This window comes from Protobothrops mucrosquamatus, unplaced genomic scaffold, assembly GCF_001527695.2.
Source record: "Protobothrops mucrosquamatus isolate PMUCROS unplaced genomic scaffold, P.Mucros_1.0 scaffold555, whole genome shotgun sequence".
NCBI classification, from domain to species: domain Eukaryota; kingdom Metazoa; phylum Chordata; class Lepidosauria; order Squamata; family Viperidae; genus Protobothrops; species Protobothrops mucrosquamatus.
Window position 1 is genome coordinate 91,348 of NW_015386858.1, and position 144,179 is coordinate 235,526.

Below are 144,179 nucleotides of genomic sequence, written 5' to 3' on the forward strand. Positions count from 1 at the left end.
CTCATGCTCTGTTCTGCAAGTGTGTCCGTCTGCCCAGGGATCAAAACAAGTGGAAAGTGATAAACCAAGATACTGGGTTAGTGAGAGGAAAGACATAGGGGGCAGCCACGCTTGGTTTTTAAATTTTCATAACTCCAGAAATTGTAAGTAGCTGTACTTATGAGTGTTGGTGTTCCCATGGGGGCAGCAGCACTCCAATAGGGAACAATGATCTGAGATAAGTCAGTGAGGAGCCCGGGCAACAGAAAAGAGGTCAAGCAAAAAATAGATATATAATTGGTTTAAACCCTGTGGCTATCCAGACATAAATCTGCCTGCACATATGTCTCTGCCAAATAAAATCATTCCAGAAGATTTATGCACATATATTTGTCAGCAGATGAGATTACCTGTTGGACTGTCTGAATAATTGCTAGATCTGGAGATTAGCCTACTGTACTAGGGGATGGGCATTGCAAGGTAGAACTGGAATTGCGTCAGCAGCTCGCTCCAATGGCTCAGGGATAATGGAGGGAAGTGGGATTGTTTGAAGATGTAAAATATGTGATTACGTAACTCAAGATAGCCAGGCATCAATGAATAGGCAAAAGTAGAAGTAGCATTGAGAATGCTGTGGTTTTGCTCTAGGGCAGTGGTGGCGAACCTATGGCATGCGTGCCAGAGGCGGCACTCAGAGCCCTCTCTGTGGGCACGCACGCCATGCCCCGGAGATGGCAACCGTCCCTCTTCAACCAGCCGCCTGCTAACTCGCTCAGGTCCCACATGGCCGGATGCATCCCAGCATGGCTGGTTTCCCTCCCCCCTGTCCCATCCCTCCTTGCCTTGCATGCTCTCCTTTTCCTGGGCATGATCCACTGCATCTATGCTTCTCTGAACTGCTGGCGGTGGGTTGTGGAGCCCCAGAGTGCACCGATCGAGGGGCCAGCAGGCTGTGGCTGCTGACAAACACCGTTGGCCCCCATGCGCTCGCTGGCCTCTGTGTGCGGGGCCGATGGTGTCAGGCAGCAGTCACCCTGGCCCCTGCCCCGCCTTGCCCTGCGGTAATGGCACCCCTGCTCTGCCTCGCCTTGCCTTGCCTCACCCCACAGGACGAGCCTCCTGCTCATCGCCCCACCTGCCAGAGACCCACTGGGTATCCCCCAACCCTGCCTGGCCCCCACAGGTGTGGCAATCAGCTGGCAAGAGCAATAGTCTTTTTAATCACTGCCAATGTTCACCCAAAAGCCCCCACATATGCTGGCACGAGTTCAAACAAAACAGTCAGGGAAGTTTACACTGTTCTCAAGGCAAGACAGATAACAAGAAAACATAAAAAGTCCTTTTAACTCTCAGCTTGCCTGTGAACTGCAAACTGCAGACTGCAAGGAGAGATCAAGAATATAGTCTGTGGTCGTGCAGCAGGAAACAAACTGGTCCAGAATACAAAGTGTCCAGGTTACAAGAGCACAAATCACACTATCTCAAGATTCCACGTTTGTTCCAGGCAAATGCCCCACCCCACAGCATCTCCTTAAATCCTAATCCCCAGGTGTGCCTTGTGGAGTGGGGCAGGACGCTCTCCTCCCGAGCAAGTGAGCCTGCCTCCGTTGTTCTCTCCTCCTCTCTGCTCTCCTTGCTCTAGGATCAGGTGGGGAGGGCCTTGCTCCTTGCCTGAACTCTGCCTTCCCTGTTCCAAACCTGAAGGGCCCTGGCCTGCCTCAGCCTGATCCTCCCTACAGTCCTCCGAAGCCACAGACACCCCCTCCCGGGCCTCAACAGGGAACTCCATGTCTTCCTCGGAGTCAGGCTCCGACGGAGCCATGACACAGGTGTCCCTCCCCACGAGCAACATCGAGGTGACCATGCCCACCTTGGACATACCCACCCAGTCTGCCATGACCCCCACACCCACCCAGTGGGTCACGCCCACCTGGCACCCAGCAATAAATAAGTGGGTTTTGGGTTGCAGTTTGGGCGCTCGGTCTCTAAAAGGTTCGCCATCACTGCTCTAGGGCGTGGTTAAAAGAGTGGAATGTAAGATTGGGAAGGTGGGCCTAGGAGGGAAAGGTATTGAGATGGAGGTGGGAGAGAGCAATGTGATGATGACCAGAGAGCGATGCGATGGGAAGCTAAGGGCAGGTTACTTATGGAGAATGTAATGTATTTAATACTGTTTCCTCCTTTCAACACCCAATATTAGATCTCTGGATCATCAATAGTTTTGAGCTCTGGATATTGCCACTAAATGCCAACCACTGTGGATGAGGCCTGCAACTTGATATTTGTAAATGAGGATGGGTTCCTCTTCCTGAAAGATGCCTGCCTGGGTTTCAGCTCTGGTACCAGCTCCACCCTGGGGTGGGAGGGTGGGCAGCAGTTGTCATTTGGCAAGCCCTAACAGCTTGAAAGGTATTGCATCACAGGGAGCTCATAGGTTCTAAAGAACAGTTGGCTTGCTTTTTTTTTTTTTTTTTTTACTGGGGTGCAGTATTGCCTGTGCAGCATTTCTGCCCAAACTCAACTTTGTTCCAGAATTGGTGATAATGATTTCCTCTGAGAGGGGAGCTTCTACCTACCTGGTGATGTGTTCCCTCTTCAAGATCATTTTGTGAACTGAATAGTCCTGGAGAATTATCCTCTAGCCTTCAACTATATTGCTAGTAATAAAGATTGTTGAGAAGTTTGTCAAGTTACAGCTTTAGAGGGCATCTGGAGACTTCATTTGGGTTTCGTTCAAGGCACTTAAAAAGTAGCACTAAGACACATTAATCACATTTCTGTTTGACCCTTGGTGGAGCTAGGATGGAAGTTACTTGCAATTTTCAGTGCTATCAGTTATGTTATGCTTGGGGGTGGGGGAGGATTGGGAGTAGAGGACATAGTGTTGTAGTAGTTCTCATTTCTCTGTGGTCGGTTTTAACAAAAGGGGAGAGTTGAGCCCAAAGCCCCAGATTTACAGGATGCCACAGAAGTCAATACTTTCATCCCTACTGCTTAACATCTACATCAGGGATCCCCAAACCCCGGTCCACGGACCGGCACCGGGCCGCAGTATGTCAGAAACTGGTCCACACAAACAAGCAAAGCCCCATCCACAGGATTCAGGCAGCACATGAAACCATGCCCCCTCCGGTCTGTGGAAAAATCTCTCTCCACGGAACCGGTCTTTTGTGCCCAAAAGCTAGGGACCTATGAGCTACATGCATCATTGGGTGAGATAATCTGTTGATGTGGAATCAAATATCAACTTCTTCAAATGATGATGGTAGTCGTATATTTTGGCTCTGGTCAACAAGTGATGCTATCAAGTTCTTGTCCAAATGGTTGGAGACAGTTCAGGTCAAGGGTGGGGGAGAAAACAGATTTAAGTTAGCAAAACCAATTAGCTATGGACCTTCTGGCCCAGGCACTTCCCCATTTTTAATGTATATGCACTTCTCCAGTTTGGGAGTGTTTTTCGACTCTCAGCTTCTGCTCAAAGAGCAGGCGGCAGGTCAAGGAAGGCCTTCACATAGACTTTTCTTGTCTATGAAAATTGCCCTCATTCCTGTACCAGACGTCCCTTTTCATGGTCATACATGGCTTGATCATTTCACATCTGGACTACTATTATGCTGTACATGGGACTATCTCTGAAGATCACTCAGTAGCTTCAGCTAGTCCAGAACATGATGGTATGTCATGGTACACCCAAACAACATGGCTCCTACACAAATTATGGGTTACTGTGGGAGTCAGAGTGCACATCTAAGTAGTCCTTGTAATGAGATCAAGAACAAAACTTGGGAACTGGTGCTCCTGATGTAGTACCTTTATTCTTCTGTTTCACAAGGAGGTGTTTCACAAACATCCTTTGAACGAACTAAGGCAGTGTTTCTCAACCTTGACAATTTTAAGGCATGTGGACTTCAACTCCCAGAATTCCACAGCCAGCAATGCTGGCTGTGGAATTCTGGGAGTTGAAGTCCACATGCCTTAAAATTGTCAAGGTTGAGAAACACTGAACTAAGGCATCTCAGGTACAGCTCTTCCAGGGTGACTAATGGACAAGAATATTTGAGAATGAAGGTTACAAAATGAGAGACTGAAATGATGTTTCATACAATACAGTTTCAAATCACAAATATCTTACAAAAAATACACCGAAAGTAGGGGGAAAAGAGGACAGTCCTATAAGCAGAGGGCATAATTGGCTTATCAGACACAGTTATCTTAAGCAATTTATAATCTCATGGTAATTTCACAAGTGGTTCTGCAAGAGGTATTCAAGAAGATTACAAAACCTTATGGTAATCTCATTTTCCTGCCCTGGAAGGATCCCCACTTCTAAACTGAACGGAAATTTCCATATATACAGTATTCTCTCCCTAACTTCAGAACAGGGTGGTTCAAGGTGATATGTTGTATGGATGGTTTGGGAAAGGCTAGAGCCAATGCTACTTACTTTTCAGTAATGTCCCCACCCCTCAAAAAGGTATCATTCGTAGCTGGTCTAAATTATGAGTCCTTTCATAAAAGGAAGGAAATACAGTAGATAATTTTGAGACCCAATAGTACTGGATGTGAATCATTCAAGACCTTGTTTGATCAGGGAACTCACTTTGGGCCAGAATGACATCGCTTATCATCAAGTTGTTGTTTTATATATGTAGGGAGAGAATTTACTTTTGTAGTTAGTAAACTTTACACTGTAATCCAGAACCGAATGAAGAATAACACTGGTTCCTCTTCTCCTCTTGCCTTGAATCTAGCAGAATCTTGGACATATTGGAAGCCCAGTTAGTATTTTTGTAAAGGTTCTTGGTGCATGCTTGCAGTATGTGGAGCTCTGTATTTCTCCACTGCAGCCTATGAATCCATAGCAACAAGACACATTGATTAATACGTGCCATCAAGCTGGTGTCAGCTCTTTAGTGGCCACATAAATTTTCTCCTTGATGATTGATCCCTAATTTGGTCTTTCAGATCTACAGTGCAGTCATCACTACTGTAACTGAGTCCACCCATTTTGCTATTGGTTGTTCTTTTTCCTTCAACCTTTGCCACATAAATCAGCTCAGCATAGCTGACGGCATTTTGGTTGCCAGACATATGAGGCTAGTAAATCTCCCATCATTAAATTGGCTGGAGTTTTCTGGCTTAGTCTTTGAGGCTTGTTTTGACAGCTGCCATGGGACCACACCTTTCATTGCTATTTTAGAATTATGAGACTAGGATGTTAATCCGTACCGTATTCATACTCAACAGTCTGCTTGATCCCATCCTGTCTTTGGCCAATGATAGGGCTAGACCAGGGGTAGGCAACCTTGGCTCTATTATGACTCAATGGACTTCAACTCCCAGAATTCCTGAGTCAGCATAGCTGAAGTCCATGAATCATAAAAGAGCCGAGGTTGCCTACCCCTGGGCTAGACCAAATTTCATACAAATTGCTATCAAATTAAATGGTTAGAAACCTAGACTTTCCTATTTCAAAATGATTTGAAGAGCAGATTTATTATTATTATTTATTAAATAGCACTTTTCTGCTTCTACTTTAAGATAACTTTCACTTTATTCATTTTTTTTCCTTTTTTTTAATGAGTTAGAATAAGTCAGTGAGAATCTTGTTGGGCAAGGTAGAAGAAACACGATGACATTTGACAAATGAGTGGTTTAAACATTTACAAATATATAAAAACGTTCAGGGAGCAGCCAGAATCGTTCAAGTAATTCTAGTTTACCCTCTTTGAAACAAGGGGTAGGATTTTCAAGGTTATCTGCCAAACATATTACAAATATTTCATAGCCAAAGTGTAAAGTTGTATGAATGATGGCGGTTGGAACTCAAGATGAATCAGTACAGAATCAAGTTGTGTTTGCTTATAATACTCTGTATTGTATATGTTTCTTTAATGCCCTTTGATATAGCTCTCATTTAATGTGCTTTAAAAATGCTGTTTTTTATTATTATGTAAATCAGTCCCTAGTAAGGGCTACCTGATCAGAGAATACCTGCCTTGTAAGGAGACATGTCTAAAGAATGTAAGTTCCTATATGTCCTTTTTTCTTCTGTGGGGGGGTTCAGAAATTAACTCACATATCAAAGGTATTAATCTGTTTCCTTTTCAGGAATGTGCCTTTAATTATTTTACATCATGAAGAGTTTTGTGCCTGAGTTCCTTTCTGGTTCTCTTATTTCTGAATCAATTATAAAGCAATTCCATTTGTATTTGAGGTTTTGTGCTAGTTCATATTTAAACAGTTTTTGATCAACTACATATAAGACCTATATAATTTTCTGGCCCTTCCTCTTGGTGCATCTGCAAGAGACGAGGGACTCACTGTAACCTGCTGACTTTATAAACTATTATTCAACTGTTGATGCTTTGGCAGTGAGTTTTCCACCAGAGTGACGGAAATGGATACTTTTGTCCTCATGAAAAAGGCTTAAATCAGCAGAGTTTGCTGACAAAAAGAGATAAGGAAATAGAGAAGTTGGTGAGAAACACACATGTGTTCACGTTGGAGACACACACACACACATGCATTGGCCTACTTACATGTATTTATTTGCTTACAAGTGGGAATTAGGGTCCAATAGATACTGATGTAACATCCTTTTCCAGCTTACTGCCCTCCAGATATATGGGATCATAATATCCACTTGTTATTCGGACAGGGAAAGTAAGAAGAATAATGTTTCCACACTTTGAGACCTTCCTTCCTTCCTTCCTTCCTTCCTTCCTTCCTTCCTTCCTTCCTTCCTTCCCTCCCCCCCCCTCCCTCCCTCCCTCCCCCAAGAGGCATCTGACTATCTACTTTTGGAAATGGGACACAGAATTAGATGAACTGGTTTTATCTTGGCTCTTATGATTTTAGTATATAGTAAAAAAACCTACATTATTGTGAAATAATGATTCCATGCCCAATGAATAAAGGAGGCTAACCAATAAAGAGAAAAGGGATACATCAGGTAAAATATTATAGGACCTGCCTGCCCTGCAGGACAGATAATAGGATTAAAAGGGCTACAGAATTTATAGTTCAAAGGCAGGCATAACACCATTCATTCATTTCCTTAGCTACATGTATATTACTATCTTACTGTATAAGGCAAAGAATGAATATATACATTGTCCAAACGGTCATAAGGAAGCTGGCATGTTATTTTAAATATGCTGAATGGCCGTTTCCCCATTTTGAAGCTAAAATTTGGTATAGCTGTGTCCTTGTATGTGACTTGCTAATCCAGAGATAATGTGGTGGGCCTTCATTTGTTACAACTGGAAACATCATACCTACCTCACAAAGCAGAAAGTGGGAGGGGCCTGACGTGCTGATCGGGAGCATGATATTTAAAACAAACTCATGTATGAATAGTGTGGTAGCACCATTTCATCAAACACTGTCCCTCCTAAGGAAGGGTGAGAGGCAAGGCTGTCTTGGGGTGGGGGAATCTACTTCCTGGCCCTTACCCCTCTCCTCCAGCAGAATGCCATTCTGGAACTTATTCCGCAGGAAGAGAAGGGAACACTTCCATTTTAATTCCAATGCCCACCAAACTGACGTGGTGGTCAGGGAAGAACTGGCTATTGACCCTTGGACTGGTAGGAAATGTTTTACATTGGTTATTATATGGTTTTCTTGCTGATATTAGTTTATATCGTAAAGCCGTTTTTATGTGCTAATACTGCACTTGATGTGCACTTTTATGTGCTAATACTGCACCTATCAAATGAAAGGACTAGAACTAGAACTGACACACCTTGTACAGGTATCTCAGAGCTCCTTCAGTTAGCCTACCAGCTGGATCTCGCAAAGCTGTAATATGTGCCATGTTGTCTCTTTTGGAACTAAGCAAGCTTGTTAGCTAGAGCTGACAAAGTGGAGCAGATCTGGGCCGTCCACTCCTTACTACGCAAAATGGAGAAGACAACATTGCAGGAGAAGTCACTTACTTTAGCCACTGATGTGCTCTCGGGGAATACCCAGAAGCTCCTTGGAAAGCTGGTGCTGGATTTAGTATCTGAGGCTGCAGATTACAAATGGGGTATCTTTGCCACTTTGTTTAGTAGTCTTGAGTCGAAATCCCAATTTAGAGGTAAGTAGATCATCTTCCTCCACCCTCTTCTCTTTCGGATTCAGCTATGGCTGGCAGACCAAGGGACCATCTGAGATTCCTCTTTGGACCTGTGAAGGAGCATGAGCTCTTCCTCCTTGCAAGAGAGGCAGCGTTTTGATTCATCAATCCATCCTGCATGGCCTGAGTGGACTTTGCTGCTCTTTCAAACTTCCTCATGGAGGAATGTTCTTTCTCTTCTTCCTGCCCTTCTCATGTTGTGAAGAGGAAGAAGATACAGGGCAGGATGTGCAAAAGGAATTCCCTGCTTGTGCTGCCCTATTGCAGGGCAGGAATTGGCCAGGGTACAGTAGCCTTGTGGATGGCTTCAGCTTGAAGATGGAGTGAGGGTGGGAAGGAAAGTTCCATTGCTGGGTAATGGGTAATGGAAGAGGAGAAGGGAGTGGACTGTGATGCTTCTTTCCTTGGAAATAAAGGAGATGGAATATGCATTAAAGTTGCATTAAAGATTAAACTGGGATTGAGGAGAGCAAGGCAAAGGACTCTTGGCAAGGCATGGGCTGCACCTCACGAAAACAGGGGAAAATGTACTCGGAAAAAGACTGGCCCAACTCATCAGGAGGGCTTTAAACTAAAATCAAGGGGGAAAGGGGACCAATCTCTAGAATCTCTAGAACCCAAAACCAATCACAAATCCCAAGAAAGCAAATCTAATGAGGAAGGCAGTGATGAGAAAAGAGAAAAACTCAAACAATCAAGAGATGCAGGAAACATACCCACAGACAGGCATAAAAGTCTTAAATGCTAATATACAAATGCTCAAAGCTTGGGAAACAAACAGGGCGAACTAGAAACAATAGTACATGAGGGAGGGTATGACATAGTTGGCATTACAGAAACCTGGTGGGATGAAATCCATGAATGGAATGGACTAATGGATGGATACAAATTGTTCAAGAGAAACAGGTCTACAAAAAAAGGAGGGGGAGTTGCACTATATGTAAGAGAACACTACATATCTACAGAAATGCTCATGATCAAAGATAAAATCTCTCTAGAATGTATATGGGTCAATATAAAAGAGAAAAAAAGTGACATTGCCATAGGTGTATATTACAGGCCACCCAACCGATCAGAAGAAAGAGATGAACTCTTTGCCAACCAGTTAACAAATGTATGTAGGAAGCATACCACAGTAGTAATGGGAGACTTCAACTATCCAGATATCAACTGGGAGACAAACTCTGCAGTGAGCAGGAGATCAAACAGATTCCTAACCAACCTAGCCAACAATTTTGTCACCCAAAAGGTGAGGTGGGAATTAGACATAAAGCTATACTGGACTTAATTCTTACTAATAGAGAAGAAGCAGACAGCCAGAACATGCAAAGATGAAGTCAGGAAAGCAAAGGCTCAGAACGAACAAAGACTTGCAACAGAAATCAAGGATAATAAAAAAAGTTTCTTCCAACACATTAATAACAAGAAAAAAGTCAAGGAAATTGTAGGTCCACTAAAGAGAGAAGATGGCAAGGAAATAACAGGCAACAGGGAGAAAGTAGAACTGCTTAACTCATACTTTGCATCAGTCTTCACACAAAAAGAAACTATAGCCCAACATACCAAAAATCCACTGCAAAAGACAAACTAAAAACAAAAATTAAAATAAGCAAGAAAATGGTAAGAGAACACCTATCCGACTTTGACGAGTAAAAATCACCGGGACGCGACTGATTACATCCCAGAGTTCTGAAGGAGCTGGCAGATGTTATCTCAGAACCATTACACCACGTCTTTCATAAATCCTGGAGCACCGGGGAAGAACCTGAGGATTGGAAAAGGGCTGATGTGGTTCCCATCTTCAAGAAAGGGAAAAAAAAACAGACTTCCGGTTCCGGATGCGATGCCTTCAGACATGCGGGGGGAAGCTTCTCCCTGCCGTCTGGTTTCCCTTCGTCGGAAGACTCTGGAAAGGGTCGAAAGTTGCCCTGGAGGGGCGACCACCATTAGGGAGGACCCTCGCAAGATTGAGGAAGGGCGACAGCCCTTCCGTTTGATCCGAGGCAGCTCCCTAAGACCGACGAAGAAAAGATCGGCCATGTTAATGGCCGATCACTTAGTCGTACCAGCCAAAAGTCCCAATAACAGCTAAGCATATGAAGCAGGAGTGGAGGATTTGGGTGAGATCCTTTTTTTACCTCTCTTTTTCCCTAGTTACCTTCCTGTGAAAGCCTTTTGAAATTTGTTTCCCCGCTCTCAATTCAGCGGCGTTTGCATACATGGGATTTTACAGCTTGGAAAGAAAAGAAAAGAACTACTAATTTCAACAACCAAATAATTGGATCTTTGTTTTGTGGATACCTTGGGGGCCCAAAACTTTTTATTATAGAGACTTAGCATCTTTTTTTAACTTCTTTAACTATTAACTTTGCAAAATATCGGCTTTTTTGTGTGTTTTAACTGAATAAGAGGTTATTCAGCATTTGGGGAAAAAAATTGTGGCAAACATTGGCATAGCAACTGGATATTTTTTTTCAATTGTGCTTGTTGATTACTTTGATTTGTTCTTCATACTATCAAAAAAGATAAGACGTAGAAACAGCTGTGGTGACAATAATTCTTACAAATTGTGGAGGTGGACAATAGCTGAGTCTTACTAAACATAGCCTCCACTAAAGGACTATCTTTAATCACCATGGAAATGGATGAATCCTATCCACAACTTAATTACAAATTTATCATTGAAAAAATCCATGAAGCAACAGAGCTAATCATTTCAGGGGTGAAAGCCAAAGACATTTTTACAAAACTACAAATTGAACCTCAGACTCAAACTGATCAACCTATAACCCAAAAAATAATAGAAGATGAACAATTTAACATTAAAGAAGACTTCATACAACATGCACAAGTGGCTGAGAACTTTGATGTTTAATCACTGACTTTAACTACAGCACCTGTAACTCCAAAAGCAGAGAACTTAGACATTTTAGATAACCAAACAACAACAACACCGGATATGACTCTCTATTCTACTCAGATGAAATCTCAAGAAGAAGAAGAGGACCAGACTACTGAACCGACTATAAATACCCTAAACCAAACATGGAGATTTGAATTATTAGGGCAACAACTTAACAATTACAAAGGGGTCAGTTCCTTTGAAAGACTGATAACTGGGTGTTCTCCCTTGATTCAAACAACAGGTGTAGGAATGAAGGGAGATACATCCGAGGTTTTAGAGGCACTGGCATGGAAACCTACTTGGCACAAAAGGAAAGCCAGAGTTAGATTTAAAAATGGGATTTAGAAATCTACTTAATGGGTAAAGCATACTTTTAGAGATAATGTTTTTTTTTATATTTAGCACTTAGATTTATAATGGGAGTTGAAATTAACTGTTAGACTATAACTTTAATTGTTATATGGAAATAGATTTGTGATAATGAAAGATATTTTGTTATTAAAGGAGGAGTTATTAGAATGAGAATCAGAATATATTTGTCTATAAAGAAGGTAAATTTTGGAATAATATGTGTATTTTAGTTATGTTAATTATATCATAATGAAATGAGGGAAATCAAGGTTATCCGAAGTTTAAACATTGGTTATAAAAGGCTAAATTTGAATATATAAATTGGAATTAAATAAAACTTCTAAACAGGACTTGGATATATATAAGTAAAATACTATAGATAAATGTACTGATTGATTGAGCCTAGTTAGAAACTTATTAACATGAATATGATATAATATTTGTGGGAAACAGTGAGGAAATGTTACTGATGTAACCTGAGATATATATGAATGATTTTCTTATTGACTGATTCCCCTAGCACCACGTTGCTTCCTAAGTATCTGGATGTTAAAATTTGAAAAATTAATAAAACTTGTTTTAAAAAAAAGAAAGGGAAAAAAACAGACCCAGGAAACTACAGACCAATCAGTTTAACATCAATACCTGGGAAGATCCTAGAAAAGATACACAAAAAACAGATCTGCGAACAACTAGAAGCAATCAAATTTATAACTAGTAGCCAGCACGGGTTTGTTAAAAACAGATCATGCCAAACCAATCTTATTTCATTCTTCGATAAAGTGATTTAACCAGTAGACCAGTGAAATGCTGTGGACGTAGTATACTTAGATTTCAGTAAGGCATTCGATAAAGTAGACCAAACCTACTCCTAGGTAAGCTAGAAAAAGGTAGAATAGACAACATCACCATCAGATGGATCTATAGCTGGCTGGCAAACTGTACTCAACAAGCAGTCCTCAATGGCACCACATCCACAAGCAACGGAGTACCAAAGGTTCCGTCTTAGGCCCAGTACTCTTCAATATCTTCATAAATGACTTAGTTGAGGGAATTGAAGGGGAACTCATCAAATTTGCAGATGACACCAAACTGACAGGAATAGCCAACACCCCAGAAGACAAACTCAAGATCCAAAAAGGTCTTGATAAAACTTGAACAATGGGCCCTATCCAACAAAATGAGTTTCAGTGTGGAGAAAAGCAGGAAAAAAGCAGGAAAAGCCAAAGGTACAAGTACAGATTGGGCAAGACCTGGCTCAAAAACAGTAACTGTGAGAGGGACCTTGGAGTCCTAGTGGACGATCACTTGACTATGAGCCAGCAGTGTGCAGTAGCAACCAAAAAAGCTAATACAGTCCTTGGTTGTATAAACAGAGGCATAGAATCAAGATCACACGAAGTATTAGTATCGCTTTATAAAACCCTAGTAAGACCACACTGGAATACTGCAGCCAATTTTGGTCACCATGTCACAAAAAAGTTGTTGAGAGTCTGGGAAAAATTCAGAGAAGAGCAACTAAGATGATCAAATGCCTGGAGACTAAAACATAATGAAGAATGACTGCGGGACATGGGTTTGGCTAGTCTAAAGAAAAGAATAGGGGAGACATGATAGCAGTATTCCAGTATTTGAGGGGCTGTCACAAAGAAGAGCGGGTCATGTTATTCACCAAAGCACCAGAGAGAAGGACAAGAAACAATGGTTGGAAACTGATCAAAGAGAGAAGCAACCTGGAATTAAGGAGTCTTGACAGTGAGGACAATTACCAGTGGAATAGCTTTCCTCCGGAAATTGTGAGTGCTTCATCACTGGAGGTTTTTAAGAAGAGACTGGACAGTCACTTGTCTGAGATGGTATAGTTCTCCTGCTTGAGCAGGAGGCTGGACTAGAAGACCTCCAAGGTCCCTTCCAGCTCTATTCTATTTAATATATTTAGTTAAAGCACACCTTTAGCCACTGAAAGTCACTGGATGATTTTGAATCAGACATTCTCTCTCAGCCACTAATCTCACAGAGATGAAAAGAGATCTTCAGTTTGATCTTCATTGTAGGGCAGATGAATGATTTAGACTCACCGGGCACTGAGATGAATCTATATTTTGAGCCTCCCAGGAAGAAAGGCAAATGTGGTAGTTGCTGCAATATAATCTGGATTTTGTAACCCAGAACAAGCATGTTGCTACAGAAAACAGCTTCAGTCAGCTGCAACTGACACCTGAATTTGCTACCGTGCTGCAGTCCGAGCCTAATTTAATTTCTGGACACCGTAACAAAGACAATTATTGAATAGGTTTGGACCTATTCTCACTTGCTCCACAGGGTAAGGGTAGAACTAATGGGATGAAACTACAAGGATGTGTAGATGCAGATGAGACATTAGGAAGAAGCTTCCTTGAAAATAAGAGCTGTCAATTGGTGGAATAGATTAGTGTATGGGGTGATTTCTTCCCCTTCTCTGGAAGTTTTTTAACTCAGATCTATAAGGAGATAACCCCTACCGTATCATTTAGGATATCACACGTCCCCCAACCTGAACCTTTGGAATATTTAGGGAAGGTTGAAAGACTAAGATAACAAAGGGTCTTCCGTAATGACTTCCTGACCGAATCAAAGACCTTCCTTCTACCTTCGTATAAAAAACCAAGGGTGGGAGGAATGTAATACATTTATAGTACATCTATAAAACCATTTCTTAATGCTTATTTACAGAGTAGGGTGGTGGATTTTTTGGTCAGGAATTGTTTTATATGCACTGTTTATTTTTCCTTCTATTGACTTTCCTTTCTCCAAGTTCCAGTACTGTTCTGTTCCATATCTCTTACAAGGAAGTGCTCATTTAATTTTTTATTTGGTTTACAGAATGAGTAATCCACCATTTCATCAGATATGATGCAAAATACTTACGAAAATATTTTTTAAAAAAAATCAGTATGAAGCTTAGATGGTAAGATTGCTAAAATTTAACCCCTTAGCCAAATTTTGGAGAAAATGGGCCATTTAAGTCACTGTCTTTCCTGAATTGGTAGAGGATGTCGCAATTAAATCCATTTCCCCATAATCAACCAAAAGGACTATCATTAAGCTCTGAAATATCTGACTTGGTAACCTGGAACCCTAAAATAATGAACTAATATTTGGGATTATATTTTAACCGATTCTTTCCCATGCACGAAGAGCATCATGTGATGCATTTGACTGATAGGGAGCTGCTCTCGGCAAGTCTCTCTCAACTTTGGCTTGAAAGAAAGCCAGTTTATGGAACATTTTTCCATAAACACACTGCACATGCGTATGTGAGCACGCGCGTGTACACACAGACACAGACACACATATCCTTAATTTAAGTGAGCCTGCCAGGATAGCAATAAGCTATCCTGATCCTGGTTGTCATGTCTGGCTAACAGATTAGTAATAATAATAATAATAATAATAATAATAATAATAATAATAATAATAATAATAATAATAATAATAATAATAATAATAATAATAATAATAATAAAGTTGGAAGGGACCTTGGAGGTCATCTAGTCCAACCCCCTGCTCAGGCAGGAAACCCTATACCATTTCGGACAAATGGCTGTCCAGTCTCTTCTTAAAAACTTNAGTCTAGATATTCCTCTATTGGGGATGGCATAGTAAATCCTATAGTGTGCAGGGGGTTGGACTTGGAAACCTTATAAATCCCTTCCAACTTTCTGATTCTATTGTTTCCCAGAAGGCATTACTGAAGGACTGGCTTAGTTTCTGGAAGGAAGATGGAAGCATATTTTTTGGTTCCCACCCTCCTTACATTATGTAAATAGGTAGATCTATAAAACCATTCCTTAATGCTTATTTACAGAGTAGGGTGGTGGATTTTTTGGTCAGGAATTGTTTTATATGCACTGTTTGTTTTTCCTTCTGTTGACTTTCCTTTCTCCAAGTTCCAGTACTGTTCTGTTCCATATCTCTTACAAGGAAGTGCTCATTTAATTTTTTATTTGGTTTACAGAATGAGTAATCTTACCATTTCATCAGATATGATGCAAAATACTTACGAAAATATTTTTTTAAAAAAATCAGTATGAAGCTTAGATGGTAAGATTGCTAAAATTTAACCCCTTAGCCAAATTTTGGAGAAAATGCTCAGAAGACAATGTCTTATATATGGGCCATTTAAGTCACTGTCTTTTCTGAATCGGTAGAGGATGTCGCAATTAAATCCATTTCCCCATAATCAACCAAAAGGACTATCATTAAGCTCTGAAATATCTGACTTGGTAACCTGGAACCCTAAAATAATGAACTAATATTTGGGATTAAATTTTAACCGATTCTTTCCCATGCACGAAGAGCATCATGTGATGCATTTGACTGATAGGGAGCTGCTCTCGGCAAGTCTCTCTCAACTTTGGCTTGAAAGAAAGCCAGTTTATGGAACATTTTTCCATAAACACACTGCACATGCGTATGTGAGCACGCGCGTGTACACACAGATACAGACACACATATCCTTAATTTAAGTGAGCCTGCCAGGATAGCAATAAGCTATCCTGATCCTGGTTGTCATGTCTGGCTAACAGATTAGTAATAATAATAATAATAAAGTTGGAAGGGACCTTGGAGGTCATCTAGTCCAACCCCCTGCTCAGGCAGGAAACCCTATACCATTTCAGACAAACGGCTGTCCAGTCTCTTCTTAAAAACTTCCAGTGTTGGAGCATTCACCACTTCTGGAGGCAGGTTGTTCCACTGGTTAATTGTTCTAACTGTCAGGAAGTTTCTCCTTAGTTCTAGGTTGCTTCTCTCTTTGATAGTCATAGGGCAGATATTCTGATGGCACCAAATAGCTGGTGAATAGCCCAATGACAGGTATTTCTCAATTACTGACCTAAACTACAAGAGTCTCCGAGAGGACTTTACCAACCTGGATCAAGATTGGTCCAGACTGGTCTAGAGGGAAAAAAAAACAAAACAGATCCTACTGCAGGTAAAGCTTGGAGGATATTCCCTGAACGTGAAGAGCTGCCAAGGTCTTTTTAGGGGTTGAGGTAAAGAGCAAAGTACTATGAAATGCGGGTCGGGGATCCCTTTAGCTCCCTCGGCCCTTCCCGCCTCCCACGTCCAAGTACTGAAGTGGGCAGAAAAACATCCCGTCTCCCGCTTCGGAATCCTCTCCTCCACGTGCCTTCTCCACCCTAAGCCCCGCCGCCGCCTTTGTCACGGAGCCAATCGTGGCAGGCCTCGCGGGATTGCAGCCAATGGGGGCAAGCGGGGGCCGGCCGTCTGCGTTGGAGCGGCTTGAATTTGGCGTCCAGGCTTGGCGGCTGGCTAAGCGGCGGCCGGCTGCGCAGGTGAGTGCGTCGGGGCGGCCGGAGGGACGACGGGCGGGGGGGGGGGGAAAGAGAAATCTCCCCTTCATAGGCCAGCGGGGGAGTCGCGGTCGCCCCCCCTTTTTTTGTTTGTTTTCTTGAGGGTTTCGCAATGAGCGGCGGTGTCCTGAAGCAGCGCGGACCTTTTCTTGTGTTTGTTAATGTGCTTCACCCTCTATTTTTTGGCTCTGGCTCTGCCCGGCTCCCGCTCTGCATTTTCTTCCTCTTTTTTCTTTCTCTTTCCCTTTCAGTTTGTTTTGTTTAGAACAGGTCGAAGAGCAAAAAGTGCCTTCCCCCCCCCCCGCTTCTCCTCCCACTATTCCTGATATAAGTGATGGGTGGAGGGAACCTCTCCCAGTACAGGTAGTCCTCGACTTACAATACTTCATTTAGTGACCATTCAAAGTTACAACGGCACTGGAAAAAGTGACTTTATCACCATTTTTCACACTTAACGACCGTTGCAGCATCCTCAGGGTCATGCGATCAAAATTCAGACGCTTGGCAATTGACTCATATTTATGACGGTCAGAGCATCCTGGGATCATGTGATCACCTTTTGCGATCTTCTGACAAGTAAAGTCAATGGGAAAGCTAGATTAACACACTTAACACACTGTGTTGCTAACTTAATGGCTGCAGTGATTCACTTAACAAGTGGCAAAAAAAGGTTGTAAAAGGGGGCAAAACCCACTTAATAAATGTCTCACTTAACAACATAAATTTTGAGCTCAATTGTGATCGTAAATTGAGGATACCTGTATTATTCCAGAGGATTGAGTTTGGGATTGGAGAGCTGGGATTACTTGCCTCTTCCACCCTTTTTGGTGATCCCTGCTGGTTTTAGAAATATCTGTCTAGTCGTAAAAGAGAGCGAGAGAGTACAAAAGATGGGAGATATCTTAAGTCTTGACTTACCCAGCCTCGGGCCCTTTATGTGGCCCTGATGGAATATAAATTCCATAATCAGATTTTGGAGGTTGATGGAGAAGTCTGGAGTTCAGTCTTTACATTTTAGAAATAAGCGTTCCTAGTTGGATCTGGATTATTGTCTTATAGCAGAGGTCCCCAACCTTTTGGGCACCAGGGACTGGTTATGTGGAGAAAGGTTTTTCCGTGGACCAGAGAGTATGTGGTTTTGTGTGTTGCCTGCATCTCGCGGATGGGGCTTTGCTTGTTTGTGCGGACCAATTGCTGCCATGCCGTGGCCCGGTACCAGTCCACGAATCGGGGGTTGGGAACCCCTGCCCTATAGCACTGTTTCTTTGCCTTGGCAGCTGTGTGGACTTAAATTTCCAGACTTCTGGAAATTCTGGGAATTGAAGTTCACTCTTCTAGACAAATATTGCTGTATAGAATCATCTTCCAAAGAAGGAGAACATCTTTCAGGCTGTGCTGCTGCTCTTTCTCTTCTTCTCCTTCCACCTTCATTTTCCATCTTGTAGCATCCCTGAAAGGTTTCTAGTTGGGTTCTCTTAGTGTTTTGGATCCTGGGCTGCGTTCTTTGGAAAGGCAGCTGGGTTCTGCTAAACCAGGAGTGTCAAACTGCCAGCCCACGGGCCGGATGCATCATAGCAAAACTGCACCGACCCCATTGCCAGCAATGGCAAAAAGTCACGATATGTCGCAACACATCACATGACATTACGAGTTTGACACTCCTGTGCTAAGCCATTGTTGTGGACAGGGCCCAGTGCCCAGCTATGTGGGTTGAATCACAATTTATACATGAGGAACTCAGGAGACTTCACAGACGTTTTTCACTATTCTCAGTGATCTTGTCGGAAATGTCTCTGTGACCTGAAGATCCGTCTGGGTGGATCTACAGAATGTAGAAAACAGAATAATAGAGTTAGAAGGGACCTTGGAGGTCTTCTAGTCCAACCCCCTGCTCAAGCTATATCACTTCAGACAACTGGCTGTCCATTCTCTTCTTAAAAGTCTCTAGTGATGAAACACCCAGAATTTCTGAAGAAAAGCTGTTCCACTGGTTAATTGTCCTCAGTGTTAGGAAGTTTCTCCTAGGTTGCTTCTCTCCTTGATTAGTTTCCATCCATTGTTTCTTATCTTGCCTTTTGGTGCTTTGAAAAATAGGTTGACCCCCTCTTCTTTGTGGCCCCCCTCAAATATTGGAACACTACCATTATCTCACCCCTAGTCCTTCTTTTCTCTAGACTAGCCATACCTTATTCCTGCAACCTTCCTATTCCTTCTTCATATATTTTGATCTCCAAACCTTTAATCATCTTCATTGCTCTTCTTTGCACTTTTTCCAAAGTCTCAATATCTTTTTCATAATGTGGTGACCAAAACTGGATGCAGTATTCCAGGTGTGGTCTTACTAAGGTTTTATAAAACAGTACTAATACTTCACATGATCGTGACTCTATCCCTCTGTTTATGCAACCAAGGATTGCATTAGCTTTAGTGTGTCACATTAACACCGTGCCCATCTTGATACGTTGCGTGATGTCACATGACATCGCAAGTTTGACATGCCTGTTCTATTCCATTATCTACTGTAAATTGTTTATCAAGATATTGAAGAGTACAGACCTAAGATGGCCGAGTACTCTTCAATATCTTAATAATAATCAATATTAAGAATATTGATTAGAATATTTAATTTTATTTTTTTAAATAATTTTAATATGAATTTAATATTAAGAAAATTAAATTCTTAATATTAATCAATATTAAGACTTTAATACTGGCTATCAGTTTATGGAGGTACAAATGAACTTGTGTACATTCCGAAGGGGTACTAATTTGCTTGTCCTGCATAGGGGAAATCATGATAAGAGAGATAGCAAAATACTTAGAACAAGTTTCTGAACAGACTGTATATGGAGCTTAGTTTATATGGCACTAAAAAAAGGGAGGAGAAAACATGCATGAGTAAATTCAAATTTTGCCAAGTAAAACACACTTTGCATAGTAAACATATGTGTCTCTATTTAACAAACTTTGCATAGTAAACATATGTGTCTCTATTTAACCTACCTTTGGGGGGGGGGTTTCTCCTACTACTGGAAAGACAGACAGTTTTAAAGTATATGTGGGGGATGCAGGATATATACCCCTGCGTCACATCCTCAGATGCATGTCTACAGAGTTCTCTTCCTTTCCCAATATCAGAACCCAGGATCAAGTTAAATACATTGAGATTCATGACTGCTCAAGTGAAGGGCTTCTTTATACATTGGAAAAGTATCATGGCTTCAAAAAAAGTCTAGGTAGGTTCATAAACAGTAGGGCTATTCGTGACTACTAGTCTTGATGGGAATCAACTCCATGGGAGATAGCTTAAATGCTAGTTGTGGTGAAACAATAATGGAAGATAGCCATCTCTCATATTTTGCTTGACAATGTCCATGATGCATCTAGTCGGTTACAGTGAAAGCTGGACAAAATTGGCTGATCCAGCAGGGTTATTCTTATGAGAACAGAATATTCATATCGGTATATCTTCATCTTAAAATAACCACACATCCTTTTTAAAATTTCATTTCACCGTTTTGTGCATGAAGTAATTATAATTATTTTTCCCCACAAGAAATAATTCATCACCCCTACAGAGGTTTAAGAATAAAGTTCTTATATACCCAGAAGGATGTTTCTTGGGAACAAATTATATTTACTAGGCAGACAAGAAGCAACAATGATAGATATTAAAAAAAATCTAAGAAAACCAAGATTATTAGCCAACTGTCCTGTCCTTCAGTGTCTGTTAGTGATCTTCCCCTATTGGCCCTTCTTTCCGAAGTTGCTTTTGGGGAGTTGTGTTTTAGCAGGATTAGTAGTGGAAAAATCTCCCAGCATTCAGGAAAAACAGACCAAAGTCATCATGCTGCCTGATTGTAAATGGTGTGTGCTCCTTCCCCCCAGACAGATTGGCTGCACTGCTGGTGAAATCTAATTTCAGCGCTGATTTCACAGAGTATTCAGTACTACCTCTGAAACAACACAGTTGGGTGGGGTGATTGGTTGTTGGTTTTTGTGTCTTCAAGTCAGTGTTCCTGGAGACTGGCTGGACAAGTCCCTGGCCTCATTTTCAGAAGTTGCCCTTGCCTGCTTCCTAAGACTAAAAGAAAGCAAGTGGCCCAAAGTCACCCTTCTGGCTTCCATGCCTAAGCAGGCTAGATCTCACAATCTCCCGGTTTCTAGCCTGGTGCCTTTAACCACTGTGCCAAAGTAGTTTAGGGGCCCCAAAACTGTATAAGCACATACGAGGAATATTGCTGGAGTGCTTCTGGGGAAAAGCAGAGTGGCGGTGGTGGTGGTAACCATAGCTACTTCCCAGCGTCTTCTATTTGGGACAGTCACATCCCATGGCTTGGACATCCTAGTTTTGACCCCAGACCTCCATGACTGGAATGGATTTCATTGGTGCTTGCTTTATTACTCTCTCTGTTCCGCTTTTTCCAGTTACCTAGTCAGTTGTTGGTCCACTTTTATTCTGTCTTCTCTTTCCAGAGGAGGCTATGGTGCTATTTATTTATTGAATACCTTGCCTGTCAGGGAGAAATGAAAACAGTGTATATAGTGTTCCCTCTTCCTATTTTTCCCCACACTAACAACCCTGTGAAGTCACTGAGAGAGAATACAGCTGGCCCAAAGTCTCGCACTGGGATTTCCAATTTTTTAACCATTAGATCACACAGTTAATCCACTGCCTGTTCCCAATTATGATCTAATCCTGATCTTCTAGCCTAGCCTAGATGATGCCCTTTGTTCTTTCTTTCTTTCTTTCTTTCTTTCTTTCTTTCTTTCTTTCTTTCTTTCTTTCTTTCTTTCTTTCTTTCTTTCTTTCTTTCTTTCTTTCTTTCTTTCTTTCTTTCTTTCTTTCCTTCCTTCCTTCCTTTCTCTTTCTTTCTTTCTTTCTTTCTTTCTTTCTTTCTTTCTTTCTTTCTTTCTTATTCATATGCCAATCTCATATATATGACTATGGGTGGCTTGCAAATAATTAAAAACAATATAAAAAACCCACAAAAACAATATAAAAGTAACAATTGAAAGAACAAGAAAAACCATAAAAGGAAAAAAAACTAACAATATAGAAAACATATAAACATAATATTAAAGCCATCATAAAAATTAATGATTCACAGTTGAGGTAATCACATTTAACAGTAACACTCTGTCTCTGTGATGACTCTGCCACATTCCCTGGTTTCCTTGCCCATTGGCCAAGCCGTGTTTTCAGGATCTCTTGAAAGGCCAGAGGTTAGCGGGGGGGGGGGGTGTGTGTTCTTCATAGGACTCACTGAAGACTGGCTTCTTGTTCTATTGAACACAAAGGACTATTGTCTTGGAGGATCTCCCTCTACCCTTCACCCACTTCAAATAAAGGTTCCAATGGCGTAGGGCTTTGTGAAAGATTCCCTAACACCACAATAAGTAGAAGGATTAGCGCCCCTTTTTAAAGAAGGTTTTGGTGAAACAGACCCACCTAATGAGGGCACAGCTCTCCAGCGTTCCAGGGTCACCAGCTTTCTGGCAGTGAAAGCCAGCTCATTCTCTAGGCTGGAGAAAGAGCATCAACAAGGGTTGAGAGAGACCTCAGTCATGGGGATGAGCAGGCAGGTTTTTGGGGGGAGGAACTGTTACGATCAACTGTCCATCCCCTGGACAATATTTGGGGAATTGGCCTTTGATCCCACTTCCTGCCCATATAGCTGGCTTCCTTTGATATTTGAGATGCAGTTCATGAGGGCTCCAGAGTGTCCTGAATCTCAGATCTAGCTTGTCGGAGCAAACAATGGGCTGGGCATTTCTGACTGTCTTCGAACAGAGATCAGCTCAAGGCTGCCACTTTCCAAAGCAGGGGAAGCAGCAGTTCCTTTCTTGCAAAACCAGGAAGGAGGTTGAGATAAAAGGAAATACCTCCTTTGGTATTTGGCCTTTGTCGTCTTCCTAGGACTGAGGGTGACTGGTTCAAGGTAACTACCTGGCCTAGTATCTAAAATGGGACTAGACTCATGATCTCCCAGTTTCTAGCCAGTTTCTAGCATGATGGCTAGCACTAGCTAGGACTTGCCTTTAATTTGTCCCCACAGCCCAACTTGTGTTGATGCATTAAGAATTAGGCAGTTAATTCTGTAGATCTTCAGCACCAGAGGGATTAAAGAGCAAATATTTTAATCTGATTAAAAAGAAATGGAATTGGATTTTAATTACCAGATCTGCCTTCCGCCCTGCTACCTGCAAAATAGCTTGATGCCATGAGATCTCTCACCCAACTTATTCTCCTGATTGCAGGCTTGGCTGGTAAAGCAGCAAGTAGCAAGGTGTGTATTACATTTGGTGATAGATGTTGATACAGAAATAGTCGATATAGGTATAAGAGATAGAATTGGAGATAGAAATAGCAGTCACCGTCCCTTCACTGTGAGGTATTTCTATCTATCCAGATTTTTTTAAAACCAATTTTCCTGTTTGCTAAGACAATTTAAAGGAAGTGAACCTGTTGGAAGCAAAAGCTTGCAGGCAGCAGTGTGGTAGTGATTGCTGTGGACTTTCTATCCAGCACAGGGGTAGGCAACCTTGGCTCTTTGATGACTTGTGGACTTCAACTCCCAGAATTCCTGAGCCAGTCATGCTTGCTCAGGAATTCTGGGAGTTGAAGTCCACAAGTCATCAAAGAGCCAAGGTTGCCTACCCCTGATCCAGCAGATCAAAGCAGGAAAAATACCTCTTTTTCTTTGAAGGAGAAGACACAGTGATTCGTGTCTTCTGAGATGAAGACATTGCATTCTCAGATATAATATATGATTTTGGGTTGGCTAGCTGGAACTGCAATCTCAATACATCCGAAGAGCACCAGGTTGAGGAAAGTTGGGGAATTAGACAGCAGTCTTCTATAGTCCGTAGAACTATATAGTCTGTGGCCCAGAATAGATAACTTTTGTTGTCATTTGTTACTTTCTAAGAGTTTGCTACTAGGAAGAACCTGGGGATACCCCACAGCCTGTAGAGGTGTTAAAATTGAGCAAATGTGGTGGCCTAATCATAACTTTATGTTATGGAGTTTGGAACACCATATAACAGTCCATACGTCTCCAAGTTAGATGTATGTGCACTTTCCACCCAATTTGTGTAATGTCAGTAGTGATTGGAATAAAATGAATATAGGATTCCATAGCTGGCCCTGGGATGTAACAATAATGTTGGCAGTCGACAGAGGCTTCTTCCTCTTAATTCTGCTTTCTTCCCACTACAGGTTATGTGACGCATCCTCACTTGCAGTGTTCATCCCTGACAGCCGGATGGCATGGGTGTACTGGGCTCCAAGACTTCCTTTTTGGCTTTCCTCCTAGGCCTCATTTCTGGTTTTTTTAGCATCTTCTACCTTGTGCAAAACCTGACATGGGAAGAATCCCTGCGTCTTGGCATCCAGATGCAGCATGCCTCCAAGGATCTAGAAATCATGATTGCTAAATCAGCTCTTATCAGTTCTGCACACTTACACCAAACAGGTAAGAACAGAAGAGCATAGGTACAACAGAATCCTTCCCCCCCCCCAAATCCTGGTGTCCTCAGGACTGCTATAGCAGTCATAAGGGCTAGGAAATGGAGGTTGTATTCCAAATATGAGAAGGAGATCAGGTTGGAAAAGGAAAGTGCATTAGGAAGGTATAGGTATAGATATGTGCATCCCCCCCCTAAATTGCTGTTAAGCTTTTGCCTAAATAAATAGGTGAAAATACTTGTAAAACACCCAATGTGTTTTTGTAGGCTTGACGTATTGCAGTGTGCTGTCTTGTACATTCATTGCAGGACAGTTTCACTTCAGATTAGTTAGTTGGGAAGCTTTTTTGCCCTGTCACACTTATCAAACTAAATATGGAGTATGAGTCCCCAGTTTAATCTTTTGTCCAACTTTAAATGCTCCATATGGTCCAGTCAAAAGTGGTTGCAGTCAAGCAGATTGTACTGGCTGATGATCTGGATTATGCTAATAATTCACGTCAGGGAACATCATGGAATGAGTTATATTCTGCTAGTGAGATGTACAGTGTGTTTCTTGGTCAGCTCGTCTTGGCTGCAAGGAACAATTTCACCTTGCAGCCCACGAATGAGATATCTGCAGTAAATGATATAATTGTGCATTACAGCATTGTCATTGTGACATTTGGTCACAGAACCTGAGAATTCTGAAGTGGGATTTGTGGCCTGGGCTTTAGGAGCATCTGCTGATGTAACCATTGAACATCAGTGGTGTAAGAACAAGTTAAACGTATAATCAATACAGGCAGTCCATGGACTTACGACCACAATTGAGCCAAACATTTTTGTTGCTAAGTGAGACATTTGTTAAGTGAGTTTTGCCCCCCTTTATGACCTTTCTTGCCACAGATGTTATGAATCATTAGAGTCTTTTAGCTAGGGATATGGTTGGTAAGTGAATCTGGCTTCCCCATTGACTTTGCTTGTCCGAAGGTCACAAAAGGTGATCACAGGACCCCGGGACACTGCAAGAGTCACAAATATGAGCCAGTCGCCAAGCGTCTGAACTTTGATTGCGTGACCATGGGGGGATGCTGCAGCAGACCCAAGTGTGAAAAAAACGGGTCATAAGTCACTTTTTCCAGTGCTGTTGTACCTTTGAACGGTCACTAAATGAACTTTGTAAGTCGAGGGCTACCTGTATCTAGTATATATAAATCTTAGGTTCCTAAGATGACCTATTGTTGAAAAAATGGTAACTCTTAGGTTCCCTCTTCCTCAGGTGGGGACAGCAGCGTGGCAGATGAACTGTATGACAAGGTGCGGATTCTGTGCTGGGTGATGACAGGACCCCAAAACCTGGAGAAGAAAGCCCGCCATGTCAACGCCACTTGGGCCCGTCATTGCAACGTGGTCATTTTCATGAGTTCAGCGGAAGACAAAGTCTTTCCCGCTGTAGGACTGGGTACCAAGGAAGGCAGGGACCAGCTCTACTGGAAAACCATCAGGGCTTTCCATTACGTGCACCAACATCACTTTGAGCAGGCCGACTGGTTCCTCAAAGCAGATGACGATACCTTTGTGGTGCTTGAAAACCTCCGATGGCTGCTCTCCAACTACTCCTCCGACAGGCCCATCTATTTTGGGAAGCGCTTCCGACCCTTTGCCAAGCAAGGCTATATGAGTGGGGGCGGGGGCTACATCCTGAGCAAGGAGGCCCTGCGTCGCTACATTGCCGGCTTTGCCACCAAAGTCTGTAGCCACACGTCTTCAGTGGAGGACGTGGCTCTGGGCCAGTGCATGGAGAAGATGGGCGTGGAGGCCGGCGACTCCCGGGATACGAGGCAGAGGGAGACCTTCCACCCTTTTGTGCCTGAGCAGCACTTGACGGGGAAGGTCTCAAAAAGCTCCTGGTACTGGGCTTATTGCTATTATCCTATTGTGGAGGTATGTGACACAATAAGCTTTCTCCTGCAAGGGTGAAGCAGTTTCCTTTAGGGCAGTGGTTCTCAACCTTTTTAATGCCGCGACCCCAACCGGTCGTAAGTCGAGGACTAAACCGGTCGTAAGTCGAAGACTACCCAACCGGTCGTAAGTCGAGGACTTTCCCTGCCGGGAGCGCCGCACATGCATGGTTCCGCCCCCTGCGCCGGCCGAGGCGTACCTGGCAAGTGGCAGAAACGGAGCAGGCCGACCACCAGCTGGCCCAGCCCAAGGGAGGTAAGGCACCCGCTGGAAAAGGGGAAAAAAATGGACAAAAAAATGGTGGACAGCCTTGCTTGGCGACCCCCATGAAATGGTCGATCGACCCCAAATGGGGTCCCGACCCACAGGTTGAGAACCACTGCTTTAGGGTTTTCTGTCAAGAACTTTCTTCAGTGCTGCTCAGAGTCGGAATGGGACAATTTGCCACGGCCAACTCGCCACGGAACAATTCAGCATGGGACAACTCGCCACAGGACAAGAGTTACACTAATATTGAAGAAATAATGGAGTAGAATCATTAAAGAAAGGATGCCAAAGGAGGGATAAAATGAAATGCGAACGACAAAAATTAAAATATTGTTGAGCTATTTTAAATAAGTAAATTGAGTTGTTGAATTGTCCTGCAGCGAGTTGTCCTGTGGCGAGTTGGTCATGGTAAGTTGGCTGTGGCAAGTTGTCGTAGACCTGCTCAGAGGTGCCTGAATCTGGTATCTCTTGGATGTGGATGGCTATTCCCTGGACCTGTAAGTTGCTGAGTGTAGCTGTACAATACAGAATGGGAACCATGGACATGGAGCTACTACAATTCCCATTTTTCTAACCATAGACTATGCTACTGAGACCAATGGGGTTAAATATACAGCCACAATTTGAAGACCACAGATTCTTCAGCAGCTTCACTGCTTACCTGTAAGTCAACCATTTAGATGTTTCCGGCGTATTCATAAGGTTCATAAGATAGAAATGCCTCTCCAGCTGTTGGCAAGTCTATTGTGGATGGGACATGTTTCTCTCTGTGTAGGTTGGCCAGATAAAAGAGAAGGCTTGGCTTATTTACTTTTGTATTTGCCTAGAAAACAGATTTTCAGCAGGTAGTCTTACCCTACAAACCTGTTCCCCCACAAAGGTATAAGAGAAGGAGTAATTCTCTCGCTCTCTTTCTCTTTTTTTGCATTGAGCGGTAGTTTTTCAAGCCTAAAGTTTCGCAATTATGTTGCCTCGGGCTTTGCAGGATTAATCACTTGATGCTATCCTGAGCCATGGGATGGGGATGGGGGAAACATTGGATGAGCAAAAGGATCCCATTGGGCCCATGTAAGTGGACAAATGTGAAACATGGATGGATAACCCTGTCTGACCAAAGAATAAACTGAAGTGAGGAATTTGAGGGCAAAGATGCCAGAAATATGTTTAATCTTAGTATTGGGATTCAGTGACCCTAGACGATGATTAAGTGATTAATTGTAGATTAGCTAATGCTTGCTCTTAGTTGAAATGGAAAGAAGCCAACTGTAATTGCTCTTTCAGACAACTTTCAAATGCAGATTACTTTTGACTTCATGTATGCATGTATAATTATGTGGATGAATGAGGGTCTTTTTAAATGCTTTTATAATATCAGAGCAAGGAACTTGTGGCTCTTCAATATCTCAAGGGCCACTGTGCCCAAACCAGCAAGGATTTCCATGAAGGCTGCTCAGTGGTTCAGCAATATCTAGTAAAGTCATAAATTCCTTGTTCTTATCTGTGTTCTTCTTAACAGAATAGTTTCTTGTGACTTTTTTTTTAACAAGCAGAATCAAGAGCCTGCCAGACCTCCCAACAGGAGCCCATCTTACTTGAGGTTGCAGAAATCTCATCAGATCAAAGCTAGTTCTCCTGAGATCTTTCAAGAACTCGTGGGACATTGCTGAAATTATTCATGCAGGAATGTCAAAATAGTCCTGAAATGGATTGGCTATACTTTCTCAGTGCCATTGTTTCTGGAACCATATTTTGTTTTTCCATTTATTCCTGATCGTTTGAGAAACAATCATATTCATATAAACAGGTCATCTAATGTACAGATTCAGGGAATAGAGATTTGGGATGTTAGAGTGACTTCTACAACCCAATGCTTTGGGTCCCAAAGGTGCTTTTTCAAAAGGCAACTGGACTTTGTTTTTCCCTAAAGACATTTCGCTTCTCATCCAAGAAGCTTCTTTAATTCAGAATTGAAGAAGCTTCTTTGGATGAGAAGCAAAAATCCTCAGGGAAAAACAAAGTCAGTTGCCTTTTGAAAAAGCACTTTGGGGACAACCATGACCTGGATGATTGAGAATTTCCTAGACCAATGCATTGGAGTTCTTAATTTCCCAAATTCCCAGTGAACAAGATCAATAGTGAAAGCTGGCCCAGGACTCAGTCTTATACAAAGGAACTAAGGAACCTGTAAAATGTGTCGTGGCAAGCTCTTACAGCTGGCATGTTGCAACCAAGCATTCAGCTTTCCATGCTACATGAAAGCATTGTCAGTAACTATGTACTCCTGTTTTTACTCTAGAATAGATTGTAGATATTATTATTGTTTTGTACCATTACTGGGACATCTGGGTGGTCACTGTCCATAAGAAAACACAAATCATAAATTACATTCACAGTAATTCTTACACATTTATTAGACTTCATTGGTGGTGGATGCTTTCATCCTGTAGGTTACGATGGTCCCATGGAAAAGTGGCTTTCCAAAAGTGGAGATGCAGCACTCACTTTGCTCTACCTAAATATTTAAGACTATGAATATTCCATAGATCTATCTAATGATTAGTTAGCTCAGAATCAAGTATGCTCAGAAATTAATCTCTCCGCATCCCCAGATTTTGAATTTTACAAAGAGGGCACTTTGGAAGAGAAGACCATAAAAATTTAACTGTGAGTAACAGGGACTCACAGCAGGATTTTCAATGGTTAAAAGACAATGGTCATAGTTACTGTTTGCAGCCCCAATATTCAGAATACCGTATGCTATACAATTAACTCATGCAAACACAGGGTTTTATGGGGTATATTCGATGTAGGCTACACAAGCTTGGCTCTATCACTATACTACCCTGTTTTTAAGCCAGTGTTCCTTATATCAGATAACGAGATGAACAGCATATAAATTTGATAAATAAATATTTGTGTTCCCCCATCTGCTGTCTGGATTACTCCATCTGCTTTCTGTTAAATAAACCACAAATATTTAGAAGTTGGCTATTTGAATATCTCCAAAAAGACATTGTCAGTGCACCTGATCATAGGTAGGCTTGCAAGGGCTGCTACGAGTAGCAATTCAGTTACATCTGAAGGTTCCCATATTCCTCAGCTTACAATATGTAGGTCTGCAGTCTAGCCTCAGCAATTAACCCCAGTTTTCCTGTGTTCCTCAGGGACCTCAGTGCTGCTCTGACCTGGCTGTGTCTTTCCACTATGTGAACTCAGAGTTGATGTACACCCTGGAATACCTCACCTACCATCTGCATGCTTATGGTTACCGCTACCGTTACCAGCCACCTTTGCCTGAGAATGCTGCTCACCTTCAGCCCCACCCACCCTTGGGAGAAGACCCTAAGAGGAGCAGCAACACCACTGAGTAGGGCAAGATGTAAGGACTGAGTGCAAGTTCAGAGCAAACTCATCCAGCTGTAGATAGTGAGGCTTGTCAGTACCTCAATCCTGCAGGCCTGTATGGTTTTTAGTGTGTTTTAAAGGAAGTGCCTTTTTCCTGGAAAGAACTGAAATGAATATGCCTTGAGCTCAGATAATTTGCTCATCCCCAAACCTCTGTAAATGTCCACTAGCCAAGTGAAAGGATGTTATTAGAGAAATTTTTGTTGTTGTTGTTCCTGAAAGGGAACGAGAAGAAGGCAGAATTTGGCCAAGTATGATGCTGATTTCTCCATTCCTTCTTTAAGTCTACCGAGTCACAAGAATGCAACATCAGAAGTTTCAGTCCACTGAAGGGTCCAGCCTATAATTAAGACACTCTGCAGATGGGCTTCTTCATGGTCCAGGGTGTATTGCAGTGACAAGGATTATTGTTTAAAGGAAGATAATCGAGACAAAGTGAAGAAGGAATTGGCAAGCTACTTCTGAAAAATGCTGCCAAACAGACTGCAGGGAGCATTTGCCCGGAGTCAAAATTGACTTGAAGGGACATTTTTTTCCTACATAACTGCTGACTGCCCAATAGCTGACTGGCATGCAGGCAGCAGCCACTCCCACAGTTAGTATGTCTTCAGCCCCCTTATTGCCTGTACTTGGCAATTACTCCCATGCCTGCCGTTGAAAGTTAACTCCATCCTAACTCTATATGAATCCCCGTCCATGTGAAGATTCTGCAGTATAGTCAGTCTCGCACTATGAGAATCTGTTTATGCCAAATCAGATAGTTCTGGAGACAGGAGGGCCAACAGATGCCAGGCCTTGTGAAAGTATTACTCATCCCTCAATTTCTTTTCAGTTTTCTAACTGGGAAACATTTAATAATAATAATCATCATCATCATCCTTGGTAAGGACTCGATAGGTAGACAAAAATGCCAAATCCAGTCCGAAAATCTGGCTGACTATGTGATGATCAATAATAATAATAATAACAATAATACTAATAATAGAGTTGGAAGGGACCCTAGTCCAACCCCCCCCCCCACTCAGGCAGGAAACCCTACCATTTCAGACAAATGGCTGTCCAGTCTCTTCTTAAAAACTTCCAGTGTTTTAGCATTCACCACTTCTGGAGGCAGGTTGTTCCACCGATCAATTGTTCTAACCATTCTAACTAGTTCTAAGTTGCTTCTCTCCTTGATTAGTTTCCATCCATTGCTTCTTGTCCTGCCTTCAGGCGCTGTGGAGAATAGCTTGACTCCCTCTTCTTTGTGGCAGTCCCTGAGATATTGGAACACTGCTATCATGTCCCCCCTCGTCCTTCTCTTCATTAAACTAGATATACCCAATTCCAGCAACCGTTCCTTATATGTTTTAGCCTCCAGCCCCCTAATCATCTTTGTTGCTCTTCTCTGAACTCTTTCTAGAGTCTCAGCATCTTTTTTTTACATCGAGGTGTTCATTTGATGCTTCCAAGCATCCGTAATGGCAACTTCTGACCCATAATAGTTGCAGTTCTATTTTGATAAATTGATCTGTGTTGTGAAAAATGTATACATATTTTCAGAAGTTGAAAAAGAATGGAAAGTACATACACTTCCAACTATATCCAAAACAAGGATGTAACCAAAAAGAATCTTCTGCAAAAATGTAACAACTATTGCTGCTAATCGTACTTCCTTCTTGAAGGCAGAGATGACTAAAGCATTGATCAGTCCTTCCTGTAATATGCTGAAAAGACCCATATGGAGATATGGAGACTCAGAGATGGCCAGCATCTGAGTCTCTTCAAAAGGTAGGTTGAAGTCTGAAGTTAGACCAGGCAGCTGATGAAACCCCCACCCCCACGACCATACATTGCCAAATCTGTGAGTTTTGAATTCATTGTGATAAATTGAGATGGTGGACCAGAGTGTTAATCTTCAATAACTGTGAAAGTTTCTCAGGACTTAAGAGATGTTGATGGATTGTTCTTCTAATCCTTTTTAACCCTTTCTGGTGTTGCGGGTAATGATACATTATTTTATTGTTTCGAATAAGACTGTGGGGTAGTTGTACAGAATCTGTTACTAATTACAGTTTGGAATTAAATATCTTTGGATATTGAAATAAATGGAGACGCTGATCAGTTGTAACTAAAATCCTGTTTGTTTCAGTGGTCAACACTGGATTTGAATCTAATCTTTTGAGTGTATCTCCAGACTTTGTTGTCCAAGCTGACTTTTAGGGGGAAGGTAAACATTCTCAGAGTCCTTTGCTTTGCATTTCAATGCTAGAAAGTACTACCATTGCCTATATTTTTTTTTAGTCATATAACAGTGCTCTGTCTGCCATCACAATCGGTGGTATATTTTATTCATTCAGAAATGGTGAGCATATGATTCATCTTTCTGAAGCTGAAACTCAAATCTTTTGGCCACCAAATGAGAAGAGAGGATTCATTGGAAAAGACCCTGATGTTGGGAAAGATTGAAGGCAAAAGGAGAAGGGGATGACAGAGGCTGAGAGGGTTAAATAGTGTCATTAATGCAACGGGCATGAGTGTGGGCAGACTCAGGGAGACAGTGGAGGACAGGGGATCCGGGTGTGCTGTGGTCAATGGGGTCACAAAGAGTCGGACATGACTTAGCAACTGAACAACAATGATTCATCATATTTTGATTTCCTCAACAGAGAATTAGGGTCCTTAGTTTTACTATTTTTTTTGTTAGGCCAGTTGAAGACTATATAATTCAAGAGAACTTAGTTTATGCTTACAGTCAGCCAGAGCTGTAGCATCGCTTTATAAACCAACATTAGCAATGCTTATAAGAAAATGCTGGTGGCCAGCTAAGTCTTACCAAACAATGGAGTTGAAGATAGGACAAAAAATTAGCACTGTCACTTATCTGTGTGAGTGGAAAGGCAGTATTCTTTCTTCCAAAACACACATCACTTTGGGGGGGGGGGATTGCCTTTGTTTTCTAGCGTGCAAGTTAGCATAAATACTGGAGAGGTTTAAACATTGACCCTACAGCTGATTTGATTTTATAAAAGGAAAATAAAAAGTTGGGGCACCAGTCAATAGAATTCATAACCATAGACAAAACCAAAAATAATCAGACCAACTTGTTACTTTCCAAAGAAGGTTTTTATATCAATTGATGTTAAAAAATACAGACTTGTTTTACAATAATAGCACCATCTTTAGTATCGTACACAGTAATCTTGCTTTGATACACACTCGGAATGGAGTGGGGAGAAGATTTGGCTACAACCAGGATTGGGGACATCAGCAACCTGGAGGGGAGGACCCTTCATATATGCTTGTGAGCTTCCTATCACCACCTGACCCAAGAAAGGTCCTCTAGGAAGACAATAAATAAATAATACCATTATTAGTTGTTCCTTCCTTCCTTTCTTTCTTTTGCTGGCTTCGTGATCTACTCAAGCAATGGTGGCCACAGAAACTGATAAAGAGAGTCCAAAATGTAAGCAAAAAGGTTTGGGGGGGGAGGGAAAGGGAGGAGTTTGGTTCAGCCATTCAGTGCAGAAGTTCTAAAAGTGATTGGGAAGTACTTGGGTTGGTAAAAAAATATTGATTTCAGGGTTTGTTCTCCTTTTACAAAAAGCACACGGGGCCAATATCAACACCAAATTCCTGATCGGCACCACCAATGTCCATAGGTGCAATGTCAATGATGGGCAGGCGCGAAGTCTTCTGAGATCGATACTCAATGATGGTCTTCCCCCACTTTCCGGTATGTTTCTGGAATGGTGAAAACAGACACACGCATGCAAGGATGCATTACTTCAAGAGCTTTATACTCCGGTTTCAATGAGGTGCTTGGATAATCATACATCTGGAAGGCATGGCATGCTTAGGCTGGCTGCGTCTACTTTCAAATCAGTGGAATTTTATGGAAATCTGAGGGGGGAATTATGATGTCGTGTTTTGCTTGCAATGTAGTTCTGAAGGGTAACATCACACCACCTGCTCATGGATCTGGTATGGGATTCTAGCAGATTATGGGATTCTAGAAGATCAGGGTCTAATGTTCTCTTGAATAGTTATATTTTCAGACAGGGTGGGTTGATGGAACTATATCCTGCCTGCTCTGATGAATAAAATAATGTGGCGGATTTCAAATACTAGAACAAATCTCTCTGGCTTTATATAGTTTTAACTTCTTTTTGATAACTTGGGAAAGACAGAGTATATAATATGGTCAACAGAAGACTTCCCTACAGAACTGGATTCAGAACTGTCTCTCTTCTTCCTTTCAATCTGATATAGTCTACTATAATTTACCCAATACAGGTAGTCCTCAACTTATGATCCTAATGGAGCCTGAAATTTCCATCGTAAGTCATGACAGTCATAAGTCAAGGCACCCTCATAACTGACCCAATTTTACAATCTTTTTGTTGCAGTCGTTAAGTGAATAAACACTGCGGTCATTAAAGCAAGTCAAGGCATTCCTATGGGTGTTTTTTGCCAGAAACCTGCTGAAAAGGTCAGTTTCTGTCAAAAATCATTCATAAATTATGTCACAGGACCACAGAATGTTGCAACTGGCTGCAAAGGCAAGCCAGTTGCCAAGCAACAAACTGATCATGTGACTGCAGGGTGTGTGCAGCAAATGGAACCCTAGAACCAGGTTGTAAGTACCTTTTAGGGTGGTTTCTGTCAAAACACTAAGTGGCTGATCATTAAGCAAGGGCTACGTGTACTACTTCAATTATTAACCCAGCAGTATAGCCCATAAGAGCAGTTCATGCATCCAGTTTAAGTTTCATCCCTTTGAGATGTTGGAAGTGTGAACTTACTGGCAGTAATATCTCAGCCCCACCTGACCGCAAGCAGGAAATAGAGCGTAGACTAAGAGTTAAGATTTACTCTCTGTTGTTTCCATGTCTGTCACTCTTTATCTAAGAAACTTCTAATCTGAGATCACGCCTTCTGACTTTTTCCCTTGTACACATATAAAGAGCACACATGTTCTTTCAACTCCTGGTGGGCTTGCTAAATGCAAGGCCTTTCCTAGCCCTAGGGTGAATTTCCTGTAATTAAAACCATCATCCTGTTTTAGCTATAAAGCTTGCATCGCTAAAAAAAAAAAAAAAAATCCTACTCAGGAATGTTCTCATTACTTACGAAGAATGATCCAGCTACAGAAAAATCTAACTGGTTACTTGGCTGAAATGGAAATCTCTGCTAATCTCTTTGATCAGCAAGCTAAGCTTGGTACTATCACTATGATCAAACAATTGAATCAAACAATTGTGTAGTATTTGTACTTACTTTCTTGGTAGTAACTAGCCCAATTTTAATAAATAAAACAACTCATCATCAAGACCAGAGCTCAAAAATTATTTTGGAATCAGGTATAAAATTATGATTAGAAATTTGCTCTATGCAGACGATACTGCTGCAATTTTTTCTCACTGTATGTTGTCCAGACCGAGGGTATTATGCCACCCAATTAGACAGAATCCTAATCTCCAATAAATCATTCAGAATAACAGAGTTAGAAGGGAACTTGGAGGTCTTCTAGTCCAATCCTCTCCTCGGGCAGGAAGCCCTATACATTTCAGACATGGTTGCCTTCTTTCTATTTACAGTACATCTAGCAATATCCCCAATAAATCATGATTGCTTTTTTTTCTACTTACCGTACATCCATCCTGCAAGGCAGTGTAGGTGAACCTGCTATTGCCCTCAGCTCTCATCTCCACATCGTTGGATCCCTGTATCAGGAGAGCTTTCTTAAGGTTGCCAGATGCTGCATCCATGTAGGCAATACTGTTCTTGCAGTGGTAGGTAAGGTTTTGGGAGCCTTCAGAAGACAAGAGCCGCAGGAAAGTCATCTGGATGTTGGCCGTGTTAGGAGCCAGGTTGTCATCTCCGTAGCTAAGCTGCAAAAGGACAAGGCAAAGCCATTAGGACATGGAAATCTTAAAAGAGCCAAGGCAGAAGAAACAGAAAGCACACATAGTTGCCAAAAGGACAAAGCATGGAAACAAAGCTGTGGGATTCAGCACTCTTCCTTCACACAGTGTTACAGAAAAAATGCGGTTACTAAACGAAGTTAACACAGAAAAGCTGAGAAAGGAAACTGGGATGCTCGTGGAAAATTGGCACTCTCTCCAAATCAGCCTAATGCAAGGGCAGGTATTGATTATTTCTACTTACATGAAAGCCTCCATTGATGCTTTCTCCAAACCAGATGTGCTTTTTCTCCTTGTTCTTGCTTGTCCACCAATTCTTTCTGGGAATGCTCCTTGGCTTCGGATAGACACAGGACTCCCCAGTCTCCATGTTGCAGAAAACCTTTATGGCGTCCAAAGTGCAGCCTTGGTTGGGGTCAATCCAATAATCGCCTGTCAAAAGGGAAACAAAGTTAGTTACAAGAGTGTGTTTTGTCTCTCTCTCTCTCTCTCTCTCTCTCTCTCTCTTTTCATATGCATGCATATATATTCCATTTTTCGTCACACTTGGTCACAAAAAAACTTCCTCCACTGGCCATTTTCCTATCCAAGGGTAGCCTCGGATGTCTAACTAATGCACCAGATGCCTCACTAATCACATTAGACTGGAGTTAGGATTTCCACAGTAGAATGAAATTGATTATTAATCAGGACATGAATGTAAAAAGTGAAACAATAAAGGCTGAAATATCTACTCTGGATATAACAAAGAAGGGTAAATCTTAAAGATTCTTGAAAGGTTTAGCTTCATCCAATGATACTGATTTATTAACATATATCTAATGTTTACTGAGTACATATGGGGGAGCATCACCATTACAGTATTCAATGATTAAAGATTCCATAGTACATGTCTTTGGAGATTCTCAGTCATCCAGGTCATAATTGTCCTGAACATAGATGACTACAAAGCCAAGGTGAACAGTCTTCAGACGGACAGTGCCACGTATGAGACTCTGAAGAGAGATCCCACCAGCAGTTGCAAGAAAAAAGGTCATTGATTTCTTGCAAGGCAACTTCCATAGTCCACGTTAATATTTTGGACTGTAATCTATCATTTTTAGGTTGTGTTGTTTGATTCCCTCTAATAACAGATTGTGCATCTGAGCTTAGGGAAGGAGAGCTACTTTCTTAATCATTCTCTCTAGTACAGTGTGGCTTCCAGTGACATTTGGGTAAAGGAATATGCCCAAATTTACAAGCCATAGTATGTCTCATATCTTCAGTGATTTCGATCAACACAACTTACAGCATCTTATATAACGCTCCATAGTGCTTTACAGCCCTCTCTAAGCAGTTTACACTGTCAGCATATTGGTCCCAACAATCTGGGTCCCCATCGGAAGGATGGAAGGCTGAGTCAACCTTGAGCCAGTCAGGATTGAACTCCAGGCTCTAATTAGCCTTCAATATTGCATCCTAACCACTGCGTCTTATCACATATTTCTGGGTGGCAGGAATCAAAAATTGCTGAAGAAGCCATGTGGGTGGCAGGAATCAAAAATATCTAAGCCACTCTTGCTATGAGGGATATTTATATATGCTTTGAATGCGAATCGTTTGGTTATTTCTGGGTGTAAGTTTTATATAATGAGCTGACAGCACTCCGGTCCATCCCAAATCAGGCAAGGGCACTTCGCCTAGAGCAGGGGTCTTCAAACTTGGCCCTTTTATGACTTGTGGACTTCAACTCCCAGAATTCCTCAGCCAGGCACACGTGCCTGGCTGAGGAATTCTGGGAGTTGAAGTCCACAAGTCATAAAAGGGCCAAGTTTGAAGACCCCTGGCCTAGAGACTCACCGCTCTTCCAGTCAGGGTGGCATAGTTTCAGGTCACGACAGGTTCGAGCTGGGTTCTTCTTGCTGCCCTCAGGGTTTCGGATGCTTTCAATCTGGTTGTTGAGACTCTTCAGGGTGGAGTCGACCTCAACATCATGCTGCCGCAAATTGGTGAAAGCCTGATCGGATCGCATGTAGCGCATTGGATCAGGGCCTTTCTCAGTCTGGCCAAGGCCAGCAAAAGCTGACATATCAATCCCAGCTCCAGGTGGGCCGGGAGGACCAGGAGGTCCGGGGTTGCCAGGAGGACCCTATCAGAGAAGAAGAAAGGAGACAGTTCTAACAGACTTGTCTTAGAACAGAAATATCTCAATCAATCAATCAATCCAGCTGGAAGGGACCTTGGAGGTTTTCTAGTCCAACTCCCTGTTCAAGCAGGAGACCCTATGCCACTGCAGACAGGTGGCTATCCAGTCTTTTCTTAAAAACCTCCATGAAGCACCCACAACTTCTGAAGGCAAGCTGTTCCACTGGTTAATTGTCCTCACTGTTAGGAAGTTTCTCCTAAATTCCAGGTTGCTATTCTCCTTGATTAGTTTCCATCCATTGTTTCTTGTCCTGCCCTCAGGTACTTTGGAGGTTGACCCCCTCTTCTTTGTGGCAGTTCCTCAAATACTGGAATACCTGCTATCATATCACCCCTAGACCTTATCCTTACCCCTATCTAGTCCTTACCCCATCTCCTACACTGGTAGAGCTCTTTACAGCTTCCTTAGGTTGGGGTTAGACTTCTGCATGACTGCACGTCAGAGAACGTATGTGTCTGTCATTCAGAGACAGTTGCATAACTGTTGCATTTACACTATATTTGTATCTCCTCACTTTGTCAGCAAATCTCTCCTCTAATTGCTCCATCTTGTCATTTGAATGTGCCTTGCCTTCTGCCCGCCTCCCAACAGGCGGTCAGATCAACCAATCAGCATGCAGGATGCACAACTCCACACAACATATAGTTGAGATTTGGGAGATGTTTGTGGTGGCCCATCTGCAACCACCTGCAACCTACACTTACCCACCAACCCCTTCACAGACTAGGTATGCATCAACATGTACCTGCAGTTGCAGACAAGTCTAGATCAAACTTGGGCCATTGCTGGGAGTAAAGGTGACCTAGGATGGTCTAGCACAGTTTTTAGTGGCCTTGAGTCAGAAGAATGAGTCAGTCTGCTTTTTGAAATATCACACGAAGCATCATATAGTATTTGCTTTGTTTTTTAAGCTTGTTTTGCTAAATGCAACCAGTAAATAAACCACATGTTTTCAGGTAGTCAACTCACAATTTAAACCTAAAGGAAGAGGGATTGTTAACTATTGGCTATAACTCTGGCTTAGCACGATGTGCAAGTGAGTACAATACATATGCATTTTTTTGTTATTTTCTGCTGATCTCATTTGAATCTGTGCATCACTTAAGTAAAAGATAAACACAGCTTAAAAAGGACAAACAGCTATAAGCCAGAAATTGACTAGACAAGCCATGGTTATTTTTATAAGACTTTTTTCTAGTTTTTTCAACAAATCACGATTAAAACAAAGCTCAGGGTGTATGTGCAAATGGCATATAGTTGCTAGTCTCTAATTAGAAATGCCTTTTGGAATCAGATAGCTTATAAATAAAATAGGTAACAAGCAAATAGATAGTAAATATTTCATCATATTGTGGAGTTCCATGTATTTTTTTATTCACAGAACAATAAAATTCAATCAAAACACTTTGTGTTTCAATTCATTCTCCAAGGGGAAAAAAAATGCCAACGTCCTTTATGTAATATCTTGTACTTTTTTTATTTCCATTGAAGGTAGTCCTTGACTTACAACCATTCGTTTAGTGACGGTTTCAAGTCACAACGGCACTGAAAGAAGTGACTCGTGACCATTTTTCACACTTACAACCGTCCCCATGATCAAAAATTGTGATCAAAATTCAGACCCTTGGCAACTGACTCATCTTTGTGACGGTTGCCGTGTCCCGGGGTCATGTGATCCCCTTTTGCGACCTTCTGACAATCAAAGTCATTGGGGAAGCCAGGTTCACTGTTACTAACCTAACAACTGCAGTGATTCACTGAACAATTGTGGCAAGAAAGGTTGCGAAATGGGGCAAAATTCGCTTAACAACTGTCCCGCTAAGTGACAGAAATTTTGGGGTCAATCATGGCCATAAGTTGAGGACTACCTGTATTTATAGCTTTTTTTTGAGTTACTTACAGCTGCACCAGTTTCTCCACTACGACCACGAGGGCCAGGAGGGCCAATAGGGCCAGGCATCCCATTAGAGCCATCTTTGCCAGAGGGACCAACAGGACCTGGGAGACCCTAGGAGAAAGCCAGAAAAAAGTCAAATCAGCTGCCCACAAATGCTACCTGTCATGGTTCTGACAGATGAAACTCTTCAAAGAAGGCGGCATTGTTTACCTTAAAGAATCTTTATTTGAGAAGCACAGCATCAGCACTAACACAGTCGAAGCCAAAAACTGGATTCCCCTCCCCTGAGCACATAGTATCAAAGCACAATTCCCTCCTCTAATTTACCGTCATAAATCACATTCTCCAATTAGTTTGAAATGCAGACTTTCCCTCCAGATCTCCAACCCGCCATTTCTTATCTCTTATTTCATTAACCGTGGTTCACACACTAAGTCCAATATTATTATGTCTATCTAAACTCTCATGCACATTCCTTCTCCTCCAGCATCATCTAACTCTAAAAGTAAAACATAAGAAGAAAATGGTTGCATCTCTAACTGTTGTCAAAGCAAAAACATCCGATATTAGCAGCGTTGACACTATCTATATAAGAAAAGTACAAGGGAAAGAACTTCGGGACTGCAACATAAATTTGTCCAATCAATCAATCAATCAATCAATCAATCAAATCAATCAATCAATCAATGAAGCACACTGATACTTCCAAGTTTCTACTCCAACAAAATTGCAGTATGAGAGTCTTTCCCCAATCTGACATGCTCTACATACGGTGGGAACTTCCCAGCCCTTATGACATGAGCCAGAAGGGGATTGGGAAACAAGAGATATTCTTCCACTTTGTCTCCTCTCCTTAAACTAATCAACATCCAAGAATTCAGAGCCTGTACTTCTGTGTTTAGATCAAATTTTGTCACTTGGGAAAATAATGAAATTCTGCAAATCATAGCATCGTGCCCGATGAATCAAGAGTTCATCAATGGCTTAAATGTCCACGAAATTAGCCTTTTTGAAGTGCCCTGTTGATTGTACTTACCCTGGGACCAGAGGGACCACCAGGACCAGATGTACCTTGATCTCCAGAAGGACCCTAAGGAAGAAAGGAAAACAGCTGTATAGTTAAATCTGAATTTTGTGCATTATAGTTTCTCCGTAGAAGAGCCCAAATGGTCTCTACAATATGGAGCCTTCCTCTTTATGATCTTTGATTCATTGACCTCTGTGCATGAACTAACATGCCAGTGATCCTCTGCGTACCTGCATGTTGAAGAACAGTCTGAAATTTATTAGAAGGTACAAACTCATCCTATAGTGTAGATATCTTGCAACTGTATCTTTTGGAGAAGGCCATTAGAAGGGGGAGAAATTGTCAAGTAATAACTATCTCCTGGACTGAAGATCCTTTGATCAGTTTTCAAAGATTCCTGGAGTTGTCTGGGTGGTAATTTAAATTCCCAAGCCTTATTAAGGGTTATTTACTATACAGAATTTCAGTTCACGAGTCTTGCTAACAGTTATTATTTATGAAACCTTTTGTCGAGAGAAATGTATATAGTATTGTTTCAGACGAACTGATTCTTATCCTCGCTACAACAGAGGAACAGATCATCAATCAGAATAGAGCTGGAAGGGATCTTGGAGGTCTTCTAGTCCAACCCCCTGCTCAAGCAGGAGACCCTATACCATTTCAGACAGATGTCTGTCCAGTCTCTTCTTAAAAACCTCCAGTGATGAAGTGCCCACAATGTCTGAAGGCAAACTGTTCCACTGGTTAATTGTTCTCGCTGTTAGGAAGTTTATCCTTAATTCCAGGTTGCTTCTCTCCCTGATTAGTTTCCATCCATTGTTTCTTGTCTTGCCTTCTGGTGCTTTAAAAAATAAGCTGACCCTCTCCTCTTTGTGGCAGTCCCTCAAATACTGCTATCATGTCATCCCTTGTCCTTCTTTTCTCTAGACTGGCCATATCATACCCAGATGAACATTCACAATCTGTGGCAAGCCTGGAATGGGGGCTGAATCCTATCAAGGATGTGCTGGAATCAAAACTTACAGGAGGCCCAGGGAGACCCTGCAGGCCAGTGAATCCTCGGTGACCCTTCAGACCTCGTTCTCCTGCCTCTCCAGATTCACCTTTGTCGCCACGAGGGCCTTGTGGACCCTAGAAGTGTAAAACACAAGCCACTTTCAGAAGCAGAGAAGCACAGGAAAGCTTGCTTGCTACAGAATACAGGAGATGGTGGAGGTGCTACTCCGCAATGCTCTATACTGTATATTCGCACAGCAGAAATAGTGAATAATTGACTTTCATTTTGACAGTAGCTCTACTCCAAGCTTGGCAAGTGAGCTTCATAGTTCTGGTTGTTACGTTCTGATGTCACAAAGCTCCTGTGTTCCTGGCAAAGTGTGCTATGACATCAACCCCTCCCCTAACATTTCAATCATCTACCTTGATAGATACAGTACTAACTATAGCGATTAAACTAAAAAAAAATGGTTACTTTGAGCCTAGTTTAAGGGTACTGAAACATGTTTATACCACTGGATTTAGTATTAATTTCCATGAATGCAGACCATTCAGATCTGGATTCTTTGGCCAGAAACTGAAAGGTTAGCTTGATACGTACGAATTAAGTAGAACAGAGGTCTCCAACATTGGCAACTTTAAAACTTGTGGACTTCAACTCCCAGAATGGCTGGCTGAGGAATTCTGGGAGATGAAGTCCATAAGTCTTAAAGTTGCCAAGGTTGGAGACCCCTAAAGTAGAAGACTATAGTGGTTTGGTCTTTCTTTAGCAGCAGCAAGCAGTTAAATGCTCCTGTGTCTCAATATGCCTACAGAGAATTTTAACAAAATAAAATAAAAATGGAAAGTAGTTTGTCACACGTAAACAAAAAGGCCTCCAGCATCATTTTTATCTACAAAAAAAAAAAAAAGTCTCCAGGGCCAAAAGAGGGCCTTGTGAGCATACTTAGGGGAAAAATGATGGCTGTAGGTTATTGGTTTGAAATGGTACCCACTTTGTTAGGAAGAAATAAACAAGAAAAAAAGGAAAACTGGGGTGGTGGTAGAGAACAAGTAGAAAGTAACTCGGGGGCTAAAAAAGATGGCAAGGAACTACTGTTCTATTTGGTCATACACGCCCTGGCAGAATGTTATGATTAGACAAACTATGGCATGTTTTCAACTTTTTTAGTGCATTTTAACTACAGACTGATAGTGCTAGAATGCTGTCTGGCACACACTCATGGTGACCTGAAGTGATAAATAAGAAAGCTGTCCATTCACTCCCTCTTCTGGGTGAAATAATTAGTAGACTATGTCTTTTATGCTTATCTGGTAAAAAGTTACTTCAATTTTAGAAACAACTTATTCATTTGTAACACATATTATTTCAAGAACTCAACTGTCATGGTTCCGAAAGATGAAACTCTTCAAAGAACTTTGAGGCATTGTTTACCTTAAAGAGTCTTTAATCGAGCAGCATAGATTCGGCAGGTACATAGCTGCTCGATTAAAGACTCTTTAAGGTAAACAATGTCTCAAAGTTCTTTGAAGAGTTTCATCTTTCGGAACCATGACATTAAGCCAAAATCTGACTTCCCCTCCCTTCAGCACGTAGATCAAAGCACAATTCCCTCCTACAACTACAGTCATAAATCACGTTCTCCAATTAGTTTGAAATGCTGGCTTTCCGCCCAGTTGTTATCCCAGCCATGCTTTATCAGCTCTTATTTCAATATTGTATGTCTAACTAACTCCCATCACATTCCTCCCCCTCCCCCAATGTCATCTAATTCTAAGAGTACAGTATAAGAAAGAAAAAGGCTGCATCTTCATCTGTTGTCAAAGCAAGAACATCCAATGTTAGCAGCGTTGACATCAACATTTGAGATACAGCTATGGTATTTTTGGAGATCCCATGTTGCTTCTCAATTTTATCTGGGAGAAGAAGGAATCCATTTCAGGGCTCTGAGACATCTTTAAATGATTGTTAGGATGACTGTCCTTCCATTTAGAGAGCAGAGGTAAAGACAGACTACCCTGTCTCAGAGAAATGTGCTAAGTGCTCCTGTACAAGGAACATATGGTTATTATACCCAAGAGACATCTATTCAAATATCACATAAACATACACAAGTATATTTCTCTGCTGCTCTTGGCCTCTGTTCTTGTACTATTTTTGTTCAGATAGCAGGGTTCACATTTTTAAGAGCCAAACCTATTTTACCAATTGACTTTGCAAAACAAGAAAGTGCTCCCTGTGGCATTTAGTCATTGTGCTATTGAAAACAAATTCTCCTGGCTACATATAGCAATGGTATCACTGCAATTTTACTGATTGCTTTTGGCTCTGGGGGAAGTCTATAATGTTTACAGGAAGTCAGGAAAAAGTGAAGCTAGACAAAGGGAAAAAAGTACTCACAGCTAAGCCCCTTGCTCCTGCAAGGCCAGTAGGGCCAATGGGACCTTGAGGACCCTGGAAAGAAACAAAACAATGATATGTTGACCTAGTCTTCTGCCAATGAGAAGATCAAAGACTGTAGTTTTCAGAAAGGATTTGAAGAGGGGTTTCTTTCTAACTTCTTCCTTGTTACTTAACTGTTTCTCCTCTGTCTCCTTGTTTGCCAGTTGGACCAACAGGACCTGGAGCCCCGGGTGAGCCAGGAGCACCGTGACCTCCAACAGCACCAGTCTCACCACGTTCACCCTGTTTGGAGAGGGAGAGGAAAGACACAAAGTTCAAATATTTAATGCCACATACATGAAGGATGGAGTAAGAGACAACTACACATGCCCTTTTCTAATTCAGGTCCATGCTATTAGGAGACGCAGTATACCTTAGTCAATGCTAGAAGTGAACAAGCCATTTGGGAAACATTTTGGAAGTTATGGTTAGTCCTGGTATGACAAGGACATAGTTATGAGACTCCAGAAAATCCTTGCAGAAGTTCCTCCTTTATGTTATTTATTTACATTTATTATTTAATTATCTAAGGCCAACTACTCATAAATGATTCTGGATAGTTTACATGAATTACAGTAAAAGCAAAAATGTCACATTAAAACCACCACCTATTCTATCTATGCTGCCCTCCCTGTCAGGCACAAAGGATTAAGACCATACGTTAAGTTGCAGTTCAGAAGATTTATTGCTCAAACCTATATACAAGAATCTAATTAATTAAAGTTCAAGATTAAATTGGCGCCAGCTAAAGGTCAACAAAATTTAAGAGAGGCCGGACCTGGACTGTTTGTGGGAATGTAATGCCTCTAAGCTGATGACATGCTTAATTCCACCCTCCAGTCCTTCTCTTATACTCTTCATTCTAAGAGGGAAAAACAGTTTGGGTTGTCTAGCACTGCACTCTATCATGAAAACTGTGCTGCCCCAGGGGAAAAGAATGGGACTTTTAAGAGTCGGAAGATGAGGGCTAAGAATGTGAATGGAGAACGCAAGCCATATAGAGGGTGGCATCCTGTCTGAGATTGTATGGGCAGATTATTATCTCTTACAACTTCCTAGTCAAGTTAGTGATGAGACACTAACCAAATAAAAGGAATGAGTGAAAATAAATGCCTGGAACTAATCAACTCCTCCAATACATTTACCTTTGGTCCCGGGGAACCATCTCTGCCTGGAGGACCATCTGAACCAGGATTACCCTGAAAACAAGAAGGAGATAGTTATTTTTGAGAAAGGCAGGAATGTGCTTGTGCAGCATGGGTCTGGCAACTAATTAAGAGTTGTAGCAGCAGCTTCTACTAATACAAAACTGCATATGTTCTGTGATGAGCTGATCCTTGAATTGTCCCATACCACCTACTTATCTTAAACAGAAGGTGTCCTCTATCTCTTGGAAGTCAGACTTGAGCAAACTCTGGTTTGGTAAATGCTTGTCTGAAATATACTTGTTATACTATTAAAAAGGGCTTCATACTGCAGTTGCCAAGTTTTAGCCTAATCAGCAATAGCAAACAGGGCACAGAACCAGAATTACTTCCCATCTGCTACTGAACCAAACCCTCACAATCTTCTAGCTTTTTGCAACCCATTTCCCAAATTCATCCTTTTTTAATTTTTTGTATAAGCTCTATTTGTAGCTGCAGCTTCTATTGCCTTTGCCATCTTATTTATCTGCTGATGGTGATGGGCGAAGAAATAAGTTGAAAAGCCCTGTCTATTAGTCTGAGAATCTGCTTCTTCAATGCTGTCATCCAAGCTCTCCCCTTTGCAAATTGCCAGATCATGCCAACCTCAATACTATTTTGTCATGAGCTTCCTTGTCCTCTATGGTCTGTAATATGGGGAAAAGGCATCTGCTCTTTTTCAGAGGGGAAATGTAGGCTTTTAATTGATGTTTGATTCTGCTTTAACCCTATTCACCAGGGAGAACTTTCAAAAAAGGTCAAGACTCAAGGAATAAATATGTTTGGAAACAGGACATAAACTCATCCAGAACTTGGGGACGACTACATCAGCTACACCTTGAAACACAATTCTGAAATATTGGATGTGGTGTCATGCTGTGGTCACATTTTGGGCCATCATCATGCCTGGTAATTAAATAATTCAACATAATGGGGAAGGATAGATATTTATTTAAATATACATTCTCTTGAGAAGAAGTGTTCATCTCAAATTCAGTATGAGAAACCAGAAATGCAACTTTTGTATTCCTGATGAGAAACATGCCTAGGTTAATTAGACTCACCTCACGGCCAGGTTCACCAGAAGGACCAGTCAAACCGGGTGGACCAACTGGTCCAGGTGGGCCTCTATCTCCTGGACCTCCACTAGATCCTTGTTTACCAGGCTCACCCTGGGGAAGAAAGCCAATTTAAGAAGGCAGAAGACTATTTTGACAGCAATTTGGGCAAAGCAAAGTGAAAAACCTCAGCCGATTTTTCCTCCAGATCAACTATTTGAGCCAAAAATTGTTTGCACAGATTTACTCCATAATCACGATGATGAGAAACCTATTTAGTGCAAGGTCGGTTTGTGAGTTTTAAACGTGTATGAACTGAAACTTCCCAGAAAAATCTGGCAGAATTGTGTGAGCAACTAATAATGCTTATTGTTTGAGCTATCTCCAATATCCAGATAAAATTTCCCCACCATTTATTTCATGGAATAAATCATTCCCTCACATAGACAGTATTTTCTTTTCTTTTCTACACAGTGTTTGGGTTAGAACCGTTCACTCTAAGAGAAGAGATTGAATAGGCAGAGACTTGTGTGGTTAAGCAAACCCAAAAAAGAAAAAAAGAAAGCCTCTTCCTGATTCTGTTGAGAGGATCAAACCTACTAATGGAAAAAAAAATCTAATTCCAATCTGCTTTAGGATAGTAATTTTCAGATACAGGATGAGAGATGCTCATCTCACAGATGAGAATTAGACTTTGCACTCTGCTGTCTTGGATGCCCAGACGTGACAAAACATGGGCTTTGTTTTCATATTTGTTAATTAAGGAAGAAGATAAATTAAATTTGTGCAAGACAATTTTTCATTCATAGTAGAATTTCTCTTTGCTTATTCAACATTTTAAATGGCTTCAATCCCAAGAGGTTGAATATAGACAATACAATCGGTATAGTTCTCATGGATGTTGTGGTGCCATGTTGAAAGAATACAAGCCAGCCATGGAAAATCAGTAGAATGCCTGACAAGTAAGAGCTTAACGCTACCATTACATTTGTGTCGGAAGCACCTACCAAAGTGCTTCCGGATTAAAAGGATTAGCCAGTGGCATCACCGTTGCCCAGGAGACAGCCGAGAGAGCTCCTTTCATGTCCCCAGTATCTTCCCACCGAAGTGGTACCTATTTATCTACTTGCATTTGCATGCTTTTGAACTGCTGGATGGACAGGAGCTAGGGCAAATTGACGGGAACTCATTCCATCACGCGGCTTTCTCTCGGGTTTCAAACTGCTGAACTGCCAACCTCTCAATGGTCTTTTGACTCAGCGTCTAATGGCATGAACCACCTTTTAGCTTAACACTCAAAACACTAAAAAAACTAACATATCAATTTTGTAAAAAAAATAATATGGCAAAAACTTTGGACATCTTACAAATCCAGAAGTTGTAAAATGGCTTGTCTTTGAACTGAACGTACATTGTACCCTTTTCAACATATATTTTTCAAACTGGTTAACTACTTACAGAAGGCCCAGGCAGACCAGGAAAGCCTCTTTCACCTCGCTGACCAGGAAGACCAACTATACCTCTCTGTCCCGCCAAACCCTGAGGCCCAGGTGGGCCATCTGCACCCTGGGAAAAGGAAAAGAAAGACAAAGGGGAATTAATTTGCATCAGAAGTAGCAACAGGCCAGCTCAGTAACTTACACAAGAAGACAAGCTGAATACATACAGGAGGACCGTCTTCTCCAGATTCTCCCTTCTCTCCCGCAACACCAGCAGGGCCTTGCAAACCTGGATCACCAGTGCGTCCAACTGGCCCTGCGTCACCACGGGCACCCTTGGGACCATCTTTTCCAGAAGCACCAGGTGGGCCTGGAGAACCAGGGTTACCCTAGAAAGAAAACATGAAGTCTTGATTAAAAAGAAATGAGCTTGAGTTGGATTGGTTTGAGGAATCAAGGACACACCTCCCCAGATCAAAATCTTATATAAAAATGAATGACTTTCAGGGAAAACACAAGTCTATCTCCTGTAGAAAAGAATGAGCAGAGGTTCGTTTATGGGGCATTGTAGTTTGAGGTGCCTTATAATGAGAGTTAGTATTTTCCAAAAGGAAGGAAGGAACAAATCTTTTAAAATTGTTTAGCATTTTTCTCCATTTGTCTAAAATCCATCAGAACCTAGAAATAAGGATGGATTCCTGGAAATGTCATTTTCTTGCCAGAAGCTCATAGCTATGGCCAGAATCACAACCTAAACTTCCTCTTCTATAACATGAGCTTGCATGCTTCTTCCATCCCGCTAATTCAGCAAAAGTGTTACTTCAGTCAGGAAGAGGGATTGATTTTTCCTCTCTGTGATTGGCTCATCTAAAAGTCAGTGACCATTGATCTGAATTATATCCTATAGCTTTCACTGTTGCCGTGAAAACAGAATTCAGATGACTGGAAAGTCTGAGATCACAACTTGCAGACTGCACCTATTTTGTAACAGGGATCAGGAGAGACAAGGGCATCGGTGCTCTTTTTCAGTGCCGTAGCTCCCTCTACTGGCAAAAAGCCTACACTGTTTTATTCTCTGAAGAAAAAAAACCAATGAAGAAGAAACTCATCAGAGCCAATTGAAGCTTGACAACCAATAAATTTAAATATATGAATATATAAATAAAAAGTAACGCTAGAGAGGGGGGGTTACACTTTGAAGAGCCAGGCAGTATGCAGCAGAGGTTTAAAATATTTTTCTTCTTAAAATACATAAATGGGGAAATGACCCAAGGGTGGGAGATATGGATGCCCTAAAACTTTACTCCTTAAATAACATAAAAGGTTCAAAACCTTCAACTCTCCCTATCTGGGGGGGCTTGTTAGCTAAGAGGGTAAGAATCTTGTTTTACTCTGAGCTGGCATGACACTAGAATTGAAGAGGTGTTGCTAAGTCAACTGATCACACTGGGTAGAAATAGTCCTTGACTTACGACCACAATTGATCACAACTGAGCCCGGAACTTTGGTCATAAGTCATAGTAATTAAGTGGTTCATCCTGTGACCTGACTTGATTTTACGACCATTTTTAGGATGGTTGCAAAGTGAGTCACCATGGTCATTAAGTGAACCAGGTGGCTGTTAAGCAATTCCAGCATTTCCAATGGGCATTTTTTTCTGTTTTCTCCTGGAAAATGGCAAATATGACTGCAGAATGCTGCAACAAGTTGTAAATGTAAGCCAGCTGTCAAGCATCCTAAATACATGTGGCTGCAGGGTGTGTGTGCTGCAGTCATAACTTTGAGGACGGATCTTAAGTAGCTTTGAGATCTGTTGCAACTTTGAATCGTTGTTAAGTGGCTGGTCGTTAAGCAAGGACTTCTGGTAGAAGAGACAATGTAATGCATATGGCAGAGTGTGGGCTTCTTCCAATTGAGGCTGAGCCTCTCCTATGCCATTTAGATGAGTTGCCTTGATTGGCATTAAATATTGATAATGGCAGGTTTTCACTGGCGTAGTGGCTGATGACCCTTAGCCCTGAAAAAAATCGATGAGCGTAGAGAAGTGGTTATTATTGCTCTTAGGAGTAGCAAAGTGCAGCGTTGAGTTTCAGAACTTTTGGCGTTAGCTCTGCGGATACCTCAAGTCGCTACTGTTTGGAAATGTACATTATGTCCGCATGAAGACCCTACTAGAAACATTAATTTTCCAGGAGTAACAACGAATAACCAGTCTTTTAGAAAAAGTAATTACTTGGGTTTCATTGTCTCCACAACTAGCTGCTCCTTGATGCAATATTAGGCAAGGGCACAGTAGCTCCAGTTAAGGCCTTCTTGTATTTTTTTTAAAAAGGGTTGCTGCATCATCAGCACGAAGAACATAACAAGAGGTCTATTTGTTAGGAGTGAAATGGGCCTACCGCTTAGCATGTGTGGGTGGAAGTTGGCCTTTCTCAAGCCTTGAATCAGTGAGAGAATATAAAAATTAAAAAGGAAGGGGTGTCAAACATACAAACCTACTGTACCCTTTATGGACATGGAGGTTTTCCATGTACAATCTTGCCGATTAATTTTATGCTGGCAAATATCCTGCCAGGTAACTTGAGAAGTTCCTTAATGCCCAATTAGCAAACAGCCTGTTCCATAGGCAACCCTGTGGAATCTGTTCCTGATTACAGTTATCTCTTGTTTCTATGCGAGGGAACAGAAATTTCAGAATTTCTCCTCTTTCAGTATTTTGGTTTGTGCTTTATTGTATTAATCTGAATCACCCTATGCAATCTGGCAAGCTTTTTTTTTTAAAATGGTATTCCAATTGTACCCTCCTAAGAAAGTCAAATTATGTTTTGTTTTGTTTCCTGTTGGAAACTTTGAACTACTATTTCAGTACCGCAAAGTGGTTGAAGCTGAGAAAGAGAGCTGGTGCTTTTATATCATTTTTATTCCTACGCTGCTGATATTTATAATTAAAATGGGGGGGAGGAACCAACAATGATAGACAATGAAGAACTCACATTGGGGCCCGGTGGTCCAACTCGTCCTGCTGCACCAGGGAATCCAGTGGCACCCTAGAAAAGAAGATCATAAGCAGAACACCTCAACAGCAGCATGTAACACACTGATGAGCAAGTGGTGATAAACCTTCCCTATTGACTTTCTGCCCATGTCTTGAGAGCTAAATTAAGGTTTAATTTCATTAATATGCCTCTGAAATGTGGCCGAAAGACTATCCTGTTGGACAGAGATGGGAAGATCTTCACACAGATCTCCACACAGCCATGGAGTTCATTGGGTGACTCTGAGCTAATCACATTATCTCAGTCTCTAACCTATTCCACATGGTTGTTGTTAATGAGGACAAAGCGAGGCATCATGCCAAACAAGACTGTCTTAAGTCCTTGGAGGAATGGCAGGATGCAATACATTCATTTCTCTTTTTAAAAGAAAAAAGAAAAACCTCTGGATTCTGAAGATCAAATACAGGGTTGATGTTCCAAGGAAGACCTGCGTGGAATTAAGACTCTACTGGCATTTGCCATAAGGAAAAAGGGATGTGCTTCCTTCCAACTTTGGATGGAGGGGACCAGCACTTTCAGGGGACATAAATGACAGATAGCTTGTTTGTATTAATTCCACTAACAGACTGCATTACCCAAGTCCATTTCCTAGTAGACTTAGGAACCCTAATCCCAAATCTTCAACCAATAATTTTCTAATTCAGAAGTAGGTAGATTTTTTTGGTTTGCTGGAAAACACTTGGAAGGCCATAGGTTGCTCTGCTAGGTGGGACTAGTCACAACATAAGTTTGAATGAGAAGGGAAACTATCAGAATCTACCGTCTGCTTTTCTCCTGAGGGACGTGGTATATATGGTCTTCTTTGTCCTGAAGGAATGGGAGGTGGGTGTATTCCAAAGAAGCACTAGGCTGTAGTTACCAGACATTTTTATTTACTAAAAATGCTAATGGGGATGCATATTTCCAAATACTCTTGGAAATAAATATTATGTTGACAGTTTGCTTTGCAGCATGGCTGCTTTCCAACATTTTATTTTTAATTTTAAAAAAGAGAACATTTGGAAGTCAGATGAAGCAGAGAAGCAATATACGTAGGCACTGTACTGCATATAGGTATTAAATTGCCCATTTTTTGCTCTAATTTGCAGCTCATCAGAACATCTACATTCACTAAAAGCATCAAGCAAGACAATGAGTTCACAGAAGGGTACAGATTGAGTTGCAACCTTCTCTATTCTAAAAGATAAAGGTACAACTTGCTGATTCCCAAGAAAAAGTGATTAATAAAAGCACCTCCTATTGATTTGACTCATTTGCATCTTCTAAGGTGAGCCTGGAGATCAGCAAGGACAGTAACTATGCAGTGACCTTATTCTCTTAAGAAAAATATAATGTGCTTTGAAGACATGTACTATAAGACACGTGCTATGAAGTGCTGAGCATAATGTCACCAAAAGAAGCCTTTCTCAATACAACTCTCTCCAGAAAAAAAAATTAATACTCCCATTCCAGCCATCAGGACTATGATGGAATTTATGATTCAACATGCCGGGAATACAAAGATTGGGGTGGGAGTGGGGCGGCTGATTTACACTTACTTACGGTAACCTAAAATCCAAAGGCAGGATTAAAGTTAAGCCTCTCACTTGATGATATATATTTTTTTAATCACAATACAAGTAGTTTGCGATTGTCTTCTTCTGGGATGGTTTTTAACAGGCCTGTAACCTCTTTTTAACTATTTAATCCAGTCCAACACTTAGATTTTTTTTTTTTTACATCAGTCCAGATTGACTAGTACCGCCATCTAGCAGGCAACTGTAACATGACATTAGTATTTTAATTTTTTTTTCTGTGCACAACAAGATAAAGTGTCTACAAGAGGATGTGGAATCCTTTTTGTCTTGGAGCCGCATTTTCATTAATCTTCAGACATCTCTTTTGACATTGGTTAGAATAAAAGTGGAAAGGATGTCTCCTGACATTATTCTTCAGATACTAACAACCAAGCCAAGTGGAATAATCATTTCTGAATTCTCCAATACATACTGTTCATCTACATAGCTGATAATTCCCCTTATCATTATCATCATTATTTTAAAGAATGGCTTCACAGCACATCTCATTCATGCTGGTAGTAGAGATGCATTAAAGGAGAGCTGTGAACGATGAACATTAACGCTACGCTTTGGCCTGCATGAAGAAAAAAAAAAACAACCGATTCACCAAATACTCACTGGGGGTCCTTGTGCACCACGACCTCCTTTTGGACCTGTTACACCAGTAGGACCCTGTTGAAAAGCAAAAATGAAAAACAGGAAATCAGGGTGTGTTTTTTTCATGCACCTTTCATCGCAGGTCTATGTAGCACTGCTTCATTCAACAGACACTAGCCTTCCCCAGTTCTTCCACCCCCTCTGATAGACCTCCCAGCATTCAGAAGCTATGCCTGTGACACTGTGGGACATAGTACTAAATTCACTGACAATGTGCTAAACCTGTGTGTACTTTTGGGTTAGCAGCTGCTTTACAAACTATGTGTGTGTGTGCACACTTCCAGTTCAGGAAGCGGTTTCACTGACCTGTGGACCAGGAGCACCAGATGGCCCTTGTGGACCGGGGGATCCAGCGTCTCCTTTCTGGCCAGATTCACCTTGCTCACCTTTAGCACCAGGCTGGCCATCAGCCCCCTGCATTGGGGAGAAAAGTGGGGTGGGGGTGGGGAGAAAGAAACCCACATTGATAGACATCAGGAGTGATTGGACCATTTAATAATAGATGTGCGACAACTTGGAACTGTCATGCTGTACTCACAGGGGGGCCAGCAAATCCTGCAGGGCCAGGAGGTCCAGTTTCTCCACGCTCACCCTGAAACAGAAACAGCAGTCGGAAATGGAAAGGAGCCAAGGTCACACACTCAGACTGGGCCACATTGGCCCATTTCTGCAGCTGTAGGGACAGTTCTGTTTTCTAGATGTTAGTCCAGGGACAGGATCTCTCCAGCTGTTCCATAGACAATAAGATCTGTAATAAGGCTGGTGTGTGACCCAACAGATATGCTTTCTACTGCTCAGACATTATACAGCAATTGTTTAGGAACAAGCTGTTTCCTAAGATATTCTTAGAGATCTTGCAAATTATCTTTTCAGAAGAGTCCACAGGGTAGTTCTGTAGCACTGTGTGTTCTTTTATAGACACTGCTGCTTTTCTGCATTAATACAATGGTGAGCAGCTTTCCACAACTTGCAGAAATTCATGAATTATCAGCTAGTCTCTAATGGGTTTTTCTAGATGTTAATCAAAACAGCAAGAGCCTTCCGAGTTGATTTCTACATAGTACAATAGGGAGAAAGGGGACCAATTTTCTCTTCACACAGAAACAATTCCATAAAAGTACACCTAACATTGTTCCTATGCTGCTCGTAGGAGTTTCAATAGTTCCTATTAGGATTTGGGCCAGCCTGAATCTTGTCCCCCATTTATCCCAACAAACTTCATTGGAAGGTTTCAGAACGACAGCAAACTTACAGGGGCACCACGAGTACCAGCAGCTCCACCTGGACCAGGAGGACCAGATTCACCCTGCAGGGACAGAAAGGAGATAAAAAGTTAAGACAATGGAGCATTTGTTGCTGAAAGAGAATCTCTTCTGCTAGAGGTTGTAGCTCTGAACACAATATGGGACTAAAGTGCTAGTAAGATGAATGGTCCTGAGTTTTATTAATATGACAAAAAGGCGCATACAGATAGTCCTCGATTTACAATAGTTTGTTTAGTGACCGTTCGAAGTTACAACGGCACTGAAAAAAGTGACTTAGGATCATTTTTCACAGTTATGATTGTTGCAGCATCCCACATAGTCATGTGATTTACATTTGGATGCTTGACAGCTGGTTCATATTTATGACGGTTGCAGCGTCCTAGGGGCATGTGATCCCCTTTTGCCACCTTCTAACAAGCAAAGACAGTGGGGAAACCAGATTCACTTAACAACCATATTAGTAATTTAACCCTTCAGTGACTCACTTATCAATTGTGACGAGAAAAGTTGTAAAATGGGGCAAAACTCACTTAACAAATTTCTCGCTTAACAATATAAATTTTGGGCTCAATTGTGGTTCTAAGTTGAGGATCACCTGTATCGTATAATTACTCTTTCAACATTCTGATAATTGGCTTATTATTAGAGCAACTAAACCATTGGGCATCATAAGGAAATAAGAATAAGAACACAATCCTTGCTCATTTCATGACTGTATTGTAAACCGTGCAGGTGTAGTGGGGGAAACTGAGATTTGCACACACTGTGGAGACTAGCCAGACTAACTAAGTAATAAGGATAGAAGATAAATGGATTCCACTGAGCAGGACAACAAAAGAGCCAAAGTAAATAGATAATTATCAACATGTTCTTCCCACTGAACAGTTCTCATCGCTAGAATTCCTGATGCTCCGGTTCCTTCCTAAACACCAGGAATCAATGACATTCAGACACACAAGAATTCAATAAGCCCATCAATATCAACATAACGGGGTTATCAGTACAGCTCTAAACTTATGAAATCACATCAAATTGATACTTCATTCACCACGTTTTCCTCATCTCTCTGAATCTAGGTCAAAAAGCACAGCAAACGTTGAGTTCCTGTTGTGCATACTGTTTTGCGTATACTTTTTGTCATAAAGAATAGCTTCCAGGTTTTCTCAAAGGCATAGAAATAGCTATTAAGGCACTCTAATGTGCAGTCCTAGCCCAAATTCTCAGTGCCGTGTGAGAGGAAACATTACTGTCGAAGCACAACTATTCAGAGGACTTTCACGAGGCCTCTAGCTGCCTAGCTGCCACATGACCTAACAAGAGACAGGACCTCTTACCTTCTCTCCGCTAGGGCCAGCAGGACCAGTAGGGCCAATAGGGCCAGTCAATCCCTGACAATGGAGAAAATGAAGAGTTAGATGTGCTGATAGAGAGCCAGAGCCATCCATCTGGATCAAAGGTATCCCAACCTTGTGTTTACATCCTCACCTATTAAACCAAAATAGGTCCAAACCAAACTAGTAACTCACTTCATACAGTTGAGCCTTTTTTTCCTTGAATCTGGCCATTTTCAACTAAAAGCCATTCTATACACATAAATTGCACAAAACATACCGCTTGAATTAAGTTATACTGAACTTTCTATAGCACCGTCAGTCTTCTTCTGCCTGATCTAACGGCCCACTAGACAAGGTAATGGTAAACGTTTTTCTTAACTAATTATCCCCAGACCTTTTCTAATTTAATGCTGTTAGCATATCCTCCCCAGTGTTTGGGTTTGGATCTCAGTCTCAGTCCACCATGTTCTGCCATCTAATATGGTTAAGGAATGAATGAAAGTGGTATAGCTGCAACTCCAATTATGACAGTAAATACTGAACAAGATTTGGGAACTAAATCTTGTTCATAGCCAACTTCAGTCCTCCTTCAGGGCTTAAATGAGGAGGCCACCTCCTGATGCCATTTTTCCATTAAAAAATCCAGAAGATGAGGTGCTACCATCACAGCCTGTATCCTCCTGCACAGGGAAAGTATTGTCTCAGTTCAACACTGGGATCCACTGCCTGTGTGCCTTCACTTGAACTGAACACAGTGGACAATGGACCCCTTATGCCTTTGTCCCATAATACACTTGGGGTTATAGTTTAGCAAGCTAAGCACTTATGACTTAATTCCAGAGCTTAACTGAGCCTTTATTTTTATTGATCCTTTATTGGGGATTTGAGTCTTCTCTATTGGATAAAACAAGGTGCTATCATCACAGACTGTATTCTCTTGGATACAAGATAACTTCCAAACATAGGACAACTCCAGAGTAAATCATCTAAGGGTGGCCAGATGATAAGAAGGGTTGCCTCTGCAAAGGGTGAGCAGACATGCTTAAAGTGTATCTCACTCAGTAAGAGAAGTTTAATCACACACACAGAGACACAAACATACATGCACACATACACATACATGCACACAGAGAGAGAGAGAGACACACACACACACAAGTTTTAAAAGCATTAGAATATCCTGAAATTTAATTTTTCTAAAGCTCTCTGTTAGATTAATAGATATTGTCAAGGTTTCTGGAACTCAGCACTAATTAAAGTCTAGAATTATAGACCAATATGTTACATATTCCCCCTCCCTACTAGCCATCCATTTATTTCATTAAATAAAACTTTTGCTGCCTTAAGAGAAGTGAAATTGATTTCTGCTGTGGACATACTCGGCCGCCATCTTTGCCAGGAGCACCTTCTGGGCCTTTTTCACCGGCATCACCCTGTTGGTAAAATACCAAAGAAATAACGACAGTAAGTAGCCCATATCAACTTGAAACTCTTGATCACTTAGATTGCAATGTTCTGCTCTTGTCTATTATTTAATTTTATTAAACTTTTAAAAAAATGACATTTATTTTTTTTAAAAAATGTGTGGTACTATATATACAAATTAAACAGCACTATAACTATTTAATGCTTTTTTAACTAAAAATCAATCATTAAAAAAAGAAGCCTAAACTTTTTTCTAAACAAAGAGAAACTTTAAAAACATTTTACTAAACTATACAGAGAATTAAAAAAAAAAATAACTGAAGAGGGAAAAAAAACATAGGAAACTGAGGGAAATTGAAAAAAAAACAAAACATTATAAGCAACTAAACAAAAGCCAACACTTTTTTAAAAAACCAGCCCATCCAACTCTTGAAAATATGGTGCTATGAAATTCTAGGGAAAATCGCTACTACTTACCCTGTCTCCCTTTGCTCCAGGAATACCTCCAGCTCCTCTCTCACCAGGCATTCCCTGCAGACCTGGGGGGCCTTGGGCCCCAGAAGGCCCAACAGGACCAGCTGCACCCTGGGCAAGAAAAACAAAATAGGGCACAGTATTAATTGCACTAGATAATATCCAGAGGAGAGCCAGCTTGATGTAGGGTTAAAGCAACAAGCTAGAACCTGGGAGTTCTAGTCCCGCCTTAGGCACAGTGCCAACTAGGTCTCAGCTCTAGAAGGGAGGCAATGGCAAACTTGCCAAAAAATTGCAGGGAGCTGGGTTTCTGCAACCTGGTACTTGCCAGATGTACTGGATTTCAACTTCCAATCTATACTGGCCAAAGAATTGTGGGACTTGACTAAACACTTCTGGCGGGCACCAAGCTAGGGAAAGCTCTTCTGGAAGAGTCCAATGCAACTTTTTCTTCTTCTTGGCAGCCACTAGGTGGCAAAACGAATCAGCTTCATTACAGAGTAAGAAAATAAGGCAAAGAAGTGGCCTACCTTGGGTCCATCAGTACCAGGAGTACCAGGAAGCCCTCGACCACCAGCCAAGCCTTGCGCACCTGCAGGTCCACGTTCTCCTGGGAAGCCACGTTCACCCTAGAAAGGAGAGATTTTCCTTAGTGCCATTGAGATTCTACACCAGGGGTCTTCAAACTTGGTCCTTTTATGACTTGTGGACTTCAACTCCCAGAATTCCTCAGCCAGCGTCCCTGGCTGAGGAATTCTGGGAGTTGAAGTCCACAAGTCATAAAAAAACCAAGTTTGAAGACCCCTGTTCTATACAGATAAGTAGTGAGTCAAGCTGCTGTTTCAGCAGCTCCATTTATGAGCAAGTTCAGAGGCTCAAATGTAACTGTAGGTGACTTACTCTGGGACCAACAAGACCAGCAGCACCAGCCTCTCCAGGAACGCCCTGAAAGCAAAACAAGAGAGTTAGAAACAGAAGGCGAGGGAAAGAAGCTACTAAAAATTAACATGACACCCTATTAGTCATTAGCAAACTAATGGCAAGCTAAAAAACAAAATCCATAGATCCAGGTGAAGAAAAACTCAACTCATGTGTTAAGTTTTAATTTGGATTGACATTTTTTTCAGCTTTTTCAATTTTTAAATATCTAACGACATATTGGCAAAAAAACTCTACAAGGTAAAGTCATAATGAGAATTATATACAGGAGAAATTGGTTGTTTCTGATCATACATGGCTATGCTTGAAAAAGTTGACTGGTATGATTATGCCTATTGTTATTAATAGTTAAGTGGTTCTATGAATACCAGAGAGACAAATATCAGCATTTCAGAATAACAGTGATATATATTGTTTCGTGCACTGCATGCCTACTAAATAGCTCAACAGTGATTCATCTATTTAGCAATAGCAGGGTTTCTTGGCTACCTTGTTTGGCTGAAACACCTAATTTACTTTTGATACTGAAAACCTATTGGTGGAATGTAAGCAGTTTTTCAGGGGATGCCTTAGTCAACACTGTTGAATTCTTCTGCTGGCGATGTCGTTATGATGATGATCTTTATTACTCTACCTCCATCACCACACACAAGACTGGAAGCATTATATATCAAGTAATGGTACCCATAAATCTTAATTTCTGATATAGCCTCCATAAGCTTTCTTGGACTGCTGCCAAATAAAACCCACACTGGGTCTACGTTCAAACTCAATGAACATCTCTAGAGGTCTTCAAACATAAGTTGAATGGTTATCTAGCAGAGATTTTCTAGTAGACCCTGCACTGAGCAGGTGATTGAACCAGATGATTTCTACAGTCCATTCCAACTTCAATGATATTATTCTTTAAGAAGTTTTAATCAAATATTGATTTCTCCCCAAATATAACTATACTATACAAGCACTAGTATACAGTACTTGTATAGTATAGTTATACAGCCTCAACCTATTCAGCATGCTAACATAGATGCCCATCGCAAACTAAACCAGCTTTCCTGAAGTATTTTTCCCCATGATGATTTCATTAGAAACTCAGGCTCAGTGTCAATGCAGAAGTCTGCAATTCTATAGTTTTGTTTAGCTATTACCGAATAATTTATAATCCATTGTGGTCAAGAGGGATCAGGTTAGCCCTCTCATTAGTTACTTTTTCAGAAGAATTCTTTTTCAGCAATGTGTTGCACCTACCGGTAACCACTACCCTTTCGATGATTACAGACTACCTAAGTAGTGTGTTCTGAAAGATGTACACTATGTGTGTTATCCTGGAAATCTTTAAGCTCAGTGGCAATTCAAACTACTTCCACATCTAGAAGTTATTTTAAGTCTGTAGGAATGACACAGGAAAGACTGCATGTCGGACTGGTAAGTATCTATGTAGTATGTACTAAATAGTAATAAATATTTATTACTTACTTGGTCACCTGGTTTTCCACCTTCACCTGGAGGGCCTGGGGGGCCTGGAAGTCCCTGAAAACAAGATATTATTTTGGTATTAGGACGTCTCACTTCATTCTCTTCAAAAAGTAACATCCTGCCCCAGCTAAGTGCAAAAAAGAGAACTTTCAGATCCAAAGGAACAGTCTTTAACTTATCATCAAACATGAAGTAAGTCTAATACTGGACCTGTACAATAGTATCCCCCTACCTGGATGATAGGACAACTATGGATACATTCCTGTTGTGGTTCTCAAACATCTGCAACAAAACTACATCTGCCTGCCTCAGCACCCCTGATTAATACATCACCCCAATTCAGCTTCATTCTTTCTCACTCTTCCAGAGTTTCTTCTGTGTAAACAGTGAGTTATATAGACTTTAGGATGTGCCAGGAAATTAACTAAGCCCAGGAAAAGACAGACTAAATAAAAATAGTAGTTTCCTGGTTGTGTCCTCAGTACCTAATAAAATTATGTGGCAGGAAGTTATTGTCAATAAATGCAACCCTGAAAACATGTTTACACCCTTGAGGAACAGATAAAATTCAATACTATAGACAGATTTCATCTCCTTTCAGCAGGAACTGGGGAGTCTTTTTCCTCCTGCCTGTGTCTATTTATACTCCCCTGCACAAACAGATTTACTTGCTAGGACTAGGGGGAAATGTCCTATACTAGCATGGTAGTAAAGGGGTGGAATAGAATTGCTGAATTTACTTGGAATCCAGATGGTCCAGGAGCACCCTGTTCACCTCTCTCTCCAGCAGGCCCCTGAAAATAATAATAATAATAATAATAATAATAATAATAATAATAATAATAATAATAATAATAATAATGATGATGATGATGATGATGATGATGATGATGATGATGATGATGATAATGATAATAATGATGATAATGATGATAATAGTAGTAGTAGTAGTAATAATAATAATAATGATGATGATGATGATAATAATGATAATAATGATGATAATGATGATAGTAGTAGTAGTAGTAACAATAATAATAATAATAATAATAATAATAATAATAATAATAATAATAATAATAATAATGTTGGAAGGGACCTTGGAGGTCATCTAGTCCAACCCTCTGCTCAGGCAGGAAACCCTATACCATTTCGGACAGATGGCTGTCCAGTTTCTTCTTAAAAACTTCCAGTGTTGGAGCATTCACCACTTCTGGAGGCAGGTTGTTCCACTGGTTAATTGTTCTAACTGTCAGGAAGTTTCTCCTTAGTTCTAGGCTGCTTCTCTCCTTGATTAGGTTCCATCCGTTGCTTCTTGTCCTGCCCTCAGGCGCTTTGGAGAATAGCTTGACTACATTATACTAATATTTTCTTTCTCTCCATTTTTAATGTAAGCTCATGCAAATAATATCACCATCTTCATCATCATCATCATCAACAACAACAACAGCACTGTGAGTTTAACAAGGTGTGGAGAAATACAACTCATGTAAGCAAAAATCAGAGATTACTTAAAGATTACTTACAGTTATGTCTTATTAAATGGGTTCATACTCTCTTGCATTATTGGAAGTCCCTGAATTTCAATATAGTTACATTTTTTAATTACAATTAAAAAGGCCTACACAGTATTGTGTTGAGCCCTCAGCAGCACAATGCCAAGTTCTGTTACTCATCCTAATGAATTCTACGGTTCTGCTGTGATCATCACCGTTTTCTCCCACAGCTTCATTTCCTGCTTTGCTGCAAAAATCACATTCTATCCATAATTTAGAGCTCTTCCCATACCTTTTAGTATTGTATGAAATGATAACATGAGACAAGATGGTGAAACCACAGAATTCGCAAACATGAGAAACAGAAATTGACATTCTACTGCTGAGGGCTCAACACTTAAAAGTGTTTGAACCATGGAGACTGGATTAAAATCCACTCTGCTTATTGGGAGAACATGAGCCAGTCTCAGCCTAATCTATCCCTCAAGATTTTTGCAAGGATAAAGTGGGGTATGAAAAAAAGCAGATTTGTGACTCTTTGAGATGTTTACAGGACAAAATAGCTATAAATGTAAGAAAGAAAGAAACATTAATATACAGAATACTGCCTCTGCAAATCAAAGAGGACGAATGAGAAACTATTATTTAACTGAATCCAATGAAAGTCAGTGACCTTTGCTTAAATAATCTGCTGAGTTATCAGTTTCTGATCATAACAAGCCAAAAGGAAATCCTGCTAACCCTCATAAAGGCTCAGTCTCCCTAAACTTAGGAAAAGATAGGATTTTGATTTTGCCTCTTTTCTGTAATGTTTATACCTAGGTAATCTGTAGATGGCATATTCCCAAAAAGAAAAAGAAAGCAAATACTCACAGCAGGTCCTGGTGGTCCACCTGCTCCTGTCTCGCCATCTTTGCCAGGAAGACCCTGAGAGAAACAGGTGCAGAAAAAAAGCCTTCATTAACCATGTCAACTCTCCTTCCATTACCCCTTAGCTAATAATCCTTGCTCTGGGAAGAGGAAAGGGGAGGAGGGGGGAGGAGGGGGAGGGGGAGGAGGGGGAGGGGGTGGTGGTGGTGGAGGAGGAGGAGAACAGTTTTAGTGGGGTTTATACATATTTCTGGAATCTCTGTTTTCTTTCTTTTAATAATTCTCAAAGAGAAAAATGTTCAGCTAGACAAATATGTCAAGATTTGTCAAAATGGAATGAAAATTTGTAACTTTTGAAAAAAATCTAGATCGCTGTTGCTTGCATCTCCTTGCTGAGGGTAGCAGGCACTCCAAAGTGTCCACCTGGCAATTATAAAAGTGTAGCACAAATACACTTCATCACTGTACCTATTGGCATTAGCTGCTCTGTACATAAGTGAAATGTTCAAGAAAGAAAGGAGACTTGGAGACATGCACCTGTATTTTGAGGCTTCTAAAGCATGTGCACAATTCTGAACAAACAAAATTGCTTTTCAAATAGTTCAAGGTTCTGCGTCCCTTTCCAAATAACTCTACCAAACTAGTGTGTTTCATTGTTAGAAATTGGGTTGATGAGCTTCCTTGGGAATACATTTGTAGGAAACTTACAGAACAAAGAACAGCAACACTGAGTTGTATAAGTAGTTTTAATGTGCTTCTGTACCAGCACTGATTTGTTTGCATAATTGGTCATGAGAATCATTTCCCAAAGTTTCATATCACTGCACCTCAACATTTAAGATCTCAGCTAACATCTGCCCTCCACAAATGTGGTCTAAGAAGGCAAGAAGAGGATGGACTCTTCTCTAAGGGATATGGAGAAACTTAGATATTTGTATTACAAAGTGGGGCTGTGTTATTTAACTTTTTAGAGAAAGTATATAAACAAATGGAAAAAGACTTTTTAATTGTAGAGGGACAGAGAATAAACTCACTCGTAGTCCAGGAACACCAGATAGCCCCTTCTCACCAGCTTTACCAGCTTCACCCTAAACAGAAAGATAAACAAAATAATTTATAAGCATATTTTATTAAAGATAAAACATCCACCTGGAGTACTTCTCAAACTCTGTGTCCTCTGATCTTACTCTTTCTCCATTGTTATAACAGGATATAGCATTTATAAAACCACAGTAACTATCTAAGAGAAGAGGAAAAGATATGAGATGAAAACAGGAATCAAAATTTTATTTATAGGACTTAAGAATGGTTGGGAGAAAAAGGAAAAAAATACAAAATCAGATAAACCATCTGACTGTAATTAAATAATGAGTTCTTATTTCTGGTGATGTTGAAGAGATATTTGGACTGAATAGTAGGTTTTTGGGAAATGTCTAAAATGATAACAGTTTTTGTTATCTAAATGAAGAGTGATTATTTTGGGCAATGTTTAATACTTCTTTATTTCTTTTTTTGTAATGTTTAATTGTTAAGAGAGAAAGAAAACACAGAATAAATAGGAAAAAGGGCTATATTTTATGTTATTAGGTGTTTTTGTTAATTTATATTAGATCTTTGCTGATTAATAAGGAGAGCTGAAGATTTTGAGATGAGTTTATGGAAAGTAAGGTGAGGTATAGAATGAAAAGTTACGTCGTTGTATTTTTAACAGACAATGATGAGCTGTTAAACTACTTTTGGATTTTTTGCTAGAAACTAGGAAAAATGTAATTTTGATTTTGGGATTTGATGATTAAATTATACGAAACTATAGAAGTAATTAGGCTATTGTTAATTTTAGAGTAAGAGTTGGACGTACTTCTCATCTATTGCTGTACCAAAGAAAGTCAGAAGCCATTCTTTTCCTTTTTTCTTTCCCTTTCCCACACTTTTATCTTGCTTTTGGTCTGATTCTTTTCTTTCTACTTTCTATTTTTTTTCTTGTTTGTTTACTTTTTATGCATGTTTTCAAAATGTAATAAAATTGTATTTAAAAAAAAAAAAAAAAAGACTACAGTAACTCCTCAAATTAGGGAGAGCAGAAAAAGCATGGTAAATAAGGGGAAATGATGGCTAAATTGGAGAATAACAACAACAACAACAACAACTCCAGAGACCTTTCTGTTAGCCACCCAAATGTCATACCTGCTCCCTATTTCCCTTCAAAAGTGCCTGGGTCATGCTTCTAGGAGTCAAATATAGCTTCACTTACATTAGCACCTTTGGGGCCTGGGAAACCCATAACGCCAGGCTGACCACGACCACCTTGAGGACCAGGAGGGCCAGGCCGTCCATCTTCACCCGGAGCACCCTATAGAGAAGGAGAAACATATAGGTATCCCCTGCAAAAACTGGTAAATAGCAAGCCACTATAGACCTAGCTTGGTAGAAATGCTAACTTGGCGTGGAAAAGAGGCTGTTTGCTTTATTAACCTATTTTTAAAAGGTCAGTGCAAAACCAATATATATAATTATATTTATTCACCATTTGTGCTGTCTGCTGTACAGTGATACGATCAAGTCCCCAATGAAAGTATTTAACGAGTTATTGTGGTCTAGAGGTAAAAGTGTTGGATTAGAACTGGGAAGTCACAAGTTCTAGGCCACCGTTAGCTATGGAATTACACAGGACAACAGTACTTTTTTTCTTAGCCCAACCTATTCACAAATCTGCTATTGTGGGGATAAAACTAATAAGAGATTCCCTTAAAAATTGAGACCTGGAAGTAAGACAGAATACAAATCTCACTAATAAGAATATTAAAAATAATAACAATTGATTCATCAAGCATATAAATACATATTTTCATGTAAAGATATATTTCTGCTGCTACTTCTTTCTTCATCCAACACAATCACAACCAGGGTTCACATGCTATGCTAATACAGGTTGTTGGCTTAATATATTGTCTTAATCAGTGGTGGGGTTCAAATATGTAAACAACCGGTTCTCTGTGTGGATGCCGTTTCCGGAAGTCCATTCTGGGCCTGGGCAACAAAAAATTAGGTACCGGTTCTGCCAAAGTGGTGCGAACCGGCTGAATCCCACCACTGGTCTTAATCCCCCACTGTGGTTTATAAATCATGCTGTATAGCTTATTAAGTTGTGGCAATATGGCTGTATGTGGTTTACTCAATAAACTATGTGTAAGCAAATAGTGGCTTAGCGCAGTATGTGAAGCAGGTCATAGTTTTAAATCCAACGTCAGTATTTTTTTTAATTCTCCACACAAGCTAATGCAAAAGAAATGTTTGCAATTCTGCATTATTTTATTATCATAGTCTTCTGTCTTAAGCATGTTCTCAAACTTTCTGCATGCCACAAGAGGAAAAGTACAGAATTTTACTTACAGATGGGCCAAGTTTGCCTTGAGGACCAGCATCCCCAGGACGACCAGTGAGTCCCTAGTAACAAGAGGTTACAAAAAAAAAGAAGTTAAGATAGTTTTTTACTTCTTAAAGTGTTGCTAAGAAAATTAATTCTGTTAATTTACCCAGTGCTTTCATTGTCTTAAGCCTTAACGAACAGTAGCTGAAGCAATATGCCCAAGATACCTGGCTGAAAGATTGCATAACCTGTTGTTTTATTTTATTTATTTTTATGCCACCCATCTCACTGTCCAAAGCAACTCTCGGCAGCTTTGTCTAGCAAAAACAGTGTAGCATTTTAAGTGACGGATCAAAATAAATCACAAATAAAAATGATCCAAAGAGATCCTTTTACCGCTGTAAATACAGATACAGCTGCAATTGCTACAGTCAAACTGCTCATAACTTTTTTCTGTCTGCAAAAGCAGTAAAACTCACTCATTCTAACTCACACCTGGCACTGAAAATGGGACAGATGCCAGTATTAAATCTACAAATTTAAACCTGGTCCTTCCTGCAGAACTTTTTTGAGTCAAGATTGTTCAAACAGGGACCTGTATAGACACAAAATTTAATCTGGAAGCTCTGAGAATTATGGATGCCACAAAACTGGCTTAGCATATTTGATCTGCAAAAATGGAAAATTAAGTTTTCTGTATCCACTTGATGCCATCTAGTGGTTACTTGTACCTACTACATTACAAGTAGGTATAGCTTCAAAATCTAAGGGACTGGTTTGGACAAAACTCAGCAGCACTTTTTCGTGCGGCTGCTGATAAAAACAGGATCGCTAACATGATCGCCAACGTCTGATAACGGATATGGCACAAGAAGAAGAAGAATATGCTTCTTCTCTCCTCTAAATCTAATAATAATAACTTCAGATGGTAGTGATCATAATTGCAATGTCCATCAACTATAGCATGCAATGAAATAAAGCAAAGATGAGCTATACAGGTTGGCATGACGTTAGTTCATTATGAAGTCCCAACAGGCATTATACTCCAGTATATTTTTTAACCAGATACAAAATATAAAACAGCTCCACATTATTGCTAACAGATAATCCTCATTAAATGATTGCTATTGAGATTGGCAACTTAGTTGTTAAATGAAGCAGTCACTAAGTGAAACTAACTATGCTTATGTTCTTACTTCAGCTTTGCTTTGCTTTACAGAACCGCAAAGGTCATAAATGTGAGGACTGGTTGCTCAATGAGGCAGTTGCTAAACGAGGATTGTTTGTATAACGCCTTGCTTTTAGAAATAGAAATAGAGACCCAAAGCAAAAAGTATCCAATTCTTCAGACATACTGTAATCCATCCGTATAAACCCAACTTGAAGCCACAGCTGTGTGAATGCTTTTCGTTTCTCTACACAAAAAAATGTCTTCTACTACCTGACACCACCTGTGTATCAGGTATATTAATGCACATGCTTTATAAGCAGGCTTGATTCATATATAAATAGTAGCAATACTATGAAGACAGGTCTTCTCAGGTTAAGTGATATTCTTCCACAGTGATGTGGGATTCCCTTGACTAGTTGTTCTTCACACTTCGGGGGCATCTCCCTTACATGGCTCATTCAGTTCCACATTGATCTTACCCGGGCACCAGGCAAGCCGGGTTCTCCAGGTCGTCCAGGATCTCCAGGGGCACCTTTGGGTCCCCCAAGACCAAGAGGGCCACGTTCTCCAGGAGCACCCTATTTAAGGAAGATTTAAGCAAGAACTACATTAGTCAAAGATTTTCTGAAGAATACCAGGAAAATCTGTATTTGGACCAACGATCTACCATCAAATTATCTCTGGACACACCTACACTATATATTTTAAAGAGGGTTAAAACTCATTTAATTATTCTGACATCCTAAAAAAAACACCCAGAAGGAATGAACAGAAAATAAGCTACGTTTACGACATATCTGCATCCTAATCTTAATTATTTACCTACATCTGTAGTAAAATAATTCCTCCTCAAGCTAAATTAAAAAGAAGGACAGTAGTAATCACAAATGGATTTATTATAATAATAATAATAATAATGGTAAAGTTGGAAGGGACCTTGGAGGTCATCTAGTCCAACCCCCTGCTCAGGCAGGAAACCCTATACCATTTTGGACAAATGGCTGTCCAGTTTCTTCTTTAAAACTTCCAGTGTTGGAGCATTCACTGCTTCTGGAGGCAGGTTGTTCCATTGGTTAATTGTTCTAACCGTCAGGAAGTTTCTCCTTAGTTCTAGGTTGCTTCTCTCCTTGATTAGTTTCCATCCGTTGCTTCTTGTCTTGCTTTCAGGCGCCTTGGAGAATAGCTTGACTCCCTCTTCTTTGTGGCAGTCAGTCATTATTCAGTCATTCAATTTTTCTCCTACCTTTTTTCCAGGAGTTCAACTTGGTATACCCAGCACTATCGCTTCCAATTTTTCTTACCCCAAAATAACAAAATAGCGAGATAGGCTGAGCTAGCAGATAGTGACCAGCCCAAATTTACTCAACGAACTGCCATGCCTGACCCTGAGGCTGAGCCTGGTCCAAGGTGTCTTCAATCCTACTTCAGTAACTAAGCTGCCATACTACACTAGTTCTCCCACATTGTTTATGAAAGAACTTAGAACTTTATGAAAGAACATAGAACTTTATGAAACAATATAGGACAGGGGTAGGCAACCTTGGCTCTTTTATGACTCGTGGACTTCAACTCCCAGAATTCCTGAACCAGCTGGGAGTTGAAGTCCACAAGTCATAAAAGAGGCAAGGTTGTCCACCCCTGATATAGGACAATGAAAGAAGATACTTCTTTAGTTTATACTAATTTGGGGAGTTTCTTGGTAAATTGGTAAAGTGTGGATTTTAGAAGTAAACTCCACAGGACTGCTCATCCCCTATCCTAAACACTATACATCTATGAAATGGACACGATTGTGAACCTTTCCAAATAAAAATGTCAATATCAATTGATTCTAAAGATATATTATAGCATATCTACAATGTGCATACTATGTTTTCTGCGAAAGAATGCATGAGCTAGGACACTATTAAAGGAAACACAGAACACCATTTTTAGAGAACACAAAGAAAAAAATAGTACCGTCTTTCTAATTTTTTTTAAAAAAATGTTATTCCAGTGAAAAGGCAGCAAGTTCAATACTCACTTTGGGACCAGCTAATCCATCCTGACCTGGAAAACCACGATTTCCAGGGGAACCCTGAAAGCAAAAAAAAATATTTTCAAAGTCAAGGACAGCACCATCATTACCAAAGATTCAGCAGGAACTCTAGACCACTTATAGCTCTTTTAGAACAGGGACACAGCAGAAGCAAGAACCCTCACTAGGCTACCACAGCTGATGAGCGCACTAACAATATAATTACTATACGGAAGAAATATCTGTGTGGATCTAAATAATATAACCTGTTCTAAGGGAAGAGCTTCAATGCTCTTAAGACCATTTTGCATAGCAGGGCACCTCCATTTCTGCCATTCCCGGATGTACATGCCTGCAATGCCAGTTTGGCATCTGCCTTTGGCATAAGAGCCAACTTATTTTCCAATGGAAAACCGAAAGTTTTAAATTGGAAAACTTTCTTCAGAATTTGAGGCAGGCCATTTCCCCATTGGAAAGACATTGGGCATTATGCTCTTTCCAATTCCTGAATTTTGGCTGTATAAAGCAAAAGTTGAATTGACAACTATACTTCTCTCTCTCGATAGCCCAGGCAAAGCAAACAAGGATGGAAACAATGAAATTCTTCTCTCCCACCACCGTGACCCTAGATGGTGTATGGGTTGGGAGGATTTGTACCTGAGTGGCAATATGGCCACTTAAGAGCAAGGTACATTAACTATATTCTATGAATGCAACAAATAACGGCAACAAAGAGTCCTATGGCTACTCTGGCCATGAGCTCTGACCAAATACAATTTTCTCTTTATATCTTCTGTGCCACAACGGTCCAAACATTTTTGCACTTAAACACGAGTTCACTCTACAGGAGCTCTTGTTTTACAATCTTGAAAAGATTAAGAGACTGCTACTTTGGGGACCAGAACTCAATAGTCTCAAAAATTATGGGTCACTAACATGACTTTATCATGCATTATCTGGGATGCCTTTTATTCCAACAGTTTCAATCAAAATAGCCATTAACTGTAAGACACTACCTTAAGCAACTTCCAATCTAAGTTTAATTAACCCTTTGCTTGGAATTTACACCACATGTTGGGGAGCCACTGCCTCAAATGGGAAGAGGAGTCAAGCAGGGAATTAGCTTAGACTCACTACATAGCCACAAGAGGGCCAGATCTAACCCCCCTGAATGCCTTTGAGCCTTATCTGGTCTTTTCCAGGCACAAGCTACCAGTTTGGGGAGATTCCTGTGGAATAGGCACAGAACAACAAAATAGCTAGTTTAAGCTCTACATATATGAGTCTGGTTGTTTGCGCCTGACATCACATGACTGAGCATCATTCCAGGACTACTCCCTGCAAATGGTATCACTTACCCTCTCTCCGGGTGGTCCAATTGATCCTGCAGCTCCTGGCTCACCACGAGCTCCTCTCTTCCCTTCTTCACCAGCTGGGCCAGGTGTTCCTTGTGGTCCCCCAGGGCCCTGGGCATGAGAAAAAGTAAAGAGGCTTAGTTACATCTTTCATATTCCTTTATCTTTTATCTAATAATGTCAAAGTTCTCTCAAATGATCACTATAATTTTTAGAAAAATATTTTGAAAATCACCCACAATTTAGGTGACCCAATCCCTTTAGCAGGACAATTATGCAGAGAGACAATCTCAGGGATTTTTCATTTTTATCTTCACTGTTTCAAGGATCATTTCTTTGTTGCCCAGTGGATTATTTTTTTTTTTTTTTAAAAAAATTGTTATGGATGGGCAGGACAAGACTTAGTCCTTGCTCTAACCTATGGGATAAAATCTTTACAAAGACTGAAAAACTTTAGTTGAATCATCCAGATGGTAATGCTGCCTAAGATTAAATAAAGGATTGGCAATAGTTGTAATTTTGTTTCAAAGCCCCAGTAATAGTTGATGGCCATCAGCAATCTTTTGATATTATGTTTGAAAGCGGAGTTATGAGATGGGTAGAAATTACTCATCATTCTTATCCCCAAATATGAAAGCTAAGGGAGTAGCAATTTGTGTGTGTGTATGTGTGTGTATATGTGTGTGCATATAGTAGCATAAAGCCAGCCTACATTAGAATCAGAAATGGCAAGAGCTATTTTATTCTCACAAAATCCGTGGCTCTGAGTTTCTCTAGTTATCTGATGGGGACAAATATTTATAGGAGCATAAATGCTATGAACCCTCTAGCTTACACTCAGTCTATCTATTCATCTAAATAAAACGTGCATCATCGTTTTATGAAATTCCAGTGATTTCCAGGGTTTTCTATTCATTTATTTGTATCTTTTTAACAATGCACTTCCCTTTCCACAGCTTCTTCTTATAAGGCCTCCGGGATTTTATTAAAAAACAAAGGAGATGTGTTCACGACAGTGCACAGAAATACATGAGGCACTAGAGAAAAATGCTTGCAATTTTCTTTTATCTTTGGGGAGGAATGAAAGGGATTCTTTTTTAGCAACTCATTAGGTGAAACCTTAAGAGGCAGGATAAGATCTGTGGGCCGGTTGAAAAGATAGGAAATAAGTAGTGACAGACTATAATTTCTCTTAGCCCAGCTGTTGGCTAAAGGACTCCCACTTTGCTGCCTGTTTGTGTGGGAACTCTAGACTTGCAAAGATATACCTGTGATTGGGCCGAAAACAACTTAATTCTGAACATATTTTCAAATATCTAGATATCCTGGATCAGTGGTGGGATTCAGCCAGTTCGCACCACTTCGGCAGAACCGGTAGCTAATTTTTTGTTGCCCAGGCCCAAAATGGACTTCCGGAAGCGGCATCCACACAGAGAACTGGTTGTTTACATATTTGAATCCCACCACTGTCCTGGATCCATCCCATGTTTAAACTGTACAGGTAATCTCTGTTTAGTGACCACTGCTGGGACTGGCAACCTGGCCATTAAGTGGAAAGGTTGCTAAGTGAAACGGCAACTCTGCTTATGATCTTATTTCAGCCTTTCTTTGCGTTACACGCCTACAAAGGTTGTAAATGCAAGGACTGGTTGCAAAGTTACTTTTTCATCACTGTCGTAATTACAAAACAGGCAGTTGCTAAATGAGGACTACCTGATTAAGATGATTGGGAATCAGAAAGACTATTCATCTGGAAAGATTCAGATATACAGAAAGGACACATGTTGAAACTGGGAAATGGGAAAAGGAGAAGGGGAAGCATACAAAACTTCCTTGTATGAGTCAGATGCATGGCTGATGTTGCCTGTCTTGCCTGTTAGTGCTTTCCTAGAACAAGGTTCTTTTTCAGCTCTGCTACCAAACAAACTTTTTATTATATGCCTTAAATACGAGATTTTACAAGGGTTCCAAATGGTGACCTTTATAAGCAGCCTCAGACCTTTTTAATTGGAAATTAAACTGAGTATATAAAACAACTGAGCCTGGGACCTTGTGTATGCAGCACATCTCTCCTATCAAAGCTTTAGATTCCTGCTGGCATCCAGCTTGTGGTTTTAAAGGAACAAATTATTATTTTCATTCAGGTACTTATTCTATGACCCAGGCTGTGGAAATCTGGATGACCAGTAGATGAGAGCAAAGATCTTGCTACCTCTTTGCTCCCATGTAGTGGCCATTTAGATTTTTGTAACGCAGTTTGAATAGCCCAAAGTTATTTAGTAATGAAAAGGCATAAACTGGTTCCAACCTACCTTTTAGGCATAAGTTGGTGATGAGTGGAGAAAATGGGATTGTAGTCACCTACTTGCTGCTGGCATCTGTCCCATTTTATGTTAAATATAACATTTCTTTTGCCCAGAATGAAAAAAATCTAACTATAAGTCTACAGACTAACAACTACAACTTTACAGATTTTGTAGAGGATTTCAGTTGTACATTTGATCCTAATTGAGCTTATTTGATTTTCTCTACACAGGGACTATGCAAACAAGCTATCCCTATATAAAAATCTAGTGAGCCCAGAGAAAATGCAGATTTTTATTTTGATGAGCATCAGGCTACTCATTCACCAAATCCCCATACAATACAGAAAAAAATGTGAAGAAATTTATTGAACACTTTCTCAGCCTTTTTGATTTGAAAAAAAAATGCAATTTCAGTTACAAGTGCATGATCATAAAAAAAAAATAAACGTTTTCCAAGTACTATTTGGAGTCCGAATTTCCAATGATTTATTATATGCCTCCTCTGAACATATTAAAGGAGCCTTGTAAATGGTTGCCCTTCATATGGGCTGGGATTACAACTCTCAGAATTCCCTAGAGGGTTTCTGTAGAAACAGAACTTTGACAAAGAGTATATAAAAGAGCATAAATTCAAGTCTAGCGTAAAATGACATGCACATGATCAATTACTTACAGGTTCACCCTTGGGGCCTTGTTCACCTTTGAAGCCTGCAATTCCAGGCTCTCCCTACAGAGATAGAAAGAAAAATGTTAAAAGAATAAAACAACATCTGTATCACTTTAGGCTACCTACTGATCAAACCAGCAGAACTTTTAAAGCAGTATCAGATGCAGGGGATGCTTTAACAGTAAAGAAGGTGCTCACTCCTTAGATGAAAAGGAATCATTTTGAAACCATAGTTTTGTAACAGCACCTGTTCAGTTCAGCCTGTTACGTATCCCACTATTAAATAGGCTTCATTTTCCTATTTAGATATAATACACTCCAGTAATTATTTTTTATACTTTTTATGAATTTTCCAGGATATGCCTGCAATCTTTTACAGCTTCTTAAATCCATCATGATGTAGGTTATTGCATGGACATCATGATTCTTCAGTAAAGAGGCTGATATAAAGTGCATGTCTAGAAGACCAATAATTTCACATTGGAGAATTCTTCAGGGACATGTGGGCTTCCATTCAGGTCTCCAAAGCTTATTGTTTTTTATTAGTTTATAAAAGCATATACCTGTATTTCTTATCCCTTCGAATTGACTAGCAATACAATCTCAAGCAAGTTAACTCAGAAATAAGTCTTTGAGCTCAAGATGACTTTCTCCTTAGTATGTTTGTTTAGGATTGAATTTTCCAGCAGTCATCTTCCCAAAATGTAACTCACGTACGGTGAGAATTAATTACATTTTCTGTAGTCTCTTTGTGCTCTTTTAGCAATACTTCATATTGTCACACATGTTTTTAAGGGATATTTCTCTCTCTCTCTCTCTCTCTCTCTCTCTCTCTCTCTCTCTCTCTCTCTCTCTCTCTCTTTTCTCCTTGTTTTCTGAGATTCATAGAAAGTTAAGGAAAGCACAAAAAAAATCATTACTCCTTGCCATGTTTTAGAGAAACTCAAATATATTTCTCATCATTTTCAAATGCGTCCAAAACAATCAAGTAGAGAAAAATTGCACCCCCTTCTCTTAAGTTCACATGTAGAACTTTATGGAAATAATGGACAAGTGGCAATCATTATAATAGTTACTGTAGGCAGGCAAAGTTTATGAAAAAGTGGTTATTGTTCTTTAACCACCCATGCCAAATCCCAGTTAAGATCAGCATGACAAGAAGCCATCCAGAACAGCCTCAGAATGAAGCACCCATGATATGAATCACCCAGAATGAAGGCACCCCAGATGCAAGAGGCAGGATCCTGAGCAATCAATCAGAGTACCAGGCATGTCACGGTTTCACGCTATCCCTATATCTGTTTCTTACCGCTTGACCTTTGGGACCCAAAGGTCCTGTTGCACCTTGTGGCCCAGGTGGTCCACGTGGGCCAGGAAAACCAGGAGCACCAGCAATGCCAGGAGCACCCTGTTAATCGAACCAAGAAACCCAGAGTTAGGAATGAGAAATGCAGGTGGATTGAGACACAGCAGGCTATTCAGAAAGATCACAATTGATGTTCAGAATTTTGACAGGTAACTTAGACCAGAGATTATGTGAATGTTCCTCAAGTCTTCCACAGTCTCCAGTTAGCTTTGCCTTTATATTCGTCTAATCTGCTACTTACTGCTGATCCTTTGGCACCAGGGATCCCATCATTTCCAGGATTGCCCTAAAAGCAAGAAGAAATCTGTGAGCAAAATACCTTTTAAAAAATCATTGTCATTTCAGAGATTTCAAGAAAATAATTTGCTTAACTTTACTAAATTGCAAGCAAAGCAATTGGTAAACTATTCCTTCTCTTCAGTCAAGTTATCAAAGGTCATTATAAAATATAAAATGTAGTAATTAAACACATTAATTACTCCTAATATGTGACTTAATTGAAACCCACAAAATTATCCTATACATATCTTTTGATTAGAATATGTTTGATTAATATTGTAGGAGAGCAATGGCTCTTACAGTAACAAACTATAAACAGGTGGCTTAAAGCACATCTATCACATATTTTTCCTTCCCAAGTTATTCACAGACATGTTGTTAAATGAAGGACATTGTATCAAATGAGGGTTTTTTCACCATAACTAATAGTCTGATAAAGGTGAAGTAACCCAAAACAGCAATGGATAGAAAAGTTCTGGTCTTGAAATATGTCAAAATAATTTGGAGTAAACCATATCAAATGGACAATTATTTAATTTGCAATTACAGCTTAACTTGTTATTATGGTTTTATAAAACACATTAGAATTTGCTTCCTAAAACCTCAGTCCCTACAAAAATTCAAGGAGTTTCTAATATGAAAAAAGTGGAGGTTAGTTCTTATCTTGAATTCTCCAAAACTCTTGCCAATGCTATAATTTGTATCTCATTAAGAGACAAACAAAAGAGACATTTGTAGGCACATTTTATTTTCTTATAATTAGATCATCGTGGGCAAGTGAAGATGATAGTGTGCAAACGTGTAGATAACTGTGGTTTTTGTACAAACCTTTGTAGGTGACTGTTATAGAAATGGAATGGGTGAAATATATTGCACAGGCTCCACATATTACATTTGACTTTGATGGACCAGATAAAAAAACAAGGCACTATTCCAGCATTGAAATCTTGTGCACACTGTTAGTGGTTTATGAATTTAGAATTCAGTACTGTGAGCCAAATGGTAAGACATATTTCTAGATACAATAAACTTGAGATTTAGCAGATTAATAGAAGCAAAGTATTTATTAAAGCAGAATGTTTGTTAAATCCAAAAGACATTTTAGATGTGTATATTGTATATATTTTATGTAAGCTTAAAATGGGAATAGGATTTTATGCATATGCATTTTGCATATTTCACAAATTTTGCACAAATGTAAAATGGCAGATGAGACTTTACACATGCATAAAGCTACACAGTGCATGGACAGATTTTTAGTGTTGCATCCAAAGTTCACTAAACTAAGGTCCATCAAAACTGGGAGCATTTGCCAATTACAAACCAGGGTAATTTCACCTACAACTAAGTCTGAGTCTATATGTATGCTCATTCACATATTAACAGCAGCAAGAACAGCCATTATTCCCAATCATCAGATGATGGCTGATCAAACAAAAAGCAGGAAAAAAAATGTATATTGTGGTCTCCTTCCTGCTTACATAGAAAATGGCCAAGGATTATAAGCAACCCATTGGTTGTAGATTGCCTATGTGTGAACTAAAACATCTTCAAAGATTCTGGATCCTGAACTTATTTTAAGATCCAGAATACTTACTGAAGGTCCTGCAGGTCCAGGAGAACCAGGGGATCCAGATTCACCTCGAGAGCCTTGGGCACCCTCAGGGCCACGAGCACCAGTGGGACCAGCTTCACCCTGAATAGATATAAAGAAAGGAACATGAATTACTACAAAAAAGCCCCAGCAAAGATATCCATAAAGAAAAGGGTGGAAAAAGGGCAGACCATGGCATTCATATGACCCACCACCATTCCTATTTTGCCACTCAATGTGGCTGCAGAGACAAACATTTGAGGTTCTTTTCACTGGGTGGCTGAGAAGAGTTTAAGGGGCAGAATGACTGTCTTAATGATTTATGGAGATTGTCAGTCTTCCAGATCATGGTTGTCTCAATCCAAGTTTCTTGGATGAGAAGCAAAATGTTTTCAAAGAAAAACAAAGGAAGTCCAGTTGCCTTTTGAAAAACCACCTTTGGGGCTGCCTTAAGTCTTGCAAATGTTTAAGGCACTTCTTAAAGCTCCTAAAAACTCACTTCTATGGGCCATGGCCTCACCCACCACTGGAGTATAATCTTCCACGTGGCCTGCATAGTCCAATAGAATTGATAGGCCCTAGAACTGATGGTAGTTGCACACTTCCTGCTGCTGGACAATCAAAGGCTTTCCTGGGTCATACTACTAATAAGCATTTAAATATCATCAGAAAAAAAACTGCTAGATTCTTTGTGACCTGTAAGAATAGTCAGGCAGTATCTTATAAGAAGAGCTTGCAACTTGGGGCAAATAGTTTTCTTTTCCATTTCCCCCTATTTTCAGAAGTTACATAATCGTCCTATGTTGGTTGCATTGTTCTTTAAAGGAGACCCCCCCCTTAGATCTCACATTTTTTCTGTAAAGTGGTATAAAGCTAGGACAAATAAAGTGGTATGAAGCTAGGACACAAATTTGAATACACTGATGACTTGGCCATAGCAGTACAAGAAAAACTCATGGAAGTGGCAGACAGCCTCCCGTCCAAAGATCTTAAAATCTTGGGAAAATTCTTCACTCACTGGAGGCTCACTCCTAGCACCAGCAAAACGGTAACTACATGCTTCCATCTTAACAACAAACTAGCATATGAAACCCCGAAGGTCTACTGAAACAACAACGTTCTCCCCTATAATCATCATCCTAGATACCTTGGAGTAACATTGGACCAGACTCTCTCCTATAAGATACATCTAGAGAATACGGTGGGGAAAAAAAATCATTACTGGGAACAACACACTCCAGAAATTGTGTGGAACTAAATGGGGAGCTTCATCTGCTACCCTCAGGTCATCAGCACCAGGGTTGGTCTACTCCGCAGCAGAATACTGTGCCCCTGTGTGGTTTAACAGCTGCTATACTAGTAAGTTAGACGCCAGACTCAACGAGGATTATAAGCGTATGTATTAAAGCCATCCTGACTTGTTGGCTTCCTGTTCTGAGTCATATAGCACAGCCAGCTTTACGAAGGCAAGATGCACTAGTGAGAGAATACAGAAAAAGTATGAACAACTCACTCCGACCGGTACAAGCCGACCTTCTACATTTATCAGCCGGAAGACTCAAATGCAGAAAGCCCCCACTGGCACTGGCACAACATCTGCCCAACCACTTGAACATCGATTCCCAATGGAAAGCCAAATGGGTTGCTGAACGCCCAGACATAGGTAGACCTATATATGACCCCACAAAAAAGGCGCCAGGCTTTGAACGACCACGTCAGCAATGGACATTCCTGAATAGGATTTGCACCTCACCCAGCATCTGCTGGGACTCTCTGTATAAACGGGGCACAATATTCTCCCCTCAGTGTGATTGTGGGGGTCCCACGTCAAATTGTAGATCATATTGTGACTGGCAGTAAGCTGAGGGCATATGCCGGTCCGGTATCTGATTTTTTTTAAAATATAAACAGTGCTGCACTTCAATGGTTAGATGGCCTAGATACTGATATTTGAACCTAGATCTTTTTGACATTTATATTTTATTGTGCTTTACTAATCTAAGTGAAATGTTAATATATATTGCTAGTCCATGTTATGCCATATGCTAAAAAATAAATTAGCTGTGATGTGAAATATTTCTTTATTTAAAATTAAATTAAACCAAGCAATCATAATAGATTACTGTGGTTTCTGGATAAGGAGCTCTGATATTTTGATCAAGGAAAGGAATTCTAAAACATGCCTCAGGTGATAGGTGGGGGGGAGGGGAGAAACCCTGATTTTTGTGAGTAATTTGAACAATTAAAATCTTACTCCTTATATTGCAAAACCTCAAATTAAAACACTTGGCCAGGGCATGTTTTTTGGGTTGGTCCACTTCTTTCCCATCCTCTTTTGGATCAGATCAATTAATAAAGAATTCTGAACAACCTAAAAGCTTGTATACTCTCTTGTTATTTCGTACCAAACCTTTAGGCTTTTCCATTCTTGCTTTTCCCCCAACTCCGGATGAAAACACCATTCCTAAAATGCAAAATGCTAATATTCCTCTCCCCTCCCTCACCCCATCTTATTATCTGTGACATTCCCTTCAGAAGGATTCTTTTCTTCATCTTTTATAACAAGGGTACTTTGTTCCTGAAGAAGACCCATTGTTAGTTCTTGTGGGATACTGCACAAGGGGCCTCATTTCCTACCATCTCTACCTCCCCTCACACATATACACATGGCCTCCTTCACTGTCTAGTAACCATAGAAACCAGTCCACTAGCAGATTAGCACACTAAAATCAGAAGCCATGTGGTTTTGGGAATTCCCAAGGGAAGGCCATTCTCTCCGGCTGTCTCTGTGTTTTCCCTCTCCCTAATGGGCCTTACAATAAGGAAATCTGTGAAGCTGAGCCAAGGCACATAATATTATGATAGATCTCCTGGAGGGTTGATCCTCTGATTGCCTTGTCCCTTTGGCAAAATTCTGAGTTCTGTTCAAGCCTAGGGCAAAAGGCAGTCTGAACCAAATATTCAGGAATTCTTGAAAGGAATATGAAATACACTGAGGAATGAAGATACTGTTGAAAAAATGTGTGTGCAATACACATACAGAGCCAATAGTACACAGAAAACAGAGTGTTCTTCAGCTTTTACAAGAGTTGGTTCCATCTGAGCACAAAAGTGTCTAAGCATGCTAGCTAGTCCTAAATTCACAACCAGCAATTTCTACATCTGTTCTCAAACTGATAGTAAATGAATGTTTGAGCGGGATGACCTGTGGCAAGAGCAAAACTTAGCAGGAAATGGATATGAGATTTTTTTTTCACCTGCATATTTTTCAGTCTCAATTATTATTCTACTTATTGACTTGATAATCATTGCAATATAAATATTTGAACAAGCCTTCCAGATAAGGAAGTGAACGGGACAATTTCCCATGATTTAAAACAAATTATTTTGGCCTGGGCTCTTAAAACACATTATTAAACATATTCAGTAATGGGCCTTAAGTCTGTTAAGGATATTCCCCCTACAAACAAAATCATCACTGCTAAAAAAAAGAGAGAGAGTCTAAATTGGTTCATCTGTCATCAACTCAAAGGTCTTCACATTATCTTATACAGGATATTCAGAAGCTTTATATTAGCCACTATTTCAAGACATTTTCTAAAGGCCTTGAAAAATTCCCACACTTGCTTTCTCCTTGTACTGTTTTCATAGCTAGACTCATTGTTTTTTCCATCTCACTGCACCAAATTATGCACCGACAGAAGCAGATAAAAACAGAACAAGAGAGGACAAGATAGAATCCCCAAATTCTTCAGTGTAATTCATATTCCTTTCAATTCTCAGGCCCCAAAAGAAGTAATCCCCGAAATCAAAGATGGGTCCTGAGAGATCCATTAATTTAAATGCAGTATAGACTTCCCTCTTTTTAAAAAAAAAATTCAGGGAGATTAACTCCTTCCTTTTCCTTGTTCTTCAGACAGATAAACTAATAAAAAGAATGAAAGATGCAGAGTGTTGGATTAGCACAGTTGCATACAGAACTCTGAGAATTACAGGTAGTCCTTGAGCCCAAAATTTCTAAGTGAAATATTTGCTAAGTGAGTTTTATCCCATTTTACAATCTTTCTTGCCACAATTGTTAAGTGAATCACTGCAGTTGTTAAGTTAGTAACACACTTAACTGAATCTGGTTTTCCCATTGACTTTGCTTGTCAGGTTATGAAAGGTGATCACATAACATCGGGACACTGCAACCGTCATAAACATGAGTCAGTTGCCAAGTGTTTGAATTCTGATCACACAACCATGAGGATGCGTCAGTGGTCGTAAGTGTGAAAAACGGTCATAGGTTTCATTTTTTCAGTGCCATTGTAACTTTGAACGGTCAATAAATGAATTGTTGTATGTCGAGGATTACCAGTAGATGCAATTTATGCTACACAATTGCAGAAGCATTACTTTGGCTTTGAACATGACTTGCCTTTGCACCTGGAGCCCCTGGAAACCCTGGGCCACCAGAAGGGCCAACAGGTCCCTGAAAAAAAGAAACAAAAGAAGTGGTTTTAGTGAGCTTGAAAAAAAGCAGAACTCAATTCTTTTAACCATTTAGAATTGTAGGCTCATTTAAATAGTTGTGCATTTCAGTCCTAAAGTATAATAATTGAATTCTTTAAATGCAGAGGTGGATAGTTGTGGCTGAACTGAGCTTCCCAATGTATCTGTGGCCTGAAACAAGTCTTTGGTCAAACTGAGTCAAGAAATAAAGTTGCTGATGTTTTTTAGTTACTCTCGGACACGACTTCGCAATTAACAACAACAAAAAGATTTAGTAAAAAAGAGCACTCAACTTCACTTGCCCCAGTTCTCCACCTGTTCCAAATTAATTTTTTTGTATTTAGAAGTTTGGTCAGGAAAAAAAGATGCTTATAATAATATAGAAAGGTTCACAAGGAAAACATGGATGTAATAGATGCTGTCTGGAGAGGGGGAAAGCCCACAAATCCAGAGTTGGATAATATAGTTATCATAACCAAGTGAAATGACTTGGATATTATTGGGATTTGAATTTGGAATCTGTGTCAGATCCAGTCTAGTTTCAAAGTATAAGATCATTGTTATTCCTTGTTTCTAACAAGCTACCTTTGAAGTCTTTCTTCTTTTTTTCTCCTGAGTTGTTCATTAGATAGTTGAATAAAAATTCAGGGAAGATTTATAAAGTTGGTTTATTTGATCAGCGGTAAAAGAGGGAAAAAAGTCAAATCTGCTTGCCTTCCCAGAAATTTTGCTGACAAGGAACATCTGATGAAGCTTATGGATTTATGTTTTTTACTTAAGAGATTAACTATGGGAGGAAGAAATATTATGTTATATTTAGAGATGGTGACAAGCTATTAAAATTGTTTTTTATTTGCTGGAATGAAGGGGAGGTTACTCTTTTTCAGTTCTTTCTTTTTCATACTATTTTCTTTTTGTACTTGTTTGTGTGTATTAATTTTTATTTCTTTTATTTATAATTCTTAATAACATTATTTGGAAAAAGGGAAGAATGAAACCAACATGAATAACTGTTGCCAAATCTGAGTGACTCATGAACAGTCATAGAAGGCCATCAAGTAATTATAAAATAATATTCCTTCAGTACCAATTTACTGCAGTACAAACATTTCATAACTGTTCTTTATTGTGTAATAATGCATCCTCCTTCCCAGTAAAAATAACTACTTTATAAAAGATGACTAAGTTAAACAGCTTCTATTACACAAGTCAAGCTGGAGTAAGAAACATAAATCTATTTAAATGCTCAAAATTTTAAATAGTATTTAATCGAATATTTTGTTCCAAAAATCAGTTCCATCCCTGATTCTGAAGATGTGAGTACAATGTTTTACATTTTGAAAAAAAAGTCATTATTCACCCTTTCTTCCCTCTGTCCCTTCTACTATCAAGTCAAGCTGCTCTTCATTTACAACAAACAGAAAATCATCTACCTCTGTTTTTACCCCTTCATTTACCACTCTGAAGTGGTATCTTTCAAGGTATCTTTAATCTTTGTTAGAGCAATCTTGTTCTTTGCAGCTTGCTTTAATATTCCTTAATATTCCTCAGTCCTGTTGTGTCCGTTCAAAAGGAAAATGCCCAAATTGTTGTTGCTTTGACCATAAGGCATCTTCCTCAGATATCTACAATAGTTCTCCATCTCCTCACATCCCAATTCTAGTTCTTCTCAGCTGCAGTGTCCACTGGTGTACGTGTGTGTGTGTGTGACACAATAATAGGCACAGTGTTGCATCATGCATATATAAAAGGGGCAGGCCTTGAATTGCAATGCCACATCTGCTATTTTACAGATTTTGATATCCTTGTGGATACCTATTCTTGTTCAACCTTACCCTACTCTGACTCCCTACACCATTTTTGCAGACTCTTCTCCTTCTCTAACTATATCATCAATCAGTGTGCAAAAGTCTCTTGTTCTCTCAGGTTACATAAATATATATATATATATAAAAACAAGATTTCTCATAGTTTTTTGCCTCTGGGAGAGCAGCTTCTGTTTCCTTCTGCTTTCACAATTTGTGTGACAGATATACGTCTCAGAATTGGTTTCCCTGTTCCTTTAATAATCATTATGGTTTGTCACACAGTTAGCCAGATATTCAAATTGGATTTGGCATTTTTATCCACCTAATGAGTCCTTCCCAAGGATCTAGGATAGGCAGATGTTGATTTTGATGGCATTAAAGGTAATGTTGCAGGATGTAAGCTGTTCTGACTAAAGCTGCCTTTTGCAATTGACTGATGGTAATTTTGTAATTTTGATGGTGTTCAAAGGGTGCTCTATTTGTTTTGGCATTATACCCAAGGCACCTATTATTATCATTATTGCTGTTATTATAAAAACACCATATTTTTTTGTCTTATAAATATCACCTTATTTTTTTTCTCTTTTTGCAACACTTTCATCTTGCAGTCTTTGGTATAAAAGATAGGTTGTATTATATAATGTTGTTTACTATGTAATGACCAGTATAACTGAGGAGAGGACTTTATTTTTTAAAAAAGTTATTTCATATTATAGTAACAATATATCTAATCCCATGATCATTTTCCAGAAGGGGGAAAATGAAAATATTTAATTACTTACCGGTGGACCAGCTGGACCAGGGAGACCATCATTACCACGAGCACCCTGTGTGAACAAAATACTGACTCAGAAAAGTATATTTCATCGTATAGTAGTACTTTTATGTTTGGAATTTTGCTGCCAAATGGATTTAAAATTCTGAGCAAACCTTTAGTTATCTAATAAGAGTCCTCCTCCCTTGTTCTCCATCAGTACGCTAACATCTACTCTGGACAGTTGGAGGCATGCAAGGATGCCAAGGAGGATAAAAGGGAAGAGGAAAGCTATTCCATGAGTAGAAATCTCCTCGCATGCTGCTCTTACTCATGGGGCAAAATGGAGCATGTGAGAAGGTACATGCTCATGAGAATACAAGCAATGAAAAGACCTTGGAGGGTCATTCCTACAACTTCTCAGTTTTTCAAGGCACGCAACAGCTGGAATAAAAAGGTCTAAATTAGCTTTCTTTAAACTTCAATTTATATATGCTAACAGTTCTATATAACTCTTCTAACTCTTGTAGAAAAGATTCTGGTTTTTAATCATCTATGTCTTTGGTTCACAAGAGAAAAGGCAAGATCCACCAGCTTTGAAAAAAATCATGGGAAACAACAACATCCTTCAATTTAGGACAACTGAGTCATATCTATGGCTATTCTTTGAACAACAGGTTTTAGAAAAGATTGTACTTTACAGGTCTGTAGTTCTAATCTCACAGATCCTGAGCAGGGCCTCTTGTGAGGAGTCCTTCTCAGCCGCTAATGGGTTGACATTCCTGCCCTCTTGTAACTAAAGACTAATTGCTTGGCCTAGTTGCTCCTATCCCAGGCAATGGGCCAGGAAAACAAATGGAAAGGTGAGGCCGAAGGGTCATGTGACTGTTGTCAGCACAATCCAAATCCTTCAAGGGGGTGCCATCAAAGGACTTAAAACAAAACAAAAAACATGCCTCCCTCACATGCCTTCCTTTAATTATAGTAAAAAAAAACTAAATTTGTGCAAACATAACTCCTTAAAGGATAAAGCATCGGGTAACTCAGAAGAGCTTTTGAGGGACCATTTTGTGGTTTCAAAAAGCAAATCCAGAGGATCACTCAATTGCAAACAAAACATCTTATTGAATTATTTGCTTAAGCTAGTTAAAACCTCTTTTAAACATCCCCAAGTTTATAATTTGAATAAATAATTTGCTTTCTCCTTAAAAAGTTTATATTCGCCTATGTTTGTTGTTGTTGTTTTAACAATTGTTAAAAAAACTGAGTTTTTTCCTGCACTATAAATACAAACTGTATTTGGTAAGCGAAAAGAAACTTACCAAAACTACAGTGATGACAAAATAGTCACCAGGAAATTACTTTCCTGTTGCCAAGCTTCATGTAGCTGGCAAAACCAAGAAAACAAAAATGACATAGATTTCAGGAAAATATATTTAACACTATTTTAAGGTAAAAACAGGGTAGGTTTTCAAAAGCCACTTTCCACTCTCAAATATATTGTAGTCAGTTAGTAAAAGCAAAATCTCTTTTTTTCCCCCTCACATCTCTCAAATCTAGACTCATCTATTCTCAGATAAACCATGTATCTTGTCCCTCACTTTCCCACAATTTCTTACATCTCTTCAATATGATGGATTTAAATTTAGTAATAGGAAACAGTAAATCCTACTGTTTCCTACTACTGGAAATCTGGATTTACTATTGTTGAGTAACTTAATTACTATTGTTGAGTAACTTAATTAAGCTCCTTAATTTCTTCAACATTTCAAATTCCTACAAATAAACAGTCTGGAACCTGGACCAAAAATAGCCCTTAGAGAAATTTTACCATGTGGCAACAAAAAGCCAAAACAGATTTCATGCAATATTTAGTTAGCACAATGACAAATAAGGGATCACAATGTTTTGAGCTGTGACATGGACCAAGGGGATAAACTATTTAACTTAGAGCTCTGTAAAAATATCTGTACCTGAAACTCAGCTTTGTTTTGCATTATACTTGCAGTACACTTCAAGAACAAAATAAGCAAATATATAGAATAGGTCTGTTCCAGTAGCTTTGCTACAGAGAAACCCTTCCTATTGTCCAATCAATGTGTTAATCCCATGACTATATAACTTTCATGCCTGAGTCAGTGTTGACTCCTACTGATTGCCTGGACAAGTCCCAGCAGTTTTCTTGGAAAGGTCTTTTGCCCTTGCCTCCTTCCTAGGCCTGAAAAAAAGTGGCTGGCCCAAAGTCATTCAGCTGGCTTCATGCCTAAGGGAGAACTAGAACTCATGGCCTCCCAGTTTGTAGCCTTATGCCTTAATCACTACACAAACTGGCTCTCTACTAATCCTATAAACTTTTTTAAAAAATTTTTTTAAAGTTTATTTATTTATAATACAGTTAAAATAAAAATGGACATAACGTAACATTCCAGTCTACGTATTTCTAACAATTTGTTCCTCTTCACACATATAGTTCTTAATCTCTATATATACATACATATTTTTCTATACAATACAATATCTAATTTATTTCTCTATATACTAACATACAATTATATATATTTCAATCTTAACACTAGCTTATAACCCGAACAGTCCCCCTTGATTCACACCAATAATAAAATTTGTCCCAGATTTCAAAATAGTCTGACTCTGTCTTGTCCTTCATTTCCATTGTGAGCCTGTCCATATCGGCACACGATAAAATTTTGTATAAAATCTCTTCTTCTGTTGGAGTTTCTTTATTCCTCCAATTTTGTGCATACACCAATCTAGCAGCTGTGAAAATGTGTAACATCAGGTAAAATATCCCTTTATCGTATTTCCGTGTAGTTATGCCTAATAGAAAGATAGGAAGATTAATATTTCTTCCAGCCATTTTTTATCTTATTCCAAAAATCACAAGCTTTTGAGCACTCCCACTCCTAATCCTATAAACTTTGAGGTTAAGCATTGCAGACACATCCAAATTTACACCAAGTTAAGATGCTGTCGCCTGCCTCCCCAGAAATTGCTTCTAGAAGCATTAACCTAGAAGCTATACTTCAAAAGGCGAAAAGTTAATATTGCAACTGCTGGTTATTGTTTGGAGATGAGATGGACTTGACCTTCAAACTATTCTGGAAGAGAAAAGATAAGCTGATGCAGCTGTGAGAATTTTGGGGGTAGATATTGCTTAACTTGTATTAAACATAGCCTCCACCAAAAGATAAAAGGGACTCTCTTCAATTACTATTAAAATGGAGAAACCTTATTCACAATTAAACTGTAAACTTATATTGGAAAAGATTTATGAGGCTACTGAAGAAATATGTGCTAAAATGAAAGAGATTACTACAGAATTAAGAGCCAGAAGCCTTACTCCAAACTCTCAAACTGACTTTCAAACTGCATCTGACTATTCTATAAACCAAAATATATTAGAAGAGGAACCAATTGAGATTAAAGAGGAATCTATTTTACCTTCAAGCATTTCATCTATATCTTTGAGGACCAGAAGAATCAAAGACTGAGATTTGAACTGTTAAAGCAACGAGGCTTTAAGGACAAGAGAACTAGATGCCCAATCCAGAAGACGGGATGCTTTTTACTGACTCAAATGATATTACAAGCAACAAAGGGAGATCTATTTGCTGAAAGGGAAGCTTTGTTATGGAAACCTGCCTGGCACAAAAAGAAGGCCAGAATAAGACTGAAAAGAGGAATTTTAAATTATATGTAATGGATTAAAAGGCACTGTAGAATTATGGACTATCTAAGGTTTAAGATTTAGAGTTAGAAGCAAGAGAAAAATGGGTGATTACTAGAATATATATGTTAAATAGACTAAGAATGTACTTCTTGGAATAATAGGTTTATTTGTATGAAAACTACTATGTAATGGAATGAAGAAAATTGAAGATCTGGATTGATTTAATAATTAATTGTATCCTAAATTAGTAAGATGATGCTTTTGTGTGATAATATGGGTGTTTTAGGCATGATAATTATTTGGATGAAAATTGAATTTTGCCTAATGGACAAATGATTTAAGGTTTGATAATATTTTGCTTTGTTAAAGAGATAGATTGATTGATGGACTATATATGTATAGGGTAGACTAATATTTTATTTTAATTTAGGATAAATATTGTGTAGTGGAAGAAGAAATAAATGAGACTTGTGATAAAATTAAGGATTTAAGAGATTAAGAACTAGAATATATATGGAAGGGGTACCTGAAGTGATAATATGTTTATTTAAGGTTAAAGTTGATTATGATAATCGTAAATTTATAAAGTTTAAAAACAGGTTTAGGATTCATAGAAATTTAATTTAGAAATGGATTATTTTAAATATACTATACTATTTGAGGGAAATAGAGAGGGAAGATTTAATGTATTGATTTGAGTTATTCATATATGGTTTTATTTCTGGAAGTTTGACTACCCTAGCACCACGGTGTGTCTCGAGCACTTTGTTCTAAGAATTAAAAAAACAATAAAATGTGTTTTTAAAAATGGCAACCCTTGCTACCTGCTGCTTCCATAACCTTTCACTGTATGATACTTAAGGAGAAGCAGGTGGGGGGAGAAGAAAGGAAGGAAGAGGTGGGAAGACCTATAATGCATTGGCTTTTCTTTTACTACAACCTTCCTCAGTCTGAGCAACTTCCGAAGTCTTTTCTAAACAGCACAATCATTTCTGAGAATTAGGTCCACACATATAGAAGGTGCCCAGGATAGGTTTAGCACAAAATTTAATTCTATATTTGAGGTCCAGACCACAAGATAATTAAAGCTGTTTTCTACAGAAATGCTTCCCTTTAATTAACACTGCTTTTGTACAGTTTCACTATTTGTGGCACAGTAAATGCTACCATTTACTGTATCCTAAGGGTACATTAAAAAGTATATGTGCTTTGCATGCACAGCCACCATAGTACTGCATTAATTTTGCTTCATTCTTTACACTGAATTGGCCACAGTGAATGAGACGCTGATTGCAAAGAGGGGAGGGATTTTCTACTGAAGGCATGGATGTGTGTATGCATTCTGTAGCTGTAAAAAAACACTCAAGAACATTTCAAGGTGGCAAGATTTGTAACATTTAAACTATGCTGATACTTACAGCAGCACCAGATGGGCCAGGACGTCCTCTTTCACCTGACAGGCCACGGGGCCCCTAAGAAATAGTAAAGGCAAAAGTTAAAAAGGTATTACAATTCTACTGTCCTTCAAGAGAGCTACCTTCTGAAAACTAGTAGCCTGTGTATTTTATCTTATAGTTCACCAACACTGAACCAAATTCACACTGGCCATGGTAGATGTGCAGACACCCTCTAGTCTATACCAAAACAAACTATCCAACATATAGTGACAGAGTGCCAAAATAGAGCTTATAATGGAGATTTTGCTGATTTCCTGGCTGTGACAAATGAAGCAAAAAATTATATCTGTACTCTAGACATAGGTTTATATCTGTACTCTAGACATAAGTTTATTTTAGATTTTATATTTCGTATTTTGCATTATCTTTTGTTTTAATTGAAACGTGATGTGGATGTGCCACGTGATAAAAAATAATAATAATTCACTGATGAAATGCCTGCTAGGATATACAAGCAAGGGATGTAGTGAGAGAGATCTGAATATTGTAAAACCCTATTATTTGTGTATATGCATTTACCATGATCGATACAGTGCATCCTATGTAAAGAGTAGGAGACCTCTTTACTTGAGAACTCTACACTGTGTCATCTAGATTCCATGGAACACAAAATGTAAATGCAGTCTATTTGCATTAAAGGAGGCAAAGAAGGGATATGTAGATGGGCAAGGTATACTATAGATAATTATATATGGACAGTGATCAACCTACAATGTTAGTGTTGTGATAACGATTAAAAATAACTGAGCAATACATCCTCACCATAGGACCAGGAGAACCATTCTCCCCAGAAGATCCAGATTCACCCTAGAGGGAAAAAAACAATGGTAACTAAACTATTATTAGAGATTTGTGTCATCAAACAGTCCAAGAATATGCAAAACAGATTGGGACATCTTGGTTGGCCTCAGATGCAAAATCATTATTGCCTTTCACATCAAGTGAACACCAGAGGACAATTCACAAGCATGGAAAACACATGAATAGCTAAAGGAAGGCTGGGCATTTCAACACATCATCATTAGATGCAAGATCAAGGATGCCCTAGAGCTACTGGATTCTGTAAGAGGTTAGTCCAGCTCCTATCAAAAGCTTGGTATCAAGTTAGCCATGTTTTTACGATACTTAATCACTCTTCAGGCAGTACAGATAGTTCTCTTTAGTGATCATAATTGGGGCCAGCATCAGTCATTAAGCAAAGCAGTTGCTAAGTGAAACCACGATTGTGCTTATCTTATTTCAGCTTTCCTTTGCTTTACAGACTTGTGAAGGTCATAAATATGAATCTTGGCTTCAAAGTTACTTTTTCATCACAGTCAGAACTGTGAATGATATCTAAACGAAGCAACTGCCAAACAAGGGCTACCTGAGGTCAATTCTCTCACTGCAAATGAACTCCAGTTTTCTAGACCTGGAAGTTACTGAGGTGGGAATGTGGTCTGGATTCCCTGAAGGGAGATTCTACATTTCAGAAGAGCAAAGAGACAACACAGTTTGATTGGAGGAAGAGGGTCAAGACAGCTCCTCCCTTTAAATTCTCAGAGGATGCTTTTAATGATGCAAATAGTTTCCTTTAATTTGGTGAGATTTATGTAGGTGAGGAACAATAAAGGAAACTGCTTAGAAGAAACTCAGCATGTTTTTCTTGGTTTTTGGAGCCTGAGAGTTATTTTGGATAAGTGGTGAAAGGAGTATCAACTGTCAACTATTCAATTGTTCAAAAGTATCAACTGTTAAAAGTATTAACCAGTGGAACAGCTTGCCTCCAGAAGCTGTGGGTGCTTCATCACTGGAGGTCTTTAAGAAGAGACTGGACAATCACTTGTCTGAAATGGTATAGGGTCTCCTGCTTGAGCAGAGGGTTGGACTAGAAGACCTCCAAGATCCTTTCCAGTTCTATTCTGGTTGGTTGGTTGGTTGATTGATTGATTGATTGATTGTCTGTCTATCACAGTATAAAGAAGGACCTGGGTGTCCTGGGAATCCTCCTGCATATTCCTTCTTAATGCAGGTGTCTTAATATACAATACCAATTATTTTTAAGAAAAATAGGATGGCTAGAGATATCATAATGCAATGGGTAGCAATTGGCATCACAGAAGTTAGCAAAAGGAACAGCAATTGGTGAACATAAAATAATACACATGAGTATGCACTGTATTAATATGATCCTAATTAATATAATCATGATTTAACAACTGTTTTCAAATAACAGTTTTTTGCTGTTTCTTTTGCATTTTTTAAAAAAATGTTTTTATACAAGTAGGGGTTGATTAGCAGTCTTCAAAAGTACAATCTCATTGTTTAATATCTGAATGTAGTATCAGTAGAAATCAGCACCATTTTAACAGGGAGTGTTTCTCCCTTCTATCAACTACAATAACTGTATCTGTTCCCTTTCATGTAACTTCCTTGAAAAAAAACATATCTAGACTAGCAAAATGGCAGCTGAGATTGTTTTTATATCAAATGAATTTCAATCTAGGAATGGTTAATTTTACTTCTCCGGCCTGCGACCATTGGATTCAACATTATTGAAGCTTCCCTTTAAAAAGTAGGAATTGGTAATTATAATTTAATATTTCAGAGTGTGTGGGAGATGAATAAAATAAATGTAAACGTAACAATGTGCTAAAAATAGCAGGCTTTTCACCAATTACATCTTAGATAGGAGTTTCAGGTCGTACCTTAGCACCTGGCGCACCAGCTTCTCCTTTAGAGCCATCTAAACCAGGATATCCCTAGGAGAGAGAGAGAAAGACAGAGAGAGAGAGAAGCATAGGGATCAATTCTGAATTAAATTAAAATTTAAAAATCTCATCTACAAAATACAAACTTACTCTGTGGCCTTTGACACCAGGAAGGCCTGGGGTCCCAGGGAAACCTCGAGCACCCTAAATTTAAATGAGAAATTAATCGGTTAAAAAAACAGACACACGTTTTCTAAAACATAAATGCAACAATTCCTACAATGCTGGTAACTTCATAACAGATAAAAACTACAATATCTGCAAAAGCTAAAGAAAAAAACTAGGTTTTTAATTTGCTAGTCGTATTACATAGAATGTAGATCAGTTGGACCCACAGATGTTTGTTGTAATAGAAGAAAACAAAACAAAGCCTGTCAAGAAATAGCCTTTATAACCGCTCATTTCCTTCTCAATCTGATTATCTTCTTCATTAAAGGGAAGAGAAGAATATTTTGCTTGCTCCTTGTTATTTACTTTCTCCTTTCAGTATCCTGATTTAACACCAGTCTTTTCCCTTTACAGAATTACAATTCAGCAGTAAAGGTACCCAAAAAGCAGGATATCATTCCTGCCCACTTAGCATTATGAAGGTTGCATGTTTCAGCCTGTCACCAGGAAGAGAAAAGAAAGACACTTTGGCCCCAAACACTATAATTTTATACTGTGCCTCTTATAACCTGTAAGATAAAATTGGATGATTGTAGTTTCTGAATCTAGCTATCTGTACTGATACGGAGCAGTGGTGGCGCAGTGGTTAGAATGCAGTACTGCTGATTGCCAGCTGCCAGCAGTTTGGCAGTTCGATCCACTTTGGCTCAAGGTTGACTCAGCCTTCCATCCTTCCAAGGTCTGTAAAATGAGGACCCAGATTGTTTTGGGGCAATATGCTGACACTGTAAACCACTTAGAGAGGGCTGTAAAGCACTATGAAGCGGTATACAAGTCTAAGTGCTATTGCTATAAGGAGGACACAGCCATACCTGAGGTCCAGGTAATCCACGCTCTCCTGATTTGCCAGGTTTGCCTGCTTCACCCTGAAAAAACACAAAGTGGATGCAATTTTATTTAGGAAGGATCCCATTTACACAAAATATATCATCAAATAAGAGGATAAGACATCATCAAGACTCTGCTGGGTTGGGCCTGACCTATGATAAAGTCCAGCATTCTATCATCAAAACTCTGCAAACACAAAAGGACATCTTTATTTTTTAAAGTACGGGATGTGTTTTTTCTTATACAAAGAGAAATACAGAAGAATCAGATCAGCTTTGGATTTTCTTTCTTCTTCTCATGAGCCCCAAAATTAGAAAAGGTACCATTTTTAAATGAAACAGATCTAAACTTAGACCATCATCAGTACAATGTTTTGGCTGGAAATTTTCATTTTGTATATGCTTAATAGTTCATTCCTAAAAATGTATGTTCAGAAGCAGCTAATGCCATGGAATTGTCTATCTTAGGGTTAGGTGACTGGGACATTCTAAATGTCAATTCCATAGTATGGGTGTACCTGTGTATGTACTGGGACATTACACATCCTCTTCATGACCTGTTTTCTTGTTACCTTCTGGGAGGAGGCTGTGTGGTATCCAAAGCAGACAGATTCAGTGGTAGTTTTGTTCCATACAGTGTTAACCTTGTGAACTCTAAAGCTTCCTTTTTCCGTAATGTATTCAAGATGGTCAGTGATTAATATTTATATGTTATTTATATGTAAGGGTGAAGGTTTATACATATGTTGTATATAGCATGTTTAAATGTGTGTTATGTATATGTATACTTTTGAGAGCAAGCAACTAAATTTCATGTTTAATGTGTGCCAATGTGCCCACAGTAAAAAAAATAATGACAATAAGGGTCATCTTATCTTATCTACTGTACATATAACTGGCAAACAGAATCTGGAACAAAATAGTGCTATGTGGGGTATTCCTGGCTGGGGGGAGGGGCTTTCTGCTTGTTTTTCTTCTCAACAACTGATCAGCCACTAAGCATGCTCAGTTAATGAATGGCTATGGGAACTGGATATGTTTAGTCTAACAAAGAGAAGGACTGGAGGTGGCATAGTAGCAGTCTTCCAATATCTGAAAGGCTATCACAGAGAAGAAGGGGTCAACCTATTCTCTAAAGCACCTGAAGGCAGGACAAAAGGTAACGGATAAAAAGAGATCCTGTCTAGAAAGAAGGAGACATTTCCTGACAGTGAGAACAATTAATCAGTGGAACGGGTTGCTTCCAGACGTTGTAGGTGCTCCAACACTGGAGGTTTTTAAGAAGAGATTGTCAGCCATTTGTCTGGAATAGTATAGGGTCTCCTGTCTGGGCAGGGGTTTGGACCAGAAGACCTCCAAGGTCCCCAAGATTCAGTCACAGCTTTGTTCCATACAGTATTAACCTTGTGAACTCTAAAGCTTCCTTCTTCACTTATGTATTCAAGATGGACAGTGATTAATATTTATATGTTACTTATATGTAAGGGTGTAGGTTTATACATATGTAGTATATAGTGTGTTTTAAATGTGTGTTATGTATGTGTACACTTTGAGAGCAAGCAACTAAATTTCATTTTTAATGTGTGCCGTTGTGTCCACAGGGGAAAAAATGACTCTGTTATTCTGCATTTCAGTTCTCAGTGGGTTGTGATGCAACAATTCATTTTTTTCTTTTAAATGGTATACCTCTGTAAATCTTGGGTTCTGTCAACTCTACAAACACCTTCCTCTTCAGCATAGTTATATTAGAATTCACATCTCCCTTCTGAGAACAAATGACTTATTGGTGTAAGGTAATTAACATAAACATCAAGATATAATCTTTAAGTAAACATTTTAACATAACATTTCTAGCAAACTCCTTCACCTAAGCTGATTCACCTATGTCGACTCTATTATTGGGATGTTAGGAAAATAATACTCACATCATCTCCTGGTTTTCCGGGCGGTCCAGATGGCCCACGGGGACCCATTGCACCCTAGAAGATAAAGGAAACATATAACTGAGAAGAATGAAATATAAAATAAGGGGTTGTAATGACACCCTCTAGATTATGGTATGGCATTGAGCAACAAATGAGACATTCAAATTCCTTGAATATTAAACTCAACATAAGGTGGGTTCAAATTCTGCCTCAACTGAGGACTTCCAAAGTCCTGACTCAGGGATTTAAGCACTGATTTCCTGGAAAACATCTTTTCCAATATCAAGTGAAAATATGTCTACCATGTGCACTAACAAGGAATCGCCTATGTTCTCCGGCAGTTTAGTTTATCACAGTACAACTGCTTAGTAAGAGGGATACCATAGAGGAGTGTTTGTGTGGAAAAAGAAAAACATTATTTGCTGTAATACAGGATCTGGGGTTATTCATTGAGAGCAAACAGTGGGAGATTCATGATAGATAAAGACAGATAAATATTAATTTGTAAACAATGTGTAGTTCAGTAATAATAATGACCACAAATTTTAATTACTTTAAAAAGAGGAGTCATCACATTTAGGGAAGACAAAGCAACATTTTAAATTAATGCATGGTAGATGTAAAGATGTGATGTTGTAAAGGTGCACCAATAATTGGTCAGTTGTATTCCTGAATGCCACTAATAAATGGTACAGTACTTCAGTTACACCACTAACACCCTCAAACAACATCTGGCTATCCCAGGTCCTTGGGTAGGACTCAAGAGATAGATAAAAAAGTTAAATCCAGTCTAAACATCTGGCTAATTTTGCAATCAACCATAATAATAAATAAGGATCATTTTAGGAATTGGATTACAGCTTGCATGCATTTCATAATCTTTCTTAGTTCTGCTTTAAATTGATATTTCTTTCAATTTATTACTAGGGGGTGTTAATAAGCAAATTTAATCACATACTAAGATAACTAGTATAAACAGGTATAGTATAAAATATAAATGATGTACAGTATATATGAAATTTATACAAGCCCAAACATATCTCACAGCAGCCTTCAATAAAAACCCATTGGAGATTGTTCACACATACAGTAAAGCACCTCTAATTTTTGGGCAATGAAATAATAGTACAAAGATTAACAATTAAGAACCAGCAAATCAGATATCTTCCTCAAAAAGATATCTGAAGCAAACCAATAAAAGCTGAAACCATGTTTCTAAAATCAATAAGGCAAAGTTATGGGCCTCTGAAGCTTTTTCTGAAGTCCCAGAGCTCTTTCTGATTAAGTGAGTTTGCAGCAAAAATGCTACGCGAGACTTCCATTTCCAGCAGCAGATCCATTATTAAGAGTATTATCCTACCCTGAAATTATTTTCATATGCAAAACAAAACTATAATATTGCCCTCGTATATTTGCAGGATTGTATATTTTCCGAAGAAATGAGAACTCATTTGTAATTTCCCAAACAATTCCATCTCAGTGGCTATTAATATAGATGTCCATCAACATCCCACATGAACCTTCAAAATCTTATTCACAGAGGCAACTGACAGTGACAATATCAAGTAGTTTCACAGTGTGCCAATGTATTCATACCAGACTCAAACCACAAGTCCTCATGTTCTATTCCTAGTTTCTTCTCTATTGATATCTTCCTCACCTTGATCCAAAGAAAAAAGACACCTTAACCACTTCCATCTGGATCAACAATTTCTGTCCTACCAGTAATCTGAGCCCAGATCAATCCATGCAGGAAATTCACTTTGTGTTCATAATATAAGGAATATATAAGACCACTGATCTTTATACATAAACTTTCTGCTATTTCTTTGAATATATGTGACCATCGGCAGCAAACCGTAGGTCTCAAGAATTGTCACCTGTTGGATTTGTTCAGGCATTCTTTAAACAGAACACACATAATCACAAACTAGGAAACTGATTTTTAAAAAGCCAGATGAGATAAGGTAATGACTAAAAGACATTTCCACGTTGCTGCTACTTCCCATCCCTGATCCCTCAAAGTGATCTGTACATGACTTGAAAATTGTCTTTGAATTCTGCCAACTTAGAAATGTTGACAATATGGAAAGAAAATAGTTGCTCCTCCCCAAACAGCTACAGGTTTAACAACAACAATGACAAAAAAATCAAAATCCACTCATCCCCTCTTTAAAGGAAGGAAAGAAGAACCTATCAGACTGAAGGCCTTTGCAGGCAGTTGGAATGCTGCCTAAGAGAAAAGATCAAGTGTTGTCACTTTCACCCCTATTCATTTTGGGCAAGCTGTGAGATCAATGAAATTGTTAAGCCAACATTCTCTTCTCAGGATATTCTGTGCTAGCTGGAAGTCAAGAGCTCAGTGAAGGTACAGTAGTGGCAAGAGTTCACTCCAACGTGGGAATGGCCTGTCCTTTATACCAAGCATTTCCATCTGGAAACTGGCCTTTGAGTGGTTCCTTTTGTATAGTAGTTGAAACTAGCCATGAATTGGCTCACCTGCCAAAGACATGGGATTGCCTAGAAGTCAAGCTAATCTAGAAGGGATGCAAATATATTTGTGTGGAAATGCCCAAACCTTTATGATAACCTGTATATCATACTGTCATGACCCTCTCCTCCTGCCCATAGTGCAATAGTTTAGTTGATAAAGCAGTAGATGCCTATTTTAATTACTGGGGCAGTAAAAAAAAGTATAATTGTTTAAAATATGCCACAGTAAATAATATCCAGGCATAAAAATATAATAAAGTATATGAAATAAAACTTCAAGTTCAAGAGAATCAAAAACTGCAAAGCATTCACGGAAGGATAATTTATATGACAGAGTAATAAACTGAACAAAAAAAGACAAGAAATTATACAATAATTCTAAATATAAAGATAAAAGAGAATAAACTAATGAGATCTCTAGAAAGAGAAAAATATCCCACAGCAAATTAAACTCCTACAGTGTCATCTTTCTATGTTAATTGTGTGAGAGAGGGGAAATAAAATGGAATGTTGGTTACACAAAGGAATTTTGACTCAGCAAAATTCCTGAGAAAGGAAAAGGAAAAAAAAAAATTAAAATCACAGAATGAGAAAATTATGGTGATCAATAGTGTAAGTATTGAAAGAAAATTTCATAGTACAGTATTATACAATGCTATCTAAGAGACAAAAAATTTCATTTGCAAGGACAGATGTATATTTTAAGAAGCAAAATCTACCAAGTCAACAAATGCCCGAAGACAAATGGTGAAGGGACCAACAACAATAAGGGAAATCTGTGATGCTATAAAGAAGACAAATAAAGATATAACCTGTGGACCAGATGGGTCATAGGCTTGTTATAATTATTTTGAGGATGAGCTTTTATTGCCTTTGCAAAAAATGATGCCATTTTAGATACTAGAAAGAAACCGGATAGTTGGACAAGGACATATATACCATAACAGTGATTCCTAAAGAAGGATAGGATTTGGCTTTGCCAAAAAAACTATAGGCCAATATCATTACTGAATAACGATTATGAGATATTCATAATTTTAGCTGAAAGACTGAAAATGTTCTACATTATCCATGAAGATCAGTGTGGCAATTAGAAGATAACATTAAAAATGTTCTTAATGTATTAAGAGTACTTGGAGCAACACAATGAAAAACAAACAGCCTTAATATTTTGTGATGCAGAGAAAACCTTTTATAATTTCAACTGGAATTTTCTGGTTTAAAATTTTGGAAGCTATGAATTTTAGAGAGAACTTTATTTCACAGGTGAAATAGCTGTATACTTCACAAAGCCACAAATAATTGTGAATGAGAAATTGACCAAGCCTGGTGAAATACAAAAAGGCAGAGATGCCCAATTTGAATACAGATATAAGACAAGATGAGAGTGTTGCTGGAGTGAAAGTTAAAAAAAGATTATATAGTTTATAAACTAAAGGCATTTACCAATGATTTGTTTTTAATTTTGGAGAACCCTTTAGAAGGACATATGTATTAATGGGAAAATTAAGAGAATTTGGTACATTGGTTGGATTAAAAATTAATAAAGAAAAAATAAAGATGTTGACAGAGAATATGAAATCCAAAAATAATTGTCTGTGAAACAGGTTTTTGGATTGAGAAAAGTAAAATATTTGGGTATCACTATAACTAATATGATTTGTATGTTATTTCAAAATAACTCTATTAAAGCATGGAATGAGGTTAAGAAAGATTTATCAAGATGAGGGAAATGACAATTGTCATTGTTGGGAAGAATTTTTGTGGTAAAAATGAATGTGTTACTAGAATGTTGTTCTTGTTTCAGACAATATCTGTTTTGAGAATTGATGCATCATTTAAACAGTGACAAAAAGACATATCCAGATTTATATGGTAGGGGGAAAAACAAGGGTTAAATAAGACATTCACCAAGGAAAGAGAAAGACTGGGACCTGATTTAAACTGTATTTTGCTGCCTGTTGTTTGTTTTGGATGCAGGAATGGCTTTTGTTAAGAAATAAAAGATTTTTAAATGTGGCAGATTATTGTCTGAAGCTTGGGTGGCATGGTTAGTTATGGTATGACAAAGTTAAAGTACACGTAGAAGTTAAAAAATTATATTGGGAATGCCATACTATGAATATAGAACAGGTACAAACTTAGATTATACCCAAAATACTGTTGTTGGCCTCATCTCAAGAAACATATTATAGAAAGGTGGGCAAAACCAACAAAATATAAAAAGAGGGTAAGAGGGTTTCAGTTTCAATGGTTCCTATATGCACAATTAAGAGAAAGATTTAATATAAAGTCACCAGGAACAGAATGTGATAAATCTGAAAATGAATTCTGCACTAATGATGAACATGCAGTTGCTAAAATGTATAAACTTTTGTTCAGATCTGAAAATAGAGGAAGAGCAAGTTAAGGAATATACAATAGGCTAAGAATGATGGTTATAATATTCAAATAGATCAATGGAAAAAATGTGATTAAAAAGTCTCAAGGCTCATAATATCTGGATGATTGGGCTAAGGTCCTGTAAATCTGTAATAAGCCTCTGCTGTTTTAATAGCATATCCACATCCCCAAACCTTCTATAATGGAATTGTTGGTTTCATAGTGCTAAAGTGAGCAAAGTAACAAACTAGAGAGTGGGAATGGTTATCCCCAATTATCTCTCCAAGACACATCCACCCTATGCTCCATTAGTGTTCCCATTTCTCTCTTTTGACCCCAGGATTAAAATTAGTGCAACTGGAGAAGATTGCTCTGAGGGAAAGGACTGAGAAGAAGTGTACACAGAAGAAAAAAATTGTTAAACACAGAAAATTTCTTCCTGAAAGTGTACATTGCTCCTTGTATTACCATTAAGGTAATAAAGGGTTTTGCTGAGCTGTGTTTAAAAAGGGCAGACTTCTTAACTTTCCTTCACTTGATGAATCCAAGAGTGTTACAAGAGATGAAAAAGGGATTTATGTGTACAGGTAGTCCTTGACTTACAATAATTCATTTAGTGACCGTTCAAAATGGCACTGAAAAAAGTGACTTAATAACTGTTTTTCACACTTTGACTGTTGCAGCATCCCCAAGGTCATGTGATCAAAATGGCAACTGATTCATATTTATGTTTGCAGTGTCCCGGGTTCATGTGATCACTTCTAGTGAATGTCTCACAAGCAAAGTCAATGGGGAAGCCAGATTCATTTAACAATCGTGTTACTAACCTAACAACTGCAGTGATTCACTTAACAACTGTGGCAAGAAAGATTGTAAAGTGGGGCAAAACTACAACGACAACTGTTTCGTTTAGCAACAGAAATTTTGGACTCAATTGTGATCTTAAGTCAAGGACCACCTGTACCACACATCCATCATATTCAACCAGGGATACCTTTTGTATCTCCTCAACAAGATCCCCAATTTCTCAGTGTGCTTTATGTAACACAGAAAAAGGCATGGTGCTTTTATCTTTCCTGATGCTCACACCTTTTAAGGATTCTTAGACTGGATATTTCAGTCAGTTTTCCTATTGGCTGAAGGTTCAAGGGAAATCTCTGCAGGCAAACATGGCAATTAAAATATAGCAATTTTATCAGTCTTTTGTGCTGAAAATGTCATGCACGTTTTGTCTTTGGTTGACAACCCTGCTTCCTGGATACTCACCCCAGAACCAGGTTCTCCGGGTTCCCCAGGGCTGCCTTGAAATCCTTGAGGGCCCTGAAAAAATGGTGGCAGAAGCATTATCAATGATCACCTCAAGATAGAAGAAGAATCCTTCTATTTTTGTACTGTATTATTTCCTGGACATGCAAAATCACCTCTAAGGAAAAGTATCAGATTCTGTACTTACAGGTGATCCCGATGGTCCTGGAGGTCCTCGCGGTCCCATTGGTCCCTATATAACAACAACAAAAAAGGAAAAACAATCATATCAATATTGTTGTTTTATAATTGAAGTACAAGAGAACAGTTGAGCCTGATCGAGAACAGGGCTAAACCCATGGCTGTTGCTATAATGTTGGTTCATTTCATTCTCTCTTTCTCCCTCTGCATCACGCAGAACTATTTTTATTTATGGAAGGCATGCTGAGGTAAAAAAGAAACACACACACTTACACACACACACACTTACAGAGCTTCTCTTGGAAACAGTCCATGTTGACTATACTGAATTTCATTTACAGCTTGCCAAGAAATGCAGGATAACAGTAATTTCCTGCTGGAAGTTTTGTGGATCCTGAAGAACAGTAGCTGTTGGCATAACTTCAGCCCTTGATCCAAGGGCAACACTGAGGGAGCTCCTGAAACAACCCTCTCTATTACTTCCCTGTCTATAATCATCTGTTTCAAAGATTTGGGCACTTGCCCTCAAGAAGCTTTGGCAAAAAAAAAATACAAAGGCCTAAAGCTATTTTCTAAAACCACTTCCACATTACAGCAAGGTTCTTGAGTAATCTCATAATGCAAACTAAGAAAATCTTTTTAGAAAAATGAGCAGGGCACTTTTATCTGAACGTGTGGAGAGCTCCCAAGGCAGAAAATGGAAGGCCTGAAGAGATTTCCACAGCAACTGAGGGGAGATTCTCAGATCACTCGTTCTGTCTTTGCCCTTTAAACAATAGGTCCAATTGATCCTATGGCAATGGAATTCTTTCCAAGCAATATAGAATATCACTCTGACAACGAACCATTTTTTTTTTTCTGGGATTGAGATATCAGGAAAATTGGTATTGTCGTGGTTTTGATGGATCACTTCACAACTTTAAATTTTGCCCTGCTCCTGTGCTAGTTAACTGGTTATTAAACTAGGAGTGTAACTCTCTTCAGTAATGTGGGGTTTTTCAAATGTAGGATCCTTTTGATTTAAAGAAATAAATGGAAAGGGGTATAATCTTAAATTATTTTCAGTCAAGAGATTCATAACCGTTCTTGATTTATTAGGTTGCATCATGAAGGTTAATCAACCATTTCTTAATGGCTGATACAATTTAGATAAAGTATATGACACAGACGTTTGTCTGCCATTTCTGATTTTCAAAAGAAAAACAAGTAGTGTTGTAAAGCAAACTGACCACCTTGAGAAGATCGAGAAATCATATATGCATAAATAATAACCTAATTCCTCAAATTAAGGCCATCTGCAGAATACCTTGTAAAATTTTAAGCTCAAATTTTAAGCTCATATCACAATATGACATATTTCTTTTTGACAGCATAAAATTAATTTAATACACTTGCTTGGAATCTTTACTAATGTCAAATTGAGTAAAAATTGCACAACCTTGCAAATTATATATTTATAATTTTTCTGAAAATATAGTTTTGTTTAAGACAAAATAAAAGGATAATAATAAGACTAAATAATAATAAAACAAGCACAAAGTACTCTTGATGTCTTTTTAAAAGAAGGAAATGAATATATCGATCTGCTTTGTAGATCTGCATAGACTATATCATTGTGAAAATTAAAATTAAATAATTAATTAAATAATTTGGAATATAAAATGACCAACGCAGCCTTTGCTGATACTGTATTAGCCAACCAATTTTGCTGATCTATTTGAAGTTTGCCAAAATGCATAATTTCTAATAGAAAAATAGGCATTTAATATGCCAAGTTGCTCAAAGTATAACTACTCTACAGATATTAATAGGCTGTTATATACTGTATCCCCTAGCCCAGGGGTAGGCAACCTCGGCTCTTTGATGACTCATGGACTTCAACTCCAAGAATTCCTGTCAGCACAGCTGACTCAGGAATTCTAAAAGTTGAAGTCCATAAGTCATCAAAGAGCCGAGGTTGCCTACCCCTGCCCTAGCCAATGCTTCACACTGTCAGAGAATGGCAAATTAAAATATTTGTTAAAGTTCCAACTTTTGTAGAGAACCATCACTCCATAACAATATTTACTTGCATGGATCTTAAAGATGAGAAGTGGAAAAACACTCCTGGCTCATCAAGAACCTATTTCTTTCAGGTGAATATCCATGCAGACTGGGTCTATTTTTGGACCCTCAAAATCCTATATCCATATAACTCCAAAACAGCCCTTGAGACTGTTCTTTAGCTGAGCAGGACTAAAATTCCCAGTTCTTCCCCCCTTCCCCCACAAAATAAGAAATCTTTAACGCTTTAGGAACCTCAGAGTGAAAATAAATCTTTAGGCAACATTACACCTAATCAATTTAAGAGAAAGTACCTCCCACACCTTTCAGTATGATTGGCCAATGAAATCACAGGCTCAAGTGACACCGCTAAGCCCAGTAGGAAGTGCATGATCTGTTTTCTGCAGAAAGTCTTCATTTTGAAAATCCATTTTTGAACATCAATTTTGAAATCAATGTAGATCACCTTATTAGAGTAGTGATTACTTCCCACTTAGAAAGTTTATTTTTGTTTGTTCCACTTTTGCTTACAAGAAAGCCAATATTTCTCACCAAAATATACATTAAAATATTTTTGAATTGTTTTACATAAAATGTGCTCTTTGAATTCATATGCATTTGCATATGCAAAACTATTATGAACTCTAGGTCAAATTAGGCTGCTACAGCCTATCAAACCTACCTTGCCCATCATCATGACTTAACTTTCTCAGTCTCACTAAAATCAACACTCGAGTCTAGATTCTTTGGAGGATATTAGGCTAAGACCCATAAGTTGATATAAAATCAGTAGAATATTCAAGGAATATAGAAATTTTCCTAATCCTCACCATAGGGCCTTGCATCACTCCCATCTGAGCACCACCACCACCTGCTTTCTCATCAAATCCACCAGCCATCTGAGCAGCAAAGTTCTGCAAAGACAAAAGGATCATAGTTTCAGTGAGATGTGGAATATGATGTGATTAGATGGAGAACACTTGTACCATATGAAATATAAGAAGGTCTTTTAAAAGCACAGACCTTTTTTTTTATATCTGATGGGCAATCTTTTCCATATTACAGAAGGGAAAAAATGGGTAAGCTTGGTCTCTTTCTCCATGTTTACTCTCCCTGCAACTCATGCAGGTGTTTTATTGGAAGATATTTCTGAAAGAATTTCAGGACGAGGAAAAAAAGGGGGATTGTATTTGGTAATTGATTATTCTACTACAAAAGTGTTTGTTCAACATTATAGAATAGAATAGAGCTGGAAGGTCTTCTAGTCCAGCCCCCTGCTCAAGCAGGAGAATCTATACCATCTCAGACAAGTGACTGTCTAGCCTCTTTTTAAAATCTCCAGTGATGGAGTGCCCACGATTTCTGGGGGAAAGCTAGTCCATTGGTTAATTATCCTCACTGTCAGGAAGTTTCTCCTTAATTCCAGGTTGCTTCTCTTTGATCAGTGTCCAACCACTGTTTCTTGTCCTGCCTTCTGGTGCTTTGGTGAATAATGTGACCCCCTCTTCTTTCTGGCATGTATGTGTTTCACTTTGAGAGCGGGCAACTAAATTTCATTTTTGATGTGTGCCATTGTGCCCACAGTATAAAAATGACAATAAAGGTTATCTTATCTTAAATACTGGAATACTGCTATCATGTCTCCCCTATTTCTTCTTTTCTTTAGACTAGCCAAACCCAAGTCCTGCAGCTGTTCTTCGTATGTTTTACTCTCCAGGCCTTTGATCATCTTAGTTGCTCTTCTCTGAATTTTTTCCAAACTCTCAACATCTTTTTTGTGATATGATTACCAAAATTGGCTGCAGTATTCCAGGTGTAGTCTTACTAGGGTTTTATAAAGCGGTACTAATACTTCACATGATCTTGATTCTATGCCTCTGTTTATACAACCCAGGATTGTATTAGCTTTTTTGGCTGCTGTTGCACACTGCTGGTTCATGGTTAAGTGATCGTCCACTAGGACTCCAAGGTCCCTCTCACAGTTACTGTTTTTAAGCCAGGTCTTGCCCAATCTGTACTTGTACCTTTTATTTTTCCTACCTAAATGTAAAACTTTGCTTTTCTCCACACTGAAACTCATTTTGTTGGATAGGGCCCATTGTTCAAGTTTGTCAAGATCTTTTTGGATCCTGAGTTTGTCTTCTGGTGTGTTGGCTACTCCTGTCAGTTTGGTATCATCTGCAAATTTGATGAGTTCCCCTTCAATTCCCTCATCTAAGTCATTGATGAAGATACTGAAGAGTACTAGGCCTAAGATGGAACCTTGTGGTACCCCACTGCTTACTTCTCTCCATGTGGATGTAGTGCCGTTGAGGACTACTTGTTGAGTGCGGTTTGCCAGCCAGCTACAGATCCATCTGGTGGTGATATTGTCTAATTCCATCTTTTTCTAGCTTACCAAGGAGTAGGTTGTGGACTACTTGTTGAGTACGGTTTGCCAGCCAGCTACATATCCAAGAGCTGGTGATGTTTCTATTCCACCTTTTTCTAGCTTACCAAGGAGTAGATTTGATCTACTTTATCAAATGCCTTACTGAAGTCTAAGTATACTATATCCACAGTATTTCACTTGTCTATTAGTTTAGTCACTTTGTTGAAGAATGAAATAAGATTAGTTTGGCATGATTTGTTTTTAACATCAACATTTATTGAACATGAATTGAGACTCTGTAGTGACAGAGGTAAAAGTAATACTAGCCAACCTTTCAAGAGTTACTCGTAAATACAGGAGATTTTAACTACTCCTGAAATCATGGTGTTTGTCATGTTAAGTAAAACAATGAATCTCAAGTTATAGAACCTTGGTAATACAACTAAACATAGAGGCAATTATGCCTACTGAAATTGATCCATTAGGACATATCTAATTCACTGCTGGGATATTGGTCCAAACTACTGACAAAGGCATTTGGTCTCTAAAGCATGGGTTATCTTCTTTAAGGGAATTCTTCCCACTTCAGCCAGCCTGCTGAGGGAGCCCATCGAACACTTTAGTATTACAAAGGATTCTGGGTCATGGGGCACACTCTGAATTTACAAAGAACAATGGTCCGCCCCGTTGTGCCCCTCTGTTGACCCGGCAAAAATTAAGAATGCGTTCTTCCATAAAACCAATGCTTCTTTGTGGCAGCCCGCAGAAAAATAAACTTAGTAATGATGAATTAGCTATGCTGCAAGGAATTTTGTTCACATTATTATAGATTATGATGATGCTTTTTTTTCCCCTTCGAGCAGTGCAGGGAGCTTTTCAACACAAGGGAACGTTATTCTTTCATGCAGAGAGACTCACAGAGCAAAGTAACAGGAGTGGGTCAAAGGCCTTGTTAGTTGATTAAAAAATAATCACGAGTGTTACTTGCTGTTTTGGGAATTTGAAATGTAGACAATACATTACACATGTTGTTCTGAATGAAGACTTCTTCATTAGGAATTCTCGAGAGGCAACACAGTGAAAGAGATATTTACATTTCTTGTGTGACATTCATATGTAGAAGCTGTGAGATTAAAACTTTTCCTAAGTCAAGAATACTCACTCCACCAAGGCCAGGGGCTCCTGGAGGTCCTGGGGGCCCAGAGGGCCCTGGATTGCCAGGTGTACCAGGTTCACCATCTCTGCCACGTGGACCCGGAACACCCTATGGATGGATGGGAAGGAGGGAGGGAGGGAGGGAGGGAAGAAGGGAGGAAGGGAGGAAGGAAGGAAGGAAGGAAGGAAGGAAGGAAGGAAGGAAGGAAGGAAGGAAGGAAGGAAGGAAGGAAGGAAGGATCTTCATGAATATCAAACTGTCCACTCTTAACATTTCACTTATACATCATTTTTAAAAACCACTACTTCTAATGCAGCTTATCTCATAATTATTGATACAGTATTTTATAACTCAAAACGATGCAAAAAAAGTTCCATTGCATTATTGTTTATTGTTTATAACTAAATTAATATTAGTGTGTCAATCCTATGCATATATTATTAATAATTTTGCTTAGTAATTTGAATTGGCATAGGATAAGATACCATGCCATTTGGATTGTGCCAATTTTTAATAAGATTTAGGAAACAGTTTAATCTTAGATAAAAAATGTCTTTCATACTCTCTACAAAAAAACAGTAAAGTATACAGATGGCATCTGGCTCAAATTCAGCCAGTTAAGTTTCATAGATAAATAAAATTATGAGCATAAATGTTCCCATTTCATTACTCTACTATTGAATTCTACCCTATGCTATTTGGCTTAAAGCTATTGAAACCGTGTATTATTATCCAGCTACATGCAAAAGCTACAAAAGAAAAATACTTCCAGAAGCTTGGCTCCTCACCTTACCTGTCAAAAGACATTTGGTGGCTATATAGTCATGTCTCTCTCACACACATATGCCAATAGATTTTATGGGGAAAAGAAAGTATTGGGAATGAAAGAAGGATATAAGTGGAAAATGGCACTGTCCAGATACTGTGCTATCCATACAAGTCTACAATTTGGAGGTCTTGTTCTATTGCAGAATAGTAATAGGTAATTATCTCAAGTGATAAATTTTGGAGACCAAGAAACATCTCAATACCATGCTCCTTGCAATCCCTAAGAAAGCTTATCCTGTGCCACCAAAATGTTATTGCACTGTGAGCACTGAAAGCAGAATTCAATTGTCAGTTCAACTTGGATGCTGAATGCAGCCAAATGCCTTGGGCTGATTCAGTAAATTCAACAATTTTGCAGGTAAGGGAGGTGTCTAGAAGTATATTCAGTCAGGTTATTAATCCCTCATCTTACACCCAATCATGACTTAAGTGATCTTCTTCCACACTTCTTGTGATGAGTATGACTTTAATATGAACTCTAAGATTTAATGTTGATGGACCTGCCTTGAGGGTTTGACGGGTTACTTCTGCAAAAAAATATTAATTTGACATAGAGAATGGTATTCTACAACTACAGCACTAGACACCCTGAATTGGATGCAAACTCCACTTTGCTTAGAACTTACTCTGAGTTAAGTATAAATAGGCTTGCAGCCTGTTTAGTTCATTAAACACCGCACAGGTATAGTTGGTCTTACTTTTTCTCCTTGTTCTCCACGTTCTCCCCTTGGTCCTTGTTCACCTGAAGGTCCCTGCAGAAGGCAACGAGAGCATTAATAACCCTTTTAAAAAAAATTAACTCTTTTTTCAATACATGTAAATAAGATAGCAGAAGACGCCACTACCTGTGGTCCAGGAGGGCCTCTTGGTCCTACAACCTAAACCAAAAGAGAGAGAGAAGAAAAAGAAGAAAATATACAGAAAATCAGTTCAGTCAAATATATATTTTGTACAATCAGGATTTAAGAAAAATTAGAAAGGGATGCATTAAATTTGAAACTTACATTCTTGATATCACCAGGTTCTCCCTTTTGACCCTGCCAGATCAAAAATGTGTAAAATTAGGGGTGGGTGAGGAGTTGGAACCAAACCAAATATCCCAAGCCAGTCAATTAGTGCATCTTGAACTCTGAGTCTACATTTTTAGCTTTATAACACTACAGCAATAGATAGCCTGTGGGAACTGTAGGTTTCAAAGTGTTAGAGAGTATCTAACCTCCAATTTTGCAACTACGGTATGCATAATTTTAACTAAAACATGAACAGACTTTAAATAAAGTCAGTAAAATATTCATCTGGCTGGAGCAAAGCAATTATTTTATCAATTTCAATAGGAGGCTGTCAGATTGCCATTCATATTCATAGCCAGATTCTGTCATAATTCATGATAACTATCTATTGCATCGTTTGGTTCTGAAGAGCTGTCTTCTCCCTCAGGCTGAAGTCAAGCCCAAAAGAATGTGTAGCCACAACAGTGTTTTTTATAGCATCTCATTCTGCAGAAATTAGCTTTTGGGGGACCCGGTGATAAGTAATACTACACTTCTTTTTTAAGCAGATCAACAAAGGTTATGAATGACATATTTTAAATTAATAACACTGCCAATCGAACAGCAACCAATGATGCAAGTCCCTGTTGCACCTCTAACATAGTTGGCAAACCTTGTGGGTGCTAACAGACAATGGTGGTTATTAATAGTGTTCAGTTGTCTCACCTTGGGACCAGGTTGCCCTGTTAAGAATGAAAGAGAGAGAGAAAGAGAGAAAAGAAGAAAACATCAGAAACATTCATTATTTTGAAAATAGAACTATATATGAAAATTTGAATACACAAATGTCCTCAGTCTGTTCATTCATGAAGCATGTGACAACACTGAGAGGAACATAGGGTAACCTGTAACTAAACCAAGGAAACAGACAGGAGAACTTTGTTATTTTAGTGCTTGCCCTGTTTTAAATCACGGCTCTGTGGGAGATAACAACGTCCCAGGAATACAAGGGGCAGAGGATTTTTTTTTACACTGGGAATGTAAGGCCTGATGGAAAGTAACAAAACAAGCAAGCATAGAGAGAATAATAGTGTTCTGAATAATTCATTGCAAGCCATGCTAAAGCAGGCTAGCTAACTTTAATTCCATTTTGGCCACAAAAATTGCAGCAGTTCAGTTTTATCAAAGCAATGTTGTCTGTTTTAAGACTGTATTCATTTAGAACTTTCTTCCAGGTAAATGTGCATAGAATGGAAGGAGAGAACTGAGAATCCCACTGATTGGAGGAAGTTGGGATTTCCAAAATGGGACTACTTGTTTAAAAGCAGCTTCCCAATGAAATTAAAAAAAAATATTAGTGAAACTCATTGCCATTAAACATAGTTAGATCAATCAAATAAGCAAACAATAGCTTTGGGGGAGAAGTATAGGCTTTTTTAAAAAACACAAAAAAACAGATGCATGAGGTTAAAAGCCACAATCAGCTTAATTGCAAAAAAACAATGCACAGAAAAACCACTGTTAACTTTTGCAGGTCTCAACCCTTTACAGTCTCCTGGCAGTCTCCCTGTTATTTTGCTTCTGGAGGCTTCCCTTTTAATTAGCGGAGCCTCAGACAGCCAGAAGAGGGGAAAGGGTTAAAAAAGGCCACTTCTAGTTACAACAATTCCTCATGTACTGTTAAGGGGGGGGGACTACTTTTGAAACTGAAAAATGGTGGATGTTTTCCTGACATTGCTCTGGAAAAGAGGACCCCAAGGCAGCACAAGGTGAGGCAGGGAAGCATTATAAATCATCTCCCAAACTTGAGGTATGAAAGTTAAGTCATTCTTGTAAAGTTCACACAAGGGGAAAGGTTGACCTCTTGTTGCTGAGGCCTCTTCCCCCACTCCCTCAGTTGATGAACCAGAAATTCCTTAAGGGACTTTAAGGCTCCAGAGAGATTTAACACATGGAAGGAGCCAGAGCTGTCTACTAGGCAGGTGTGAGTGCAAAAAGTAGTGTCTACTAGGCAGCTGTGATCATTCAATCAAAACTATCTTGACTTTTTTTTAGGGTACCCTCATAGATTTCCTGAGGCTGAACCATACACATTTTCTGCTGTGATCCTGATCATAAATACATTTCTCCAAAAGGAGAACTGCTATCTATTTCTATCTCTTGGCTGATGTGCTCAGTAACTCCAAAATTACTCCAGGATTTTACATCCTTCCAAACAACGCTAGCCTTCAGTAGGAGTGCTGATCGAAGAGGGGGAGCTGGAAGGCACTTCTGTTCCTCATACCTGACCCTTACTTTTTTTTTTTTTTTACACAACTTTGATTGGCATGCTAAGTGAAAAGCTGTTATAGCATAAGGCAACGGGTACTGTTTAGAAAAATATGTGCCAATTACACACGGGCATTAATAGGATGTAAAAGATTAGCTGCTTACACTCCTTTAGTTTTACTGAACATGGGTACACTAATAAAATATTGTTTTTAATAAAACTATATATGCATTCAGTATCAGCATCGCTTTTTTTAATGGTAGCCACAAGCTGCGATTTCTGCACATCATTAAATTTAGATATTAGGAATGAGATTCCCTGTGCTTCAAAAATCCCATAGTAAAGGTTTTGCCATCTGATAATGCCTGATACTAATACCCGATTAGTCTTTTCCATTTTCATAGGACTGTAAAAAACGAATCTCCCATTGTCTAGGTCACCCTATAAATTCTGACACAGAAATCACAGTTCAACATTGTATAGTGGAAGATATATTTAGCATTATGAAGCTTCTTCCCACTTCCTCAGTGTTTTACGTGCCCAGCAAGCAACAGTAAATGCAATTGGGCATAGAAAAAGTTGGTGCAGGAGTTGTTAGAAACCTATTTACTGGGGGAAACTTTTGAAATTTCTAGAAATGTGTCTCGCTCTAAAACGCCTATACTTTTAATGGACTTGTTGGCTGCCTTAGACAAGTTAATAGTTGATCAACAGTCCTTCCCATCTCCTTCTGTCATACATTCACGGTTCAATTAATTCATCTCTTCTATGTCATAAACAGTTTGAGGAATTGTGAGAAGTAGCCTTTTGCAGCAATTGCCTTTCATGGATGCAAAAACATCTGAGAGTCACATCCATGGCTCTTATTAATCTTTCTTCTTTTAGTGCTATTATCTCTCAGGTAATTTATTTATATGAAATAGAAATAAATAAATTACAACCACTGGCGGTGGACTGATCAGTTGGACATATAGGGCAACATTCTCCGAAGGGTATCTCAGGCCTGGGACAGTCTCTCATTTCTTCGCAGAGAATATCGTCGCAGAGGACAGTGCCAGTGTCACAAACACAGATCTGGCAGAGTTCGGGTTTCCACACATCTTTATCACTATATCTCTGCCCATCCTGTACACAGCTGCCTTCCTCCTCTGTGCCAGAAGGAAAGGGAAAGGAGAAAGCAGGTTAAAGAGACAAATGCAGCAGAAATCAAGAGCGAAAGAAATAGCAGCATTTGTCCCAGTGATCCAACATTGCCCTTCATTATTCCCAACCTGCCCCATTCAAGAACATCTCATCAACTTCCCACAGGTTACAACAACAGGAATTTTGCTATTCCCAAATAGAGGAAAAAGGCCTTTGGTTAGTCGCTCCCAATCCCATCCCCACCTCCACATAAATAGAACTCATAAATTTATCTCAGGGTTCCTCACAACAATGATGATAACAATACTGGCTTGGGAGTCTAAGTAAACTCCAAAAATCAAGTGCCAGTGGAGGGATTATCATAGAATTGTAGACCTGGAAGGATCATGAGGATCATCTGTCCAATCTTCAGTGTGATGTGCAGGGTAACCAATTTAAACCATCCATGGTAGGTAGCTCTCCAGTCTTTAAAAAAAAAACCAGAGATGGAGAATCCAGAACCCCCAGGGTAGACTGTTCCACTGATGCATAGGTTTTACTGTCAGGAAATATTTAAAATAAATCTAGGTAGCAGCAGTTTATGGCCATTATTTTATATTCTAATTTCTATAGCTGTGGAAAACAGTTTTGAACACTTTCCTTTAATTTCCCTTTATGTACCTGAACATGGCTATCGTATCTCTTCTCAGTCTTTGTTTCTCCAGGCTGGACATCGCAAGTTCCTTTGGTATATCCCAGTGATGGCGAACCTTTTAGAGACCGAGTGCCCAAACCACAACTCAAAACCCACTTATTTATTGCAAAGTGCCAGGGCCACATCAGCATTGTGGTGCCCTTAAGCGGGGGCAGGGAGGCACCTCTGAGTGCTGCCTCTGGCACGCAAAAACCATGGGTGCAAAATGGGCCACTGTGCTGCAAGGCGCAAAAACAGCCGCCGCCGTGCCGCAGGGTGCAGATACAAGGCGCTGCACCATGCAAGAACAGGGCAGGGCTAGTGAGTATCACGCAGGCACTAGCCCCATCCCATTTGCAGCACGTACGTGTTCGCGGCCCCGTGCATGCACGCATGCATGTAAAATGCTTCCCTCTCCCTTTTCTTCCAGTCCACCAATTGACAATGGTTGGTGACCTCTGCTCTACCACCTCTACTCGAGCTTGCTAGTCGGCCGCTTTGCCTCCTTTGTGCTGGGTGGGGCTCCTGCTCCGGGCAGCGGTGGCAGCCTGATGGACCTGCTGCTGGCGGCAGTGGCGCACGTGCCAACAGAGAAGGCTCTGAGTGCCGCCTCTGGCACACGTGCCATAGGTTCGCCCACCACTGGTATATCCTCTTAGGAAATGTCTTACAAATACCTGTATCATCATTTCTGTCATTTGAATCCCCTTCTGGAAATGTAGCACCCAGAATTCTAGATAGTACCCCAGCTGTGATCTTAGCAGTGCTGAATAAATACAGTATCTTTTAGGGTTCCTGCCTACCAGATGTGTGGGCTCAAGACACTTAGCACATTACATTTTTCATTTATCCTCACCATCAGTTATGTGAGTTGTGCTGGGATGCTCTAGCCATCCATGAGGCAAGACAATGCTTACTTGTGAAATAATGGCTTGGGTAATAGCTATCTGAAAGGTAACAGCCAGGATAATAATTACTTGCAAAGTAATAACTAGGATAGTAGGTATTTGTGAGATAAAGGCTAGGGCATTTGTTACTTCTGCTGCAGAATGCCTACTTGTATGCAATAGTATGTATTACCCAGTGATAGTTATAGGGTAATTAGAGTAATAGATCCCTGTAAGATATTGCTAGAGTTTTAGTTACTTCCAGGGTAACAGCTAAAATAGCAATTACTTGCCCCCAAGATTGTTCCTGCATTGTTTTTATTACTTCCTGCTACATCAAACATATTTTGTTTGCTATACAGTATATTACCTCTTGGGTACAGTGATACCAACTTCATAAAAAATACCTGGCAATCCTAAGACTTGACCACAGGTATGTAAGTTATCTTTAAATCTTAGCTCAACTAAGTAGTTTCCTCCCCCCCCCTCCCTCTACCAAGAATGCTGATCTGGAGTTCCCTCAGTCCTCACTCAGCAGACTTTTCCATTTGGCAAACTATCATTTATGACCAAGCATAGTCTCACATTCCATGGTGGTTTGATGAGCCAGGTGGCTGAAATGATAGCATTTCTGGTGGAAGAGATTTAGGGCTTAGAACGGTTACGTCAGGCCACATAACTAACTCACTTTGCAACCCTTAACACTAATTCTTGGCTACAATGGGGGAAGGGAAGATATTAGAGGCCACCCAATTTGTTCCAATCCGTTTCAACCTACAGCTAAGAATCACTAGTGACCTGAATTAATTGATAACTCTAAGGAGGAGTATAAAACCTATTTTCCTAGTTAAAAATCCAGTGGGCTTTCTTTTAGGCAACAGATCAGTTGTCAGATCAGTGACAGAGAGTTCAAACCAGAAGGCAGAGGAACATCAGATTAACTCCACTTTTTATTCTCTCCCCCCCCCCCCGCCCTCTCTTATTTTAGTGAAATAGAAATTGTGCTTCATAGGGAAAGGATCAGAAAAAAAAAGTACATTAAAAATGTGCCTCATTTGCACTTGCATCTCTTCCCCCCCCTCCCTTCCCCTTTAACTTCTTAGCAAAGGCCTGACAGCAGCAGCACTATGACAGGGGGGCTATTGTGCACGTCAGCAGAGCCAGTTGGAGCCCAAGGGACCCTCCACTCATGAATGGACCTTTTCTCAAATGCACACAGAGTGCAATTCACATTGCTCCAGTAGGGACTACTTTAAATAAACATGGGCAGCCTTTCAGCATCTGGAAGCTATTGCTGCTCAAGGCAAATAAACCTGCATAGAGCAAGGATTCAGCTTACTCCCTAACCTGGGAGAACACTTGAAAAAAAAAATCAGTGTGTAAAAAAATATATATATGAGACTCTCCAAATAAGCACCAGGATTAAAGTAACTAAAAACTTTCCCCTTCAGGACAATATGAAAATATGCTTTTTTAAAAAAAATAATAATAATTTAAATGGTATTTTCTGATGAATACTTTGTTTCTCCAGCATGTTTCTAAATCTCCAACCCATAGTGCTTTAATCCTTTCAATGATGTGACAAAAGATGCAAAACTTAGAAAGTCTACACTTACCACTCTGCAGACCAGCTGATTAATAGGAGAAAGAGCACCTTAAAAAAAGGGGAATTGGGAATTGCAACTCATCTCCCAAAAGGGGAATTGGGAATTGGGAATTGCAACTCATCTCCCAAGATTCAGAGTTTTTCCAGGCTACTTTCGGCATGCAATTGCCTTGCTTGGTTCACTGAAAGCTTGTGCCTCTAAATAAAGTGTGTTATATAGAAAAAGTGCCACTCCTGACTCCTGATTATTTTTTTTTTGCCACCATAGACTGGCACAGCTCTCCTATACTGTTTTTCACTTGTAGCCCTCCCATATTTTCCTAACTAATTGTTTTTGTTGTTAGAAGCAGAGGATAGAAGAGTGATACTTTTTGATCAGTAGGGCTAAGCACCTATGTCAATTCCCTTTTTTGAACCACCCTGAGGCAAGGCTCTTTCTCTTACCAACTCAGAAGACTCTCAACTGCAGAGATTATAGCATATTAATAATAAAAAAAAGAATTTGACTCCTTTTCTCTGGAATTTTGCACTGGGAAAAAGCAAGGCCTGGGATCAGGAGCAAAAAAGGAAATTCCACCTCACCTCGCTTTCATGATATAATCCCCACAACTGATTTACAATCTGGAGAACTATGGAGGAAAGGATGGAATTCAAACAGAAAAAAAACCTGCCCAAAATACAGGTTTCTACCTATTCAAGTTTCCCTTTTCCACTTTTGAATAATACTGCAAACAACAAAGGCTCTCTCAGTGAACAGCAGGAAAGGAAGAACCTGTCTCTAATTTTGTAATAATTAGAAGGGAAAGTTGATAAAAGCTTTGGGGAGAAGAAGGGGGGGAATTGGGATGGTTATACACAATTCCCTAATATACAGGAAGGATTCCCACGCCCCTAGTGTGTGTGTGTATGTGTGTATGGGGTGAAGAGTGAGAGTAGAACAAATGGACTGATGTGCCTCTGGAATGTTTTGTACCCCTCAGGTGGCCTCTTTTGAGTTGGGGAAATTTTTCCTTCTGCTCCCTCAGCTACCAAAAACAAAAAAAACCCCTATTAGCTATCAAATTCCCCAGGAACTCCATCTGCACCTTACTCCACACATCCCTAACTGAACTAGGGGAGGGACACTGGATTTTATGCCTAAAGATCTTTCTTTGTGATTCCCCCCCCCCACAATCTTCCTGCTATGTTCTCTTTTGTCTGAATCCCTCCTATGAGCCCCTGTACAAATCATTCAATTAACTCTTTCATTCCACCAAGAGGTTGGAGGGGTCATTTATCCTGTCTGAGTGGAGAATATGACTTTTTTACCATACTGTTTTCTTTTCTGGAGATCTTCAGATGAAGGCATATAACAATTTAATCGCTTAATAATAATCTTATCCCCAGCTCACCCCACTGCTGGAAGGCCCAGAGAAGAAATGGTACAAGCGCTTGAATTAGATTGTGCTAAGTGCAGCTCTTGTTTCTGAGTAACCAAGCATTACAAAGAACAGATTGGGATTTCAGACTAATTATGAGGATGCAACAGCATCTCTCTGCAGCAGGAAAGAAGTTGAGGAGCCGAAAGAAGAGAAACCAAGTGCAAGAAGGAGATGGAGGGAGACTAAATCAAAGGAGGAAATTTAATTGTACAAACCCTCAAGTGATTTTTTTTTAAAGTTTGCTTGTTCTCCTGATTTTTTCCCCTCCCCTAATTTATTATCCCCACCACCACCACCACTTGCTTTTCATCTGCTTTCTGGAGAAGAAAAAGAGGAAGAAAGGTATAACTTACGTATATCCTCATTCTGACAATTGACAACTGCTAATAAAATTACTTGAGTAGCTGCCAGGAGCACTAGAGTCCTTGAATCCACAAAGCTGAACATGTCTAAATGTTAGACATGCAGGACCTTTGTGTGGATGAGAAAGGAGGAGGAGGAGGAGGAGATGATGATGGTGGTGGTGGTGGTAGTTTCCCCAGTGGCTACCGAGCCTTCATGCAGCTGAATCCTCCCTTGTCTTTAATAAACAGCAAGAGAATCCAAAGTAGCAAAGGCCCAGCAGAAACCCGGCTAATGCCGAGGGCTCTGGGCTGAAGCACCGCGGCTGATGCTCCCCTCTGCCTTCTAGCAGCCCGTGTATATGCCCAGGTCTCAGTCCTCCCCTGCCCCCCAGCTGAGCTGTAACCTGAGCTTTCAGCCTTGTCCCCAAGTTAGAGACCCCTCCTCCTGATCGATCTTCTCAAGTGCAACTCCTGCAGCCAAAACGGGTGGCAACCAGACGAGAGGGAGGGGTCAGGTTGCCCTCTTCCCTCTCCAGCCCCGCTCTATACGTACACACTCATACCATCACACACACACACACACACACACATCCTTCGGCGGCTGGCAGACCTCATATGAATCTCCATCATCAGCCCCGTCCATCTCTCGCCCTCCAAGAAGCAGCCTTGCAGAAGAGCGCGCGGAGCGCCCGACCCGGGAATCTGGCTGGAGCGCAGCAGCGGCTGTTAGAAGGCAAAGAACTTCGGGAGACTTCCTCCAGAGTCTCCCACTTTCCTGCATCCAATTTTTCTACGGATCGGGAATGGAGATTGATTTACTTTCCTTTATCCAGATTCTTAAAGCTTGCCTACGCAATACACGCGCAGCATCAGTCAGGTCTGGACGGAGAGCGCTTTTGCCCTCCCCACCTGTTGCCTTCTTTTCCCAAGACCCGTCCGTCACATCCCCTTTTCTTCCCCCTCTCAAAATGCTTCAAACATCGTTTCTTCCCTCGCGTGCTAAATATTTCCCGTTTAAATCCTCCATTCACGAATAGCTTCGCAGCTTGGCCCAAGGAATCTCCACGTTTTTTCCCCCCGTTTTTTTTTTTCCCCCCCTACGGTCACCCTCTCCGCCGCTTTAACGTGAATGAAAGGGGGGGGGAGTTGCAATAGGGCATTTATGATCCAGATCAACTCTGAATTAACGCTGGGAAAATGGCTTGGGAAGGTGGTCGGAGTTTCGACTACCTCACGGCGATGGATAAGGCGGTTGAGTGGCGTTTCCTGAACTGAGTGGGCGCAAACGGCCAAATTGGCAGAATCCTACACACACACACCCCGCCCCTCCCCCCCCCCAATTTCATTCCATTTCTCCCTTCCTGATCCCTTTTCCCTTTCGGAGGGGTAGGAGAAATGGCTAATGAGCGCGATCCCCCACCCTCCTGTCCCCGCCGCACACGACGGTACTCGCTATTCCAACCCTTCCTGTCCTCTTCCCGTTAACTGCATCGCCATTTCCCGGGAGACAAAAGACGATCAAAGGTAAATGTCAGCGCAAGTGCCCAAGAGATAAAAAGTTGGCTGCGAAGGTCGGGCGTTGAGCCTCCTCAACAATAAGTCCCACTAAATGTAGGAAGGTTTATAAAGTTTCGGCGGCAGCCCAGAAGCCCCTTTGGTGGACTGCCGCCTTCCCCAGCAATAAGTGTCTCTCCCATGTCCCGGCTGAAGAGACCCAGGTTTCGGACATACTGTATACCCAGATTGATCTCCAGCGGATGTACGGTAGTAAAAAGAGGACAGAGATGCTGGCTCCGGCGGGACAGACTGTGTCCATCTGCGCGCGCAGCTGAACTGGCTTGGCCTCTGGGGCTCCGGTGCACGTGGCTGAAATTTGGCGCCCAGAGAGAGAGGATGAATGGCGGAGAGTTTGAGCGATGTTTTTGTTAGGAGCGTTTTGCTTGGCAGATGATTGGCGGGGGGGGGGGGAGTTTCCAACTGGGGGAAATTTCCGGACAGGGAGGGAAATAGGAAATAAGCAAGACTAGACAAACCCAACGGAGAACCTAGTGCAGCTTTGCCAGCTATCCGGACGACCAGCTAGGTGGCAGCAAGGTTTTTGTGTCTTGGGGCTGTTTCGGAATAATCATTCCGAAGTTGTAGTCCAGAATAACAGAGTTGGAAGGGATCTTAGAGGTCTTCTAGTCCAGGGCTTTTCAACCTTTTCACCCATTGGACCACTTTTCGGATAAGGCAATAGCCGAGTACCACCACTCGCCCAGCAAGGTATCAAAAACTTGACCCCCCCCCAAAAAGGAAAAAATGAGAAAGTACAGGTAGTCCTCGACTTACAACAATTTGCTTAGTGACTGTTTGAAGTTACAAGCGAATTATGACCATTTTTCACACTTATGACTGTTGCAGCATCCCCAGGGTCTTGTGATTTACATTCAGATGCTTGGCAACTGATTCATACTTTTGACGTTCACAGTGTCCCAGGGTCATTTGATCAATGGCCGGGGGTGTGGCCAGCTGATCACTCAGGTTGCCGGGTGCCTATGGGGGGGAATCCGTGGGTCTCTGGTGGAGGGGGATGCGACTGGGGCAGGTGCCTGCCTTCTCTCCCATTGTCCCTTCTTTCCTTCCTTTCCTTCATCTTTGTCCCTTCCTCCTTCCCTCCCTCTCCCATTGTCCCTTCCTTCTTTCCTTCCTTTCCTTCACCTCCCTCTTTGTCCCTTCCTCCTTCCCTTCATCTCTCCCTGTCAAGCCCCTGCGGGCTCAACATGAACGGGCAGAGGGAGGGGTCGAGGACGACGTGCGGGGCGACAAAGGAGACCAGCGGCCAGCACCTTCTACCTGGCAGCGTGGATGTCGGCTCCGTGGGCATCCCAACCAACAGCTGAGTGGCTCCTACTCTTAGCCGCCGAACAGCTGATGGGCGGGAGCCCGAGGCAGGGAGTCAAAGGCCGATGGAGTGGCCTGAGGCTGAAAGGCTCTGTCTCTCAGCCACCGAACAGCTGATGAATGCGAGGACTGGAGCATAGCCGAAAGACGCTCATGGGACTGGAAGGCTGCAGCGCTGCAGCTCCCATTGTCCTTTCCTTCCTCGTTCCTTCGTCCTGTGCTACACCGCCCAGACCCAGCCTGGTTTTGGCAGGCAGCAACACATCACGGCCCTGCCTGTGCACGCACAGAGGCAGGGGAGAGCGCACAGGCAGGGCGGGGATGTCGCCGGTTCACCTCCCGTTTTCAGGCACGTACGTTACGAACTGGCTACTTCTCCCAGTCATTTTCCCCTTACCGGGGCCCAGCATTCGAGCCAGGTTCCCCGATCCTCTCCATGTACATCGTTCTTCCCATAGCTCTCCCCAGCGCTGTCAAGAGATGCCCATTTCTGGCCACACTGCTACCGTTCTTAAGTTACATTTGCACCCACCCAAAGGAAGAGAGCGACGCTTTTCTCCCTCCTCCAAAGGAAGGGAGACAAACCCACATCGCCACCAAGTCACCCTTCCTTCGGGTGAAGTAATCTCCGGTCCCCACCTTTGAGACTGTTTCAGCCTGACGCAGAGAGTCAGAGAGCTGCGTCACTCTCACCATTTGGACCCTCTACTTTTACGCTCCGGGAGCAGCTTGCCTTTCAAACCTCCGATAACTAACGGAAGGGGAAGCCTGCTACAAAGGCGCATCTCCCGAAAAGATGAGGGGGGGGGGACAGAAAGGCGATCAGTCAGCCAAGAGCCCAGCTGTTTCAGACTTTAAGCCTGCGATACGGGCAACAGAGGGCCAAGTAAAGAAGGCAATCCAAGAAAAGGAAAAAAAACTGCTTTCGTTTCCAGCAAAAGTTAACTTTTCCAAAACTGCCTTAAATGAAGAAGTGACTTCCCCCCCCCCTCTAATAATTGACTTTCTCCTGGCTTCTCCAGCCTTTCCTAGCAGGAAGAGATCAGCCCCGACTGGCTTTTGTTCCCCAAAGGCTAAAGTCGAACGCTCGCTTGTCTGATCCAAGGGGCGCACGGGCACCCCAAGACCCGCTCCAGGCCCCCACTAAGCCATGATTCCCGGTTTGTAGAAAAGAGGGGGTGAGAAAGGCGATCAGTCAGCCAAGAGCCCGGCTGTTTCAGACTTTAAGTCTGCGATACAGGCAATGGCGTGTGCTTCTCCCAGCCCGGAAGGGGAAACTGACTGGCGGGCGGGCAGGCTAGCCGTCGTGGAAATGGAAAAGGGTTAAATGCTGCGAAACAGTGGGGGAGAGGGAGTCAGGCGGGCGCATTTCTCCCTCCACACCCGTGTTCTGTTGGCTTCCTCTGGCGCGCGTCAGCAAAACAAACATGGGCCTTGATTCCCACCTGCTGCTGCAGGATGAGTCCTCCTGGAGGCAACGTGAGGGCCGTGAGGGGTATTGCAAGCTCGCGGGGGGGGGGAAGGAAAAGAAGATGGAAGAGAGTGAGGCCACAATAGAGAGAGAGAAGGGGGAAAAGAAGGAGGGGCGGTTGTGATGTTGGCACTCAGGGCCACGACGCGAACGGTCTCAAACCCCTTGCTGCGGAGGGAGTGGACGGCTCTGTCTCCTATCAGGCTAACGCTTGTTGTGAAGTAAGAAGAGAGAGGGGAAGTACGATACGGATCCCGCTGACCTGCGTGCACGAGAAGAAGTCAATCCGGTTGCTGCACAATGGGGAGGGCGGGGCTTTGCTCTGCGCCTGAGCTCTTCGCACGCCCTCCTGCAGGGCACATTTGGTACGGTTCATGCAGGCTGCCGCCAAGCAGCATGTTTTCCATAAACAAGTGAGCTGGGAAGGAGCAGAGCGGGGGGAGGGAGGAAGGCGACCCCGTGGGGAGGGGGAGGAAGGCAACGCCGCGTACCACCAGCCAGTTGGTCGCGTACCACCAGTGGTACGCGTACCACCGGTTGAAAAGCCCTGTTCTAGTCCAACCCCCTGAAAGAAATATTGTTATTCAGAAATTTCTAATGAGTCCAAAGGTTGATAGGAGAGGCCAGGCCATCTCCTATCAATCTTTGGACTCATTAGAAATAATAAAAAATAAAGGTTATCTCATCTCATCTAAAAGATGGCAAGTACAAATAAGAAAGGCAGAAATTTCTAGTTAACTGAAACTGCAAGTAGAGGAAATGTAAAACCTGAATATAAAGTTTAGAGGTCAGTCTCCTAGTTATGTGACTAAACCTTTTTTCAAACCAGATGCAAAACAGTTGTATATACTCTCCAACACATCCTTTTTTTAATAGAACAGCAGTTAGATCAGCGGTTCTCAACCTATGGGTCGCGACCCCATTTGGGGTCGATCGACCATTTCACGGGGGTCGCCAAGCAAGGCTGTCCGCCATTTTTTCCCCCTTTTCTGGCGGGTCCTTACCTCCCTTGAGCTGGGCCAGCTGGTGGTCAGCCTGCTCCGTCTCTGCTGCTTGCCAGCTACGCCTTGGCCGGCGCATGGGGCGGAACCACGTATGCGTGGCGCTGCCGGGCAGGGAAAGTCCTCGACTTACGACCAGTTGGGTAGTCCTCGACTTACGACTGGTTTAGTCCTCGACATACGACCGGTTTAGTCCTCGACTTACGACCGGTTGGGGGTCACGGCATTAAAAAGGTTGAGAACCACTGAGTTAGATGAACAACGTTCAATCCTTTGCCCTCACCAGATGCTTTTTGGCCAACAACTGAAAAACGACTATGCCCCTATATTTCTTTGTAAAGAAGCAGCTGCCTTATTGGAACTGATCATATGCGAATGGGGAAGTGGAGATCACATTTTTCTTCCCTGCCATTTCCTCCACAAGCAGAAGCCAGGCCCCAGAGTGCATAATTGACACAAAATCATGTGACTTATGAATTAAAGCTCCAGAGCAGAATTCTATTAATTTAAAGGCGTTGTTCCTGAACCTTAAACCAGTTAAATTCGCAAAATATCAATACATGGATCTCTGTAGCTTGGAGATAAATTATTTTGTTTATTTTGTATCCTACCTTTTATTATTTTTACAAATAATTCAAGATGGTGAACATAACCAAAACCCCTTCTTCCTCCTATTTTTCCCATAACAACAGTCCTGTGAAGTCTGTTGGGCTGAGAGAGAGTGACTGGCCTAAAGTCACCCAGCTGGACAAAGTGTTTGTAGAGACAAAGAACAAAATGAAAGGACCTGAGAAATAAGTTGCAAATGCAAACCTATCAGAGCAGACAAAACATTTAAAGAAGTTACATTAATTTCTTCATTTACACAAAGTAGTCTGAATGCATACCAAATTTGATTAATATTTTTTTTTTAAAAAAATAATAATTTATAATGGTTTTATGTAACAATTGTCTTATATTTATTATTTTATTGGAACATTGCACAATGACATTTTCCACGAGATGGGCATTCATATAAATTTGATTTAACAAATAATATTCTTTTTCATAATTATCATTAGAGTTTACAAATACAAAGATAGAAGACTAATACAAGAAATATAAGAAAAGCGTAAAAAAATAAAAGGGAAAAGGAGAAGTACAAATAAATATAAAAATTAAAAGAAATAAACATATATAAAAGATGACTCCAGACAAGTATAAACTTCAATAACTTGACACCTTCTCTAATATTTCCATACCAAAAACTTTCAATCCATACCAAAAACTTTCAATTCCATACCAAAAACTTTCAATCAAAAAGACGATCGTGTAATTTTGATGCTCGTTAATGCATCAGGGATTTCTTTGAAAAAGGCTCCCAACTTTTCAATGCTCATGAAAAGCCACAGTGTGTGCTTGCAGCAAATATGGCCACAGCATGGTATGAACCTTTCCCCCAAAAATAACTCACAGTTTTGGTTGTAAAAAGAGCCAGTGAGCTTTGCCCTTGTTTGGCCATGAATGCTAAAATTATGCCCCATCAATTAATCAACGGCAGAGATGCCGCATCTTTTAATTTAGAACTGGGGATTTTGCTCACCCCACTGGATTTAAACGGAAGCTATTCCACTGAGGCTTGGAAGCAATTCAGTGCTCACTGAATGCAACAGTAGATTTTGATAATACATGTGTGTGTGTCATTTGTGAATCCTATTTTTATCTCTTTTTTTCCCAACCTGTCATTAAGACAAGCCCACTTTAAATGCCCTCTGTGTTTTCTTGCAGTGAAGTGACAGATACGTGATGGTATTGCACAAAGCATTTCAGTTTTTACTGATTCCTACCTTCACCATCTAAACAAAGCAATGATGGAATGGAACAGAGGCACAAGCGGGGTGGTCAATTTTGGATTACACAAGTCCAGATATCCATTAGAGGTCAGGTCAGAAAATGAACCCTTCACTATCAGATAGTAATAGCCCTTTAACCCAACCTTTCTTAACCTGGTAACGTTTAGACTGGCTGGAGACAAATTACTTATTATAATAGAGACAGTTTTCTAAACTCTTGATAGGCTTTTTTACTGGTTTCAGTTCGTTGCCACAGAAAATAAATAGAGGAAAGCAAAAAGGAAAGGGTTTTATTTTGTAATTCCTTCATTCCCCAAATTTGCCCTGAGAAAACAATTCAGATTGTTGGTGTCCAAATGGGTATTATGATGTAAGTGAAACAAGTGGAGTGAAATAACAAAAATAGCCTAAATTCAGAAGCTTCTCATTCACAGTCTATGACGTGGTTGACATTGGTTGTGTAATTTTTTACAAGTAACAATCTGCCAGTGCTGTGAGCATATTAGAGCTCACTTCACATCTGAGCCACATGATTCCGCATCATGTTTATTGCCATTTTACTATGTTCTGCTTTGGTTTTTAGCAAAGCTGCTTTGATTTCAGAATACTGCTTTTCTACAGCATGAATATAAAAAAAGATATACATGTGCAATTTTGTACAGAATGTATGAAATGCTAGTACATTTTAAATCAGACGTTACTGACAATCTAAACCGGAAAGAATTCAAATAGGGTGCAAATATCAAACTAATTTGCAAATCTATTCATTGTGATATATCAAGACCTCTTTTTAAAGATTTAAAGAGCCTTTAACTCTTATTTATCATTTTTGCATTCTTCAACACTTGTTTTCTAAATGTGTACTTTATGCCCATTTCCTATCTTATCTATAAAGTCAGATTCACAGCCTGTGGGTTAAGAACCTTGCAGCGGATTCATGCTTGAGCTCAAATTGGCAGCCCAAGCTGGGAACCCCTGTGATTGACTGATAAACACACAGAGTAATCCTTGACTTACAACAGTTCATTTAGTGACCGTTCAAAGTTACAACGGCTCTGAACAATGTGACATGACCATTTTTCATGCTTACAACCATTGGAGCATCCCCATGTTCATGTGATCAAAATTCTGACACTAGGCAACTGACTCATATTTATGACTCTTGCAGTGTCCCAGGGTCCTGTGGTCCCCTTTTGCGACTTCTGACAAGCAAAGTCAAAGGGGAAGCCAGATTCACGTAACAACCATGATAGTAATTTAACAACTGCAGTGATTCATTTAACAACTGTGGCAAGAAAGCTGGTAAAATGGGGCAAAATTTACTTAACAAATGTTTCACTTAGCAACAAAAAAGTTGGGCTCAGTTGTGATTGTAAATCGAGGACGGCCTGTACTTTATCTAAATGTTGTAGATGGGGCTTCTACTTGATGGCTTCGTGCTGCTCTAAAGGCACTAAAGCAAACCAGGCCATTTCCCCCCTTATTATTATTTGTCAGCTCAGGCTGTTAATTTCTGCCTTCCTGGCCAACATATTATAGCTTCAATGCAGGAATTTTTGGCCCAGGTGCACAGGGTTGATTTATGCCAGAAGAAATATCTATTCATCACTAATAATTAAAAGCCCAGAGTTAGGAAAAGATGTTGAAGAATATCACAACTGACACAGAAGCCCAGGTGCACACCTGTTGGATTTTTCAGAGCCTTCCCCCCCTCCAAAGACAGGAGACTGCAAGATTCAACCTGCTTGATTTAAGGTATGATTGTCAACCAAGTAAATACATTGTAGTTGCTGCCTCCTCTATCACTTAGCTGATCAATTGACTAAATGTCAGTATTAGCAAACTCTTTGCAATCCAGTTTTGAGATATAGAAGACAACATCATGGGAAAATGGAAATGATATTTAATTTTGAATAGAGTTTTCTTTTCTTTTTCTCTGTGGAACATCTCCCAGTTATTTAATGACCATTCATGCAATAGAGAAGTACAGTGAAAAACAAAAATCAGAAAAATCTTAGTGTCTAAACAGCTGTATGCTGTTTAAAATGATTACCATTGATACATTGTTTTACTGGTTTCTGCAGTATGAAATATTTTTAAGTACTGGTTTAGTTTTTAGACTTCTATTTATTGTCTTAAAATTATTATTAAACTGCTCGTATCCAGCTATTGGCCTACTTAGAATGGTTAAGGAAAGTGGGCTGAATAATTCTAATTTCAAAGAATTGATGTGCTATTGATAAGGGCCAGGTATGGTAAAATCTTGTGTGCATGCAAGTATGAGCATGCATATATTTGACCATCCCTTTAGTGGAATATGTATCTCAGTGCATACTTGACGCTTCATGGTGTAATAGACATGCATATATTTTCATATGTGTATCAGGATATTGATAGTTTCTAGGTAACTAGTTTATTGAATAAGAACAGCAATCCTTTCCTTTGTTCAAATATTACAATAGGGGTCATTGTCTAATTAGTTTGCTAGCAATGTTACAATGCTTGAATGCTCCCAGAAAAAGTAGTCCCTCATCGTGGCTTTTGGCAGAGAAGGGAATACTGTATGTAGTAAATGGGATGAACATTGTCAACTGGATAGTTAAATAGGGCAGTATGGTTCTGAGTGCCAGTCTTTTTAGCAGAAAGAAGAAGGCATTATCCTAACTGGACATAGATGGAGCTGGAATGTTGGACTTCATAAACATATGAAATTATGTGAGAACATAAGGTAACAAATAAATAAATAGATTGTGTGTATGCATGGGTGTGCACGATATCCTTATATTGTAATATTCATTTTTAAACTAGCTGTCCCCGGCCACGCGTTGCTGTGGCTCAGTCTGGTAAAAGCGTGTGTTGCTTTTACGTCCAACAGATGGCGCTGTTTTTCAAAAAAAGCATGTTTTGCCTGTCACAGGTGTGACATCTATATAATATAGGTATATAGAAACGCGCGTATTCGAATGCAACGTTGTGTCAAAATTTCAAAGCAATCGGTGAAGAACTTTCAGAGATTTAAGATTTTGAACAAATGAACATTTACATTTTTATTTATATAGATAATTAAAAAGTCTTTCCATTATAAAAAAAGGAATAATCTTAGATAACAACAGATCTTTTTTTCTGAAAGCTTTAATGGTTTTCCCCATTAAATCCATATATTTGACTCTGATATATTTAAATGATCTTCAAGCATCTGTCTTGCTTCCTCCTAAAATTTAATGCTATTGCTGTTGTTCTCTGTTGCTTGACAGAGGGAGACAAACCTTTCTTCAAAATCTTACAGTTTGAAAATTCCAAAACTATTCTCTCTGTGTCTATTGTCTGTATCTCTGTCTTTCTGTCTTTGTCTCTTTTTGTTTGTGTGTCTTGTGTTCATTCATTCCTTCATTCCCTTGCTTATTTGGAAATGGGGAGGTAATGGGGAAAAATTGGCTTGCTTCCCAAAACTAATAGTTGATGGCATTATATGAAATCTTCTCAGATCATCAAATGCCTCCTCAGCCTTGACATCAAAGGCTTGTGCAGGCCCTGCAGATAATTGAAATTGATGTGAAATTGTCACATCTAAAGTACAATAACTTTCAAAGGAGTAGCCATTTTTTGCCATAATAATAAGAGCAGAAAAGGGCTTTGAGGCTTAGTTCATTAAATCTAATAATTTATTCTTCCAGTATTGTGTGAAGATTATTCTCGCTGCTGTAGTGATGTGTAGAATTAAATATAAACTCTGCTTATTAATCTTTTCAGGCATTATACCTAGTAAAAAAAAGTTCAGGTTTAAAAACAACATGTTCACCTAATATTTTTTCTAACCACGTATGTATCTTTCTCCAGTAAGCCTTAGCTTTGCCACATGTCCACCAGATGTGGTAATAATAATAATAATAATAATAATAATAATAATAACAACAACAACAACAACAACAACTTTATTGTCACTTTGAAAGTATACCAATTGGCATACATCAAAATGAAATTTCGTTGCGTACAGCTCTCAAAGGGTCACCACCTCCGATATACATGTTCATGGCCAGCTCAAGTTACAGATCTTCCATTTTAGTCTCTAGGGAGCGAACGATGGCAAACAGGATAGATGGAAATGGAGCTCCATGTGGATTATCCCTCAAATTAGCTTGTATTCCTGCACGACAACCTCGCCTTTCCTTTTTCTGATCTTGTCTCTTCCACCTTTTCCTTAAAGAGGCCTCACTCCTTTTCGCCCCTGGAGAACGCTGCCGCTGCCACCAACTCCTCCAAAAGCCTCTCTCCCATCCTCTGGGCCTGCCGACAGCCTCATCCAGTTCCTTCACTCCATAAGCCCCGGGACCTCTCCTCCTCTGCCTCCTTTGGAAACAGCCCTTATTTGCAATAGAATCCGTCAGATCTTGCTGCCGGCAGAACACTTTCAAACAGCACCGACTTTTAGCGGTCTCACCAACAGTTCCGAAACAGCTAGAAACTCGCCATGCCAGCAAAGATTGTCAGTCTGTTATCTTAGTTCTACCACATTGCTCAAACACATTAAAACCTTCCTGATCATGTGGCCTATATCCCTTAATATCCCTCCCATAACTTTTCACCTTCGAGAGCCAATGCAGCCGCAGCCGATCCAGGCACCGCCATCTTATGTACGTGCCTACATTGTGTTTACATTTCCAGCATCTATCTGACATATTTTTGAACATTTTTGCTAGTCTTGCTGGTGGCAAGTGCCATCTATAAAACATTTTATACAAGTTTTCTTTAGATGAGGTTGACAGTTTATAGTTTCTTTCCCATAGCATTTGCCACTTTTCTAGTTCTATATTATTAAGGTGGAATAATGAACAATTACTAAAATAATTATTTGTCTGCATAATTATTAGAATAATGATGTGTCAGGAATAATGCATAATCACTAGGAAAATTCTGTGTCAGTAATATGTGACTAACCTAATGCGCATTGCACATGGATACAATGTATGTAGCAAACCCTCCATTGTATACCCGTGAGAAATGAACCTAATGTATTACAATGTGTATTACAATGTGTAGTCCTTTGTTCCTGAGAAAAGGAAAGTATAAAACTGAAGTTTGAACCCGCCCTCAGGGTTCAGAATTGCTTGTCTCTATTGCTTCTGAACCTGCGCAATAAATCTCTCTGCTAAAACCCTCTGGAATTCGTAAAAGTCCTTTCGTTTTTAACTTGTTAACTTGTTCGCTTTCCATTTCCAAGATTAACAAAAAATTATATATTTTCTTAATTAATTTCTCATCTGAGGTTAACAAAATCTTATCGAACACAGTTTGGTCTTTATAAAATCCGTACATTTTCACATCTTTTTCATATCTGTAAGTGTGCCCACCATGACAGGTTGATCCCCTGATTTTCCAGTTCTTGCTTAGATTTTAAATTCCCATCAATATTTAGAATATCTCTATATGTCCATATTTTTTCAAAATCTACCAAGTTCGGGTGTACAAATGCCTCCATCGTTGATAACCACCCTGGAATTTTTAGGTATATTTTAGCTTTAATTTTTTCCCATACTGTTAACAAGGCATTTCTTATAAAGTGATTTTGAAAATATTTATGAGCTCTATTTTTCCCATACCATAAAAAAGTGTGCCGCCCCAAGTCATAATTTATGACTTCATTTTTTTTCTCATACTGTAGTAGATGCATTACTATGACATCCTTCAGATGAAGCAGAGCCCTCTAGTGGCTGAAATCCTACATACATTAAAATCTTTGTAGGAGTAATAAATGGAGCACTCACTGCAAATCTGAAGAAAGAGATGGGTGCTCGTATAACTCATGTCTACAGCTCCTTAAATTAAATGCTACGTTTACAACAATAATGAGGACAAATGTGATATTTTCTCAGTGATGGTTGAAAGATGTGGAGGATGCTTTACGGCATCAGAAGGGAAAATGTAATCTATAATTGACTTATGGCCATTCATTTAACAACCTTTCAAAATTATGACAGTGCTAAACAAAGCGACTTATAATCGGTTCCTTGCAGTTGTAATCATTGCAGTGTTCGTGCCATCAAAATTTGGGTATTTGGCAACTGGCATATATTTATGATCATTGTACCATGATTGCTATTTACAACCCTCCCAGGGGGGCTTCCAACAAAGTCAATGTGGAAAGCCAGAGTCCTTTAACCACCATCTGATTCACCTAATGATCACAGTGATTTGTTTAATGTGCGTGGCAAAAAAAAAAAAAGATAATAAAATCAGATGCAACTCACATAACAGCTGCATTTAGTGATGGAAATTCCAGTCTCGGAACTACCTGCAATGACCTATAGTACTGCTTTCTAGAATTCTCCAATCATTGTTATGCCAAAACAACAGTAATGAAGACAAGCTTTACATTACTTCAACAACGGCTTGGTGATGCTCTAAAGATGCTGTAAGTCAGATCTTGGCATTTTATGAGTCACATCCAGCACTTTGGCTGTTCCTGTTTGGCTTGCATGAGGTAAATAGGAAATTAGAAATCAAATGCAAATAAGTTTAAGTTTATGCCATACCCACGATACAACTGCATTGCTTTTATTTTGAAAGTGATTGCTACTTTTTCCAATTTACATATATGAGTGCATGCATGCATGCGTGTCTACGCACCTTCAAAGCCCTGTTGGTTTAGCCCTCCACAGCAGTCCCAGTTTCTTATGTGGCCACTTGAGAAAATTAATTGCCCATCCCTGCTGTAAGTCACTAATGAAGAAAAATACCTATGCATTATTTTTTAATCATCCAGAATGCTGACCAAGGTAAGAAGGATTATAACTCAACACATCTAGAGGACAGCAAGTTGGAGAGGATTGTTCTATGACAGTGGAAAATAGTGAAATGATTTCTACAGAAAGAAGCCTATCAATTTACATTTGTATCCTCAAGTGTCATTTGTAAATGGTTCCATCTATCTAAATGAGGCCATCTGGATGATGTCTATTCATTCAGCAGTTTCTAAACTATTAAAATTGGTCTTGTGTGGCATAGGAGATCACAACCTCAGGCACAACCATTTTTGTCCAAAATCCAACCTCCCCACTTTCTTCTTCCTTTTCCAAATATGAGGTCCTGCTGTTTTTGACCCTTATATCTTACGGTAACAACAACTTGTTTCTTGGGCTTATTTTATTAACCTTTCTGAAAACATTCAATCTTTTTGCTTCTGAAATGATGAAAAAAGAAGGGGAAGTGAATATTTAAAAGGTCTTTGTGGCCCTGGGTTTGTTTGTGTTTAAAGAGAGGGATTATATCCAAGTCTGTGATAAAAGCAACTGCAAAGAAATATCAGCCGTTTGTCTGAAATGGTATAGGGTTTCCTGCCTGAGCAGGGGGTTGGACTAGATGACCTCCAAGTTCCCTTCCAACATTACTATTATTATTATTATTATTATTATTATTATTATTATTATTATTATTATTATTATTATTATTATTATTATCTTCATCATCATCATTATCATTTCAGTAAAGAAGGAGAAGAAAAGATAAAAAAGCTTAGTTATATAGAGAAGTGGCTCTTGTCTTCTTGCTGCTTCAGTCCCAGGCAAACATCTGGATAACTAATCCAGATTGGGAAGGTACAACTAAGAGACATCTACGCCGCTGTTTATTTAAGAAGAATTAGTAAAAGAAAGCATTGCAAGCTGGATTTGGAATTTGATACTATGATAACAGAAGAAATGACATCAAGCAGTGTTTATCACAATGGCATCATCTACTTCAATACGATGCCCCTCCCTTTTATGTGGAAAAAAAGAGGAGGGAAGAATTGATTTGGTAATTCCTGGTCCACTGTTGGCTCCGAGGGGTCATTGGTGCTCTCTGAACTTGTTTATTTTCTTGCAGACATTTCATGACCCAATCATCAGTGCTGGTCCACTAGCACTGATGATGTTACCTAGTTTGGGTAAATGAAACCTCTGCAAGACAGCAACCAAGCTCAGAGATCACCAAGGACCCTTCATTTCAATCCTGAGCTACAAATATTCTCCTTTATTGTTATTGTTGGCCCTCTTGGGTAACTGAGATTTCAGGATTGCAAAATCTTCTAAGCAATAGATAACCATCATGAGATGGTGGTTGAGTCTATTGGCAGCTTATCTCATAAATGGCATATCAGTCCCGGTAGTAAGAAAAAGTATCACAAAGCATTAAAAAAAGTCTTAATTGCCTATAAAAGAGAGTGATAAATTCCAAGATATTGTATCTACCCTCAGATGAGCATTTTTTTTTCTTCCATTCAGTCATGTCTGATTCTCAGAGATTGCCAGGACAAGTCCCTGCATTTTTCTTGGCAAAATTTTTCAGAAGTGGTTTGGCATTGCATCCTACCTAGGGAAGTGATACGGTGACTGGCTTAAAGTCACCCAGCTGGCTTCACACCCAAGGTGGCAGTAGATTCATGGCCTCCCAGTTTCTAACCTGAGGCCTTAACCACTACACCAAACTGTCTCTCCAAGTGAACATTAAGAAAGAAGCATATCAGTTTACTTTTGTATCCTCAAGTGAAATCTCTAAAATTCTTGCTTCTTGCTTGGCTGTGTAGGGTTCAAAAAAAGGTATCAGATGATCGCCTGCCAATATGCTTCTCCCTTCCTTGAATCATCTCCCAGAGTAATTGTCCTAACATTTATGAATCAGTACATACAGAAACATTATTTACAGCCCTCTTTTTCTGTCAGGTATATTAAATTTTAAAATGGTCAGGGGATTGAATCAGTGTTGATTCCTGGAACCTGCCTGGACCAGCCCTTGCAGTTTTCTTGGCAAGGTTTTTCGAAAATGGTTTCGCCTTGTCTCCTTCTTAAGGCTGAAAGGCAGGGACTGGCTCAAAGACAAGTGGGACTAAAATTCTCCCCTGGTTTCTAACCTGGTGCCTTAACTACTATGGTTCAAACAAGCTCTTACAATTATAAGGTACTAATTATAAAATTTCACTGCACTTAGTATCTTGCCAGCAAGGCAATACATAAACATTTAGTAAATAAATCAATATTTTCCCACAGAAATAATCATCAATATAATTTTAAATTATTTTCTGTCCTTTCTTTCTACCAGCATATTTTGGTGCATCAAATACTCATTTTAGAACTTCTTTTAAATTATTCCTCCATACAAATAATAAATCCACTTTCCCTGAACTTTTCACAACTTACAGTTTCCCCTGGTAGCTGCATCCAATTGTATGATGCACATTTCAAGGTAGAGGAAGATGTCTCTGTACAAATGTGCTAGTCCCAAATATTTTGCTTCTTCAGGCAAAATCCAATACAGCTATGCCCCTTTCAGTTTAGCTGGGTTACTTAAATATCAGATTGGAATAACCTTTCCTTTCCTTGACCCTAGCTGAGAACACCAGGGAATACATGCTTTCTAATATATACAGTTTTGTTCTCTGTTTTGTCAGAGCTCCCTGTTAGAGGGTCACTTCATTCTGCCTAATAAAAGGACCTGCCCTGATAGTTGACATGAAGTCATTCCAACTTAACAGTAATCAGTAATCAGGTAATTGTGTTTAGCACTGGCGGCTCCCTTTCTGATAGTCACAGAAGCTGCTTGAAATGGGTCCTCATCATGTTTTCCCCCAAGAGATTTTAGTAGCTGGGGGGGGGGAGAGAATCCTTCATTTTGTAGACATTACAAAGCATCATGTAGAGAGAATCAGTTGCCATAAAGTAAAGTGATAATATAAAGTAGCTGATGCTTCTTTGTGGGTGTTATGTGTCTGTATACACAAATGCTACAGAACAGACAAGACAGACAGATATATCGTAGGTGTGTTTGTATGTGTGTGTGTGTGTGTGTGTGTGTGTGCATGCCATTCATGAGTCCAGAAATGGATACCCAGGGCTGAAGACTATCTATGGAAACTTTTCAGAATGAAGTTTGACCGCTCTTTCTGTTATGTCCTGGGCCTGCTGAGTGACTCAGCAGGTGCAGGAAGCTGCAGAGAGGCCCGGGCAGACCACGTGGATGCCCGGGACCAGACAGGCTGTCTCCAGCCTATTGCGCATGTGCAAGGCGGGAGAATCCATTGCATTGATTGGTTGATGCTGTCCCTGCAAAAGGGTATAAAAGGAATTGACGCCATTTTGTAATGTTCTGTTGGAGATTTAATAAAGAAGGACTGTGTTACTCCTGCCTCGCCTCAATGTCTTTACAATGAACAAAACAGAACATTGGCGACGAAGGTGGGATGTGCTGTAAGGGAAACAACGAAAGAAGATAGGCTGACTCACCACGGAAGGCCTGAAGCGCTGGGAAGTTCAGCGTCTGAAGAGCGCAACTCTGCCTGCCAGTACGAGAATGCTGGAGGAGAGCTCGGCAAAAGGGACCCCTTCTCAAGCCATTGCAGCACGAGGCATTGACGAGGCTGCCGAAAAGTAACGATGTCCAAGCTAGGCTGTCTGTCAGAATTCGACACAGCTCATCCGGAACATTGGAGTTCTTACGTGGCCCGGGTAGAGAACTACCTTCGGGTAAACCAAGTTCGGGAGGACGGTCTTAAAGCTGCTATGCTACTGTGTGTCTGTGGGCAAGAGACTTTCGATATTGCTGAGAATCTGGTCACCCCAGCACCACTTGAATCCATTGCTTATACTGAGCTGAAGAGGATGTTGCGAGAACATTTTGAACCGAAGCTTTCGGTGATTGCATGGTGACACGGATTTGAGCAGAGGGACCAGCGTCCGGGAGAATCTGCTGCGGACTTTATTGCTGCGTTGTGACAAGCAGCTAGGCCATGCGAATTCAAGGACCTGGAAGAAAGACTTTGTGATCGTTTATTCTGTGGACTGAGAAGTCGTGAGCTGCAGCAGAAGATCTTCACAAAGGAAGACATTTCTTTCCAGGATGCTTTGAGAGAGATTACGGCTGACGAAGCAGCGGGCGGAGCTGTGAAGGCCTTGAGGCTCTCCAAGAACCCTACAACATCGAGCTCAGTCCATCAAGAGGTCGCTCGAGAGGTATCTGAACAGGACTCAGAGAATGTGGTCGACCGATTACAGCCGCCAGCAGAGAGAAGGCCCCAAGAGCTAAACAACAAGGCAACTCTATTCCCTCAGTGTTTCGGATGTGGAGGACACCACAAGCACTCCAATTGCCGCTTCTGTTCTGCTGTTTGCCAGGCGTGTGGCCGGCAAGGCCACATTGCCACCATCTGTTTGGGTCGCAAGGAGGATCGTCCTGTGGGAGAATTGCCTCGGAAAGAATTGCCTCGGAAAGGTACCAGGGTCCCCAGCCAGAATAGGGTGGGTTTTTGCGCCTCCCGTAGAAGCATTTTTAAAACTGGGGCCCATAGGCTGCTAAGGAAGAAGCTTCACATTAATGTCAAGTTGAAGAGGGTTCCCCTATCAATGGAGTTGGACATGGGGTCTGCTTTATCGATCATTCTCAGGATACTTTCAAGAGAATTTGTTGTAGAAGCAGCCAGCGAGTTAAACTCAGGCTGTCGAATTTAATTCTTACTGACTTTCAGAATTCCCGAGTCAGCGTGAAGGGGAAGGCCATGCTCAAAGTGCAGCCTAGGAACTTTGAAGGGTAGTTAGATGTAGTTGTGGTCGGGGGTGACCGCACGAGTCTCATTGGACTCAATTGGTTCGAGGGTCTTGGGATTCAAGTGACCGGACTTCACAGCTTGCAAACAACAGGCCTTGCGGCAGTTTGCAAGGAGTTTGCTGATGTGTTCAGTCCGGAACTTGGATCGTACAAGGGGCCTCCCATTGCTTTATGGTTAAACCCATCCGTCGCCCCCATTAGGATTAAGCCCCGTCGGGTGCCCTTCACGTTGAAGAACAAAATTAATGCAGAGCTGGACAAGCTGATTCAGCAGGGGATTCTAGAGCCTGTGGACAGTAGTCCAAGGGAAACTCCCATAGTCACACCACTGAAGGCCAATGGAGAAGTCCGCATTTGTGCGGACTATAAGTGTACACTTAACAAAGCATTGCAGCAGCATTCTTACCTGGTGCCGGTGGTAAGCCACATTCTGGCCTCCCTCAAAGGAGGCCGAGTTTTCACCAAACTTGACTTGGCTCAGGCCTATCAACAACTACCAGTTGATGAGGCAACGGCAGAGGCCCAAACAATTGTAATGCACCGGGGAGCGTTTAAAGTTAAAAGGCTGCAGTTCGGGGTTAACTTAGCCCCTGGCATTTTCCAAAGTGTGATGGAGTGAACGCTCCGCAATATTCCAGGAGTTTGCCCTTACTTCGATGATGTCCTCATCGCTGGGGAATCATCCAAAAATCTGGCTGACAGGCTTAGGGCCATCTTGCTGCATTTCCGCCAAGCAAGACAAATGTAAAATTGGAGTCACCTCCACAGAGTTTCTGGGGTTCCGTATTGATGCTGAAGGCATCTATCCTGCTGAATCCAAACTCAAAACAATTCAGCAGGCCCCAAGTCCCAAATCAAAAAGCGAACTTCAGGCTTTTCTGGGACTGTTAAACTTTTACCATTCATTCTTCCCTCACAAGGCTGCAGTGGCTGAGCCATTACACCGGCTCTTGTATAAACAGGCTCCATGGCAGTGGACAAAAGTTCACGAAAGGAGTTTTGCAGAGGTCAAGGCCTTGCTGTCTTCAAATGCGGTTCTAGCGCATTTCAATGAGCAACTGCCTGTGTGCATAGCCTGTGATGCATCCCCTTATGGGATTGGGGCTGTGTTAAGTCACTTAAAGGCTGATGGGACACAAGTCCCTGTAGCTTACTATTCTAGGACTCTGTCATCTGCTGAGCGTAATTACGCGCAGATAGATAGAGAAGCCTTGGCCATAGTGGCTGGCATAAAAAAGTTCCATGACTTTTTATATGGTCGCCATTTCACAGTCTTTACAGACCATAAGCCACTGCTGGGGTTGTTTACAACCAACAAGCAAAACCCACACATAATTTCTCCTAGAATGCTGAGATGGTCAATTTTCCTTTCTGCATATGACTACACACTGGTTCACAAACCAGGCAAAGAAATGGGCCATGCTGATGGCCTCAGCAGACTACCTCTACAGCTAGTAGAGTCAGATCCTACTCCAGCTAACCACATACTTTCCATTCAGGATTTGCCTGAGTCTCCCCTCAATGCTATGGATGTGGCTGCAGAAACAGCCACTGATCACAAGTTAACACACGTGTTGACATGGGTGCTGTCAGGATGGCCTGACATGTGTCCAGGCACAGAGTTCCAGAGTTTCTGCAAGAGGAAGCACGAGCTATCCACCTTCAAGGGGTGTGTCCTATGGGGTAGCAGGGTAGTGATCCCAGCCTCATTGAGGACTAAAGTCTTGCACTCTCCGCATGAGGGACATCCGGGAATAGTCCGGATGAAGGCGCTTGCACACAGCCATCTTTGATGGCCTGGGCTTGATAAGGAGATCGAGGCCCAGGTCCATGGGTGCAGTGTTTGCCAACAGTCTAGGCCTGAAATGCCTCAGGCTCCTTTACATAGGTGGGAGGAGATACATGCCCCTTGGTCGAGGGTCCATATCGACTACGCTGGCCCCTTTCAGGGGCAATTCTTCCTTCTTGTGGACAGCCATTCCAAGTGGCTAGAGGTCGTTCCAGTCTTCTCCACAACTGCTGCCAGGACCATCCAGGTGTTGAGAGGGATCTTTGCCTCTCATGGGCTTCCAGATGTCCTTGTCTCCGACAATGGACCCCAATTCACTTCTTCTGAGTTTCAGGCTTTTCTACAGGCCAACATGATCCATCATGCCACATCAGCACCGTTTCATCCAGCTTCCAACAGCCAAGCCGAGCATATGGTGCGCACAACCAAGGATGCTTTAAAGAGGATCACTCACGGAAGCTGGCATCACAGGTTAGCTGACTTTCTTCTTTGCCACCACACCACACCTTGCACAGTCACAGGAAAGAGCCCAGCTGAACTCCGCTGGGGTCGCCGACTCATTACAAAACTGGACAGGTTGCACCCAGACCGGGTGGCTTCACAGGTGTCACAGCCATGGGCACCTAGGAGACTACAGGTGGGCGATCCGGTTTGGGCAAGGAATTATGGACCTGGACATCTCTGGGTGACAGCAGTGGTCTGCAAAGTAACTGGGCCATTGTCATACGAAGTGGTTTTGGATGATGGTCGTGTGCTACGTCGACACATCGACCAACTGCGCTGGAGGCTTCCAAGCCACCCTTCCGCTCCTGATTCTGCTCTCCGACACCATTTTGTAATGTTCTGTTGGAGATTTAATAAAGAAGGACTGTGTTACTCCTGCCTCGCCTCAATGTCTTTACAACGAACAAAACAGAACACTTTCCTTTCATCCTCAGTCCAATCCAGGCCTGAGAGATGATAGTAGGCCTCTGTTGATTTCACCTTCATATATAAGCAGACGTCTAGCTAACTGACTGTTTTGAGTGTTCTGGCAAGGTGCCACAATTTCTCTATCCTACTTCTGAATGATAAAATTGCTTTGGAAGAGTGTGTAAAGCAGGCTCAAGGCTCAAATAAGGAGAAAATACTGATAAGTTGCTTACTGGATCCCAATAAAATAAGACTTGGAATTCTTATCTTAGTTATTCAAAGGAAGAGAAGATCAAGCTGATATTTGGAATGAACAGAAGATGTTTACTGTATCTGTGTTACTTTTTAAGAATAAAGTTGCCAGCTTTTCAGCTGGCCTCCTATAATTGTCCCTTTAAAAAAGATAAAATATGCAAAAATTAGAACTCATTCACATGGTGGACCAAGACAAGTTGTCAGATTGGACCAAATCGCTTTCCATTGTGTTCCTGTTTCTTTGCCTGGAATAGCAGTTTCATTATGACCAAAATATGCAACTACCTTGAGACACTTCCTGCTCTGCTAACCCTCACTACTCTCACGGGGACCTTTTTGAAGAGGTCTCAAAGCAAGATATTGTGAGATGGTCATAATCAGTCGGATGAGATATTGGGTCTAAGAAAAAAGCACATTGGCGAGAACATGCAAGCAATCATAGCAGATATCCCTCTCTTAGCTTCACATGATAAGTTTTCGTGGGACATTCCTACTCCTGATGCAATGACATTGCAGGTGTAAAAGAACCAACCAGGAGCTGGCTGTGGGAGTTACAGGTAGTCCTCTACTTATAACAGTTCACTTAGTGACTGTTTGAAGTTACAGCATCACTGAAAAAAGTGACTTATGATTGTACATCACACTTACGACCATTGCAGCATCCCCATGGTCAGGTGATTTATATTCGGGTGTTTGACAACTGACTCACATTTATGACGGCTGCAGTGTCCTGGGGTCATGTGATCAACTTTTACGACCTTCTGACTAGCAAAGTCCATGGGGGAAGCCAGATTCACTTAACAACCGGGTTACTAACTTAATAGCTGCAGTGATTCACTTAACAACTGTAGCAAGAAAGGTTGTAAAATGGGGCAAAACTCACTTAACAAATGTTGTGATCAGTTGTGATCCTACATCGAGCACATATAATGTCTCTCCTTTATTCAAGATTCTGCTGCTTAATTTTGTTGAATAGACAGATCCTGCCTAAAACTCCTGCAGTGAGTTTTAATTGCCTGGTCACTGAGATCTCGTATGGGTGCTCCATGTTACGCAAAGGGAACAGCAAGGGAAAACAGCTGCCGAGAGCTGCCAGAAAAGATTCGTTCCAAACTCTGATTTCCCAAACTCACATTTCTCAAAACTGTGAGAAAGAAAAACATTCCGGTCTATCTATAATTGGACGGCATTTTCCCCATATATTGAATTACTTTTCCTTAAATCTTAATTTGTTTGATGTGCAGACAGTTGATATTTAAAAAATATAAATACTACACTGTACTAGGCTGCATATGAAACCTCCTCTTCTACTTTCTTCCTTATGTAGCTGGATCACTTGTGCTATTCGAACCCACTTACACTTGCAGAAGACTGGGATAAATATTGAGCGCTGTATGGATGAATGATGGAAAACCTAACACTGATGTTCCAAGAAGCATATAGCTCTCTATCCACAATTCTGCCGCCACCAATGAAGCAAAGTATTTGTCATGCTTCCTTTCTTCTATACAGATAGTCCTCGACTTACAACAATTTGTTTAGCAACTTGTCAAAATTACAACGGCACTGAAAAAGTGACTTACTTTTTTTCCCCCTCTCACACTTAATAATAGGTCACAGCATCTCAACAGTCTTATGACCAGAATTTCGGTGCTCGACAACTGGCATGTATTTATGCCAGTTGCTGTATCTCAGGGTCATGTGATAACTGAAGAGTGCTCTCTGAGCTTGGTTGTTTTCTTGCAGATGTTTCATTAACCAAACTAGGTAACATCATCAGTTCTAGACATCATGTGATAACTAATTATGACCTTCCCAGTCAGCTTTCAACAAGCAAAGTCAATGAGGAAGCCGGATTCGGAATGGGACAACTGGATGATACACAAAACAACTGCAGTGATTCACTTAATAGCCATGGCAAAAAAGTTTATAAAATTGAGAGTGACTCTCTTAACAACAATCTTGCTTAGCAATGGAAATTCTGGTCCCACGTGGTTGTAAGTTGAGGACTCTCTTTATTGGAAATATTAGAGTTCTACTGGAGAGTCAGGCTTACGAGTGCCTATTCTCCTTTGCCTGTTTTTCACAGACCTTTGTTTAAAGCCATCACAATGTCTTGCCCTTCTCCTCCCACCCACCCCTCAGGAAAAATATCTACAAATATATCTTTATTTGATTGAGAGGTGGACCAACCAAGGTGGTTCAGGTGGCAATTAAACTTTTCCTCAAGTGCAAAAACTGTCTCCTCTCCCCTGCTGTCTTTTTGAAAAACGCAAGTCAAAAATGACATTGCAAACTAACCTCAGACTTTCCCAAAAATATTTCCTCTGGCCTAATGGGCAGGTATGAAAAATGTCTGGCAGAAAGGTTAGTTGTCAGAGAAAGCAAGGATTTAAGGAAAGCATCTCAAAAGACCAGAGCATTCCACAGCTCTGCAAATAATTTTTCTGAGCCACTCGTTTCTCCCCCAAAAAAATTCCTTCCAATACGTCTTCAGCAGTAGCATGGAATGTGCTTCGGAATTAACAATGTGTTCTCACTCCTGAGCAAGAAGCATGAAATGAGGCAATGAAAATGAGAAATATCCTTTGGCATTTCTCCTGAAACATACCTCTTTCTCTGGGTCTTATTGCTGAAAACCAAAAATTAAATTTCCTGGTAGCCTGTTGCTCCATTACTACAACCCAGAACTGATGTGTTTGTTTAGGTTGAGCCATTCTTCATAAATACGTCAGTTTATTGACACCATCATGCACGTCAAACAGTTTGCAAACGCTCCGAAAATATTTAATTAAAACATTAATATGTTATGTTACATATTGAGCTATTGAAATAAAAAAAAGTGATACCTGTTTAGAAAGCCTTCGGAGCTACGGTATGTTAACTTGCAAAATGGATGGAATGTTTTTTGGAGTCTAATTTGTTATGACTGATTTACAATATGTGGGCAACTTCATATGGTAGCCTTCTCCAACCTGGTGACATTTAAATATGTTCAACTAAAAGGGGCATTGACTATTGTTCAGTAAAATAAGAGGGACCAGATAGTTCTGTGTGATGATAGTCACCATATGTATTGGGAAATAAATGCATAGAGAGGCGTAAGCTACATATATTATATCAACCATAATCCTGAAGATGAATGTTAAAAATTAAACAAAATGCCTATAAAAATGCAGGATGATAGAATACAACTCCCTAGACCAGTGTTTCCCAACTTTGTCAATTTGGACTTCAACTCAGTGAAATGGAGATAATGTGTGCATTTCAATTCCTCATTGTCATTAGCCTCACACTGATTTAAGGGTGGCGAAACTGGCTCAAAATGTGAAAAAGGGATGTTTGTAAATGGATTTACCACCTCTATTAAATTTGTCAAGAAGTAGCATTGGAAAGCAGCTCATGTTTAATATGCCCTTTCCAGAAGTCCAAAGGACCAAATAGATGGGAAGGTTCCATCTTCCACTTACCAGTAGAATTTGTAATAATTGGGATTCATTTGGGAATTTTAGTTCCACTATGCTCCGTCTACCACTTCACTGCAGGCACTGGATTCTTTTTGAAGATCTTAATGCCTGTATTAGTTTTATGTCATAAGATATTCCTAAATCATAAGTGGAAGTTAAGTCCTGATACTGCTGAACCTATCTCAGGTCAGCCAGCATGGCCAATAAGTGATGTAGGTTGAAAATTGTTAAATATTCTTTCAAAGTCCAATGTTTAACAATATTACTCTAAACTGAAGAGAAGAAAGCTGAAGTGAACAACAAGATGATCAAAGGTCTGGAGACTAAAACATACAGTATAAAGAACAGCTGCAGGACTTGAGTTTGGCTAGTCTAAAGAAAAGAAGAAATAGGGGAGACATGATAGCAGTATTCCAGTATTTGAGGGGCTGCCACAAAGAAGAGGGGGTCAAATTATTCTCCAAAGCACCAGAGGGCAGGACAAGAAACAATGATTGGAAATTGATCAAAAAGAGAAGCAACCTGGAATTAAAGAGAAACTTCCTAACAGTGAGGACAATTAACCAGTAGAACAGCTTGCCTCCAGAAATTGTGGGCACTCCATTACTGGATATTTTTAAGAAGAGGCTAAACAGTCACTTGTCTGAGATGGTATAGTTCTCCAGGGAGCTGGACTAGGAGATCTCCAAGGTCCCTTCTAGCTCTATTCTATTTTATTTTAAATGAGTGTAATCCAGACTGTTTCAGGGCAATAGAGATTGGGCAAATGAAATCTAACGTAGAATCACTTTCAACATAAAACTCACACAAGCTGCTATTTGCCTGATAGAAAAAGTGCTGTAGTTACAGTACATGGCACTTTTATCCATGTTAACATAACTACGGTTTTTTTCAACCAATTTTTCTGAAATAATAAACTTGCCTCAGAGGTTAGATTTGCTTGGCTAATCTGTAGCTCAGTGTGCCATGCAAACAGGCAATATGTTTTTCATAAAAATCAAGTCGTAGCTTGAAAGGCCACATTGTCATAGAACCAGGGGTAGGATGGGAATGGGGTTTGCTCCGCTTGCCAAGGTCTGTGATCAGGGCACAAAGATTTATTTTTATTTGTGTGCCTTTTTGATAGGTATAGTGATTAAGGTACCAATCTAGAAAGTGGGAGATTGAGTTCTAATCCTGCCTTAGCCTTGAAAGCCAGCTGTGGCTTTTAAAACCCTGTGAAGTAGGTTAGCTGAGAGAGGGTGACTGATTCAAAGTCACCCTCTCTCAGCTAACCTACTTCACAGGGTTTTTGTTGTGGGGAAGAATAGGAGGAAGATGGAGTATCAAATAAATATCTTTGCTGCTTTGAGTTATTTTTCAAAATAATAAAGGAGGGATATAAATAAATTTTATCCAGTCATTGTAGACCATAAATACTGGTTTTGACACACACACACACACCCTTTTTATTGTCATTTCCCCTGCAGCCTAGTGTGACATCTTATGGAACACAACCTCCATATTATACAATCAAAAATGCCATAAGAGAAAGACATAACAAGTGTGGAAGCAAAAGGGGAAGGATAACTGAGGGCATACAAAATAAAGAAAAAGAATCTCGCATTTGGTTAAAAAAAAAAAACTCTAAATGGCTACACAAGTCCTGTGGAATACAGTGTCAGACTCTTTGTAAAACCACCAAAGCGGCGATTCTGAAGGCCTTTAATAAACCTTGGAGTACTTCATCAAGATATTGTGGTTCTTTTGTCAGTTGCATTGATAGATGACTAATAGAAAGAAACTACAAAGGTCATGTCATCAGCAAGAGGTGAAATTCTCTCTCTCTCTCTCTCTCTCTCTTCCCTCCCTCCCCCATCTCCCAGTGAGGAAGCACCAAAATCCTGTATAGGGGCAATCACTGTTCTCATTTTCTTCTCCCATTTAAGTTTACTAGGAGGGATCACTGTTGAGACTGCAATGTATCAGCGGTTTACTTGTCCATGCAGCTTCTCAAGTTTCTCCTTGAAGGTAGTTAAGGTTTATTAGGGTTTAACCCCAGAGCAACTGAACAGTCATCACCTGCTTATTTTATCTTGAACAAGGGCCCTCTGGAGGTTAAGGCACAGGATTCTGTATTACAGACTACATCAGGGGTGTCAAACTGCCGTCCCGCGGGCCAGTTTCATCATACCAGAGCCGCGCCCACCCCATTGCCGGCAATGGCAAAAAAGCTCTGATATGTCGCGTGACGTCACGTGACGTCGCGAGTTTGACATGCCTGGACTACATGAGTGAAAAATCCAGGAGAGATTGTAATATACAGTAAAACTAATAGAACAGGTTAGCATTTGTTGTTATTGTAGTTGTTATTATGTCTTTACCCTAGTGCAGACTTTAAGGGATTACTATACAAGATGGTAAAAACCATTCTGGAAATCTTAGCTGACATTAATGTCCAAGTTCATTCTGCTTCTCTCTGCCTGGTA

At 40.2% G+C, this 144,179-nt stretch overlaps 2 protein-coding genes across 2 annotated transcripts; one reads left to right on the plus strand and one right to left on the minus strand.

Annotated features, from left to right (window-relative positions):
- Window positions 1-23,944: 23,944 nt before the first annotated feature.
- LOC107288525 (glycoprotein-N-acetylgalactosamine 3-beta-galactosyltransferase 1-A-like) lies at window positions 23,945-30,008 on the plus strand. The gene is made up of 3 exons (XM_015817152.1): window positions 23,945-24,192; window positions 25,446-26,110; window positions 29,560-30,008. The coding sequence occupies exons 1-3, from the start codon at window positions 23,988-23,990 to the stop codon at window positions 29,764-29,766; spliced, it is 1,077 nt and encodes a 358-aa protein (XP_015672638.1). The 5' UTR covers window positions 23,945-23,987; the 3' UTR covers window positions 29,767-30,008.
- A 3,268-nt stretch (window positions 30,009-33,276) lies between these two features.
- Window positions 33,277-116,636, minus strand: COL2A1 (collagen type II alpha 1 chain). Its single transcript, XM_015817125.1, has 54 exons — window positions 116,540-116,636; window positions 111,398-111,604; window positions 108,914-108,930; window positions 108,203-108,235; window positions 108,044-108,076; window positions 107,897-107,950; window positions 106,377-106,478; window positions 103,674-103,757; window positions 100,808-100,852; window positions 100,621-100,674; window positions 94,480-94,533; window positions 92,540-92,593; window positions 91,650-91,703; window positions 91,497-91,550; window positions 89,572-89,616; window positions 88,771-88,824; window positions 83,693-83,737; window positions 81,029-81,082; window positions 76,612-76,710; window positions 74,977-75,021; window positions 74,679-74,777; window positions 73,376-73,429; window positions 70,400-70,507; window positions 69,048-69,101; window positions 67,504-67,602; window positions 65,877-65,930; window positions 64,738-64,836; window positions 63,521-63,574; window positions 62,490-62,543; window positions 60,861-60,914; window positions 60,121-60,174; window positions 58,606-58,650; window positions 58,236-58,334; window positions 57,709-57,816; window positions 57,186-57,239; window positions 55,807-55,860; window positions 54,460-54,513; window positions 53,746-53,799; window positions 53,514-53,621; window positions 53,169-53,222; window positions 50,929-50,982; window positions 48,163-48,324; window positions 47,955-48,062; window positions 46,503-46,610; window positions 45,400-45,453; window positions 44,390-44,497; window positions 44,213-44,266; window positions 41,839-41,946; window positions 40,825-40,878; window positions 39,792-39,899; window positions 37,546-37,834; window positions 35,951-36,138; window positions 35,431-35,673; window positions 33,277-33,523 (listed from the first exon to the last, which is right to left on the minus strand). Exons 1-54 carry the CDS (start codon window positions 116,631-116,633, stop codon window positions 33,377-33,379), a joined length of 4,479 nt encoding a protein of 1,492 aa, XP_015672611.1. The 5' UTR covers window positions 116,634-116,636; the 3' UTR covers window positions 33,277-33,376.
- Window positions 116,637-144,179: the final 27,543 nt, after the last annotated feature.

Excerpts from the sequence above, each read along its gene's own strand:
- LOC107288525 (XM_015817152.1), top strand. The coding sequence starts at position 23,988 with ATGGGTGTACTGGGCTCCAAGACTTCCTTTTTGGCTTTCCTCCTAGGC. Across the intron at positions 24,193-25,445 it reads TGCACACTTACACCAAACAG|GTGGGGACAGCAGCGTGGCA; the intron begins GTAAGAACAGAA and ends CCTCTTCCTCAG. Across the intron at positions 26,111-29,559 it reads GCTATTATCCTATTGTGGAG|GGACCTCAGTGCTGCTCTGA; the intron begins GTATGTGACACA and ends TGTGTTCCTCAG.
- COL2A1 (XM_015817125.1), bottom strand. The coding sequence starts at position 116,633 with ATGTTCAGCTTTGTGGATTCAAGGACTCTAGTGCTCCTGGCAGCTACT. Across the intron at positions 76,711-81,028 it reads CAGGGGCTCCAGGTGCAAAG|GGTGAAGCTGGTCCCACTGG; the intron begins GCAAGTCATGTT and ends ATATCTATTCAG. Across the intron at positions 65,931-67,503 it reads CCGGCTTGCCTGGTGCCCGG|GGACTCACTGGTCGTCCTGG; the intron begins GTAAGATCAATG and ends TCTTGTTACTAG.